Source organism: Solanum dulcamara, chromosome 9 (assembly GCF_947179165.1).
Source record: "Solanum dulcamara chromosome 9, daSolDulc1.2, whole genome shotgun sequence".
NCBI lineage: Eukaryota > Viridiplantae > Streptophyta > Magnoliopsida > Solanales > Solanaceae > Solanum > Solanum dulcamara.
Window position 1 is genome coordinate 1,146,269 of NC_077245.1, and position 143,771 is coordinate 1,290,039.

A 143,771-nucleotide genomic window follows, 5' to 3' on the forward strand; every position below is an offset into this window, starting at 1 on the left:
AACAAGAAATATGAAAAACTTTGGCACATATAAAAAAAGCTTTTACTAAGATGCACCCACTAACAACTTGTGTGGATTTCAAAAAAACTTTTGAAGAGATATTAATAATAAACACTGCTTTTTCTTTACGGCAAGAGTTGGAAAAAAGAAAACTATTTTTTATTTTGCTACACTGTGCAGGTGTGTGAAGTTTATCAGTCCAATACGTTTACTTCATAAAAGGATTGGTCTAAGTGCTAGCTAATTACCATAAGATTTCTTTAAAGTCATGATTAATTTAAAATTAAGGGTACGATCGAATCCATTATTTCACATAACCTACGGACTAAAACAAAAGCTATTATGTAATGGATCGTTTGATATGATGGATAAAAGGAATTAATTTTGGGATAATTTTTAAGTAGCCTTTAATCCTTTGTTTGGTTGTAAAAACTGAGATAACTTATCTCAGGATTAATAATTAGTACTATGATAAGTTATTCGTCCTATGAGTGGAATACTAATCCCAGGATAAACTTATCTTGGGATAAAAATGTAAAATAACAAAAATATCCCCTTAAACTTTATTTTATACACCACTTTTACATTCATGTATATTTATATAATTTTTAAATACATTTATAATAACATTCATAACTTTAATTAATTATTATTTTTATGATAATATATTTTTCTATTAAAAAATTACATTTTATAAATACAATTTCTATTTATGAATATATTATAAGTTGAATTTATTTGTCTAATTCTTATGTTTATTTATATTTTGATTTCTCTTAAAATGTTCAATCCACTACTAAATAATTAAATAGTTTATTACTAACTTAAAAAAATATATTTTATATAACAATTAAAATGTAGATAACTTTAAAATGTAGATAATTTTAATAACAAAATTTCTTTTACTTTAATAAACATAAAATAAAAGTTTTATTTTTAAGCTAAACAAGATGGAAGTTTTATTTTTAAGCTAAATAAGAGGAAAGTTTTATATTTAAGTTAAATAAGATGGAAATTTTATTTAAAGCTAAATGAGATAATTTTTTTAATTTTTAAGTTAAATAAGATGAAAGTTTAATTTTAAAAACACGTGGCACAATCATGGAAATGCATAAATAAAAATATTTAAATTAAATAAGTTGAAAATTTTATTTTAAGGAATGAATAATTAAAGCTTGCAAAAAAACGTAAAAAAAAGTTAATCAAGATGGAGGGTATTTTCGTAAACAAACAACTTATTTTAAAAATTATGCAATGACTATAACTTTGAATATAACCAACCAAACAAACAATAAAAACTACTCTGAGTATAACTAATCCCATCATAACTTATCCAACATAACTTATCCAACATAACTTATCCCAGCATAACTTGTATTCAAACCAATACAATTAACTATTAATGTGACTGATTTTTTTGTTAAAATAATCAAAATATCTTTTTATATATATATATATATATATATATATATATATATATATATATATATATATATATATATTAAATAGTATATTTACAAGGAGAATGACGAACGTGGAAAATGAAATACAAAGAAAGGGTCTTTTGGGAATTAGAAAAGCTATAAATTAGTTAAAATCTTGAAAAAAATAATAATCAAGAGTGATTATAAATTTAAAAGTAGTAACATTTTTCGTCGATTTTGGCTTATTATGATTTTTTAAAAACATTTGCTATGTAGGTAATGTATGAGACTCGTAGTGGAGTTAACGCTAAGCTGGAGGATTTGAGACATATCTTGGAGTTTAAAGGGTTTGAGCTGAATAGGACCAAAACATAGTACTTAGAGTGCAAGTTCAGTGAGACACTTCAGGAGGTTGGCGCGGAAGTTAGGCTTGGTGACCAGGCCATCCAAAAGAAAAATAGTTTCAAGTACCTTGGGTCTATCATGCATGGCAGCGGGGAGATTGACGAGGATGTCACACACCGTATTGGGACAGGGTGGATGAAATGGAGGCTCGCTTCCGGTGTGCTATGTGACAAGAAGGTGCCACCACAACTTAAGGGCAAGTTCTACAAAGTGGTGGTTAGAACGACTATGTTATATGAGGCGGAGTGTTGGCCAGTTAAGGTTTCTCACGTTCAAAAGATGAAAGTTGTCGAGATGAGAATGTTGAGATGGATGTGTAGGCAAACTAGGAGCGACATGATTAGAAACGAGGCTATTCGGGACAAAGTAGGAGTGGTTTCGGTGGAAGACAAGATACAAAAAATACTACTGAGATGGTTTGGGCATGTGAAGAGGAGAGACACAGATGCCCCAGTGCGGAGGTGTGAGAGGTTGGCTATGGATGGTTTCAGAAGAGGTAGGGGTCGGCCGAAGAAATATTGGGGAGAGGTGATTAGACAGGACATGGTGCAGCTACAGCTTACCGAGGACATGACCTTAGATAGGACTAGTACATAGTCTCGTTATTCTCCCTTATTAGTAGGCACATTAGCGCACTATAATTTCTTGTGCTCTGATTTCTGTTATTATCTATTACTTTCTGTACTTTGATTACTCTATTTTATGCTCTCGTTATTTGCTTTCCCATATCACTTTGAACTTCTTAGCCTTATCTAACCTCTTTTTGTGCTTTTATTGAGCCGAGGGTCTTTCGAAAATAGCCGTCCTACCTTCGTTTACCCTCTTCAGACCCTAGTTGTGGAATTTCACTTGATTGTTCTTGTTATTTTATTTTATGTAGGTAATATATAAACTTAAAAGTGTTAATAAAGCTAGTTCGATCGACTTATAAATATACGTATACCCAATCACCTTTTTTTTACCGAGTGAAACAAAAGAAAGTATCAAACAAATAAAATTGGCGTTTTTGAAGCACAATAGTAAGTTCTATATCCAATCACTTTCAAATCACGTCCAATTACAATTCTTTCAAATTAAAATTCATTCAAACATTCATCTAAAAAAGGCAACAAATATAGTATAAAACTGTTTTGGGTAATAAGCCGAAGATGATAAGTTTGATTTATTTCGGCTTTTGGGTACAAGATGGCTCAAGTGGGCTCAAGTGGGAAGGAATCTAAACTACCATTAGGCAGTAATGGAGCTAGAGATTTATGCAAGAGGATTATATTAAGGAAAAAAATCACACTAGAAATTTGAACTAGTGAACTTAAAAATCAAATTATGAATCTTTGCACTCTACCAAAATCTTTGTGTAGTATAATTTTCGATAAAGGAGATTCAACTGAACCCCTCTTGCTCTACATATTTCTGTCTATGATTAAGGGAAGTGATCAGATGGATGTGATACATCTACTCTTAAATAGAGGTTTTAGATTCAAATAAATACCAGATAACAAAAAAAAATATGACAAGGAGTTGGGTAAAATTTCAATATATATACATGAATTTTCACCTATGAAATTTGAACCTTCACAACAATAACAAATTTTCAAAAACATGGTTGAAACGTAATTCCGTCAGGAGTATTTCTACAACACTACTTTCTCCTTTAATGGACCCTATGTGATATGAATTCGAATGTAGTAATTATATAAGTGAGCTTCGAATATTTGATTGTTATAGAAAATTAACAAAACAAACATGGAATAAAAATGTTTTAAATTTTTTTTGGGTACAAGCATAGCTCAATTAGCAAGTGGGAATGAAGTAGGATATGATTTAAGGCAAGGTAGATATGTTGGGATCAGGTGGGCTATTTTTGCTTAGTAAAGAAACAAAGTGAAGGGTCATGGTTTCCACTAAAGATAGATAAGTTTGAAAATTTTCCCCTTATCTTTTCAGGTTTTGTTGATGATAGAAAGTGTATTATTGATGTGAGATTTTATACTCTTTCTTTTGCACAATCACTTTGGCATTTGATTTATATTTTACTATAACAATGGGTTGGTAATCATCTCTAAGATTAGACGCATTATGTTTATATATATATATATGGCCCTTCTTTGATATGTTAGGCCACCTTACCTTTTCTTGAAAATGGGCCCTTGGGTTAGGTTAATAAGGAAAAATTACTAGAAAATAACTTTTTAATAAATAATTACTGATTTTAGTGATACTTTTTATTTATTATCATTTATAGCAATATATAACAATATTATGATATATCTACTATGTATTAAAAGTGAATTATGCATGCAATATAAATGTATTATAAATGTTTTAAAATATATTATACTTGTTTGGTAAGAAATTGACACAATGTATTATAAGTGTATTAAAGTACGTGATAAATTAAGTATCCATGAATAAAACTTGTATTATATGAGTTTTATAAATTATTCTCGCTAATATGTATTAAAATTGTATTATAATTATATTATAAGTGTTCAGTGAAAAAAATTATTGCTATAAATAGTAAATATTTTCTTAATGTTGTACATTTATATAAATTTCCCGGTTAATAATCATCTAAGGTTTTGGTTGGATGACAAACAAAATCCTTTCAATATAATATCAAGATAATTTCATGGAATTTCAGTTATGAAATTTGAAACTCCAAAATAGAGGTTAAAATGGTATGTGGAATTATTTCGATAATAGAATGAGAGTTAAATAAAAGAAAGGAAAAAAAAAAGACAAAAATGACTGTATTATTCAAATTTTAGCCTGTTAATCATACAAGATAGGTAGAATTGTATTAGGCAAGTTCCGTGCATCAAATTTGACCAGATAAGCGGTATGCAGGGGGGGTCAAACTTCAGAGTTTCCAACTCAATTGAGAGATCACTTACTCAACCAATTTGACAACTCCTCTTATTGATGATTAACTCATTGTTTATGAAGTTAGATCCTTAAAGAAATAATTATGAAGTTAGATCTTTAAAGAAATAATTCAATAGTCAAAAGATAATAATTAGAATCATAGTCAAGAGTTTACATGTTGGCTAGTTGTGTCAACATGATTTGATACTAAAACTAACAAGAAAAAAGGGAGATAAAGTAAAGTTTATTTATGGATTAGTAAATGAAAGTGTTGAACAATGCTTGTTTATTTGTAAAAAACAGTTAGGAAGCAATAACACAAGTACCTCGCTGATTGAGTCGTATATAAGAAGGGACTACAGTAACAAATACATCCGAAATTTTCGCCGGTTGTTCTTTTTCGCGATAATTATTTAGTAAATGACTCTTTTTATTTCTCTTACAGTTCCACGAACCTATTAGACCATGGCAACATACCATTCACTAAAAACTACATACTCCGTGTTACTTTCTTCCTAAGTAAATTTATTTTAAAAAGTTTTGAAGAAGGAATATATCCTCTACTTTTATATTTTTATATTTATTATTGAAATGTCCAAAAAATTAAAATCTACTAATTAAAAAGAGGGACATCATATGTGTTGTGTGTGTTCTCGAACTATATTAAATAGTTAAGTTTGGGCCTGGACATGCAAGTTGTAACCACATCAGATTACCTATATATGATGGGCTTTGTAGCCCACAACTACAAGCCTGGTCCAATTAAGTTGCCAATTTCGTCAAATGGATTTGGTTATGGTTATGTGTTTGTTTGGGTCCAGTACTGGACAAATGTCACATGACACAAATCATCAAGATGCCCAATTTCAATTTTCATTTCACCATTGGACTATCTAGGGTCTAGGGGAAGTTCAAAACAAGTGGACTTATAAGGAATTATGGGCTAAAAGTGGTGAAAGAGACTGACCCAGTTGGAATTATTTGATCGAGTAAAATGTTTAAGGGTTTTATTTGGGATTTATACTCAACTATCCACTAACATGTGTATTATTTTGCAAATTGTCGCTTGTCTCCTTTTGATTTCCTATATTGTTTTGCAATTTTCTTTTATTGTTAACGTTCCAAAATTGTAATAGTGTTTGCGTGGAGAAATTCGATTAATACTTATTTTGTTTTCGAGTTAGTGATATGAATCCACTAAAACATTTTCTAACATGATCAAGATTAATGAAGGTCATCCAATTGGTTCCTCTTTTTGTTTAAATATATATATCTTGATATGAAAGATAATATGGAAAATAGACATCCCAAAATTTGCATTAAACTGTAATTTGCTACTTTCTGGTTTCAAAATATATCAATTTCAACAAAATTATAAAATTTGACGATCGAATTCATATTGAAATTAGGAAAAAAGAAGAAAGAGAGTGTTTGTTGTTATAGAGAAATTGTGAAAATGATTGGATGATATTTTCTCATGTATATCCTCTCCACCTTAAAAAACTGTATAATTTTCATATTTGAAGATAAATTAACTAGAGAGTGATGTGTATATAATAAACTAAGCTCAAGGAGCTTTCTTCTTGAAAATGTCCATACATATATTTAATTAATTAGCTTAAAATAGTAGCGATCTAATTATTAAGTTACAACTTTTTTAATCTCAACTTTATATGATAATATCTGAAATAAGAAATTTCAAATTAAACTATTTTCTAATATAGAAAGATACAATTATTTCAAAGTAGAAGGCGATACTAAAATGAATAATTATGAATGGTCTGATATTTCTATAATTCGCTTATCATATGTCCATATTATAAAAAAAATATTTCTATAATTTCGCTTATCAATTAAGACGGATGAAAACATTAAATTATTTGCACATCCCATCATTCAATAATGCATAAATGAGATATAAAATAAACTCCAAAATTCTATCTAAAATAATTATTTTTTTATTTTAATTTATGTGATACTATCTGATTAGACATAAATTTTTTTAAAAAATTATTACTTTTAAAATTTTTGTGTTGCTATAGTCATTTTATTATGAATTAAATTATTAATAATTATAAAAAAGTAATATTTTTCTGGAACGGAAAGTGTGCTGGAGTACTAATAATATAAAGTTATAGTTTTATGTGTGATAAATTTGAAAAAGGTGTTGGTATATACGTGGATAAGGTTGAACTGCAAACCGGTTGGACCGGTAAAATGGAGTTAGGGCAAACGAGAAACCCGGCACTATAAGTAGATCGAAAATGAGAGCCAAAACGGTTAGGGCGTAAACGAAGAAACGAAGCCGAAGAAGAGGGCTCTTCTTTCGTGGAGAAGAATAATACTAATCTTATCCTTATTCTTATACCAAGGTACTAAATATATACATATTTCACTTTCTTTCTTCTTAGATCTAATCGATTTCGCCCTAATTTCTTTCATCTGTAAGCTTAGTTTGATGAATTTTTTTTATGTTTTGTTTTTGTTGTTAATTATTGTGATTTGATGAATTTTTATTGTGTTAATTGTTGAGATTTGATGTTTGTTTATGGTTTTTTGATGAATAGATGGATCGGTACCAGAAAGTGGAGAAGCCAAGGGTTGACACACCTATTGATGCGAATGAGATTCGGATTACTAGCCAGGGGAGGATGCGAAGCTATATCACCTATGCTATGACCTTGCTTCAGGTGATTTCTCTTATAAAAATGTAATCTTTTCTTATTTTTTATAGAAGAATCGCCTGTGTGCTCTGTTTTTTTTTGTTATGTTATGTGCCTGTTTGTCTGTTTTACTGCGGCCATTACTTTGTATATGGTGCGATGTCTGTATTTGGTTAAACTGAAGTGAAGATGGAAAAATATTTGTTTGATTGAAATCATCACATAGAAGATTAAAATGTGTATAGTTTCTTGCAAATTATGAAATTTGTTATTTTTTCTGCTTAGCTTGTATGAATTTAAGGGCCTTTTTAGAAGAATCCTCTGCGTGCTCTGTGTTTTGTTTTGTTATCTTGTGCTATGTGCCTGTTTATCTGTTTTATTGTGGTGATTCTGTTGTATATTGTGCTATGTCCAGATATGCTAAATTTTGCTTATATAATTTGTTAGTAATAGTGGAAGGAAACTGGAGTGACGATGGAAAAATATTAGTTTGATTGAAAAGCATCACATAGAAGAAGATTAAAATGTGTGTAGTTTTAATTGATTTTATCGTGCAAATAATGAAATTTGTTACTTTTTCTGCTTAGCTTGTTTAAATTTAAGGGCTTTTTAGACGAATTCTCCATGTGCTCTGTTTTTTTTGGTTATGTTATGTGCTTATTTATCTGTGTTACTGTGGCCATTCTGTTGTATATGATATGCTTATATAATTTATTAGTAATAGTGGATGGAAATGGAACTGACGATAGAAAAATATTTGTTTGATTGGAAGCATCCCATAGAAGATTAAAATGTCTATGGTTTTAATTGATTATATATCTTGCAAATTTTGAAATTTGTGTAGAATCAGTTAGAGATGCCCTACGATCCCAATATGTAGATATTTGAAATGTTTGTTTGGTTTTATTCTTTTGAGACGCTTAAGATCTGCTTAGTGCTTGTATCATTGGTAGTGGAATTGTTTGTAATCCAAGTTCTTTCTTTGGTTTGAGCTTACCTTTCCTTTTTTGGGGTGAAGTGTAGAAGAGGGTGTTATTTTGTTGCATTGTCTTGCTTATATTGCTGTCAGATTACTTATTTTCCTGGTTGATGTGTCAGTTATTGTATTAATTTGATTGGAGCTTTGTTACGATAAGGCCTGTCTAGTTTCATGCACTTCTGAGTTATATGATCTCCATCTGATCATTCTCTCTAAATACCTATAGGATAACTGTCAATATATCCTATACGTTGGCCAAAGAGAGTGTATATAATTCTGTATCACAGCCTTTTGCAAACCAACTCGTTTTGCTTTCCTCAAACGATAAAGAAAAAATTAAAAGGTGTAGACAGTTTTGTGCTTAGTTCGGAGGGAAATTTGATTTTATTTCAATTTCTTGTTCTTGGTGGACCTTCCCCACCTGTTTTTGATCTTTTTTGCAGGAAGGGAATTGGTTTTTAATGTAAATTCCTGAAAAAGTAATAAAACCTAGTTATTATATGTTGCATATGCCTGCATAATGTGCTTTCATGTTTTTACCATTCTATTATTGATATTATCTTGTGTGTCACTCTTCAGAACTTGACATCCTTGTTAAATGCAATATATGTAGGAGAAAGAATCAGAGGAGATTGTGTTCAAGGCAATGGGCAGGGCAATCAACAAAACAGTGACAATTGTGGAATTGATTAAGGTTAAAAGTGAATGTTTCTCCTATATAGTTTCTGTTGTTTTACCTATTTGATTGCTGATGGAATTTGCATATTTGCATGGGGCTTGTGCAGAGGAGAATTGTTGGTCTTCACCAAGTAACATCTATTACATCCACAGATATTACTGATACATGGGAACCCCTTGAAGAAGGCCTCCTGCCGTAAGTGCATATTTGAAGCTTTGGAAATTAAGTTGTGTTGCTGTATTTATTGCTCTAATTAATATACGTAACTGCTCTATTCGCTGCAGTCTCGAGACCACCAGGCATGTCTCAATGATCACAATTATTCTCTCCAAAAAGGAGCTGGATAAGGATGCTGTGGGGTGAGTATTTTGGTCTTTATAGTGTAAATCCCCCCCCCCCCAAGCACACGAGGAAGTCAGATTTAGTTATTACTCATTTTTTGAGTCTGTTATGTAATATTTCTATCTTAATCTCGAATGTATGTGGAATTAGATCTTCCTATTTTGAAGTACTTCCATCTATACTGTAGATGGAATTAAAAATGTAAGTTTGATATATTATTATATCATATTGTTATATTATATAACTAGTAGCCGTAGGAAATATTAGATAGATGGTTGTAAAATTCGTTGGGCAGGAGGCGTTATTAACGTTACAATCTTAAAGAGGTCTACACTTGTGTACACTGCATTCACTGGGCCTGAGATATTTCTTTCTCAAGTTCAGTGGTGGTCAATGTGCAAAACTGATAAATAATGTGGTTGTCGTGGAAGTATAGAATTTGGTGCGAGCAAATTGGTTTGCAAAACTTGTAGGCTCATGCTTTGCTCTCGCCTACAGGTACCAACCACCATTGCCAGCAGACCAGGTGAAAGTGTCAACAGATTTTGACTATGATGGAGGTTTGTTTCTTTTATAAATGGATGCAAATGCTGGTAGTATGTGAAACGCCGTGGTATTATTTGCTAATATATGATTATTTAGAAGGATCTCCTAGTGGTGGACGAAGAGGCCGTGGTGGTAGAGGAAGGGGAAGGTCCAGAGGCTTTCCAGGTATGAATTCTTTTGGAGCTTTTTCATAAAGGCTCGGATGATGATGTAAGATTTAAAGATTTGATTCAGCTTACACGTGCAAAAGATGCTTTGATGCTTTTGGGAGTTGTCTTATTCAGTGTGTGTGGCTCATTGGAGTGGCCCTCTATCTGTTCAATATTAAGTTGGAGTAAAAATCCTTTTACTGTTACCTTTCTATTTTTTTTTAATTTAAAAAAAACAAACAGAAATCACCTTTAAATGTAAGTTTGTTCTCTTCCTTTATGTAAAACCAGACAGAGGAAGTATGCATTCATGTCCGGGTAAAGAGATTCATTGCTGGGGTAGAGGGAACTATGTATAGATGTCCTGGTAAACAGATTCATTGCTGGGATAGAACTATGCGTACATGTCCTGGTAAAGGGATTCATTTGTAAGGGGAGATAAATCACCAAGTTTTTAATTCACAGCAGGGTTGAAATTAGGCTGATTCATCCCATATGCCTTAGTCGAGGCTCGTGCGGCTGTTGATCCTGTCCTGATTAAAAGTAATATCTAATATCAAAATAATGAGATATGCCAAAGCTATATATGCTTTTGAAATAATTTTCTAAATTAATAATGAATGCTAAGCTTTCAGAAAGCCATTTGTCAATCCTTGTCTCAGCAACATCATGTGTCTGATTTTTGCTAAGAGGTAGATTTCCATTGAGCGAGGTAATATGCTCAAAATTACAATTTTGTAAACTTGAACAATTCATTCTGAATGCTTGATTGAAATGTATGCTTGTTTGAGATGGGGCAGATAAATGTTGTCTTAAAGGTTCTCCATGCATACTTTCACCTTATGTTTTGAATTCCAGATACATGTGCTTAAAGTCACTGAAGTTTGAATGACATGTACAAGGAGAACTCTCTCTTGTTTTTCTTCACCATATTTTTAAATGAGAACCGTATGTTGGGAATGATGAAAGATAATAGGGCTGCTCTCTGTCGATGTGTAATTGGCTGATTTTACAGAATGCGAGTGTAAGTGGTTATTGTTCATGACATGCTGGCTGCTATCTTATCCAGGAAATGGATTTATGCCGGCTGAGTACGATGATGGTGGGTATGAGCGCAATCGGAGCTATGGTAGGGGTAGGGGTCGAGGCAGAGGTCGTAGCTTCCGTGGCCGTGGAAGGGGAGGGTACAATGGTCCGCAGGATGCCCAGCAAGATGGTGGCTTTTACAATCAAGAAGCCCCCATGCAGGGACGAGGTAGAGCTTTGCTGCCTTTCCATAGTTTGTATTTGTTTTATGGTTTATTCTGTATATTTAGTTGAGGCTGATACCCAACTGCCCTTCCTTGCCCTCAATTCAATAACCTTTATTTGATGTGGTAGTTTTCCCTTCACTAGAGTGGAGGCATTGTATGTGGTTTGTTTCATGCTGTGAACAGTTATGAACAATTTCTTGGAAATCCATGGTGGAATGGTTTATGCAATGCATGCCTTGGAGCTCCATTGGTTTCATGACTTAGAAGATGCATGTCCTAATAGTAGACATTTTTGTTACTCCAACAACTGAGAAAATTGCTAGTTATCTACCCGATTTTTATATTCTTGACACATCTTTAGCTAAGATTTTTATTTTGTCGTAGGCCGTGGCCGTGGAAGGGGAACTCGCGGTAGGGGACGTGGATTCAGATCTAATGGGCCGATCCAAGGCGGTGGTGCTTAAATGGTCGAACTTGAAGAATACAGAGATTATGTGCTACGAGTGCCTGCTCCATGTTCTATGTTTTTCATTCCTTAGTTACTCCGTGTTAACAGTAGGTTATCTATCTGTAATCAGAGTAGACTAATTATAGATTTCATGACCGCCCGTATGTGGTGAGTTTTTTTTCTTTGTTTTCTTGATATCTTCTATCTTCGTTCTGCTTGATTAGGTGGTTGGTCAAGTGTAATTTCGTTAGTGAGCAGCACATTCTTTGATTTGTCTTTGTTTGTTGACATGTTCAGTGTTGATCTTGTTCGTAAATTTTCCTTGTTTTTAGGTGGCAGGATACTCCCAATTGCATATTTTCTACTGCTTTTCATGCTCTTTATTAAGCAAGTGTAACAAGTCTTCTGCTTTTACAATGACGTTGAATTACTATAGATTGGTGTATGGTTCTTATCGAACAGTGGAATATGACATACATTGTGGGATGGTGAAAAGGGGCTTATAATCTCCTTAAAAGAATTTGAAAATAGTTCCCAATCCCCTTTGATATGTCTTGGAAGCTCTGATCGTAAATCGATTCAAGAATCGGCAAATAGTGTCTATATTTTGCCGCCCTTGTTTCACTTGGTTATAGTGCTTCTCTTAATGCTATCGGTTTTGTTCTTGAGAATGGTCGCAGCTTTTAACATTGCCGATGGGTCTACATCTATCAGTGTAAATAATGTATAATTATGGGACATGAAGTGTAGAACATGAATACAGAAGGACGATTTTTTATGGCTAAGTGTACAAGGAAATGGAAAATATGTAGGAGCTTTAATCTTGTCAGCATTTCATGTTTGGTTTGGCACAATTAAAGGAAAGATGATTTAGCTTCTTTTCAAAGAATTTCTTAATGAGCTTTACAACATCGCCTTTACAACAGTATTGAGATGAAGATCTTATTAATGAATAGCATAGTACAACAATAATTATGTCTCAGTTCAAACTAAGTTGGGATCGAATATGTTAACTTACTTTATGTCGCTCCATTTAAACATGTTCTAATCTAATAATGCCAAGACTTAGTTTCTCTATCGTTGGAAGTTTTCTATAATTTATACTGACACAGAAAAGGAAAAAAAAAAAACGAGCCTAGAAGGCTCCTAACAAAGACGGATCTAGTATAACCCTGTATGGGTTTATTAGAATTCAGTTACTTTGTAAACTTTACCTAAATCCCATAATGGAAAAGTCTAATTACTATACATCCCTCATTGTATCAAAATTACCCGATATCCCCTTTTTTTTCAACTTTTCTGATACATTAGTTTTGTATATGATACATCAATTATCTAATGAGTAATTAATGAAGATCATCTATTTATGGATAATATCTTAATATAATGGATGATTGGTTCTTTAAATCAATTATTAATCTAATTAATGGGATTACTTTGGTTAAAAAATAACGGTTGTGAAGTTGAAGATTCAAGCCAAAAAAACAGAGCATAAATTCAAACCAACTTCGATTTTAATTTTTTTCCAGTTTTGGTGATACATAAGTTATGTATCTGATACATCAATTGTTAAAAAAATCAATTGTTATGTTCATGAAGATTCAAGCCAAAAAACAGTGCGTCGTCTCCAATGGAAAAAACAGAGCATCAATTCATACCGAATTTGATTTCAGTTATTTTTTCACTTTTGCTGATACATAAGTTATGTATCTGATACATAACTTTAGCTATATAATAGTTAATGCACATCAGCTATTTATGGATAAAAGATTGACTCTTTATATCAATTACTGATCTATTAAAGAAGGCGACAGTTATGTACGTGAATTTTAAAAATTAATGTATCGGAATCATTAAATATTGAGAAATGAGAATCTTATACATGTGCATGATGTATCATAATAAATAAAACTTGATTCATGTATCAGAATTCACAAAATGTGACACTTATGAATATTATACTCGATACAAGTTTGATACAGTAGAAATATAAAACATAAACTTTGATTTTATATTCGATTTTGACACCAGAGAAAAATATAGTAAATCTGATGTATGAAAATATTAAAACATATTAAATCTGATACATTACAGTTTATGTATCAGATACATTAAAAGAATCAGAATCACCTAAAATGTTTACTATAAAAAAAAAACTACTGGACATCAATCAGTTCTCCTTGGTTTGGAGAGATGTCTCTCCTAGTTTTTTTTGGATCGTCGTTATCGCTAACATAACCATCCATGGCCTTCTGACAACAATATCTCCACCTATTGATGATTCAAAATCATCAAGAAAATTAGCCCTATATGCCGTTTCGAATCTCAATGGGTGGGACGGGATCTTCTTGATGACGTATTTCATTCCCTGCATTGACATAAAAATGCTTAAATACAACTTGAACTTTATACATAAATACGATGTATCATATGCATTAAAATATCTGATGCATGAGATGAGAATCTGATACATGAGATGAGAATCTGATACATACAGAAGATGTATCAAAAACAATTATATATTATATTCTGATACATAAATGTAGAAGTATCAGAATCATTAAAACTTGAAACATCAAAAAATGACACTTACACTTGATGCATCAGAAATAGTAAATCTCCAAAAAATTGCATTTGAAAAAAACATTATGTATCTGATACATAAATGTATATGTATCAAAATCATTAAAACTTGAAAATAACAAATACTGAGACTTAAAGATAATGTATCAGAAATAATAATTCTCAAAAAATTGCATATGAAACAGACATTATGTATCTGATACATAAATGTAGATGTATCAGAATCATTAAACTTGAAATAACAGAAACTGGGACTTAAACATAATGTATCAGAAATAGTAAATCTCAAATAATTGCATTTGAAAAAGACATTATGTATCTGATACATAAATGATATGTATCAGCTTCGTTAAAACTTGAAACAACATAAAATGACACTTAAACATGATGTATCAGAAATAGAAAATCTCCAAAAAAATACATTTGAAAAAGACATTATGTATCTGATACATAAATGTATATGTATCAGAATCATTAAAAATTAAAATAACAGAAACTGACACTTAAACATGATGTATCAGAAATAGAAAATTTCCAAAAAAAAATACATTTGAAAAAGACATTATGTATCTGATACATAAATGTATATGTATCAGAATCATTAAAAATTAAAACAACAGAAACTGACACTTAAACATGATGTATCAGAAATATAAAATCTCCAAAAAAAATTCCTTTTAAAAATACATTATGAATCTGATACATAAATGATATGTATCAGAATCATTAAAACCTTCACAAAATTTTCATTCTAAAACAAAAAACTTAATTGACCACATACCTTTGGGAGATTAGGGCGTGTTGTAACCCCTTCAATCTTGTTGTCTATTTTTTGGGTGCATGTTTAACTGTAACTTTCGACTTCAACTTCTCACGTAGCTTATTCATCACTGTTGGATCGTTACGATGTTTGGATCTAACTTCGTCGTAACCTTCCCAAGACGAATCAGAACCAGGAGAAACAAGAATTCGTTGATTTTTAGTGGACTGTTTGAGACCATGAACAAATTTCATTGAAGGTATGAGAAACAAAAACAGAAAGATTTACAGAAGAAAACAAATGATAAAAATTTAGAAGATTTTTCAAAGATTTTCAGAAGAAATCAAAATATACAAATTTTAGGAGAAATCAGATTGAATGAGGATGAAGTAAAATTCCATATAAGGAAAGATTGAAATATACCTTATTTGGAACCTTGAAGAGTAACAAATTAACTAGAGCAAATTAGGGCAAGAATAAAGGAATAGGCGGATGTATCAGAGAGGTATAGAGAGAGAAAGGAAAAAGAGGGAATTTGGAAATTTTTTGAGGTATATGGGAATAAAAATAAATATATTAGGGGAATATGTGTAAAAGGGTAATTTTACCAAAAAAATAAGTGCGATGGTTTAGTGGGAACAGATAGAAAAAAAATAATTATATTTTATAACACAAATTTTTCAATGATTTGAGGTGGGAAAAAATCTCTATTTCTATTTATGCATGGTATATCTACTTAAGATTAATACGAGTTAATTAGGAATCATAAATTTCAAATTCTAAATCTGTCTCGACTCATAACTCTAAAATAAACGTTTTAATACTTGGATGATGTAAAGTGACGATATAAAAAACAAGAATCACAACTAAATTAACTGGAAAACATATGAGCTTTAAAGAAGTCATACAAGTTGGCTTTTGTTTTTGCCAATATATGAAGGAAAGGATAATTTATATATGGAGTTGTTAAATGATGGACAAGTCAATTGTTGTGCCCTTCTTTTTTCTTTTTTTACATCCTTTTTTTCCTGCTAATTTGTCTCGTTGACATTCTTCAATCAGAGCTTGATGCTGTTTAATTATTCAAGATGTTTTATAAGTCTATTTGCATATTACTATATTATTTGAAGAAATGGAAACAATCATTTCTAAACAGATCATCAGCCTTGAACCATTCAAAGTTTCAATTACTTGTTATTACCAACTGATTAGCATTCAACAGTGTTCTACTTGATTGGATTATAATAGTTCCCATTATTTACGTACGGGTGTTTGACTGGTCACAAATTTAATGAACGAAAAAAAATTATTGAATAAAAAAATTGTGATCTGAAACAAGCTATATATGTTTTATGTTATAATTTTGGATCATAATTCTGTTTTCTTATCGGGGTTTTGGATAAACTATTTAACAGCATATCCAATGTAATTTTATAAGTGTAATTTGGGAAGGGTGATGTGTATGCAATCTTACTCATTTCTTGAAAAGGTAGACAAATTATTTCTGATAGACCGTCGATTCAAATAAAACATATTAAAAATCAAGTGTGTAAAGCAAATACAATCGTGTAGAAGTCATACTGAAAACAATGAAAAAGAGAACTATTGCAACCAAAAAAAACATATGACGATCGAAGCCATGAAGATGATAAAATCAAAGAAAAAGATATTAATGAAAACAATATTAACAACGAAACTAGACAATAGTCAATTAGCTAATAACCTTGCCTTAATTGAGGATTGAGAATTTTAAGAATAAAATTATTTGTAAATAAAGAAATATGACGTATAAATTGAAACTAATTAAAGAAGAATGAATTTAGTCGTCTTTACATATTACATTTAACTAAAAAACGAGAAATCATTTATTAGTATCTTTGTTTCAAATTATCCTTAATTTTCTTTTTAGATTATTAATCAAGTACAATATTTAAGAAGAACTAACTGACAATTTAGATAAATATTTTTATGATTAAAGTTATGAAATATATTTTCTAAAAGCTGTGTATAAACAATATTTAAAAGACCAATAGATTACATGGACTTGAAACATTATATTATTGGTCGTTAGACGTGATTTTCTACCAGCAATATCTCTAGTCCACGTTTCTACGTACTGTGTCCCTTTTGACAATTTATTATCACAAACCATATGGTAGGTATTTTTTTTAAATATATATATAAAAAAAGAACCATAAAATTATATGGTGCGTATTCAAAAGAGTGGTCTCTTTGGCCAATTATGTTTTGCACGGAAGAAAACTATGGTGGAATAGATACGATTTTTCCGTTATTAATTAGAAATTTTGGTTTGAATTTTGAGTGTAAAAAAAATTAGTGGTGCGTAATACCTTTATTCATAAACTTTACGTTGAGGAAATTTGAATTATTTATAACACTTAAATACGATACGAGTATTGGATATCTGATGAAAAACGCAAAAAAATATGTTTGCCGTGACGGTGGAGACAACAATCACATGGGTAGTTTTGTGGATTTTCAAGATTGGAACACATCAAAAACAGGTTTTTTTTTCCTTTCTTTTCTTTTCGTCCAGGATAGCATTTTACTATTTGATAAAGTCTAAAGACCAAAAATAAAGACATGTTTCTACTTTTTCTCCAAATACGCCGTTAATTAAGGCATAATTTTGGTGTAAATGAGGAAATTAGAGCTGTTGATAAACCAACCTTATGACCAAAGAATTCAATCCACAAATTTTAATTAATTGGAAATGCTTTCACATTTGTGGTAGAAAAGATAATAATCCTAAGTCACTTGATATTAATGGGATTATAACATGTTTGGTTAAACTGTTAAAATTTGCTTATTGTTAAAAATATTTTTTTTGTGAAAAAATAATATTTTTGTAAAGTAACAGTTTATAATGTTCAGAATAACAATTTATGTCACTAATGTTCCAAAAATGTTTATGGGAAGAAGTTGTTTTTTCTAGTTTCAAAAAATAAGTCCTATTGCTATTCAAAATCAATTATTTTTTTCATAAAATCTCGACTAAACTCATCAACATTTTAAAAAATAAGTACTTTAAAATTTTCAGAAGTTTGATCAAACATGCCACGACCTTTGAGCTTTAGTCAATAACTCACTCATTATGTTTTTTGATTGAGTTGATTTCATATATGATTATTGAACTTTAAAAAATAAAATCACGAATCTGTATCTCGAGCCCAAATATACAATATCTCAAAGATGTACCAACATGAATATATCTCACCGTCCAAGATGGTTAGATTTGCAAGAAATATTATCAAGATGGATCTTAGTATAATTGTCTTTAAGTTAGTAAAATTATACTTAGTCTGACATCTAAAAGAGAATTAGCAACCTAGGCTATAAGAATAATGCATAATTAATATTGTTATTATTATCTAATTGGACCACATAGACAAGTATAGTATAGTAACTAAAGAGGGCCTAAAAACATAAACATGTGCATTACACATGAGTATGATGGGACAGATGCACGTAATGTCAAAGCAAAGCCATGTGAGGTTGCAAAATTTAATAAAAATTGACAGAAAATATATTTATATTTTATTATATTATCCACATTGAATAAATTACTTCACTCTGTTTCAATTTATTCGTTTTGATTTCATTACCACCCTCGTATTATTTTGTCATTATTATTGTTCTTTCTTCTGTTTGCTTTTGTTTGTGTGTCATCGTATTACCATTTTCGTATTATTTTGTAATCGTTATTGTTTTTTCTTTTGTCTGCTTTTATTTGTGTGTTTTCTTTTTCAAATCATTTGAAAATATTTTATTTAAATTGAGGATTTATCAAAAATAATTTCTATATATCTATTAGGTAAAGATAATGTCTGCGTATAATCTACTTTTCTAAGACGCTATCTGTGAGATTGCAGAAAATATGTTTTTATTGTTGTTGTCTCAATTTATTTTGATTTAATTCAGAGTATAAGAGTCAAACTGAGTAATGTTCGAAATGAATTTGTATATAGAAACTTCAATTCATTTAAAAATAAAATTTATATATTTAATTACTTTTTAACTGTTGAAGCAGAAATAAAGAGTCTTGGGATAAACAAATTAAGACGAAGAAGGTAATATTCTTTGTTGCCCAAAGAAACAAGAATTCACATTGGAAAAATATGATAAAATTGACACAAAATTTTAAGATAGGATTTTAATCTACAACCATGTGACTGGGAGAATAAGTTTGATATATTAGAACATGGCTCATAATTGAATAAGATCGTGACATTTTTCAGATTTCTTCAATAAAATTACCATTTAAGAATTATTTGTTTTTACTTCTTCATACACCGACATTTTCAGATTCTGATTTATTTTTTTTGGTAATATTAAACTAAAATTTTAACACAAAATATGCACACTTTTTTTAATTTACCTACTTCTGAAATCTTTATAAACTATTTATTCAACAGAATTAGTAGCTTAGACTCAAATTCTGTATTCATCTTAAAATATTTACTTAATACATATAAATAATTTTTTTAAAATTACTTTAATAAGTAATTATAATTTAAATTTTATAAACTAAAAATTTCGACTCTATCTTTAATGAGCTTGCAATTTTTAAAAATAAATGCGGTGTCCCTTTTTTTTCTTCACACACAAGTTGCAGTTTTCACATGTGAGGTTGTTCGTATTAAATAGCCCCCAACTTCCCTATATAAGTATCAGCTACTTTTCTTGGCTTAGCCATTATATCTACAACTCAATAACATTTCCTCTTCCTCCAATTTTTCTTCTATTTTTTTCTTAAGAAAATGGCCAAAATTGGCATGTTAGCATTGGGTTTCATATTTGTTTTTTGTAACATTTTGGTTAGTACTGCAAATGCTTTCTCTGCTTCTGGATGGATGAGTGCTCATGCTACTTTTTATGGAGGATCTGATGCTTCTGGCACAATGGGTAAGTTTGCAAAAATTTCTATATGAAGAACTACACTATTTTATATGACACTTTTGTTTTTGTTTTTAATATGTTAAGAAAATAACTTTAAAATTTTATATTTGGAAACTTCTCATTTATCGCTAAGGACATGCTCTTATAGCTATAGAAATGGCGCATGTCACGTGTAAGACCATAATATTTAAGTATACTTTTAATTATCATTAAATATAGTATCTTAAATTTCATGTCTATTCAAATATCTTACGGAATCAGAATTTGAAGCTTGTGAATTTTGAATCTTGTTTTTTTGAATCATTAGGTTCTAAATTGACGATAGATATTAAATAAATTTCTCAACATAAATATAAAATTTAAATCAAATTACTGAATTATGTCAAATTTGCTTCTTAAATCTCTAACTAAGAGAATAATGAAAAAGACGTGAATCTTCTTTCAAAATATTCATTAATCTTGATTATTAACAAATAATTTTCATTTTTTTTTTGTATGGAACAGGGGGTGCTTGTGGCTATGGAAATTTGTACTCAACAGGGTATGGTACAAACACTGCTGCATTAAGTACTGCATTGTTTAACGATGGAGCATCATGTGGTCAATGTTATAAAATCATGTGTGATTATAATCAAGATTCTAAATGGTGCATAAAGGGAACATCTATTACAATTACAGCCACAAATTTTTGCCCACCAAATTTTGCACTTCCTAGCAACAATGGTGGATGGTGCAATCCCCCAAGGCCACATTTTGACATGGCTCAACCTGCTTGGGAACACATTGGTATTTACAGAGGTGGCATTGTTCCAGTCCTCTACCAAAGGTAACCTTTTCTTATTATTATATTTGTTTTAATTTATTTATCTGGTTTTTATTTGATACGAAATTTAAGAAAATAAAAAAACTTTTGAATGTCATGGTCTTTAATCAAAGATATGTAGAATGTACCAAAATATGTTTTAATCTTATGATATTAAACATGTAATGTGGAAAGTTAAAATTAAAAAATTATCGAAAAAGGAAACAAATATTCTTTTTGACTAACAAGAAAAATAAGACAAGAAAAATTAAAACAGAAGTATAGTTTAAGGTTGTCCAATTTATCCCCTAAAAAATTATGCTTTGTGGAATCTATTTAAGTTCGAACGAATTGGTTTGGTCATATAACCATGGTGAGTCAGTCTAAAGTATAACTTAAGTTAATATGTCTAAAAGTTAGTTTAAGACAAAAAATATTCTTTACAAAACGAACTAAAAAAAAATTAAGACAAAAAAATAAAACAAAGAAAGTATAGTTTAAGGTTGTCCAATTTATCCCCCCCCCAAAAAAAAAAATATAATTTGTGGAATCTTTTAAGTTTGAACAAATTAGTTCGATCATATAACCATGGGTGAGTCAGTTTAAAGCATAATTCAAGTTAACACGTTTAAAAAGTAAGACTATTTTGAATTATTTATATAGCCAAATTGACCTACTAGAAAAATTCTACAAAACACAAAATTGGTAGGTGAAATATAATTATGATAAATAAAAATAAAACTGTAAGAAAAAATTATAAGAGAATAATCAAACAAATAAAAAATAATTTTAAGTTGGATGGGTTAGATTATAAATGGGACATTTGCACAAATGACCACTTTTTGCGGCTATTTAAAATTTGTCTGACAATTTATTTCACCTAACTAACACACAGAGTATTTAAAGAGTAGCCGCAAAAAGGCTGTAAGATATAAAGAGGTATAAATACTTTCATTATTTAGCCGAACTTGGCCTGTTTATCTTGATTCAAAAAGATTCTGGATGGATTATGCCTCAACCATTTTGACGGTTTCAAATTCAGTTCAAACCACATATTTTGACACAATGTTTACTAATAGCAAGATATCTGGTGAATTAGGCTACTAGTGTAAGAGTTCTCTACACTATTCATATATATATATATTTCATAGACAATATGTATCATCAAATCTCTTTATAATATCATTTGTGCCTATATTTTGACCTCTATCATATAATATAACATAACATGAAGCATCAATTTTTTTTTTAAAAAATGATTGTTATAGTGAAATATTGTTACAAACGATAACTGTTAGTCTGTTACAGAGAGATCTGACTGTACCTTGAAATTTGGGTGTTTGCAGGATTCCTTGTGTGAAAAAAGGTGGAGTTAGATTTACAATAAATGGAAGGGATTATTTTGAGCTACTAATGATAAGCAATGTAGGAGGGGCTGGATCTGTTCAGTCTGTACAAATTAAAGGCTCAAAAACTAACTGGATGGCAATGTCTAGAAATTGGGGGGCCAATTGGCAATCCAATGCATTTCTCAATGGACAATCCTTGTCATTTAAGGTCACCACATCTGATGGTGTCACTAAAACATTCTTAAATGTTGCTTCATCCAATTGGCGATTTGGGCAAACATACTCAAGCTCTATTAACTTCTAATTAAAAGAAAGTTTATGAGTTTATATATATATATACGCGTGTGATAGGCAGCGGCGTGCTTACTGTTTTACTGAAAGCAGCCCGCCCCCATCCCTTGTCTTCTTTTATTCGATATTTGAAATGTACTGGCTCAATTATTGGTGAAGTTAATGAATTCTAGTCCTAAGATGTTGAAAACATAAACATGTTGAAATTTATTGTGTGTATGTAGAGTAGTGTGAAATTTGCATTTTTATTTTTTATATATCAAAGAATAATAATCAGACACTTTGTATTTGATGCAAATGTTGTAGGTGCATCAAACATATATACTTCTAATTTATTTATTTTCTCCCTTGTACGCTTGTATTGTAATAAATATGGTCATTTTCATGTTATATATATATTGTATCAAACGTTCCTATGTTTTGCTTCTAAATTATTCCCTCCGTCTCTAACTGTTGTGAATTCTAAAAATAATTATATTAAATTATTTATCATTTTAGAAATTCAAGATAAGATTAAGTATTCTTTTTTTTTTATTTTTACTTGTGACTGTTTTTGAAGACTATTAACACCACTTCAATTACGGGATGATGTCACATATAACAGAGTACATATTCGATAAAAAGAGATTATATCTTAAGACAAATAACAACAACAACAACAACAATCCAGTAAAATTCACAACGTGGGATATGAGGAGGATAAAGTGTACTAAGACCTTACTCCTAACAAGGTAGGACGGTTGTTTTCGAAAGCCATCGACTCAAAAAAGCATAAAAAGAGTAATAAAGATAAAATAATCAAAATCCTTCTTAATGAAGGAACGTGTAAGAAAAAGAAATACATATGATAATTAGAGATGAAAAGAGTAATTTGTATAAATTAGTCAGATGAGAAGAGTAATTTGTATAAATTAGTCAGATTAATAAATTAAATTTCGTACACGATATAATCATTACAGAAAAAGCCATCCACAATGAGCAATAATAGCATTCCTCTTTAAAGTAAAGTGAGATATCATATATTTAGATGTCAATTTGCTTGTTTCTGTTCAACCCTATCCAATTAACATTGAGACAAATAATATTTCTATTCAAAGTACATATGAGAAATAATTGGCCATTTTGCTTATCCATTTTGCAACAACCACTCAAACCTATTTGAACCCAATTGTGTTAGTTCATTATCTTGGACTTTAACAACATCAATATACGTTACTGAACCCAGATGATTGAGTTGATGTAGCAGATGATATTTTATAAGAGAGATTAGAGATTAATTTTTTCTGTCAATGTCTTCTTAGTCAAGTTGGTCGCACCGAAATTGCCTAGTGCACTATATGTCTTCTGTGTATTTTGCGACACCCAAAAATAACAATTGTGGGTTTCTCTAGGAGCTTCCAAAAAAAGAGGTCTCGGATCAAGGGCTACCGATCCAACATTGCTAAGTTGGATATATATAATAACAAACCCAATATAATTTCACGAGAAAAATAACAAAAATTCATTATTAAGTACTTAAAGAAGAGAATGATTTGTTTAACTTTTATGAGAAATAAATAAGAAGGTAATGGGTGTTTAGTAATAAGAAAGACTTTGTATCGAATAATTAGGAGTTGAGTCTATATATAATGATAAATACTTATTTTTATCGCTATTATATTAAATTAATAGATGCATAACATATCATATATGTGTGTTAAAATAGTGTTACTATTACTTAATTATAATTTATATTTATTTTTACCTATTAAATCATTTTAGCACAATAAGATGATAACATGATTTGGTGTAAATATCATGTGCTAGTAAATATGTACTTTTTCAATTTGTTATTAAGTTGTCTCAATATTCGAAAAAAAGAAAAAGATAAGAATTTTATAACCACCGACATACATATATTTTTTTTTTTTGAGGTTTTTATTTTTTATTTTTATTTTTTTGCGCTTCACTTGATTTTCATGTATATTACATAATAACCAAATTTCTATATGTTTTTTAGGAAGATGGCCAACTTGCGGCAAGTCAACTCTTTAATGGATAATAATTAAGAGAAGTAGTTAATTAATTAAATTAAGTAGTTATATGAGTTATATCACTTTATGCCATAAACACGTACACTTCCCTACCATAGTTAAGAGAGATGTTAAATTTTCTATTACAATTAAGTGTAGTGTGGTCTACATATTACATGCGCGCGCGTGTATATATATTTGGTGACAAAATTTTGAAAAGTTGGTGCATTATTTAGTTGGCTTGGAAATTGAGATAACTATGTTTTTATGAAAACTTTGGAAATTTTCCAACCTCATGCACGAGTTTGCCTAGTGTAATTTATATTTTTACGTGGTTTGCAAGTTAATACATTGAAATAAAATTCACCCAAAACACATTTGAAGAATAAAAATTGGATTACCATCTTCCCATAAATAAAAAAACTTGTGTTAATATTATATTATACGACTTTAATTTTATGTATCGTATCACATTGAAGTTCTAAAAAATTACCACAATTTTTTATTTTTTTATAATTTTTAATTGGTTAGCATGAGCAACTTATTCACTTGACTGACCCCCAATTTTTTGCAAACAAAAATAAAATGGATGATAAATTATTAGAATCGTTTTTAATTATGAAATTTGGAAATTTTGAATAGTTGGTGCATTATTTAGTTGGTTTAGAAATTGAGATATCTAATATTTCAATGAAAACTTGGATTCACAAATTTGTCTATTACGATTTATTTATTTTTGGGTGATTTGCATACATTGAATCATGATTCACCCAAAGTGCATCTGGAGAATAGCGATCGCAGGTTATCTTTTCTCCTCCTAAAAAAAAAGTGTTATCTTTACGCCAAATTAAAGTCTTAAAAATTAGCACAATATATATTCACTTGACTAACTCCCAATTTTTCGCAAACAAAAATAAAATGGACGATTAATAATTACTAGAATCGTTTTTTACCTAACAAATGAATGTGGCACTTGTTTAATTGGCTTACTCCCATGTCAAAATGGAGAAACCATTAATGTTCAAGACAATGAAAACCTCAAATTGATTGAGAAATTAAATCTCTTCCTCTCTAAAGTTTCCAAAACAAAATTAAAATGGGTAATTATTTCCCTAATTATCGGAACTGAGATTTGTATATAAAAAGGTGTTAATCATGAATATTCCTATGTGTGGATTGAGCAACCATTGGCTTTCCCCTTTGTGTCTGAGTTGCCAATAAAATTAAAATTAGTGATTATTGGAACTTGGATCTTTTTTTGCTTAAGATAATAAACATCATTCATATAAAACAAGAATTAATTTTTGTTTAACATGTGTTTATTAAACAACTCCAATTTTAATTGTTACTCTAGTGGTCCTATATCACCAAATTTTGCTAACAAACATATGATAAGATTCCAATTAACAACTTTTCCTAATTGTCTTTTAATTTTTCCCTCTTATGTTTTCCCTTTAAATACTCATAGCATAGTTCCTTAACTCTCACACTCAATTAAGCTAAGTACAAAGAAAAATATATAGGCTTTCAATCTTTGATAATTGTGATGGAAATACAAAGATTTCTTGTTGTTTTTGTAATTACTTTTGTGCTATTTTCGTGTGTAAATGCACTTAGCTCCAATTACTATGAGGAAACATGTCCAGATGCAGAATCAACTATCAGACAAGTTGTTAAAAATGCAATGTCAAATGATAAAACAGTTCCAGCTGCTCTTTTAAGGATGCACTTCCATGATTGTTTCGTTAGGGTACGTAAATTACTACTCCAATATATATATATAAATTTAAAATATTGTACTTTATCATTTATTAGTGTAATGTAATATGTGATAGTATGTTAGTTATCATTTTATTTGGTTACCGCATATACTGTCAGCTAATTAATCACTAGCTTTTGTTGGAATAATATAGTAAAATTGATCGAGAGGAAGAAGAATTTCATCATATAGGGATCAATGTGTAAACATGATGGGTTAGAGAACTTCTTAGATAACCAAAATAATGTTTATTCATAGAGATTTACACGTAACGGATCGAGATGGGCTTAAATGGAGCAATATAGTCAGATTTATATAGCCGATCAAAATTTGAGTTTATAATTGAGCCAAGCATAGTTATTTTTGTTGTATGACGATTTCGAAAGCATGCACTTTCATATACGATGATCATTTTATGTTGAAATATTAGGACATATGGTAGTTAATTATTTAACTAACTTATGGTGTGTGTTTTTTTTTTCCTTAAATTTTTATGAAGGGTTGTGATGGTTCTGTGTTGCTGAATTCAACAAAAAACAACCAAGCAGAGAAAGATGGACCTCCAAACATTTCACTACATTCTTTCTATGTTATTGACGTTGCTAAGAAACAAATTGAAAATATGTGTCCTGGAGTTGTCTCTTGTGCTGATATTTTGGCTCTTGCAGCCAGAGATGCTGTCACCCTTGTGAGTTCTACTACTACAAAAACTTTTTAAATTATTCGGTGTGTGCAATCTACTGACTCAACTAATTTGAATTTGTGCCATAGAAAACTTCATTTAAAGTAAATGAAGAAGAATACAATGCTATAAGCCTATAACAATACAACGTAACTATTAGAGTCCGTTTGGTAGGGCGTATAAAAACAACACTAAATTAAATAAGGTGTATTAATAATGCTGTACTTTATTATATATGTTTGACATTATCTTTTATCGATTTGTTTGATTTGTAATATTAAATGAATTAGGGTGTATTAGAATTGAAATAGTATCCCCTCCGCCTCCCTTCCGATATTATTAATGTCATGGTTTACTATGTATAAAAATAGTACTAAGTATAGTGTATTACTAATATAACTATATATAGGTTGAATTGAAAATACTACCAAACCAGAGATTAAATAATACCAAATCTAATACATGTATTATTTAATTTCTCTAACACTCTCTACCAAACGACCTTTTACTTACAAAATATGTAGACAATGTACAATTACAAATGCATGTTTTGTAATCTTCGAGTCAATTTGTGTGAGCATCTTGACTAATTCTAAGGAATAGAGAAATAAATCACTTAGTATTCTTACTTTTGCTATAATTTAAATCTGAGTTCCGATGATTCTCTACCCGCTTCATTATAAATAAATTTTATGTTATTTTCTAAATGTTATCAAGACTAATATTGAAATTATATATTGGACCAATGGTTTTAGTCTGGAGGACCTTATTGGGCTGTACCAAAAGGTAGAAAAGATGGACGAATTTCTATGGCCAGTGAAACAAGACTATTACCTGGGCCTAATTTCAACCTCTCTCAATTGCAACAAAGCTTCTCCCAAAGAGGCCTTTCTTTGGATGATTTAGTTGCACTTTCAGGTAAATACCCTCTATAAATACTGGTTAATTTCACATACGATTACTCAACTCATTATATTATTCAACTTTATCTAAATACCATAAAAGATACTAAATGTGTTTTAACTTGTTTTTTCACATTCAGGAGGACACACTCTTGGATTTTCTCATTGTTCATCCTTCCGAAACAGAATCGAAAAATTCGATAACAAAAACGACATCGATCCAACACTAGATGCATCGTTTGCAGCTAATTTAAAGAAATTATGCCCCGTTAACAATACAGTGAAAAATGCAGGAGCCACAATGGATACTACGACATTTTTATTCGATAACGCATATTATAAGTTAATATTGCAGAATAAGGGCCTTTTTTCTTCGGATTCAACTTTGCTCACAAATTCAAGGACCAAAACACTTGTTTCGAATTTTGCTACTTCCCAACAGGAGTTCTTTAAAGCTTTTGCTGATTCAATGATTAAGATGAGCAGTCTTAATGGTTCTGGTCGAGAAATAAGGCTTGATTGTAAATTTGTTAATTAAAGTTTTATTTAAGAACTTGGATCCAGTCTTAAGTATGGGGTCTGTTTTATTAAGAAAGTCTGATTTAATCGTACTTCTTTGTAGTTTTTTTTTTATGGTTTGATTTTTTATTGATTTGTGGGGGGTTATAATCTCTAAAGTGTGTGTTTCTAAAGTTTGAGAGGAGTTTGTGAGAGGATTTATTTGAGGATGGTGTGTCTTGAATATTTTTATTGATTTGATTGTAAACAAGCAAATAGAAATAAATTCTTTTTTTATTTGATTTCAATGGATATCCATTTGTGAGAAATTAAAGTACTCTTTTATACCTATCCAATATATATTTATTCACTTTCAATTTAATTGTTTTTTTAAAAAAATTGCATTGGAAGTATTGACAGACACATATTTTTTTCATTTGAAAAAAGAAAAAAACATTTTATTTTAAATGATTGTCTAATATTTTATTTATAAGATTGAGCGGCATATGAACTAATGTTAGATTCGAGTCTAACAAGGGTAATTTTTAAGGGCTAGATTCACACAATATTGAAAAAAAGAAGAATAAAAATTAACTTAAATAGCCGTTCGTTTAATTGATTAAATTAAAAATAGTGGAGTGAATGTATAACATGTGTATGTATAATCATGTTTAATTTATTATACCGGATAAAAATAATAAATAGTATATCAACCCGAGTATTTGTGTGAAACGGTGCCCGTAAAAGGTTCATTTGCTTAAATCAACTTCAATCAACTTGCCTCCTGAATTTACTGGTCTGGTAAAAACATTGAGATGGGCTTAGATTAGCCCACACAACTTGGGCCTATTTGGCCCAATATCCATCTTCTTCTTCAACTCCTCTAAACCCCAAAGTAAACAACTTTCAACTCTCCCTCCGTCGAGTTCAACTGGCCTGAGGTCCTTCCAATTTCCGATGACGGAGCTAAACACCGACGACCCCGACACTGTCCAAACTTCGAATCTCGACAACGTTAAACCCATAATAGTTGCTTGCTCTCATTCGGATACAACCCAGAAATCAGAACCACTAATTGAAGAACTAAAAGATGAAGAGTTTAGGAAACTTTTGGTGCCAAAGATAGAAGACCTCCCTATTTCTCCTCCTTCAGCTGTCGAATCCAATTTCGTCACCTATTTTGCTCCTGGTACTAAACCCACTTCCAATTCGTTGAAATTAATGCTCTTCTTTGTTCGATATTAAGTAGTTCAGAACTCAAACTTGTAGAAATTAAGATTTGTATTCTTTTTTTAATTGTTGTTGCAGATTTTATGAAACCTGGGCACGATCAGTATGTTCATCGACATGCCAATGGGTAATTAGTCTCTTTGTGCTTTGTTTTTGGTGTGATTTAGTTGCTGCTTTGAATTTTGAAAATTGAGTTTTTGCTGATTTTTTGAAATTGGGTTATTGAAAGATTGTGTATAATTGGGTTGGCTCCGACTCACATTGCTTTTAAGGATGAAGGCGGAGTTATTTCGGTTGATTTCAATGTGGGGAAGTCTGATCGGAGTGGAATCAAGGTCACTGGAAAGCGCAAAAAGGTATTTATAGCTGAATTTTAATTGAATTGAGACTAAAGATTGCATCTTTCTGCTGAACATAATTAAAAACGGAAGAAAATTGCATTTTCGTGGTAAAGACGTAAAGAAGCATAGTTTGTTCTTGCAAGTTATAGCAATTTTATTTCCTATTAGTTGTGTTATAGCTAGATTGATCTCCATAAATGTTGTTGGATAAAAGTTGTACTTTAATTTTATGATTGGCAGAACAAATCTATTGCTATATGTTAGGTCATGTCTTGTTTTGAGTCTTAAATATTTTAAGAATCATAAAGGGTGGCTTTCTTCTATAAATATGTCGAACATAATTCGTATTGTTTTCCCTATGAAGGAAAGCTAACAAGTTGAATTTGTTTCATTGTTTATGTTTTATTGGTATTTGGATCGGGTGCGATATTCCTCAAATTTCTAGTCTTGCAAATAAAGGGCTTTGATCTGGTTATTATGTTTGCCTCTCTACCTCCACGAGGTAGGATAGCATACACCTACCCCCAACCCCGACCCCAACTGTGGCATTACACTGGGTATGTTGATCTTGTTATCAAGTTTCATCTCAATGATAATACTTTTTTGTTGCCTATTTGCGAGCTTGATGAAGGATTACTTTCTGAACATTAGCATACAATGCAAGCTATTCATCATATGGAATTGTCTTGTCAGAAGTAAATATATGTGTGGATTATGTCACATTAGTTCTGAACCCTTTATCTTTAGCACAACAATTGATTGAAATTATGAAATATAAACATATGTACATTCTTCAGTCATTTGTAACAACATATTTTGTTAGCTACATAGAGAACACAATTCATCATTGCATGTATCACCGTCTGCCACATATACACAAAAGTATGAAGTGTGCAAGTAAAGCTAATCTTTCACTGCTTTTGTGCTTTATGCTTCTACTTTAATGAAATGAGGGTGTCACTTTGTTCTAATGCAGAACGCCCAACATTTTGAGTCTAATACAGCATTATGTAAAGCCTGCACAAATGACGCTTCTTATATTGTGAGGTATGGGTTTATCTTCTTGCATTTCTTTCTTTGACAGAGGTTATCTTAAAATCATTAAAGATTGTCTGCTCATGTTTTGCAGGTGTTGTGTGAAAGGCTCTTTATTAGAAGTCAATGATAGGCTAATTAAGCAACCAGAACTGCTGAACTCATCGGTAGGAGCTCTTAACTTGAGCGAATCCCTTCTTCATTTTCCCTGTAGACATTGAACTTCATTGAAATTAGCATCTTTAGTTGATGGTGTCATGATAACAGTGCTGTCGGCAATTGTTTATATTCGTGATGATAAAGATCTTGGAACCGTCACTTTTGCTACTTTGAAGCTCGAAAAAAATATCTTTGGCTGATTTTTCAGAATACAACTAAATGTTTGACGCAACTTGAAGGGTGAGGGGTTGTGTGGTTAAAACATATTTTGCATGGTATATTTTTATTTATGAGCTTTATTTAAAAAATAAAAAAGATATATTTTGGTTCCTCAGGTAGTTGCATACTCGTATTTCTTTAATCCCTGCAAATGTTTGATGCTGAATTCACACCTTGTTTTGCTTGATGTTGATAAAAGGAACTGAAAATAGGATATACATGGCCTCCATGATAAAAGTCGGGTTTTGTCTTTTCCCTTTTAATATTTAAAGAGCTTTCTCATAGACATGTTCCAAGTGGCATTAAGCTGTGTGTCATTTGATTGTGCCAATAATTATGACATTGGACTTGTTTTGCATTTATTGGATATTGTTTCATTTGACATCTTCATCTTCATATTATAATTACATTTCTGGTTGAATATGTGTTCCTCTTGTTTGCTTTCTACTACAGGCAGATAGGGAAGGATATATTGCAATTATAATGCCAAGACCCGCGGATTGGGTCAAGGCCAAGACCACTTTGCTGGGCATTGAAGAGTATAGAGAGTTGAGAAAGGATACGTTGCGATTATAAACAAGCAAGGTGGCAAATCAGCTCGTGGAAGGCAGCATTTGCAGGATTGGAGTGTACACTGTTGGAAAAGTTTGCTGATTATTGCAGTTCCTGCAATGATGTTCTCTTTCTGTAAGAGTAAGATCTACTACTTCACTATGCTTCTGTTATTGGCACACAGAAGAACATCGTCAAATTTAATTAACCTTCTTATTTGTACTTTTCTGGCGTATTATTTTGATGGGATGGAGTTTTACCTGTCCACATTGCTCCATCAGTCCACATTTTGTTCTTCAGAGCGAAATGATTAAGAAACATATAGTCTGTACTCCATAGTTAATATATTAAAATGTAACATTTCTATATTGCTATAGAACAAGAAAAATAAGAAGAATCTGTACTTGCTATGATCTCCATTAAGTTTACAAGAAAACAAAATGGTGGAAGCGAATTTTTCCATTATTAAAGACAAAAACACGAAAATTTTTACTCTAATCTTTGTTGTCATTTTTCATTCAATAAATTGCACTAACTCATCTGCTGAGCAATTGTTGTAGAACCATCCTTCTTGATCTGTTTATAGTGAGGAAACACAAGAAAACATGCTCTTCAAGCTCTTTCAACTGCTCCATGAAGCAGTTTTTGTTGATACTATAATTCCTTATCGCCTCCTTCAACATAGCAGTGTTTTTCTTTCTAGCACACATATCAGCTACAGATCTATTATGTTCGATTTCATCATATAGTCTCCTCACTAGCCGACTCATTGTATCAAAGTCATTAATCAATATGTACACTCCCTTTGCTGCTACATCAAGCTGTGCTATTAGTATTTCCAGTGAACTTGAACTTTTTTCCTTTTTATCCACCTTTGATCTTTTCTTGAATAGCTTATAAGAACAACCTATTAATCCCGGGGCAGCCACAATGCAAACCATACTATGAAGAACTAGGACTAACAATGCTATCATAACACCAGTATACCCTATTGTAATACTAATTCCAAATACCCTCTTGCAAGATTTCAAGAATTTCATCCTCTTGTTAACTCTTCTGAATTGTGACGATAATTTCTGAAGCAATAAATCATGTCCTTGGCGTGTGTCAAGAATCTGAACTTGATTAACAACTGAGAAAGAGTTGTTTAAGGAAGCAAATGATGCAAGTTCTCTATATACACTATAAAAATGCCCTGAATCTTGCTCTATTGTCATCAATCTAATAGCCCTTCTTATCTTCCTATAATTAGCTCGTGTTTGTTGCACATTTTGAAGTAGTAACTCACAGATTCTGCATGCTTCTAAGGTGATATCGAAGTAGTTAACGATTAGGGGATGAAATTGACATGATTCAGGGAGTTCAGATAACGCTACTTGACACAGATTTGTCTCGAGTTGAAGAGAAGAAGACGATGATAATTTATGATCATCTTTTAATTTTCCATCTTCAAGTTGTTCTTGAACTTTATTGTACAGTTCTACGTAAGACTTAGTCCTTAAGGCTTCAACATATTCTTCATTCACATTTGACTTGTTCACCAAGCTACCCGAACCGTCATTCTCAATTCTACCTGAAAAAATTCATCAAACATTAAAAACTATGCACTCTCTAACAATTATTTCATTTTTAGATAAGAAGTTTACACGATTAAACGTGGTATTATAGAACAAACCAAAACTAGCATAATATGAACCGGAAACGATGATACTCATAGGCTTTAGGAACCACTAAGTTTCTTAGAACTAATTAAGTCTATAATTACAAGAAAATGATGAACATGAAGAAGAATATGAAACTTACTTTGATTTTTGCGAGTCGATTTCAACTTGAACCAGACCAATTTTCTCATTAGATGCATATATATATATATATATATATATATATATATATATATAAATGTTGAAAGATTAGGAGAATTGAAAATGTTTTTTTTTTCAGAATAAAAACTCTGAAAGCAACTGATCAATGTCTCTTTATATATATATATATGAGTTTGTATCCTTGTTTCTTCAAAAAAAGCAAATTAAGTTTTTAAAACAGAAATAATTGGTGACTTTGAAGATACAAATACTTAATTTATATAGTTTTTATAACACGTTTACGTCTCCTACACCTCTCTCTCTAGATATACGCGTAAAGTATCCTTCTACCAAACTAGTAACTTCTTCTTTTTTTTCCTCTCAATTTACTAATTTAAACAGACACGTCCAATGTATACACAATGCTAAAACACTTATATATCGTGAGTTGTTCGGATTCTTTAAAAAAATATGATTATATTTGTGTTGAATTTTTTAAAAATGAGTAACTTTTGAAGGATATAGTACACACTCGATAATATTTTTGAAAGATTCAAGTAACTTAGATTATATACATTGTAAAGTATTTTTTTAAATATTATCAATGCGATTTAACATTTTCGAATAGGTAGCCTACCTTTTTCTTTAATAGGGAAAAGGGTATAAATAAATAAATAAATGCCCCTCAATTATGGAAAATAAAACAAATTTGTTCTCAAATATGCCTTTACATGTAGTGGACTGGAGTGGCTCAGAACTCGGCTTAAATTTGATCCTAAATATGTCCTTATCGTTAGTGGACTGACTCAAATTTATCCTAAAAAATAACGGATAATTACTTATAGTTACATTTTAAGTTAATATGAAAGAATATTATTATTCATATATAAAAGCAAAACTCAAAAATATTATACAAGATTGTAAAAAGAGGTACAATAGTACTCCATGTAGAGTATTTTTTTTTTTGAAGTAAGCTAAGTTTATTTAGATGAAGATATTACCGTTATTTTGAGAGATAAAATTAATCCATGTAAGATAAAATGAGGGCAACCTAACACCACCACACAATTCATGTGGATTATATCACTAGCTTTGTTACATTACCAAAAAAAAAATAAAAAATTAAAGATGAAATTTACTAATGAGTGCCTTGTAAATGATGTTTTTTTCTCTTGCTTGTGTTTGAGGAGGGAGCCAAATCCTTTTAATGAAAAATTAGGTACTAGTGATTATGTTTAAAGGTTTACTTTCCTAATAAGGAAAAAAAATATGTTAGAAGAAAAAAGAGTTAGTTAAATATGTGAATTTACATTTGTTTCTTGGAGTCCACCTTTTAGCTTCTTAAGGGATATATATGAATCATGAATTGGTGACATTGTTGGTCTCCATCTCTTTAACTTGGAATTAATATCACATGAATTTTGCTTAGATTTTTTCTTTGTGAGGCGTGAAAGGAAGTGTGAGATCAACACGTACCTAAAGCGCCTAGTCATAATCTAATACCAATAATAATAATAATTACGTCTTAATCATACATTAATTGGAGTTGATTTTATGAATCATCACTATTTTATTTAAGCAAAATTTATATCATCAATCATTCCAAATAGCAAAATAAAATAAAAAAATAAGTTTTATTAGAAATTCTCTAACAAGTCTAAAATTTATTCCCAATTACTAAATATCATTTATATAGATTTTTTCTTTCCTCCTTGTGTCTTATTTTTTTGCTCAAGACGTGCCTTGTTTAATTTCCAATGATTTATAAGTATTCTGAAATAACACTCTCGTATATTATTTTAGATTTGCCTTGTCCTCTTTTACCATTTTCATGTATCATAACTTTGAATCTATGATCGGTGAATTTAATCTTACATAAAATACCAACAATCAAATGATTCTCTTTTTTCAATTAAAAAATTATTTTATATCTAGTATTTACTGATTTGATTAATTCAAATTCATGTCGCTTAGAAAGAACTCCAGAGTCCAGAGTCGTTAGTATCAAGTGAACTATTGGACATTTGACATGTTCTAGCGCTTATATAATTACGAGTAATCTCTTCGAATTTTCTTCGACCAGTCGAGGATCGTTAATGGTGTATGAATTGGATTTTATTACGATATGTTTGGAGTTACGTTAGACCTCTCTTACGATATATTTAATCACCAAATAAGCTTTAAGAAAGACTATTCAACTATTTTTTTTTGTGAATATTCTGAAAATTTATGGGATATTCGAGATTTATACATATGATTGAATGATTGAAGGTAGACTTAGTAGAACATGAAAAAGTCAATTTCGTAATATTGAAATAATAAATGTTGGAGGGTAAATGGGTGGATAGTACTTATTTCATGTTCAATTGGAAATAAATAAATATGCAATTTAAATTTTCATGCGTTATATTAGGTAGACCAGATATTTTGCAACTTATTTGAGTCCTCTCCTTTCCTTTTAGGTCCTCTTTTTTTTTTTTGTAACTCCTTTTCCTTTTTTTTCTTTGGTAAACAATTCATTTTCCTTTAATTGTCACGCCACAATTAAGAAGCTATTATTTTGAGAATCTTCATAATAATAAAAAAATCAATATATTCTACCCACAAAATACAAATACATATAGATTTTGTGAAATATTTTGAGGAACATGTTCGTAATAACTAAGTAAATTAGGTAAGCTACATTTATTTACTATAATAAACCGGGGAATCATGTATTACTGATTCTAGTAAGGAAAATACCTTAAATTGATTACCATTTGGAGAATTCCTCTTTATTTAATCTACTGACTTTTCTCTTTTCTAAAATAAGATATAAATATGATGGAAAATTCAATTCCTTAAATCATAAGTTTATACAATAAAATTATGAACAAATAAACAGACAATTTATTCCTTTTGATTTGAGTGTGATCAGGCTTCTATGAAAAAAAATACCACTCTCTAGAAATGGTAGTACTTTTTCTTCGTAATTCTTCTATAACCTCATTATAACACTTCATTCCAAGTATGAAAAAACAATGTAATTTGACAAGTAATTTAAAATAACAAATTGCAAAATGCATTTGTGAGAGAAAATTGAAATTATTTGATTAAACTAATAATGAAATTTTGACATGTCATTTGGTAATAATTTTATCAATAGCTATTACGAAAATTGCAATAAGTTGTTTAAAAAATTGTAATTAGCGAAACCTTTTTTTTTGGTTAAAATTAGTGTATTACCTAATTAGCATATTTGTTTACAATTATTGCTTTAAAACAAACAAGGAAACGATTTGACAATAATAAATGCTAATAATCCTTTAAGTTAATAATATATATGTAAGAGAAGCAAAAAGAGATTCTTACATTTGTGAGGCAATTTTTTTAGAGTTAAGTAATTAGATATATTCTCCGATGAAATAAAAAGGTAACTAAATATTATTTTTACATTGCCAATAACAAGAAATGGAAGGGGGAAAAAGGTCAAAGAAACTGGACTGTTCAAGTCTTTTGGTCAGACGATAAAAATTGTATAAACTTAAATTAAAAGTCACTTTTATTAAAACACATGCAAATTTTGACATTATCATCTTTGCTAGTTTCAAATCAATCATTCACAGTAATGGTTAATTTGTCTAGCTAGCTAAGATAAACATCATAGAAAAGAAGACCTAAATTAAGGAGTACAAAAAAATTTAGTACTCGACCAACACATGCTTTAAGTTGATAAGCATGATACTAAACACTAAAAAGAAAAAAACTAAGTTAGGAAAAAAAAAACATGCAAATCATGAAAAGCTAGACAGCATTTGATCTCTTGCAAAGCTTGACCAATTCTTGGACAACATCGTCAATCTCTCCATCACCTTTGACTCTAATTGTCTCACTCATCTTCTTTGCCTTTTCCCTTATGGATTCTCCTTCTTTGTCCAAAACAACCTTATTAATAATTTCACTAATTTGTTCTCCATCAAGTTTTCCATCTTTGCTCCTAACAACTTCCAATCCAATACCTACTTCTTCCACAAGCCTAGCATTCAATGGTTGATCAAGATGCATTGGCATAGCAATTATTGGCACACCAATTTTCATGCTTTCCATGACAGAATTCCATCCACAATGACTCACAAATCCGCCGATATTAGGGTTTCCTAATATTTTTGCTTGTGGGGCCCAATCTTCAACTACCATTCCCCTTTCACCTACTTTCTTGAAAAAACCTTGTGGCAATGCTTGTTCAAGTTTGAGTTTCTCACCTTTTGGAAACCTAACAACCCAAATGAAATTAACCCTACTTTGCTCTAGACCATGAGCAATCTCTTCCCTATCCTCTTGTGACAAAAAATATTCACTCCCAAAAGAAACAAAAATAGTTGACCCTTTTGATTTTTTATTCAACCATGTTAGGATTTGTGAATTGCCATCTTCACTTATAGGTTCTTGAACAAGTGGACCAACCGGAACAATTCTCTTTTTGGTCAAACTAGATATATAGTCACAATATTTACCATCAATTTCCTTAAAACCCTTGATCAAAACAATGCTAGAAGACCTCTTAAAGCACAACTTGACACTAGTTTTATCTTTTTGTTGTTGCTCAATAGGCTCCAAATCTTGATTATTAAGCATACGCGTTAGCTCATAATCGCGATAATAAATAGAAGAGAAGGGAAACTCCAAGTAAGGGTACCTGAAAGTGTGAAACATGTAGGAAAACATGGTCGCACTACTAGTAACAAAAACAACAGATGGAATGTTTTTCTCCGCGGCTACCTTTGGTGCCCATGGTTGAAGTAAATCATAAAGAAGCAAATCAGGCTCAATAGTATTGATGATTTGAGTGAAAATTGGACGAGCCTTGGCGAACGCCTTCTTGAGTGTGGACATGAGATGGGGTGGGAGGCCATTGGTGGTATGGTAATGTGGAGGAAGGTCAGGAAAAGATGGAAGTCGAAGTTCAACAAGGTGGATTTTTTCAGTCAAGTTTTCGTTAATGAGCTTTTGTTTAATGGATATGAAGTTCGCAGGTGTTGAGCACAAGAAAATAGTAAAGTTTCTCGTAACGAGCTTTTTAGCTAGCTCCAGAAAAGGAGAGATGTGTCCATGTCCCAACCACGGAAACATTAGAATGCTAAGCGATTTTTGATTCATCTCCATTGAAGCATCCATGAAAACCTTTGTGTTTTTTCACTCTTTGATTGGCTAATGTTGTTGATTGTTATGAAGAGGTTATTACAATTTATAATGTATGATATTGTCTTAATTATGTTAAATTTTCATATAAAATGGAAGATCGTTTGGAAATGGAAATTAAATCTTTCAACGAGAATCATAATATATTTATATATACATATATCTTTTGTTATACGTACCTTAATGTTTTAATCTTATGTCCATAAATAAAATATAAGCAGAGTTATTGAGGATCTTTTTATTTCCTTTATAAATCTAGTACTCAATTACCGTTGAAGAAAGGATGAAGAGTTGGATTTTATAGTTCAAGTAAATTAAACACATTTTTGACCATCTACTTATTGATTACCTTACTATACTGCGATAGGATGCATTTCAAAAAAATAAATGCATCCATTTATTAGTTATATATTCTATTTGGTATTATGTTATATTAATTAATATATGAAAAATCATGGTACGTACTAGTAATGCAAGAGGTTTCGATGCATGCATTATCATGGTTAAAGACACAATTGCCTCTTAGAACCCTTTTCACATCCTTCTCAATGTATTTGTGTGTAATGACCCGTTAGATTATTTTGAGAAATAGTCATCTTCTTTTCATAAAAGACCCTTTTTGTAAATTTAAGTTAAAAATTTTGGACTTTTCGATAACTTCGGTTAATTAGTTGATGAGTGATTTTAAATAATTAATTTAATTGATGGACTAAATTGATAATTTATTTATATATACCATTTGACCTAGGTGTAAAACTGATTTAAGTTAAAATGAAGAGGTTGTATTTCTTTTAATTATAATACACCAATTCCGCTCTCGAGAGGACAACGATGACGACGCAGGTGAACAAATTCTCAGTCAATCTCAATTATTTCTATTTGCCTATGTAATTGTTGCCTAGTGGATAGTATGTTGTTCGTTGGAAATCAAAGCACTTTGACAAATTTATAAGTGATGAATGTGAATGATTGGATTAATAATTAGACAATCATGATGGACTAATCATTGAGAGGAATGACTTAGTGAAAAAGCTTCACTGATTTTGATTGACAAGTAATATGACCCAAGTTAGAAGTATAGATTATTCAAGGAGAAGAATCGGTAGATGAAAAACTGCTAGGATGAGATATTTCCTCAACCAATTGAAGCACAATATTAATATATGTACAAAAAGGCAGTGAATGAACATGGTAAGTAGGTTATGCTTTTTTAAAAAAATAAATCATTCTTACAGTGCTTCTACTCGTTCTGTAAATTAGTTGGGTTCGACCTTTTTAACTTTGATTATCACATTATAATTCAAGTGTTAATATATTGAGATAGATAATTAATTATGAAATGAATTGTATTAGATGAATACCATTAGAGTTATGATATTGGAGGAATTGATGCTTAACCCTAAACTTGAATTTAAGAAATACGAGACTTGATAAATTAAGTGGAATCAGGATTGAAAATGTGATTATAGATTTGGATGAGTCTTTGGGTCTATGCTAGACATATAATAATATATGTGATGTTAGTTTTGAAATCTTATTATGATTATTTATTTGATTAGATTGCAGTGTTTTGGATAGTGTTCAAAAAGAAAAGACTCAAGTCCAAGAGTGATTGTTTGATTATTTGAGGCAAGTGACTTTTCTAAACCTCAGTTTAAGCTTGTAGATGCTTGTATTTCCGTGTTATGTGCACTGGAGAGTAATGAAAATTGGACTGGGTTATTGACTGTATAATTGACCTTAAAAATGGAGATGAAGGGTATAAAATGGCGATCTAATGACATGTATTGGTGTAAGTAATGTGATGAGATTATGGATTTATTTTGGACATATGAAATGACTATATTGATGTGAGATAGGAAAAAATTATTGTTGTTGTCATGTTATTATCGTGAATCTTATGAACATGAATTGATTGCATTGATTCTGACATAGTGCTCCGTGGCAGGTATTATGAAACAAAGGGGTCGGGCCACATGTTTCATGGCAGGATATGTATATTAAGGGGATGGACCACACGCTCCGTGGTAGGTAACATGGATAGAAATATCCCCCATGGGTTCCGGACTGTAATTCAGCGGATGTGTACCAATAGGACAGACATGCATCATCTCATTGCATTGCATCATATTTTGTTGATAATTGTGAATTCTGTTTACCACTTACTGCTCTGTATATGTTAAACTTGACTTGATATGATTCACTTGATGAGACTGCTAATGAGTATCTGTGGACTGTATTATTATTATTATTATTGTGTAGAGTGTAGAGTTGAGTTGGTTTTATGCAGGTTGTAGTTGAGGAGGTTCAGTTGGGATGACATGAGTACTTGTATCTATTGAGCTTTGCTTAGTTTTAATTATCCACTTGCTAAGTACCGTATTGTTTGGTAGTTACCCCTTGCTTCTACACTTGTATAAGTTGTGAGCCCGTACCTGCTTGATCTTCTAGTATTTTCTACCACTTTTGAGGCTATCATCTTGAGTGTTGAGGTAGCTGTTACATCCATCTAGTGGACACCTCTTAATCTTTTAATATGTTTTAGTCCTATTCTAGAGACAAAGACACGGTGACTGTATTTTTCTTTCATGCTTCGGTAATGTATTAGTGGCTTGTACACATGACAACCAATCTTGGGAGAGTTTGAGTTTGTTTTACGTTTTTTCGATTAAGTTAAATTTTGATTTATTTCTTTTTCTTCCGCATCTACTTTCCGTTGGGTATTAGGTTGACTTGTCTCGGTGGATTGAGATGAGTGTCATCACCCCCGTGTTTGGGTCGTGACATTGTGAAGGGTATTTTTGTAAATAAATATTTTCTTTTAAAAATAATGTAATGCATGTTATTTTTAAAACGGAACAATGCATAAGAAAATATATAACTAATCCAAGCACGATTAATATGCAACGTAAAATTGCTAATGTCAACATTACTAATATATACATATATTCAACACTATTCTTATACACCCTACCAAATTACGTTAAAATAAATATACTTTATTATGATTGATTCGTATTAAATAAGGTGAAAATGAATACGTCCTCCTTCCCCTTTTACTTGTCCATTTTGAAAATCAAGAGATAATTTTTCATAAGTTCCTAATTTATCCTTATTATTAATTATAATCATTTCGCAATGTAATTTTCAAAACATTGAATTTAGTATATTCAAATAATGATATAGTAAAATAGTGATCCTATTTATTACTCATTAAAAAATGTGCTAAGTCAATACTGATAAGTATAAATCGACAGAGAAAATTATTAATTAACCATAATTAATTTTTTCTCTCGAAATGGTTTAATTAGCCATTTTTAAATGATAACTGAATATGCAATAGACACGCATCGTGTTATTAATGTGGTATAACAATCAAACGTGAATAATTTTTTTATTAAATGAAAGGTCTCGTATAATTATTGGAAATTACGTAAGATACAATTATTATTACAATAAAGTGGGGGAATGATACTCCTAATGTTAGTAAGGAAATAAACTCCAATTCATTACCAATATTAGATAAATATTCCTCTTTTAAACATATTGACTTTTCCAAAAATAATATAATGAATTGGAAAGTCATTGATTAGTCGTTTAAATTATGAAGAGATAAATGGATAATTTAATCCATTTGGTTTGGGACTTGGAGTGTCAATTATAACTTTGATGTTATATGTAACGGAACTTCAACATAAATAAAAAGAGAAATAATAATGACATGAGATAGTATAAAAACAATTTTTATCTTTAATTAAATCATATATACGGAATAGACCATCTACGTACTCTTTATAGTCCCAATTCATATCAAACATTTTTATTCAAAAAAAATAATTAAGTGTTATCCTCTATTGTGCTTTTGAGATACTTTGATATATACAATTTACATGTCAATTAATGAAATGTTACTTATTATCTAATTAACAAATCTCTTTTCCTTTTATAGAGACTTTCTCCAAAATTTTCGAAATATTCATCTGACTTAATAAATGTGAAAGAATTGCAAGAGAGATTTTTACATTTGGAAAATAGGCAACTTTCTACGAGTCAGGTAATTCGATATTCTTGGATGAAAGAAAATGGTAATTAAATATTCTATTTACATTATTGGAAGATATTGAAGACAAAAAAAGAAAAAGTCATAATTGCATCGATAATATAAATCAGTATAACAAAAATTGCAATAAGTTATTTGAAATAGCTTTAGTAGCTAAGTAGAAATTTTTAAGGACGTTTAAGAATTAATACATACGTATGAAAAGTAATTTGTGACTATATATATAGATCGTATGATTTTTTATACATACAAATACAATATACATAGACTTTATGTATATTTAAAGTCTATTCTTTTAGTGTTTTTGACATGTAAAGTTATTTTTTTTAAGGCGGAATGATCTGAGAGACCCTTGTACTTGACTCCGTTTGTCACCTAAGCCCTTCTACTCACGACTTTGCCAAGTGAACACTTAACGTTATTAAAACGCGTTCTTTTAAACCCCTCTAACCATTGACCAAACTTATGTGACATTTATTTGCTGATCAGAACGTGTTTTAATAACTTCAAGTGTTCACTTGACAAAGTCTTGAGTAGAAGGATTTAGGTGACAAATGGAGTCAAGTACAATGATTTTCTAGGTCATTCCACCTTTTTTTAAAAAAAAAATAATGAAAAATTTACTTTTTCTATAAATAATACTCCATTCGTTTTGATATTTTGTTTGATTTTCATTTGACACGATTTTTTAACAAGTAAAGAAAATTTTCGAATATTACGATCTTAAACTAAAAATATATAGACCAAGATGTCTTTTAATCTAGAAATTAAATATTACTTTTTCTATAAATCTAGAAAATTAAATACGAATCAAATATACGATTTCTGCGAAATATCAAAAATTTATTGTTTCTTATACGGAAAAAAAACTCAAAGCAATTATAGTCTCGTCTACAATTATTATTTTTGGTTTATGTAGAACGCATATATATTTTTTTCCATTACTCAATAGTACCTATTTAATTATTTTCTACCACAAGAGCTTACTATGCTTGTCTAAACAAAACCTTAATTAAGTGTATTTAATTTTATTAGATGTACGCTCTGGATGGATTTAAGTGTATTTAATAAATCTGATCTTTTTACTCTAAACTTTGGGGATTTTTTTAGGTTATTATTCATGCATTAATGTATTCGGTGATTAAGCAAATTCAATTAATTTGATACTTTTATCAAACCTTCAAAATTGTTATTAGTGTCTCAATTTTTTTGGGCCTAAAACAAAAACTTCACTAGCCTCACTTGTGACCACCCCTAATGACAATATAAAACTAAATTTTTGTTTCTTTAATATAATCGTCCATTCAATACTATGATATAAAAGAAAAAGCTAAAATTAGAGATTTATGATTTGGTAAATTACTAAAAATCAAAATAAATAATTTTATAATAAGTCATTTGAAGCTCTATTATGAGAAAATAGTTTTCATATACAATATTAGTGCGGGTTTATTTAATAGGGATGTGATAGATAAAATTATCTTAAGAGACATTGATTGGATATCACATGAAATGAGTTATTCCACTGATATATTGATAACTTACCCCACTGTGATAATATAAATAATGAAATATATAATTATGAAACTAACTAATACTCCTAACTAAATGCGGAATAAAATAATTTTATATTTTATTTTAAAATTATTATTCTTTATTTCTCGTACCAAATGACCCGTGTAGAACTTGTACGTAGCATAGACATCACGTCCTTTGGGCCTAGTTACCAATATTCGAGTTCAATTGGGCTCTTATCATGGATACTGCTATGGTTGGCCAATTTACCCAAATATATCTCTTTTAGGTTAAAATATAAATTGTCCTCTCTTTACAAAAGAGAAGCACATATAATCCTTAAAAAATTACCTTTCAAGATAACATTACATTCAAGTTTAATATTTTGTTATATTTCTTAATTTTAAAAACAAAATATTTAATTACTTTGTGACATTTGAATAACTAATAAAATTTTAGATCATGTTATAATATTTTCTATCATATGATTTTCAGTTTGCTCAATGAATGCTTGGATCGTGGTACAAAAATTTCACAAGTTATAATTTTTTTTTAAAAAAATATTTTACTAAATAACTGTTCAAAGTGGAATAGCTGGTGATTTTTTTTTTCGTTGTGGTTAATTGTTCATCGACCTCATATTAGATGTCTATTGATCTGATCAATTCATATTTGATTCAAAAGTTTTCTACCACGAATTGTTGTATTTCAAAAATTCATAATTGAAAAGAAAATAATATTATTCATTCTATCATATTGCTTCCTAGGACCATGCACATATATATTTCTTTTCTTAAGTATAATAATTGTTGTAATACTCCCTAGCTACTAGTAGAATTACTTTTTATATTTTTTGGTTAGCTAATTAATTGATGGTTTTCGCGTACCTTCTATATTTTTCAGATTTTATTTGTGAGATTACACTGAGTCTATTATTATTATAAGAGATAAGTGTCAAAAAACACACCTAAACTATCCCTCTTTTTTGAGTTTCATACCTAAACTATTGGGAGTTTGAGTTTCATACCTAAACTATCACTTCTCAATTTAAAAGACACATCTCAGTGATGTGTGTAATACCCTTTCTCTACTTTCTCTATTTTTTAATTTTTTTTTTGCCACATGACTAAAATACTCTCAAACTAAGAAGTGATAGTTTAGGTACGAAACTCAACCCAATAGTTTAGGCATGAAATTCAAAAGAGAGGATAATTTAGATGTGTTTTTGACACTTATTTCTTATTATAATTATTTGATGATTTAGATATTAAAGAAGAATTCCTTTCACTAGTATGGTCATATTGAAAATTATTATAAGCCTATTAAAAGATAGAGTGCTTCCTAGCTACATACACATTCTTTATTGCACCATTGATGGTGATTGTTTTCCAATTTTCCTTATAGCTTGTTATCCAAAGTATGCCATATTCCATATGAATAAAAAAAATACACAATTCAACAAAAATGCCAAAAACATATTGTTTATAGAATATATAAAATTTAAAGCAATTATAGTCTTGTCTACTATAATTTTGGTTTTTGAAAACAACTACTTTTTAAAATTTCGAATTCAATGTGTGCTTGATTTATTTTTTATTACTTGCTACGACTTAATCAATTTGGTGTTTAAGCATATCCATAGGTATGATGTTTTTATTATAGACTTCAAATTATTTTTAGGGTTCATATGAGCCTTTATTTAGTTGATCAATAAAATCTCAAGTGTCACAAAAGTCATGTGTATTTAATAGAATGCAATTAATTCAATTTTATACGTATTTCATAAATTTGATACATTTACTATAAACTTTTGAGATTTTTATATGTACTTTATCTAGTAGATTAAAAAATCTCGATTGTTATTAATGTCACCTATATTTTTTTAATAATTAAAAAAAAATCATATTAATTATGAAGTGATTACTTACAAAATCATATTAGAATTATCTCTAATAATGCGAATTCACAAAGCATGTTTAATCTTATGGAGCAAATATTCATAGATTTTATCCTTTCATTAAACGTCACGTATACTTTTCAGAGATATAATCAATTTTGATACTTTAAACCTTCTTTTATTTTGTTTTAAAGATTCTTATATGCATTTATCGAGGCAATTAATAAAACTCAATTACTTACCAGGGTTTCTCAATTTTTAATTGTAAGGGCATAAGCACCATTACAAAGAAGTCTAGGGTATCTTTTGGTAATTTCATGGGATTATTGAAAATAAAGAAGAAAAAGGAAAGTAAAAATAAATAAAAAATAAAAAATAAAATAAAAATAGGACACAAAACAGAGGGAGATAGTGATCACTGAAACCCTAAAAATTTACAGCCTTTCTCTCTCACCTGACGCTTTCCAAAAACCTCATTTTTCTTCTCATCACTCTTCCTTGAATTTCGTGCCTGATTTTGAATTTTTTTTCTCTCTACATTTTTGTTTAATCTCTTTGATTCTGTTGATCATTTCTGGGTTTATTTTTTTAGAATTTTTTTGATTTTTTTTCTTTTGGTTTTGAATGGCCACGCCGCCGGATTCTTCTGCAAATAACAACACCCCAAGTTCACCGGCGGCCAAAGCTGATGGTGTCTCCGTTGTAACATCGGCCGCCGGGTCTACTGTCAGCAGTCCTCAAGCTCGCCGGAATTTGCAAGCACCATGGGCTCAAGTGGTTCGTGGTGGAGAGCCTGAAGCAGCATCAGTGTCAAGTCCTCGCTCACCGTCACCGTTGGCATCGGCTGCCGGTGTTTCGCCGGAGAAAATTTCGTTATCGGATGATTGCTCGACCCAGAAGATTTCGCCGGAGATTTCTACTTCCGGTGCTCTGCCGGAGAGTTCTGATAGTAATGATAGCAATGTAGGTCGGCCGAAGAAGCCTGCTTGGAATAAACCTGTAAACGGCGTTGTTGAGGCGGTTTCTGTTATGGGTGGGGCTATTTCCTGGCCTGCTCTCTCTGAGTCTACTAAGCCCAGCCCAAAATCAGCTACTGATTCATCAAAACCTATTTCAGATGGATCGACTTCTGTTTCTCAGGTTTATTTACTATCTAATCTTGATTTTGATACTCGAAGTTTCGATTTTTATTTAGTTTCGCCTACTTTTGAGGGCTAAAATGTTACTGCATTTGTATTTATAATGTTGATATGAAGGAATTATAAGGGGTATGAATGATTAATTGATGTGTGTATATATGTTTTTGTGAATAGGGTCCTATAATTTCTCAGTCACCTCAAAAACAAGCTAATGTTAATGCGAACACTAATTCAAATGCAAATCCTACTACACCTGTTAGACAAAGATCAATGAAATACAGAGGTAGCAGCAGCAGTGGTGTTGGTAGTGGTCCAGGTGCTGGAGCATTTATTAGAACTCCGCCTCCACCTCCACCTCCACTGCCTCCACCATTTCCTGTAATGCACTATCCACCTGTTCTCGAGCCTCCTGTAAGAGGTTCAAGATCTGTTGGAGGATTTCCGTCTCAGCCGCATGGAGCAAATGATCATTCTCCCCATAGAAATCATGGCAGGAAAGGTAACTTTGGGGGCCGACCCCGTGGAGATGGATCTTATCATAACAATCATGGGGGAAGGCGTGATCAAGATCGGAGAGACGTTCATATGGCTCCTCAGTTTACTCCTCCTCATGCAGCCTTCATGCGGCCTCCACTCCCTGGTTCTGGCCCATTTCTTCCAACCCCTATAAGACCCTTTGTTACTCCGATGGGATATGGTAAGTCCGCTGTTCCATTCTTTAATAATCTAGTTTGCTAAATGTTAGCATTATGTTGTTGGTTCTTTTCAGATATGCCTCATTTCTTTCTTTTTTGATGGTTCAGATATGACTCCATTCTTTTATGTTCCTCCATTGAGCCCAGAGCCCTATAGTGGTGTGTCTATCATCAACCAAGCCCCACAATTACCCCAACATTTACCTTTAGTGGATCCAAATTTGCCTCCCTCCTTGGTTAATCAGATAGAGTATTACTTCAGGTAATTTTCAAAGCTAAGAATGTAATTCTTTTCTTTTCTTTTCCCTTCCCTGTTTCCCCCCTTTTAAAATAAATTTCTTTCTTTCATTTTACAGGATTTTTGTGATAATTATCTGACAAAGTTTCTTTTTTTGGGGGTTCAGTGATGCTAATCTTGTAAAAGATGACTTTTTGAGGTTACAGATGGATGAGGAAGGTTGGGTTCCTATGCAATTGATTGCTAACTTTCCTCGAGTAAGTGATATCCCTATTTCTGTAGTACATATTGGTTGATTGCAGAATCGGCCTCTATGATAATGCAGCATTGTCATTTCTCTCCTATGTTGATAAGCTTAGGGACCATGTATGTCTTGTTTTTCAAGTTATTGGCACACTTTTCGTTTGCTTAAAGATGTGATGTCTATGAGGATTGACTTTATAATCATGAAATGACTGTGATTGTTCTTGTATTCTCTTTGATATTTAGCTCAGCTTGCTTAGCTAAAGTCATTGAATCTCAGCAAAAAGATGGTCACAAGTTCCAGAACTCATATGCTGAGATCATTTGAGCTTGTGAATTGCATATAGTAATTGTCAGGTGCTTGTAGATAAACATATGAAACCAGGCGATGACAAACAAAATGCTTAAGTTGAAATTGAGTTTCTCTTTGAATGATTCAGAAACTAGTTTTTTTGCAATAACTGTTGAACTTATCTTGAATGGGTACCAAATCTATGCAAAAAATTAAATTCAGGATTAGAAGTACTTTATCAGGTTTATTTTGGTTTCATTCCAGTTAACTATCCAAATTTGGATATTTTCAGATCCTTTATTCTAGCTTAATCTCTTTTATATTAGAGGTGACTTGATATTTCCTTAAACCATCTATGAAATGTACTTCATAAAATAAACTGAAAATGCTAGATTCGTAATTTCTCTCGTCCTTTATAAAAACTTACAGTTCCTGTAATTGGTGACTGAACACACAGGTTTCTTTCTCTACTAAAGGAAATGATATCTCCCCAAAGCATCTACTCCAGTCTCACATTTGGTTTTCTACGTATATGTTTGTTGTAACTTCCGGAGGTTGTTAAACATAGGAAAAAATATAAAGAATGCAGACCAAATGTACAAAGAATTTTGGTTGAACTTTAATATCCTGCTGTGTTTCATTGTTTCATGTTGGTTTACTTTTGATGTTTATCAGCATAGTTTCTGTTTGCTGATGGATGTTATTGCAGTTGACAGAAACTTCGTCGAAGCGAAAATCTGGAGATCGAGTTCCATTTGGGGCTTTCGTGTTTATTTATTTTGATTTGTTGGTGCTCTTACAGGAAGTCAAGGATAGAAAACCGGAATTCGTTTCCATTTCCTTTTTTATTCAATTTAAAATCCGTATACAAATTTATATTTTTGGCAGCTATTTTCTGAATTCTAACATTTTCACTTAGAGCTTTCAATTGTCCTGCTTGAAATCGTTACTCAAAACATTTTTTCTATCCGATGGTTATAGACAAATGATTACATGCTTAAGTCAAGAATTTGGGTCAATAGCCAAGTAGATTTTTAGCATTCTTTGTTGGCTCTTTATATAATCGAATTATACAAATAAGGCTTTGGATCTCATCAATGCTTTTAGGACTTCTGTTATTCCTATTGTTCAGATTATGTTAACCCTTTGCTCTTGAAAATTATATGTTTTATAAAACCTTATATCGTGTCCCAAGGGTGGAAATTTCTATATGTTGAATATTGATTATGGCTATACACTAAGATGTTAATGACTATATTGCCTTTGAGATTTGCAATTTTGTCTTTTTTAGAGGGACTTTGTTATAACTAATATACTGTAATCTGCAATCACACTATGAGTTATGTTACTTAGACTATTCATTTGACTGACACCTATATTACTCGTACTCTTCAATAATGTCGATGGGTGTGTCGGATCCTCCATAAATATACTAATTTTGGAGGATCCAACACGGGTGCGGCAACCTTTTTGGAGAGTCCGAGTAGCATAGACTGACACATACATATCTGCAAAATACACCCAAAAAAGGCGTACTAAACATCAGTGGGGGACCCAAGAATCTATACCGTTGGATTTAAAAAAACAGTAGAATATAATATATCGGATTTAAACCTGTGATCTAAAGCAATTTCTTAACCTCACACTTCACTAAACTTTTTCTTATTGCAAGGGCATCCAACAACTTATGAATGACTAAAAAAAATTGCTTTTACCCTATCAGACGGTATAATTTTTCAATAAAGGGGATTCAATTTCCATCAACTTAGCCTTGCCACTGCTAAATATGCCCATAGTGAAATCATACGTGTATGCAATTTCCATATTTGTTTCCTTGTAATATCTATTGTGTGTTCTTGACGTGCTTTTACAATATAGTAGTACATTTTTGGGGATCAAGGTTTTGCTTGTGGTCTGTTTTTGCAGGTTAAGAATTTGACAGATAAGGTCCAGTCTGATACTATCCAGTTCATTTTGTATTGTTTGAGGGCTTCAACGTTTCTAGAAGTGCAGGTAATATATCAGTTAGAGCTTCTCTTGCCTTGATATATTATATTCTAATGCTTTTAAGTCAGTTTGAAAAAAAAGAAGAAGAAGCTGTTTGGTGTATATCAGTTAAGAAATTTTATCTTATACTGCACAGTCTCTGTTTATCCTTATCTTCAACTGTTAGATCACATGATATGAAGTACAATTTGAGGTTCCTAAAGTTGTAAATTTGTAATTGGTTATTGAACTGCCCGTGTGAGTTCAAGGACCGTTGTCATATTTGTCATATTACTGTCTCAAAATTTTAGTAATTAGTCGTAGAGAATATTTTCTTCATCTTTTGGAAGCTGTTTTCATGAACTGAGAGAATCCATATCTTATGTCATCTCGCATAGTTATAGCCAGTAGGGTAAGAATTAAGATAACTGAGACTCAATGAACCTAAAGTCCTTTGCCTCCAATATAACCATATGTGATTTTGGTGGTTGTCTTGTAAGGGTGCTGCATTTCGTACATAAACTAACTACTTGAAATTGATTTTTGGTTCTGCACCAACTGTTCCACTCCTGCTGCATCTACAGATGGTGTTTTAACCTGTTACATGAAGTAGTCTTGATGGTAGTGATGTTCTTTCTTCCAGGATGAGAAGGTAAGGAGACGGGATGGTTGGAGGAAATGGACTCGTACTTCTAGCCAGTTTGCAGCTGATTCAGGTTCGTCCACATCTGCTGCATCGACAGACGGTGGTCTAACAGGTTCCTTACAGAATGTCTCTGAGAATGAATCAGCTACAAATATTAGTAGTGCTGCAGAAGTGACCAATGCTCAACTGGAGGTATCTGCCGGTGGCTTATCGGACGAATCAGCTAATCAATCAAAGCCGGCTCAAGAAGGCTGCGCTGACGCTGAAAAAATCTCTACCAACCACGCATGAAACAATGCTGTTGATTTTGCAACGAGTGGCAACTCTGTCTTGCATACTGATTCAATTACGGAAGGTGTATTTGGAAGGTTATACATACATCATTTGCTGCCCTTGGTGGAGGCCATATTTTTTGCAGTTTTTGAGGTGAGTGGAAGAGTTAAAACTAATGTGTAAGTTATCTGGTATAGAGAGTGGAACAATAGTGGAGATTAAAAGGATATACAGTTGAGGCTTGAAACTTTTCGAGTCGTTTGGCTCGTATAATTGCATCGCATATGCAGGCTGGTATTCCATTGTGTGATTCAATGGAGTGAATTTGGATTTTGAGCTTAAGGTTTAACTTTTTTGGGTTGAAATTTACCTCCATTTCAGAGGAAAACATTCTGAAAATGTAGATTTAGTGCTTGGCTGGTAACCAGAGTGATTGAGCTCTGCTGATTTTGTTATACTTATCTAGGCATATTGATTGTTTTAAATTATTTTGTTTCTTTTTGCATCTCATTATGTTGTGTTTTAGAGATTTCTTCTATATTTCTTTCGATATATGAGAGAACAGATTAAGTACATGATGAGTTACTGCCTACACCAAGAAAGCCTTGAGACTTGTGGAACAAATACTCGAACTTGGTGTTTACACTAAACTATACCGATTTATCACACGCTTAAGTGATAGATTAACGTGAAATGTGTATTAATTAACTATGATTTTGTGATAGTAGTGTACGGCTTGTCCGTGCAATGTTGCTGGTGTTCACTAAACCATGTCTGCGATGACTCATTGTTTTCTAGTATAACAATAGTGGTGGCATTGCTCATGGTGAGTGCATGTGAAGACATGTGTCATGTATTCATTGCTGGTGACGACGATTCATTGTTTGTTAGTAGTACGATAGTGGTTGCATTGCTCATGGCAAGTGTATGTGAAAGACGTGTTTCATGTATTCACATCGGCAAAATGACTCAATAGTGTGCTTGTAGTAAGCTAATGGTGGCATTGTTTATGTGAAGACATGTGTTATGTATTCATTATCGGTGTGAGCTTGTAGTACACTAGTTGGAGAGCTTGCTCATGGCACGAGTGTATGTGAAGACCTATGTCATGTATTCATTGGGTCGGCTTAAGTTACTTTATGGTAGTCATCTTTCAGAATAAGAATAAAGGGTCTTGCTTTAAGAACAAGAGATTTGTGTTGATAATGAGTTGGAGAAATAATGATTTTAACTTTCTGAAGAACCACTGGATTTGCTTTAGGAATATTATCAAAAAGTTAGTTAATAAGCATCTCAGGACCTTCGTTGGCATTTCTATGCGTGCTACTTTTTTTGAAAAGAAAAATTAAATAATTTGTATAAAAAGTTGTTGATGATACCATTTTAGTTGTTATGTTGCGCTTTTCAAAAGTCTATTTGACTAATTTTTAAAGTTAAATTATATTACTTTAACTCAATATTATAGAGTAAAAAAATTAGATATTCAAATACTATATGAAAAATGCTATAAATTACAATTTTTTTCATATCAATATGATAAAAAAATATATCTTAAAATGAGCTTAACTCTCAAAAAGAAAATCATGACAACTAAAATGGACCTTCGTTGTATTATACAATTACTTGTCCCGAAATGGGTCCAGATGAAGAATCATCAAGTGAAATAAATAATACCAGTATCATTTTCATTATTTTGAAATTTTATCTTTTTTAGCGAGGATTTATCGGAAAAAATATCTCTCCAAAGAAAAATGTAAAGTGTGTGTAGATTCTACCTTCGTAGACTCTCGTCTATACTAATTACTTTTACATTATCAATGTATAAAGTTAAATTCTTTTTGCAAAAATTATATTATCATCAACATGTCTTGGGTACTTTTCCATGAGTCAAATTGTAATAAATCTATCAGTATATAGAGTGACATAAAAAAACAAGTATACTTGACTCAAAATCTATTAAGTATGTCTGAATGGTTGAGGGATGAGTTGTTTGCCTCCTTTATGATTATAGGCGATCCATCACTTTATGATTTAGACTCGACGTTAATTTCTTTTAAAGAAATGTAATAAGAGTAGTAATTTAGTTATGTTTCCTCAATAAATCTCACAAAATAAAAATGGAACATCTAAAATATTACCAATTGAAATAGCGAAGTGCATAAGCATGGATCGATAAATGTCAAATGACACTCGAGGAGTCGTTTGGTTACCAGAATATATGTGAAAGCTAATTCTACCATTTTAGTACAAAATGGTTTCCGGGACTAATTAATACCTATTTATTCCTTATCCTACCAAGTAAACAACCAATCTGTTCATAGCCAGTGGCGGACCCACCTTATGTCGAGGGGTTCATCCGAACCTCCTTTGGTGGAAAATTATACTATTTATGCATGATTAAAATAATTTTTTATGTATATAAAGTAGATGTCGAACCCCCTTCGACTAGCTCGTGTGTCTACTTATTTAAATTTTGAACTCTCTTATTTAAAATTCTAGGTCCGCCACTGTTCAAAGCTAATAAGAAAAAGAATTATTAGTATAATATTTAGATCAACAAAACAATAATCCGTTGTCGTCCAGCGGTTAGGATATCTGGCTTTCACCCAGGAGACCCGGGTTCGATTCCCGGCAACGGAATTCTTTTGTTTTCTACCTTTTTCCTTCCCTTTTACGTGTGTATCAAAAATTTAAAAGCAGTGTTCATATCACCTTTATTGATCATTGTTTACATACTCGTTTAACTGCTATGATGTTCGTTACTTTAGTCGAGGGTTTTTCAGAAATAACTTCTTCAATTCCTTGAGGTATGGATAAGGTTTGGGTATATACTATCCTCCCTACATTCCGCTTATAAAATTATACTGAATTTGTTGTTGCTCATGAAATAAAAATTATTAATCCATTGTCTCTAATCACTTGATGCTTAACATCAAATTCCATTTCTTTTAGGCTTTAGCCGCTTTTAATTATTTGTCAATTAGAAGAAAAAAAAAAAACAAGACTCGAATCTATATAACAAAAAAGAACAATTGGTAGGGTACTTATCATTGTTTGGGTAACGTTTTTTTCTGTCTAGGATACTACTTTAAATTTAGGTAATAATCATGCTGGAAATGAATGATCATTATTAGGGCTGCAATATAATGATTCACACGCAGTTAGAATTCTAGCAATCAAAAGAAAAAGGGATTAAAAAGTGTGTCTTTAATAAATAATATTCCCCAAATAAATGTACTCTTTGTTGGGACATGCGGGAGACGCGACTGAGATGGTTTGGGCATGTGAAAAGGAGAGTTCCAGATGCACCAGTGCGGAGATGTGAGAGGTTGGTCATGGATGATTTCAGAAGAGGTAGGGGTAGGCCGAAGAAATATTGGGGAGAGGTGATCAGACAGGACATGACGCATTTACGATTTACCGAGGACATGACCTTAGATAGGAGGGTGTGGAGGACACACATTAGGGTAGAAGGCTGACACATAGTGGCATTTTCCCCCCTTATCCGTAGGCGTATTAATGCACTATGATTTCTTGTACTCTGATTTATGGTATTTATGTTATTATCTAATAATACAGCCTGCTTTTTGTGCTTTGATTATTTCGTTATCTACTTATCTACTTTTAATACTCTTGTCTGACCTTTTTCTATGCTTTTATTGAGCCGAGGGTCTTTCGGAAACAGCCGTCCTACATTGATAGGAGTCAGGTCTGCGTACACTCTACCCTCCTCAGACCCTACGATGTGGGATTTCACTGGGTTGTTGTTGTTGTTGAAATGTACTCTTTGTTGGGGTTGTTGCCTAAACTTTTGAGATGTCAAAAACTTATGTCTATGCTTCTTTCTGTTCATATTTTCCCTAACAAATTTGATGGAAATGGTATTATTGCGTGCACTACTTAGAACATGTTTTTCAAGACGCTAAAACACTAGGGAGAGGCTTAGTTAGTAGCATGTAATACACATGTTCCCGTGAATTCAGTAATTTATTCTTGAATTTTATATATGTATTATGAAATCTACTAAGTAAGCATTTGGTCATAGAATTTAGAAGTCCGACTTCAAATCAATGTTTGTTTATGAAATTTGTACAAAATTTCAACTTCAATTTCATATCAAATTCAAATCATGATTTCAAATCCCAAAATTTTCAAAAACTACAATTTGGAATTCCAAACTGTGATTTCAATTTTTTTTTCTAAATATAAAACTTGACTAATTACTACTATTGTTGATTTCAAAGAGATTGTCCGTACCATGTGATTTCAAATAGATTGTATGTACCATGTGAGAGGATTTTATCAAATGATAACTAGTTACTACTATTATTGATTTATTGGACTAGTAAATCTTTGAAATATTATGTGTATTTGAAAGCTTGTAATAACATGTAATCACAATTATTTGTTTATAAAAGAAACATGGAGATATGTGATATTAATTCAGGGCCTTAAGATATTCGGACACCTTAGTATGAATTATGATTTGCTCATTCGGTAAGATTATATTAGAGTTGGAGAAATTTTAATAGTTTTTTATAAATTATGGAGTTTTCATGGTTATATGAAAAATACAACTTAAAAATAATTTAAATTACATGTCCAAATAAATTTTTAACTTCAAATCAATCCAATTTCAGATTACATGTCACTGCACCCTAAATATTTATAAAATATTTGACTATAAACTCAATTATTATTACATATTAAATAACTTCCAATTATTATTATTATTATTATAATTTTGATTAACTTAAAATCATTATAATAATTAATAAACTTTAAAGTTTGAATTCGAATAAAGACGTTATAGTTGCCGGGAGGAAAAAATTCAAGAAGTAGAGGTGTAATATTATAAGAAAAATTGATGCGCAACTGCTTCAAATGTCGTCTTGAAACACTCAAATTTTGTTACTGACCACCAAACTAATTATTAATAAACTAATTTAGTTTATTAATTATTGCTGCCTATGGGCTTTTGATCCATATGATCCTCTAATTTATAATCATATTTCTATATTTTAAAAGGACAAATCAGAAACAATTTTTTTTCTTTTAATCATGATAATGTTCAAGCTAATTTGACTGCATCTACATTTATATTTATTGGGTATTTGTTATCTTCCATGATCATATGTATCATATAACTTTGCCACAAGGTTTAAATGGATAAAAAAGTTAAGCTAACATTAGGTATAATACTGTTTATAAATTTGACTTTAATTGATATTTAATTAAATTCACCATTTACTATGTAGAATATGTGTATCTATTTATTCAATTTTTATGATAGGTTAAGGGCCTACTTATGCCCACTCAAAATTAGAGAGTTAGTTAAGATCAAATTTTTTTTAAAAAATACATTTATGTATTATGCCTTTTTTATTTTTTTTTATATGATTTTAACAACAAACTTTTCTATGTTTTCATAACATTCCATTTATTAAACATTAGACCACACCCTGGATGTCAAAAATAACTTTTGCTTCAATTATTTTGTGAAAATATGGTACATGACTCCAAAAGTTGATGGGATGATTGCTTAAGTTCATCTAAGTAAACTATCAGTCCATTTCTCAACCAATATGAGACTTTAACCCACTCTAATATCACCTTCATTCACAAGCCCAATTGGAGCGTGGAACGAGAGTCCAAACAGGAATGAACTGACTTTGGTACTATATAAAGATAGAACACCTGAAGACTGGAGCCTAACTCAACCTAAACAACTAGCTTATGAGAGAAAAATTGCGCAAATTCATATAACAAATCACCCGTTATCATTTCCTAATCAATGTGGAACTTCAACCCGCTAACATACTATCTAGTTATTATGAAATAATAAAACAAATTAGTAACAATAATAATTTAAAAAAACACTTGAGTGGTTAGGATAACCTTCCAATCTAAAAAGCATGTGGGTTAGTTCTGTTATTCTGTTTCTTATCCTTCTTTATTTATACATATAAGATGATTTTGCACTTACATTCAATATATACTGTACTCTTTATGACTTCAACATAATATTCTATGTCCAATCACCAGTGGCCACGTCGACGATTGCCACCGCCTACCACCACCAACACTACCACTACAACTCCACTGTCATAGTGGCGTGTTTGGATAAGCATTAAACGCACTATAGGTGGTTATAATATATAGTCCGTGGCAGGTGATTGACGGGCAATTCTCAAGTGCGCACACACATGAATGCACCAAACAATGATTTAATTTTACATATGTTTAGTATATAATAAGCTTTTTCTCATCAACACTTTTAACTTAATCATTCGTCAAAGATTTAATTTGGTAACAAAAAAAAAATGAAAGACATTGTTCTGTTTTTTTGCTTCTTTTTATTTCTTGTTTCTTTTCTTAGAGAATCTAATGCAGTTTCTCAAGAAAAAAACAATGGTGTATATATTGTTTACATGGGTGCTGCTGATGGCACGAAAAATCGTCAAACACAACTTATGGCCTCTTTGATCAGAAGGTTAGTTTATATTAATACTCTCTCCATGTTCTAAGTTCCATTTTATGTGTCATAATTTTCTTTTTATTGTCATGTTCTAAGAAGAACGACAATTTAGAACTTCTACTCTACTCGTAATGATATATTGTTACGGTCATAAAAATATCATGACACGTTTAAGAGGTATGTATTGGAATTCTTTGTTTCTTGATCTACTACATGTCCAATCAAACACCACCAGATAAAAATGAAACAGAGAGTATTATTACGCATGACTCTGAATTTGTAACATAATTTTTTGGCTGGTTGTCCCTTTTTGAGACAGTTATTTGGTAAATAATCCTCTTTTTATTTCTATTGCAAGTTATGGACCTTTTAGAGCGTGGTCTAAATATCCCTTTTAAGGAAACAAAAAATCTTACGAGAAAATGTTAGATTAATGAAATTTTCGTTATAGTTCATTTTCAAGAATGAGCTTTAACATATACGTATCTCTTAATTTCTGTTAGGAAAAAGGATGCAGTTGTACACAGTTACAACAATGGTTTCTCAGGATTCGCAGCACGTTTAACAGAAGCTGAGGCTAAATCCATTGCTCAAAGACCTGGAGTTATCTCTGTATTCCCTGATCCAATATTGCAACTCCATACAACGCGTTCGTGGGACTTTTTGCAATATCAGACTGAAGTAGAAATCAGTTCTGGTTCTGATAACTCGTCACCAAAAGGTGCTGATACCATAATTGGAATCTTGGATACAGGTACAACATTGATAAAATTATGTGCAAGCAAGTTATATATTTTGTACTTTGTATGATAAAATTTAATTTGTACTATTCTTTTTTAAGGAATATGGCCTGAATCAGAGAGTTTTAGTGAGAATGATATGAGTGAAGTTCCATCTAGGTGGAAAGGAACTTGTATGAAAAGTCAAGACTCCAGCTCTTTCAAATGCAACAAGTAACTTTCTAGCTCCTCGTATTTTATTTCGCGTATGATTACACCTGTTTTTCACCACATCATATAGTAACCAAACGTAACATAGTATGTATAACAGTAAAGTCAGTAAACTATTTTCAGTCACGTTAAAGTAACTGAACTTTGCCCACCAAAAATGGTAAAATCATTGAACTTTACACACTATATGGTGGCTTTACTATAATACTGAGTAACGTTTATTAACCCTCATAGATATATGACTAGAGACTTATAGGTTTGATTTGATTTTTTAATAGGAAGCTAATTGGTGCAAGGTTCTATGGTGATTCTGATGAGAAGGGTATAAAACCTTCTGGTTCAGCTAGGGACCAGAATGGACATGGAACTCATGTTGCATCTACAGCAGCTGGGAGTCCGATTTCAGGAGCATCCTATTATGGTTTGGCCTCTGGGACAGCGAAGGGTGGATCACCGGGTTCAAGAATAGCCATGTATCGTGTCTGCACAACTAATGGATGTCGTGGATCATCTATAATGAAAGCATTTGATGATGCAATTGCAGATGGGGTTGATGTTTTATCGCTATCACTTGGTTCATCATCTGGTCTTGAACTCGAGTTTTCGAGTGATCCTATAGCTATTGGAGCATTCCATGCTGTTGAAAAGGGAATTCTTGTTTCCTGTTCTGCTGGAAATGATGGCCCTGATGCGGGAACTGTTGTCAATGTCGCGCCTTGGATTCTCACAGTTGCAGCTACTACAATTGACCGTGACTTCGAGACAGATATTGTCTTAGGTGGAAACAAATTGATTAAGGTAAAAAGACAGAATTTTTGTAAGACAGATCAGTATTGTGTTCTGTTTAGCCAGATCAAATGTCAACTATCGACTATAATACTTGGTATCCTTGTTTGAGTTGCAGGGTGGAGGCATAAGTTTTGGAAATTTGACAAATTCTCCAGTATACCCGTTGATTAGTGGCGATTTAGCCAAATCAGGAGATAATGATATTTCCGAGGAAAATGCAAGGTAATTTGAAGAAAAGAGAGTATTATATCACAACATTAGATGTCTACTCAAAGAAAAGAATTATACAATCAGACCTAAGTTTTTTATTGGTTCATGTTATGTTATGTTACATTAGATGTTTCTATGATGACATTTCTCTATAGCAGCCAAAAGATATCCTGATAAAAAACTCCGTTATAGAGAGGTTTGACTGCATACTTATAACTAACCAAAGTGTTTCAGGAGTTGTGTTCCGGATTCATTAGATGGAACGAAAGTTAAGGGGAAAATTGTTCTTTGTGATAATCGGGACGGAGCCTATTCACTTAGTATGAAACTAGCAGAAGTGAAGAGCAAAGGTGGCATTGGATTTATACTAGTAGATGATAATGCAAGAACTGTGGCACCTAAATTCAAATCCTTTTCAGCAGCTGTTGTAACTGAAAAGGATAGCAATGAGATCCTTTCTTACATCAACTCAACAAAGTAATCACTTTTAATAATCCAATAGTTGTCCATTCTGAATTTCATTTGTTGCAAACTGATCATTTTTTGCTTATAATATTCTTCAAAACTTTGGAAGGAAACCAGTTGCATCAGTTCTGCCAACTGTTACCACAACCAAGTACAAACCAGCTCCTGTTGTGGCTTACTTCTCATCAAGGGGTCCTGCATACAACACACAGAATCTCCTCAAAGTAAATACTATCTTTTATCTCTTTATTAGTATTAGTATTAGCATTATTCTGGTAGTTTCTTGTTCTTCGATTTTTGCTATCATTTGTGTTTTTTGTGCTACAATTATTGTCTTTCTTCTGTCTGTTGTGTACTGCTCTCCATTTCCCATTATTCTGTTGTTGTTATTTCTCCATATCTATATCCCACTTTTCAAACTGTTTGGCATGCTTTATATAAGCTGAGGGTCTATCGGAAACAACCTCTTTTATCTCTATGAGGTAGGTGTAAGTTCAACCTATACTTTACCACAGACCCCACTTGGGTATGTTATTTATTTCTTTGGTTATGCTCCATTGAGGATAAAAAACAACAAAAAGTAGACTGACTGGAATTTGATATTTGTCCTTGCAGCCAGATATTACAGCACCAGGTGTTGCAATTCTCGCGGCTTGGCCTGGAAACGACACAAAAGAGTCTGTCGCTGGCCAAGCGCCACCACTTTACAACATAATATCAGGGACTTCCATGTCCTGCCCTCATGTTTCTGGTATTGCCGCATTAGTCAAGGCGCAAAATCCTTCTTGGAGTCCTTCAGCAATCAAATCAGCTATTATGACCTCAGGTAAGAAGTCTTAACTCACCTATTACAGTTTATTTTAGGTATATAGACTAATTAGTGTCAATGTCATGAAAGCAACCTCTTGCACATATGTAAGGTAAGAATGTGTACAATATATCCATTGCGGTAAGCCTTTCCTCCGGTAAAAGTAGGAGCTTAGTGCATCAGACTGCCTTCCTTTTATACTGACTCATGTCAATCTTTGTTTCTACAGCTATACAGACTAACAATTTGAAGGCTCCAATCACAACAGTTTCTGGATCCGTTGCAACACCATACGACATTGGAGCCGGAGAAGCAAGCCCTTCAGGGGCACTTAATCCAGGATTGATCTACGAGACTAGCGCTGTAGACTACTTGCAGTTCCTATGCTCAGTTGGCTACGATAAATCAAAGATAAAACTCATCTCAGATACTGTTCCTGATGATTTTTCATGTCCCACCAACTCAAGTTCTGAATCCATCTCACAAATGAACTACCCATCCATTGCTGTTTCAAATATCAAAGAAAATGAAATCAAAAAAGTAACAAGAACTGTAACTAATGTAGGACAAGAAGATGCAACATACACAGCAACTATAAAGGCACCGGATGGTTTGGAAGTCCAAGTGATTCCGAATAAATTGGTATTTACAAATAATAGCAATAAGTTGAGCTATGAAGTGTCTTTCAAAGCTTCATCTAAACCAAAGGAAGACTTGTTTGGATCAATTACTTGGACAAATGGTAAATACAAAGTCCAAAGTCCATTCGTTGTAACTACTAACTCATAAGGTGTTTGATAACACTCCCAGACTGCAGATCGCCGATCAAATTAGTCTAGCAAGTTTGTATGTACTGTAATAGTCCATGAACACAACTATGTTACTACCACATCATGTACATGCTTACAAGAAAAAAAGAAAAGAAATAAAGATCAGATGACAGACTTGTCCGCTGAGTGAGAAAATAATACTACCTCTGATTCAATTTGTGAGTATGGTTTTGACTTAGCACGAAGTTTAAGAAGATAAAAAAGACTTTGAATCTTGTAGTTTTAAACTATAGATACGTAGAATGTATCAAAATGCTTTTAATCTTGTGGTCTTAAACATGTCAGGGGAAGTTTGAATCAAGGAGTTAACCAAAAAGGAAAGAGACATTCGTTTTTAAGCTGACTAAAAAGGAAAGTAAGACAAACAAATTGAGACAGATGAAATATACAAATGACCAATCATCCGGCGACAAGTACTAAGAATTCATTGATTATATATTACTTTATTACAAAATATATGTGTTATAATTCATTGGTAAATGACTCTAAAAAAGTGGAGAGTATATCCACATATGCATGTTGGAATGTGAATTTATCAGAAGAAGCTACTTAAATGTTGGACAAGAATTTTATGAACTAAAAGTCTGTATGCTTTTTCTGTAAGATGAAAACTATCCCAAAAAACATAATCAGAATCGCTGGAACACGCGAATGTGCATAACTCTGCAACTTCTATTTTCCCTGTCCCGCAACATCCTTTGTTTGCAATCTTGAATCCTGCATAATCATGTAAAGATAAGAAACGGAGATCTTGTCGATATACAGGAAAAAGACAGACATATTTGTACCATATTTTTGAGGGTTGTTGATGACATCAAGTGGAAGATTGTATATGTCAACATACACCAATCTCGAATTAGGTAATTTGTTTCCCAGAGAACTTAAGCCAGCTGCCAACTTGCTGTTGAACAATTGTGCTACTTGGTTCAAATAATCAACACATTGTCTTTCTTCTCCTCCTTTCAGAGTTCTTTGCGATGGCAAACATCCGATTGGTGGTATGCCAAAAACACCAATCCGACGTGCCCCTAGCCCATATAAATCCTTCAGAATCATGAACAACATCTCATTATTTAGCCTTATATTGTACATTCCCATAAATTCAGATTGATTAGAAATGTCATATTACCTTTACAAAACTAGAACCATAGTTGAGCAAAAAATCAGCATATGATGAAATATCATAGTAGGATTTTCGAAGAGGCGTACTAAAGTATGTGTTTGTAATATCATTGCTTCCTGTGACCAATATGAATAGGCTGTTGGCTAAGATGTCATTCTTTTTGTCCTCTCCTACTATCTCTTTGAGCTTTACTATGTACTCTTTGAACATTTCCAACTGACCGGACAATGATATAACATTCTGCATTTACATATAAAAATTCTCAGAAATATAAGAAAGGTAAAAACTAAAAGCACATAAAAATGAATAAAGGAAAGAAATGTACCGCGATTTCAGATGTTAGAGGATCATATCCTGCACCTCCTGAAGCAAAATTAACACCTGTGATGAAGTCTTCTGCTTGTAAAGTTGGATCAAGATATGCCGGTAAAAGCTCTTTTATTCCCAATTCTTCCACTGAAATAAAGATAGCACATAGACTAGTCTCTATAGTGAATTGTAGATAAGACAGTTAAAGTTATGGTTATATGTCAATTTTTAAATTCTTCTTACCAATCAAGTCTGGAGGAACTTTTCCATTAGAGAATCTTCCAGTTGGTTTTGCTCCCATGAAATCCTTCCCATAAGGAGGATAGTTAACTTTCCCTAAGGTTGTGAGGCCGTTATTGTTACCGGTATCAACAATGGAGTCTCCAAAAACTATCACTGCTGGAAAAGACTTATTACGCGCTGCACTTACGACTGCCTGGACATTGCACAGTAGAAGTGCATAACAAATGCTTGACAACACTAGAAAAGTATGTATTTCAAACGAGAAGAACTTCATTGATAAAGCTGAAAACATTCTTGGAGCATGGAAGAAAAAAAAACACAAGCACTAGTATTTAACTTTAAGAATCAAGAATTCAATTTCTAGAGGGAACATGAGGGCTATCATGGTTAGTAAATGCTTGCACTTCTTGTTGATTTAATGTTTGCTTTATTTTAGAGGACAACATCCACAGTCACTTAAGTCACAAGCCGATTGTAGAAAGGTTAACCAACTGGGAGTGCAAGGACTGATATCTATAACTTCTTTAGATATTACATTACATGTTAATTTGCACACGTCTCACCACATGAGTGTTCTTCGAATACAACAGAAAACAAACATTGTGCATTAAATGATTGTACCTACTGTAAAAGTCAAAAAAAAGGGGCTAAGGTTGGCAGCAAGTCAAAAAAAGGGGCCAAGGTTGGCAGCAACTTTGTCAAACAAAGTTGCTGCAAATTTGGTTAACACGGTAACAAAACGCGTATACGCATTTTCTTTCTCCTATAAATAGGGTCTCTTGCCCTCATTTGAAATCATCCCAGAAAGAGAGATTAAGAATACAAAGAGAGTTATACACCAAGATAAATATTGTAGTCTTGAGTGTCCTTTTTAGTAGTTGTTCCTTTTACAAGAGAGAAGTGTTAATTGTTGTTTTCTCCTTGTATTTGAGAGCTGTGTACTCCATAAAAATATAGTGAGATCCTTCTACCCCGTGGTTTTTCCCTTCTATCATTTAGAGGGGTTTCCACGTAAAATTCTCGTGTCCAATTTATTTTCAATATTTTCATCATATCAAACTTTAGTTGTGGTGCTTCCTCTCCCAACACCTACCCCATGTCGATTTTCCAGAGTAGTGGCAACTTAGCCAAATCAGAAGATAATGATTTCTCAAAGAAATGAACTATATCTTATATCTGTTGCCTAATGCACATTTTGTTCAGAAGATTCTTCTTTGGTTATGGTCTAATGCATAAAACACAACAAAAAGTAGTCTGATTGGTTTGATTTGTCCTTGCAGCCAGATATTATAGCACCAAGGGTAACCATTCTCGCGGCTTGGCCTGGAAATGACACAAAGGAGGTTGTCTTTGGATAGGAACGGCCACGCCTCAACATACTCTCAGGGACCTTCCATGTCCTGCCCTGCCTTTTTGGTTTCGCTGCAATTGTCAAGGCGAAAAATCCTTCCTGGATCCCATGCATGGTAAAAGTATAGTGCATCGGACTGCCCTTTATACATACTGGCTCATGTTGAACTTTGTTTCTACAGCTATACAGACAAACAATTTGAAGGATCCAGTCACAACAAATTCTTGATCCACTACAACACCATATGAGATTGGAGCCAGAGAAGCAAAGCCCTTCAGGGGAAAGAAGTTGAGTTATGAGTGTCTTTTAGAGCTCCATCTAAACTAAAGGACGACTTGTTTGGAACAATTAACTCGACAAATGGTAAGTTCAAAATCCCAAATCCATTCATTACCACTGACTTATACAATGTCTGATAGATCGTGAATACAACTATGTTATTACCACATCATGTTCTTGCTTAATCAATAAAAAAGGAAATAAACATCACGGATGACACATGTATCGATCCATGTATTATAATTCTTGTATAATTATTTGCAAACCAAACAATGAGGATAGTAGATAGAGTGTGCTACTGTTCTCCTTTTCTTTGAGTACACTTAAAAAAATACATATTTTAGTGCTTGGTAAGGACATTAAAAGTGAAGGGACTAGACAGTATCCACTTATGGATGTGGAACATATCAGAAGAAGCTACTTAAATGTTGGACAAGAATTTGATGAACTAAAAGTCTGTATGCTTTCTCTGTAAGATGAAAACTATCCCAAAAAATATAATCAGAATCACTGGAACATGTATATGTGCATAACTCTGCAACTTCTATTTTCCCCGTCCCGCAGCATCCCTTGTCTGCAATCTTGAATCCTGCACAATCATGAATTAGGTAATTTGTACACTCTAACTATTCAAGAAAAGAAAACTGACATTACTTTACCATATCTTTGAGGGTTGTTGATGACATCAAGTAGAACATTGTATGTATCTACATACACCAATCTTGAGTTAGGTAATTTGTTTCCCTGAGAACTTGAGTAAGCTTCCAACTTGCTGTTGAACAATTGTGCTGCTTGGTTCAAATAATCAACACATTGTCTTTCTTCTCCTCCTTTCAGTGTTCTTTGCGATGGCAAACATCCGATTGGTGGTATGCCAAAAATACCAATCCGACGTGCCCCTAGCCTGTATAAATCCTTCAGAATTATGAACAACATCTCATGATTTAGTCTTGTACATTCCCATAAATTCAGATTGAGTTGAAATGTTATATTACCTGTACAAAACTGGAAGCAAAGTTGACCAAGAGATCGGCGTATGATGGAACATCATAGTAAGATTTTCGAACAGGCATACCAAAATACGTGTTGGTAATGTCATTGGCTCCTGTGACCAACATGTATAAGCTATTTGCCAAGATCTGATTCTTTCTATCTTCTCCAACTATCTCTTTGAGCTTTATTATGTATTCTTTGAATAATATCAATTGGCCATTTAATGATATGACTTTCTGCATATACACATTAAGTTTCAGAAGAAAAATGCTGGTAAAAAAACACACTGATCAATGAATCAAACAAAATATGTACCGCGAGATCGGATGTTAGAGGATCATATCCTGCGCCTCCTGAAGCAAAATTAACTCCTGTTATGAGGTCTTCTGCTTGTAAAGTTGGATCAAGATATGCTGGTAAAAGCTCTTTTATTCCCAATTCTTCCACTGAAAAAAAGACAGAGAGATTAAGAAAACTCCTCTCTATTCAAACTATAAATAGAATGGACTTTACCACTATGCTACTCTGACTCTTCTGAAATGTTGTTGCACTCGTGTTGGATCCACCAACGATCCAACATGCACCTGTTGACTTGTTTTAAGAGTCTAAGCAACATAACAGACTCTCCAGAAATGTTACCCCACTCGTGTCAGATCCTCCAAAAAATGCACTACTTTTGGAGGATCCAGCATGCACTAGTCGACTGTTTTAAGAGTTCTAGCAACATACATGTACAATATAGTCCTCTCTATTCAAACTATAGATAGATAGGAAGTTAGAACTACGTTGCCTCGTCGGTCCTCCAAAATACACTCCTTTTAGAGGATCCAACATGCACCCGTTGACATGTTTCAAGAGTCCAAGCAACATAGATGCAAATTGTAGTCCTTTCTATTCAAACTATAGATAGATAGGACATTACAACTATGCTTCTCTGACTCTCTAGAAATATAGTTGCACCGGTGTCGAATCCTCAAAGTATACACTTCTTTTGGAGGACCCAACACGCATCGATCGACTTGTTTTAAGAGTCCGAGCAACATAGATGTACAATATAGTCCTTTCTATTCAAACTATAGATAGATAGGACTTTAGAAGATACGTTGCTGCACCCGTGTCGGATTCTCCAAAATTACACTACTTTTGTAGGATCTTAGATGCACCAGTCGAGATTTTTTAATTGTACAATATATCAAATTTTTCTTACCAAGGAAGTCTGACGGGACTTTTCCATTAGAAAACCTTCCAGTTGGTATTCCTCCCATGAAATCTTGACCATAAGGAGGATAATTAACCTTAGCTATAGTTTTAAGGCCATTATTGTTACCAGTATCAACAATAGAGTCTCCAAAAACAAACACTGCTGGAATAGACTTATTAGGAGGTATACTTATGGCATAACAAACACTTATTGACAACACAAAAAAAGAACATATTTTGAAAAAGTGGAACTTCATTGATAAAGTTGAAAACTATTAGCTATGGTGGAAAGAAACACAGAACACTAGCGCTATTTAACTTCAAGAACTCAATCATGCTGAGTTAATGCTTTATTAAATTATTAGTGTACAAAAAGGATTGCATTTTTAAGAAAGCCTTGACTTTATTGTTTCCATTATTAGAAAGGTCAGCATTCATCGACAAACAAGCCCATTGTTAAAAAAAAATGGATTCTGTATCTTTTATTAGAGAAAGTTAGTCAACTGGGATTGCTGGAGGACAGCAAGAGCTGTTTTCAAGATCAATTTACTATATACTTTTGTTCTGGTTTATGTGACACTATTTTTTTATTTGTCTGTTTCAAAAAGAATGACATTTTGTGCAGTTGAAAATAGGGCGGAGCGACCATTTTAGATACTTGTAGGGGAGGAGCCAGGTAGCGCTGAGGGGTTCCATCCGAACCCCCATTCGGTAGAAAATATCAATATTTATACATGTTTAAAATTATAATAGATGTTGAATTCCTCTTGGCTTCTTTGTGTGTTTAATGTACTTTTTCATATTCTGAAATTCATTCATAAAAATTCTGGCTCCGTCTTTGGATTCGGCAAAACCAAATTACTTAGGCTCAAACCATGTTTCTATGTTAAAATATTCATTTAATATGTATAAATAATCTATGCTGAACCCAATCATTAAAAAAAAAAGCATTGTGATTCAGAATTTATAGATTAAAAATTCTGACTCCACCTATGTGTTTGGAAACATCTAACACTAAATTTCTCATTTTACCTTTAATAAAAAACTTTCAAAAAGAAACACAAATGTTATGACAAAGTTTAAGACTACAAGTTTCAAATACTATATTTCAAGCTGAATAATGTCACATAAATTGAAACGATAGAAATATGTAATGAGAGTTTCCTTCTAACTCTAGAATATGAAATATGAAACATGGATCACGGACAAAAGTAATAAGCACATGGGTTGAGAGATAAGGAGCATTAAGTGAGTGTACCTACTCTTCTCAACAAACAACTGCAACAAGCACTAAAGATACAGCATGTGCAATTTCATTCTTCATCACTAAATGCAACTTCATCTATCACTAAAAAAAAATGTCCTGTAGCCCTGTAGTTGGAGATCAAGAAATTATAAATACTACTTTTTTATTAGGTCGGATAAGAGTTTTTTGGTTAAAATGAATTGAATTTAATGTTGCGTTATTATAAAAAAAAAATGGTAGAGTGTATCACTTTTTGACTTGAGTGAAATAGTAAAATATAAGTGATTTTTATGGTAAAAAAGTGTTTTTCGCCTATTTTGAATAGTTCATAAATCGTTTAAACTTATCTTAGATGGATTAAGTGGAAAATAGTACAACTTTAAATCTATATAACAACCACACACAGAGTATAATGTGTAAGAGTTTAAGTTTATATATTTTGATATAAGAAATATTTCTATAGTTAAGTTATTTAAAAGGTAATTATAGATTCAATACTAATATCAATTGATAACTTAAAATTAATAGTAAAATTATCTAATACTAATATATTTTAATTGATAACTTAACATAAATAGTATTCCCGTGACATGTTAAATATTCAAGTAGTTCAAAATTTTGGAGGCTCCTATTTTTCCTACAGAAAGTCAGCAAGTCAACTGCATTGAGTACCAAATTGGATAGTCCGTGAGTTATATCTTGTGATAATACCGTCTGACTGCGAATTTAAGTTATATGTATTGACGACGTAAATATTTTTTTATATAGTAAGTTAAATTACTGATATATCATGTTAAATTATATAATAATTAAAAATATTTAATTTAATTTCATCATAAGTGAAGTTTGGGAGACTGAGGTAAGATATACACAATATGTATTTTGTTATCAAACTTTTCATAAGAATGGACCAGGCCCAAATATAAATCAGTGATCGTAACGGGAGGCTTACAGTCAAGCCCTCTTTATGACAATGTTAAATCAAGTCCTCTCTATTACATGGCATGAAATATAACGCAATTATTTTCGGCCTTAAATTAATCGAATGTTTATTAACTGAAAAATCAAATCTTGATATATAACTCATCTTTACAATAAGATTATTAATTGAAGATTTGATCAAGGAGAATCCTATAACCTTTCTCAGTGAGATGATAACTGTCCCAAAATAAATATTTTGTGTCATTTTCACATGTCCCTGTGGTGTTGCTGCATAGTAAGAACTCATTCCCTCCTATGCAGCATGCGCTCTTTGCATCTTCAAATCCTAAAATTTACAAGTGAGAGAAAAATTAGTCCATAAAAATATAATCTGTACAATTTACTTAAGTTTAGGAAGGTTATTAATCTGTTTTACCATATTTGTGGTGGTTGACGATGATATCAAGTAGAGGATCATAGATATTGATGTAAAGAAGCTCCGATTGAGGTAATTTTTCGTTTAACGAATAAATTTTAGCTGATAATTTGGTATTTGTCATTTGGGCAGCTTGATTGTATTCCTCGACACAAACTTTAGGGAAACCTCCACCTCGCAGTCTCTGCGATGGCAAACACCCTATTGGTGGAAGCCCAAATATCCAAATTCTTCTTGCTCCCATATTGTACAAATCCTTCCAAAAAAAAAAAAATGAATCAAAATATGATACACAAAACATCAATTAGTGATCAATGGTACATACTAATTAAGATTTGAAATGAACTCATATTCATAAAATTGAATCGATTGTTATGTTATATAAGTTCGTGTTTGATTTGATGTGAATTTAGAATCATTGAATCGACTCGATTATTAGGTTATATAAGCTCATGCTTGATGTGAGATGAAACTATAGCTAGTATTTTATAATTACTTAGTTAGAGATCAAAGTTTTAAAAAAATGCTAAATACCATAAGATCTCAAGTGATCGATAACGATTTAAGATAAACTTAATTAATCTTCACAATCGTATTCGATAGCAATTTATTAGATACACATGAAGGTGTAAATAACTCATTATATATATATTAGTAATCTAATTTCACGTCATCTACGGTATTCTAAATAATCAATATTGCTAGAACTTGCTGGATACAAATAATTTGTACTTATTATTGCCAAGTGTACGCGTACATAGGACTTTTCGTAAGTTGTGACAATATTTGAAGAAATAAATAAATCACTATAATAACAAATGGTATCGCTTGAGGCAAGGTATATCAGTCCTCTTAAATTGACATAAAATATTATATACTATCAACGTATAGACTAAAACTCAATATATAATCATGACTTGATAAAATAGGCAAATCTAGGTATACTTACATTGACAAAATTGGAAGCTCCATCGACCATAAGATTTGTATATGAGTCAATATTGTATTGTATCTTCCTTGGAAATTTGAGCATGAAATATGTATTACAAAGATCATCACTTCCAGCAACTACTATATAAAGACTTTTTTTAACAATGTCCTTTGCTGCTTCTTCACCAATAAATCCATTCATCTTCCATATATATTGTTGAAAAAGAGCTAATTGTACTGATAGTGGTAACGCTGACTAATTTACACAAATAAAAAATATATAAGAAAATATAGAGGTAATCATTATATTTATTCACTTTAAAAAAACTGAAATTAGCTGCGAACAATATCGTCATATTGCTCGTAGCTAAAACAAAATTTTATGATAATTCATCGGTAAATAGAATTATCGACGAATTTTATTGTTTAGCTACTAAATTTGTCCGTCGCTATTTTTTTTTTTTAGCAGTGAATTAAAAATGAATTAATTTTACATGTAAATAATTGCCTAGAATAAGAAGTTACCGCAACAATAGGGGTTAAAAGGTCATATCCAGAGGCTCCTGAAGCAAAACTTACTCCAGTTTTTAAATCTTCAACTTTTAAATCTTGATCTAGATAAGCTGGCATTAGCTTCTTAATCCCAAAATCTTCCACTGAAATAGACAATTATTAGTGATCATATGGTCAAACTCCTCAACTAATCAAATTCATTTTAAATTAATAAGGATTTAACAGATTAATTTATACATATATATGGTTGTGTACTAATTTTATTACAACATTTACATATACCCAAAAATAAAAGAGGGGGGGGGGGGAGATCTTTTAGCGTCACTACGTAAGTAATGTGTGGAGGTGAGTTATATGGATATTAAATTCTGCATACATAATATCACGTTTGATAGCTGGTTAGATTATGCATATATAAATTATATACCTAACATGTCCGCTGGCGTCCTGGCATTGCTAAATCTTCCAGTTGGTTTATTACCACCCATGAAATCTTTTCCATAAGGCAAATAATTACACTTTGCATGAGTAGTTAAATTGTTGTTATTTCCTTGATCCACAATTGAATCTCCAAAAGCAAAAACCCCCGTTATATTTACATGCTTAGGTAGTTGCAACTTTGCTTCACATGTACTAAAAAACAAAATAAAAACAACACACAACAAAGCCATTATTACTATTCTATGCACTAAAAACACTATACAAGAAGACAACATTGTAATATATATATAGAAAATTTATCAAAGAAATTTGAGGTTTTTGAAAAGAAAAAAAAATTATATGTAAAGGCTACACAAAAGAATACGTCATATATAGATTGTTACGTTTGGATTACGTTGAGAACTTTCGTCATATTATGGGGAAGACGTTTTGTAAGAGTTTTAATTTGTATGCGTTAGTTGGTAGTGTAAAATTAGTATCTCGATTTGTTGTTGTATCTTACTCGTTTGCTATCTATTTTTTTACGATCTTGTGTTCAAATATTTCACTTTCAAAAATAATATCTCCACCTCACGAAAATAGAAATAAGTTTAAAATGAGCCGAATGTTTTAAAATGTGTATTGGCTCTCCATGTGTCAATTTTAGTAGTGGGGGTCCGAGTCTTATAACAAATGATCATTCTTTTCTGATTTACCTATTATTTCATGTAAATCATTTATTCTCGATTATAAATTAATTATTATATTAAATATCATTAATGCATAGAACCTAAACTCTATTTCAATTATAGCTCATGTTATTATTCTTTGTGTTAACAAGAGAGAGTCGTGAAGGAAAAAAAGTGCTAAGCAACGAGAAAAGTGTGATAGAAGAATTTGGATTAATTAATTAATTCCCCGCCAATTACGTACTCCTACCTTAATTAATTAAATCCCTTGTAAGCATGGTTAATTTTGTAATAATAATATATTTAGTATAATTTTACAAGTGAGGTTAGGGGAATTTAGAGTATATAAAAACCTTATTCCTACAGTACCCTATCTTACAGTGATATGAAGATTGTTTTCAATATACAATCATTTTAAATAAAGCATTTCCAAATAGATTGAAAATGAGAATACATATTGTACGTTAATTTTTTGGGAGACTTAATTTTGTGGCCCTTTACAAATTTATTTTTCATTTTTATGTCTTTTTACGAGAAATCTTTATTTCTATACTTAAGAATTCTTTATATTTACACCTAAAAAATCTCAAAAGGTCATTTTGATTTTCTATTCAATTTGTAAATTGTCATAAGAAATCATTTTCACTTTTAACTTTTTAGGTTTTAAATTTTAATCAAGGAATTGACAAAGAAAAAATTTGAAATAGTCGTAAAATACTACAACCCAATTGAATGAATAAGAAAATTATCACAATTTACAAGTAGAGTAAAAGAGCTAAATTGTTCTAGGACCTACATTATTTTTCAAAAATACGTAGTGGTTATATTTATTTATTTGGTATAAGTCATCATACCTTTTCTTTATTAGATTCCAACACAAACAAACACTTGGATATACATAAATGAACCATTAATTGAACACATTTTTTGGGGCCTTTGATCAAAAGTACATAAATTTGGTGATACATAATCTTGATCGAGCTCATAATCTACAAGAAACTATTGATATATTTTTTTAAGATGTGATGAACAAGAATCTTGTAACTTTTTTTCAGTTGGATGATAACTATCCCAAAACAAATATTTTGTCACATATTCCACTAAATTTGTCGCATAATATTGTCGCCTCTATTGTTCCTGTGCCACAACACCCTTTCTCTACTTCTTCAAATCCTATAACAACTCCACAATAACAAAATTGATAAACCAATAATAAAAGAAAATAAAGACAAAAATGGAGAAGCACAAGCCGTCTTTGCTAAATGTATATGCTAAATGTACGCAAGGTGAAAGAAAAAGGCTATAGGAATCCATGGAGAGGTTGGCAGATAGTATCAATATCCCTTGACTAATAGTGGGAGATTTCAATTTAATAAACAATGAAGAGGAGAAACTAGGGGGTCTAACAGTATTCGAAAGGGAAGTCAGGGACTTCAATCATTGTATTAATGTGTGTAATCTAGAGGATAAGGGATTTAAATGAGGTAAATACACTTGGTGGAATGACAGAACAGATGTAGAGTGCATGCATTTATTAAAAGGCTAGATAGGGTGATGGGCAATAACAAATTACAAGATCTCTTTCCAGTACTGGAGGTGGAGTACTTAGTGAGAAGCAGATCTGATCATACACCTCTTCTAATTACCTTCAAAACCACTGGGGAGATAATAGTGAGACCGTTTAAATTTCTTAATTTTTTGTTAAGAGAAAGTTCTTTTAAGGACGTGGTAAAGCAACACTGGAAAACAGATTTTTAAGGGGATCCTTTTATCTTATTCCATCATAAGCTAATGATTAAAGAAAGCTTTGGCCAAATGGAGTAAAGATACTTTTGGAAATATATTTCAGGAGATAACCACTTTAGAAGAAGTCATTAAAGTTCAAAAAACTCAATTTGAGATAGACCCATCAGAAGCCAATAGGAAAAGCTTCACAAAACTCAAGCGGGGCTTAAAAAACAACTTTCCAGGGAGGAGGAATTTTGGAAAAAGAAAGCAGGGATGGAATGGTTCAAGGACGGGGAGAGAAACACAAAATTCTTCCCTTCAATAGTCAAGGGGAGAAGGAATAGACTTAGAGTGAACAAAATCCAGAATGACGATGGACAATGATTAGAGAATCAAGAAGACATTGCAAAGGCAGCTGAAGAGTTCTACATAAAGCAGTTTACAAAATAAGCAGATAGGGATGAATTTGAAATGCTGAATGAACTACTAGTCATGATCAGTGGGGAAGAAAAATAGCAACTTCAGGAAATGCCTTCAGTAGATGAAGTCAAAGAGGTAGTCACGAGACTAAATAAGGATAATGCAGGAGGGCCGAATGGAATGACAAGAGCTTTCTATTAGCAAACATGGGACATCACTAGAGAGGACATTTACAGTATGGTCAGGGCTTTCTTTGGAGGGGCAGAGTTGTCGAGGTTTATAATCCATACGAATTTAGTGCTTATTCCTAAGAAAGTTAATGTGAATACTTTCTCAGATCTTAGACCTATCTCTTTAAGTAGTTTCATGAATAAATCTTTTTAAGAATTATTTATGAACGACTTAGGGTAGTGTTACCCAAGATTATTTCTCCGGAACAAACAATATTTGTGCAAGGAAGGAGTATAGCAGAGAATGTACTATTAGTGCAAGAAATCATTGCTGAAATTAGAAAGAGAGGAAAGCCACCAAATCTAGTTATAAAACTGGATATGATGAAAGCTTATGACAGGATAGAATGAATATTCATGACTAAGGTATTAAGAAGAATATGTTTTGGGAAAAGGATTATTGATATGGTAATCCTCTCTCACCTACCCTTTTTATATTGACAGCTGAAGTTATGTCTAGATCCCTAAATTCTCTTATGGAGAAGAAAGACTTTAACAAGTTTGGAATGCCAAGAGGTAGTGTCAAAGTGAATCATTTAGCATTTGCAGATAATATGATTATAATGTGCAAGGCAGAAGTGAGAACAATGTAGATGATTACAAATACTTTAAAGAGATATAAAGATACTTCTAGACAAAAAATAAACAAGGAGAAGGGTGATATTTATATGCATCAATTCTGTAGCAGGAGGAGAAGTAGTGATAGCTGAGGTAGCAACAGGAATCCTAAGAAAGAAATTTCCTTTCACTTACTTGGGATGCCCTATATTCTATAAAAGGAAGCAAAAAGCATATTATTAGGAGATTTTACAAGGATTGGTTTAAAAATTCAGGCTTGAAAAGGAAAATTACTATCCTATGGAGAAAAAGCTATTCTAATAAAAAAATGTGCTCCAAAGCACTCCCATTCATTGCCTGTCATTCATGAATCCTCCCATTAATGCACTGAATCAAGCTCAAAAAATGATGGCATAATTTTTTTGAAGCAATTGTGTTGGAGGGAGAGGAAGACATTGGACAAAGTGGAACAATTTATGTTTGCCAGAGAAGGAAGGGGGACTGGGATTCAAACTAATGAAAGATGTATCAATGGCCCTATTTTGTAAATTATGGTAAAATTTTCGAACAAAGCCATCACTATGGAGTGAGTATATAAGGAATAAGTACTGTCAAAAGGAGCATGCAAATGAAGTGGTGTGGAGAATAGGAAATGGAGGATCACAAGTGTGGAAGAAAATGCTACAGGCCAGAGATCTTATTGAGCATCAAATCTTTTGGCTACTAAGAAAGAGATCAACATCAATGTGGCATGATAACTGAATGGGAATGGGAAACTTGTATACCTTTACAGGAGAAGACTATGAATGGGAAGACAATTACAAAAGAGTTAATGAATTAGTAAAGAAGAGAAAATAGGACATAGAAGTTTTGAATGATATACTGCCACATGAATTAGTAGAGCATATCAGTCATAATATACAACCTCCCGGATAAATGATTGAGTCAGATAAGCTAGTATGGATGATGGATAATAAATGAACCTTTTTTGTGAAATCAGTTTGGCAGTATATAAGGCATAAAGAAGGAGAAAATAAAATTTACAAGTGGATCTGGACGAAAGACATCCCCTTTAAAGTGGCATTCACAATGTGGAGATTATGAAAATTCAAATTACTGATAGACGACAGAGTGAGAAGATGGGGAATGGAAGGTCCATCTAGGTGCTGGTGTTGTGAAAGACCTACTCAAGAGACACTTGCTCATGTATGCCTGAGATCTTTTTTAGCTAACAGAATTTGGTCCTATTTTTGTTCTTTTGCAAGTTTTAACATTGAAGGACTGCACTTGAGGAAAGTAATAATGCTATGGTAGGAGACAGATGTTAAAAAAGGAATGAGACCATACTATAGAGCTATCCCTAGCTTTATAATATGAGAACTTTGGAGCAGGAGAAATAGAATGAAGCATGAGGGAAGGAAGACATCAGTTCAGAAAGTTATTCATAATATTGCCAGAAACATTTTAATGATGATACAAATGAGAAAGCCTAATATGAAATGTCCTAATAATTAGTCATATATGATTAAAGAATTGGAAGGTTATAGTCCCAAGATGAAGGTAACAAGAGTATTGTGGGATTTTCCACCAGTTGGCTGACTAAAATACACTACAGATGGGGCTTCGAGGGGAAATCCAGGTATAAGCTCTATGCCTTTTGTTTGAGGAATGAAAGAGAGGATTTACTATATGTAGAGGGAGCTACTATTAAAAACACCACTAACACTGTAGCAGAGGCGAAGATGATTCTAAAAGCATATAAACATAGCATGCAGGAGCAGCACAATAACATAATCATTCAAACAGATTCGATGCTATTGTACAAGATTCTAGAAGGAAAATAGTCATGCCCATGGATAATCACAGAGATGGTGACATAAATCAAAACATGCTTACAGGAAAAACAACATACATTCCAGCACATTCTCAGGGAAGAAAATCACCTAGCAGACTACTTGACAAATATTGCAATTGATAAAAGAGGGTGCAACTATCAAGATTTCAGCAGTTTGAAAATAGCAGGAAGAAAGATCATTAACAGTGATAAACTAAAATATCCCTATTTGAGAGTAACTCCAACAAAGGGATAGAGGGGACAAGGAGGTTCAAAGTGTTAGGTGTTTTGGTTTTGGTTGTTTGTTTATTTATTTCTTAATCGATTGGGCCATGTAGGGAATGGACTTTGCCCGAAATGGTATAAGATGGTATTTTATACTCATTACTTTATTAATAAAATACCAAAATTTAACCGAAAAAAAATACATATATGTAGTACCATATTTTTGAGGGTTGACAATAAGATCAAGAAAAGTATCATAGATATCTATGAACACAAGCTTGGAGTGGGCCAACGTTTTGGATAATGAATGAATTGCAGTAGAGAATTTTGTGTTGGCCAATTGAGCTGCTTCATTGTATTCTTCAGAACACAATCTATGTAGCCCACGAGCTAATGTTCTGTGTGATGGCAGACATCCTATAGGAGGAATTCCAAATATTCCAATTTTTCTTGCTCCCAAGTTGTACAATTCCTTCAACCAAAAAAAAAACCTTGAATCAACTGCAAATTAATATGTAATTGGAAATAAATAACTATATGTTTCCTCTTCATATATTGAGAATATTTTTAGTTGATTTAATCATCTGATATTCAAAATTTCATATTCACAATTTAAGAAGTTGATTAATAGCACAATTCAGGTCCATGACACATATTGTTTGCTTTGATCCAACATGCCTCACATATTTGTCTGTTACGCCATTATTAAGCCCCAAAGTGGTGTACCATTATGAATTTGTTAGCTCTTCGTACCTCATTTGACTAGAGTATACTCACAAGGAGCTCTTGAATCAATACAAAATTTATTTTTAAATAATTGGTAATAAAGAACCATATATTCCTCTTCATATATACACAATTCATTCTTTTGTGGATTTAATCATTTGGTATCTAAAATTCATTGATTTGACTAATTCTTCGAGGCTTAAATATTCGACAATGACACTTCATTCTCAAAGTTTAAATCAGAAACTTCTAATTAATTTTACATAATTGCTCACTTAAGAGAGAAAAAGGGATTTAAAAAGCCTAAGCCGACCAAGTGATTAAGACCAAAAAGAATAAAAGACCCAATTTATCCAAGTGATATTGGAGGATCAACATTGAGAACTCATCATATAAAAATTGAATTGAGTAAAAAAATCCAAATTTATAAGTCATAATTTGAATGAAAATATAATAGGCATAAAGGTATGTACTAACTTGGAGAAATTCAGTAGCTTTGGTCACCATGAGATCAGTATATGTGTCAATATCCTGCTTCAATCGAACTCCAAGAATGAAATATGTATTTGCAAGATCATCATTACCAGCAAGGCAGCAACCACAACAAATAGGCTATTTTTTAAAATATAATTGCCTTTTTCTTCTCCAACTAGCCCTTATAGCTTCCCAATATATTCTTTAAACTGATTTAATTGGGTTGATAGAGGGGTATAGCTGACTGATTAACATAAACCAAAAAATAAATAAATTATGTAGCCACACAAATATATAATATGTTGTATTTAAAATCACAAGTTTCAAAGTTATCGCGATACTAAATGTTACAGGATCAAATCCACAACCTCCAGATGCAAAGCTTACTCCAATTTTAAAATCTTCACTTTTCAAATTTGAATCTAAATAAGCTGGCAGAAGCTCTTTTATCCCCAATTCTTCAACTGAAAATGGCAAAACATGGATTAATCATGTCAAATTTGCAATTTATTGTTATTTTTACCTCTAATTTTTTTAATTAGATCCTGAAAATTTTCATCTATAGTAGTCCTTCTCTGTTAGGGAAAATATGACCCGAGAATATATGTGTGTTTACCTAGCAAGTCCGGCGGCGTCTTGCCGTTGCTGAATCTTCCGGTTGGAATTCCACCGTTGAAATCTTTACCATAAGGTAGAAAATTACACTTTGCTATAGTTGCCATATAATTATTATTTCCTTGATCAACAATTGAATCTCCAAATACAAATACTGCTTTTACAACCACATTTTTTGGTAATTGCACTTTCCCTTCACATGACCTTATAGTAAACATTATCACAAAACAAAGGAAGTAGTATAATATAACCATGATCTTATGCACCAATATTATTTTCTTGCAGAAATTAATTCTTTTACTAGAACATAAACAAACAGAGAACTTTTGAGTATAGCTGTTAGTCGGGTTTTTGTTTATTTTTATAGAGGCTAAGAAAGTACACACCGCGTAGGGAGTTTAAGTTATATTCATCGTTAATATCAAAATCTTTTTAAAATAATATCATATCTCTTAAAATAATATTATCATGTTACTTAAAATATCTATATGTCGTCTCAATGTGACACTTCATACGTTAATTATACGGATTACATCAAGTAGCTTGACTTTTGCGGTTAATTTCTCAAATATGCAAAATTGTGCACGTCATTTCATCACTTCTTCTCTTTCTCCTCTAAAAAAAAACGTGAGAATAACAAAAAATGGTCCTTTATGATTTTTGGCATGTTTAAAATATCTCTTAAATATATATTCTTGAACAATTTTAATCATTTATTAAAACACAACAATAACAACGATAACATACATAAAGTGTAGGAAAAGTGAGTTATACGTAGACCTTATTCTTAGTAACTGATTGACCCACGACTCAATTTTGTCCTCTATTGAGTTTACCAAAAATGATCTAATATTGGTTTATGTCAAAAAAATTTAACAAACTCGGAAAAGTCAACATTAGTAAGGACAATACAAAATTAGTTAGTAAGTTACTATCTAAGTAAGTACCACAATTTTAACCACCAAAAAAAAGTACCACTAAATACCAACCATTTTTCATGATAATATTTTTTTATTAGATTCTAACACAAACACTTGGATATACATAAATGAACTATTAATTGAACACTTTTTTTTTTGGACCTTTGATCCAAGTAATACAAATTTGGTGATACATAATCTTGATCTTGATTGAGCTCATCATCTACAAGAAACTGTTGACATATTTTTTTAAGATTAGATTAACAAGAATCCTATAACCTTTCTCAGTTGGATGATAACTATCCCAAAACAAATATTTTGTATCATCTTCACATGTTCCACTGAATTTGTTGCATAATATTGTCACCTCTATATTTCCTGTGCCACAACACCCTTTCTCTACTTCTTCTAATCCTACAACAAATCCACAATAACAAAATTGATAAATAAGAATACAAGAAAATAAAGACAAAAAAATGAAGAAGCACAAGTCGTCTATTATACTGATAGTGTGAAGAAATTTTGTTATCATATCACCCTAAAGAGATCTCCAATTAATCTTTATCAGATCATCCTAAAGATATCTACAATTAATACCTCTATATACATAAATCTAATTTTTAACACGTTCATCTTGATCTATCCAAATTTAACCTAACCTGCTTGTTCGGCATCCCTAATATAAGTCATAAATTTATAGAAGGATTAGTATATAGTACCATATTTTTTAGGGTTGACAATGAGATCAAGAAAAGGATTATAGATATCTATGAACACAAGCTTGGACTGGGCCAACTTTTTGGATAGTGAATCAATGCCAATTGAGAATTTTTTGTCAGCCAATTGGGCTGCTTCATTGTATTTCTTAGCACATCCTCTATGTGGCCCACCAGCTAATGTTCTCTGTGATGGCAAACATCCTATTGGAGGAATTCCAAAAATCCCAATTTTTCTTGCTCCCAAGTTGTACAATTCCTTCAAGAAAAAAAAACACTTGAATCAATACAGATTTTAGTGCAAATTAATATTTTTGTTAATTTAATTGGCAATAAAGAACTATCTATTCCTCTCCATTTATAAGTAAGTCATTCTTTTATCGATTTAATCATTTGGTAGCTGAAATTCATTGATTCGACTGATTCATGTTTGAAACTTAAATAATTGACTATGTACAAGGACCTCCTTACCAAAAGATACTTCATTCTCAGTTTAAATATGAGACTTCTAACTAAGGATAAAGAGAAACTCCTGCTGTGATTTCATTCATGGTATTATATTTTAAAAAAATAATTTCGTAAAATGAAACTAGTTTAATTTTACATAATTTATGAGAGAAGGGATTATAAAGCCTGAGCTTACTAAGTGATTAATACCAAAAAGAAGGGGGGGGGGGGATCTAATTAACCGAGTGATATTTGGAGGATCAACATTTTTTTTGTTTTTTCGATTCGATCGTCAGGTATCCGAATTGGAGTCCGATCAATCTAAATTTGCGCCACGTAGGGGCCATTCGGGGGAAGCGCTCCCTATCAAGATTTTTTCATATCTAGGGGTCGAACCCGAGACTTCTGATTAAGCGAGGATTAACATCGAGAACTCATCACAAAAAAATTGAATTGAGTAAAAGAAATCCAAATTATAAGTCATAATTGATAACAAAAAAAGAAAGATTGAAAGTATAATAGTCATAATTATAAAGGGATACTAACTTGGAGAAATTCAGTAGCTTTGGCCACCATGAGATCAGTATATGAGTCAACATCCTGCTTCAATCGAACTCCAAGAGTGAAATATGTATTTGCAAGATCATCACTTCCAGCAACCACCAAAAATAGGCTATTTTCTAAAATATAGTTGGCTTCTTCTTCCCCAACTAATCCTTCTAGCTTCGCAATATACTCTTTGAATTGATTTAATTGTGTTGATAAAGGTATAGCTGACTGATCAACATAAACAAAAACAAAAAATTAATTGAACACTATTTCCTTTTTGTTTTTTCTTGTGCAAGAATGGTTAGTTTTGTTAAGTATGGCTATATTTTTAATATGTCGCAAACGTGACCGTTTTCTAAACTTTGAGATACTTCAGTTTTTTATTTATTTTTTATATAACCATTTATGATAAGATTTTATATAGCCACACAAATGAATGTACGTCATATTTAAAATCACATATTTTAAAATTACCGCGAGGGTAGATGTTGAAGGATCATATCCACAACCACCAGATGCAAAGCTTACTCCAGTCTTGAGATCTTCACTTTTCAAATTTGAATCGAGATAAGCTGGTACAACCTCTTTTATCCCCAATTCTTCAACTGAAAATGGTAAAATTTGCAATTATATTATTTTTATCTATCCCTTTTTAATTACATCCTGAAATTTTAAATTCTTTGCGTTAATAACTAAATTCACTTGACAATATGACATCAGAGAATTGACATTGTTTGTCACAATCTGGCTATAGATCCATTTGCACTTATGGCCATGAAGTAACCAACGCATCGATTTATTTTGCAAAGTAGAAGAGAAAATGAATCGATTAGAGGCAGAGCCAGTAATTTAGTTTTAAATTTTGTATTTATATTTAAAAAATATTGAATATGTATGAATAATCTATTAGAAACGATCAGTAAAACCAAAAAAAAAATTATTTTAAGTCTGTGTGCTATAAATGCTTGAAAGCTGAAACCTAACTACTAAGTAGTAAGTATGATAACAAGTTATAAGATCCAAGGTATACAAGTAGATCGGCGAAAAATAATTACATCTCTTAATTTATTTATATCGACTATTTTAAGCACTAAACATTTTACTAACCTAGTCTTTCTCAATTATATATAACTCTTTTTAGTAACTATATAATTATAAGTAAACTCAGGCTGGATAGAAGTGATTGAATCCACGACACAATGAGCCATGCAAAGTTATCTTGTTAGTGCTGGAAATAGCTATTGCAAAGGGGTATGGGGTGGGGCCGGTAGCTCAGAGGATTAGAGCACATGGCTACGAACCATGTATATCAGGGGTCCGAATACCTCCTCAAATGGTCAAATTTACCCTTACACTTTGTTTGTACCCTTATCTCCGATAGGAGTACAAGGGGTAACTGTGAGAGCAAATATGATCATTTTCCGAAGAGAATAAATATATGTTTGTGTGTTTACCTATCAAGTCCGGTGGCGTCTTGCCGTTGCAGAATCTTCCGGTTGGAATTCCACCATTGAAGTCCTTACCATAAGGTGAAAAATTACACTTTGCTAATGTTGGAATATAATTATTATTTCCTTGATCAACAATTGAATCTCCAAATGCAAATACTGCTTTTACAACCACGTTCTTTGGTAGCTGCACTTTCCCTTCACATGACCTTATAGTAAAAATTAACACTAAATAAACAAAATAGTATAATATAACCATGATCTTATGCACCAATATTATTATTGTCTACCAGAAATAATAATTGGGAAAAACAAAGAACATTTGAGGTTTTGAAAAAGCTTTTAACATGTTGGAGTCGAGTATAGTTTTTAGTCGGCCAGTTTCTTGTGATTTTTATAGACGCGGCTAAAAATATATAGGAGTTTAAGTTATATACATCGAGTAGTGTAAAAATTTCCTTAAAATATATATAGAACTATTATAGAATTTATAATCTTGAAAATAATATCCATTATTACAAGCGTATTAAAATGATGTAAGAAATTTTTAAATTGATGGTTTATATAGGTAAACTCTATTATTAACATTATAGAGATTTGGAGTAAGTCAACTTTTGGTAGACATGCAATATATATTATCAAATAAATGCAAAGAGATAAATTCCTTTGTCAGTGGATTAATTTGGTCTCAACTTTTGAGAATGCACATTTATATATATATATCAATTCGTTTTTACTTTATTAGTTACTCCAACTTATAAAATAATTATCTAAACACCTCAACTCATTTTTACTGTATTAATTGAATAGTTAAACTTACAAACTAATCATCTATACACTTATAAAATTTATATATTATGTCAACACCGTACGCGACCAGATTTATAATTGAACATATGTCCACGAGATACACACAAGAAAATTGAAAAAGTTTCCTTTTGTTATGTAGTCACTTCATCTGTATGTTGAAAGTTTCAAAGTACAAGAAACCAATAATGCACACCGACTTGTTAATTATAGTGTTCTCGCGAGGAAACTTTGTAAATACCTTTCACATTTTTATTAGAATTAGGGCTGTACAGGCAAATCGATAAACCGCATCAAACCGACAAACCGAACCAAACAGGAAAAAAAACCCGACTAGTGGTTTGGTTTGACTTGGTTTGGTATTTGGAAAAAAAACCCGACCATTATAGGGTTGGTTTAATTTTAACTAAAAAAAAAGTCAAACCGAACCCAAACCGATCCGATTATAGATATACTACTTTTAAATTATGTTATACATAAAAATATTTATTAAAATGTAATTTATAAATATTTTTTTAAAATTTTTCATAATTTTTGTTTTCTTTCTTACATTTAAATTTGGACTTGAGAAGCCCATCTAAATAATATACAAAAAAAGCCCATCTTATAAAGTTATATTATAAAGTTAAAACTTCAAACAGTGTTCTGCCTCCATCTTATATGTTGATATTTTGTACTAGAACTCTTTTTAAGAAGCACTGTTCTGTGCTTCTTATTAGATATTATGAAAAACCAGAGAAATCCGAAAAAACCCAAAAAACCCCAAAAAACCGAGAAAAATTGATATAAAAAAACCCGACTTTATTGGTTTGGTTTGGTTTATAGATTTAATAACCCGACACAAATGGTTTGATTTGGTTTGTAAAAAATCCGAACCAACCCGGTCCATGTACACCCCTAATTAGAATTATTCCTTCGTTCACTTTTATTTATTCATTTTACTATATATGCTCATTTTACTTGTTGAGTTTGAAAATTAAGAGATAAGACCATTTTTTATCTATTTTATCCTTATTATTAAGTACTATAATTATTTTATTTACTACTTTTAAAGGATCTGTCAAGCATGGGCGAAACCATTTTAGGCGAAAGGTAATTTGATGCACACCCTTTGCTGCAAAATTATGTGGTGGGCAAATATTAAATGTTAGTTAATATAAGTGTATATATAATTTCGCACATTCTTAACATAACTGAAAAGAAAATTTACATACCTTTCGCCAAATTCTTGACTCCTTTGATGACAAGTCAAACATGAACAAATAAAAGTGGACAAACGGAGTATCTTGTTTTTCGGAGTAGTAATTGTTTTCGTTGATTGAGGTTAAAACAAATATGATATTTCAATGCATGATGCACTACATTACTACTTCTTCTTCTTTTTATTTCTTTTTTTGTTTTTACCTTTTTTGTAAAATAGACTCAAATTTAGTAAATCCTCCAATAATTCTTCAAAAGTTTACACGAAATATATAAGTTACATCTAGAAACAGAGTTTTCAATATTCAATTGAAAACACAAATATTCAATTCGAAAGTAATGTAGCTACAATATTCAATTCAAAACACAATATTTGATCCAAAACTATAGTATCCAATTTATAAATAAAAATATTCAATACAATCTTCAATTCATAAACTATAGTAACTACAATAATTCAATTCAATAATGCAGTACAATATTCGATTCGAAAATATAATACTCAATTCGTAATTTCATTATTGCATTAAAAGATGCAATAATGAAATTACAAATTGAATATAAATTAGTGGAATTTGACCCACTAACAAAATTCTTTAAAAAGTGAGAATTAGCGAATATTTTTTTTAAATAAAATAAAATGATATACAACGCAATTTAAATTTTAAAAATTGAATTAAAAAGGGAATATCGTTAGCAAGTGAAAATTTGAAAACTTCACTATCAAATTGTATTAAGTGACTTTCACGTATGGTATATTGGGTAGATTTAACATTACATGGAGGCCTAGAATTGTTGTGAATTGTGAGAATTAATATGAGCATACACTGCAATAAATAAAGGATTTAGCGATAATTATTTAATTGTAATATTATAATTATCGTTATATTATATTTAGCGACAATAATAAATATAAATATTTATAATAATACTCTATATAAATGCCACTAATTAAAACTTTAACAACTCTAAATATAATGACATTAATTTAATTGTTCCTAAATATTTTTGCAGGAAAATCTATTGTAAATAAATATCTTTTGTTTTGTTGTAGCTATGATATATATAGCAATCTACGAATTGATTGGAACAACATATTATTGATATCCCATTACTAATTCCTCTTTCTTTCTCTTAAGGCAAAAAAAATCTATCAGTGATAAGATGGAAATCCTTCCAAATTATGACATCCAACCATTGATTCATACATTAATAATGGTAGCTGGAGTTAGTTGGTGTGACATTTACATGAAATAAAGTAATACTTAATTAAGCAACTTCAGATAATGTTATATGAAAAATATTGTAGCTACTTCTTTCAAGTAATACTATAAGCACTTCAAGCAAAATGAAACAAATGGCAATTTCATATTGGACACTTTATTTTAATGTGTTTGTAATTCATTTTCTCTTTTTTTTTTATTTTCCACTAGGTGTCCGGATCCTATATTGAGCACCGATTAAATCGTAATTGCGCACTGCAGAGCCTATTCGGGGGTAGCTGTCACGCCCCGAGAGGGTACCCTAGACGTAACCGGCACTCAGAAACCATTTCTGGCTCCCAAGCGAACCACATAGCCTGATCACACATCCGTTCATTCATTCATTCAGCGGAAAATTAAAAAAAAATAAAGAATAATTTAGCGGGCAACTCAAATCACCCATCCAACTCAAAGAATAAAGGCCATGGGCCGACAAATCAACTAAAATATTTGTCGTTTAAAAATAGTTTGACAAGAATAACTCAATCGACTCATCACTATCTAGTCTATGAAGCCTCTATCACTACTATCTAATTGCTGCCAATGACATGTTCATGGCTATCTCAAATCAAAATGAAAAGGGCTAACTCAATGCAAGAATACACAGACGGTGTCCTCCGAATGTAGGGGAGGACTCACCAATACGCTGAGTGCGAATAGATCCCCAATGATGCTCCTATTGACGATCTCTTAAACCTGTCTCTGCATCATAAAACGATGCAGGTCCAAATAGACGTCAGTACGTGGAATGTACTGGTATGTAATATGGCAGAATGGAACATACCTCAAGGAAGAATAGCAGCGGTCCAAATATCTCAAATTGAAAAGATAAGAGAGACTCAACAAGGCATTATAAGTCTAAAGTAATAATACATTTTTTTTTGACAAAGACCAATCATATACCATACGATCCAATCCAATCATACACAATACAGTACAATCAAATCATTTACAATTCGATCCCTTTCAATCATGTACAATCAGCTCAAAGGACTCAACTCAGTAAATATGCAAATTAAATTATGCAATGTTTTACAATTCAACTCAAAGGACTCAACTCAATAAATATGTAGCAACTCACTCAAGTGTCCTAAGTCTAACAAGAAATAGTTTAGATAGGACTAACTCATAAGCATAGAGCAACTCACTCAACTCAACTGACTCAGAGTACTATCAAGACCTAAATGGGAGTTTTTCTTAACCGACAACCAACACTTATAAGCCAGTGAAGGTACAACGAAACGACGTCGTTGCCACGCCCGCTCATACCTTGCTAGGGCATGAACGACGAACACTCATGGATCCAATCCAACCAGGTCCTATAATGTCAGGACAAAAACTCTCGGGGAAGCATCCGATTTTAACGGTTCAATCCCCCCTACGTTTGGCAACACAGGTATTGGGTTCGAGTATGGACTATACTCTTGCCCAATTCGGTGCTCGATACTCCTCCCATGACTCCATGCTCAAAAATACTCCTCCAATCATCTCAAACAAGCCCTCACGGCTAGTTTCATGTGGAACATTGCCACCTCATCAACTCTGTTCTCATTTCAACTCAATTAACTCATAATGACAAGTCTCATTGGACCTTCTTTCAAATCGACTCATCTCAAATCATCAAACTCTTCTCTTTAAAAATTTATACAATCTCGACTCAATGAATGCAGAAGATATTATGTACATTAAAATATAATTTCAACTCCTCAACTCAAACTCAAAATAGATACTTTAATGTAAAGATACTCAGCTCATTTAAAGGCTCCTCATACTCAACTCATACTTAAACTCTTTTCTAAATCAAAGATAAAACTAATAATTCTTTAGACTCAAAATAGTATATAAATAGTTTATGCAAAAAGATTCACAAATAATTTATTTAAAGCTCCTCCTCAAAAGATTATTTATTTTCAAAACATTCCTAAGACTCCACTCAACTCAAATTATGCACATCACATACCACAAACTCACATTAGACTCCAATCCACTTCATCACATAACATCCTCATCAATATACCTCTTCGTCAACCATTCTACATATATTAAATAAGCACCATTCACATCATCACTCACATCGTCACCAAAACATCATCATCACATCATCATCATATATTATCATTTACATCATCATCAAACATTATCATCACATCATTGTCAAGTATCATCATCACATCAATCATCAAACATCTACTCCAAAATCCTTATTTTTGTCCTATGTTCATTTTATAGAAGCAAAGGGACATTCTTAACTAGTCAATTCATTCTTTTCCTTCCAATCAATACATATATATACACACAACTATCCATCTCAACCTCAAGACATTTATGACAAGAAATCTCATCTTGAGTTCATGTGAATGAAACATGGACCCATACTCTCAACAAAACTCAACTCAAGAATATCGTCAATACCTATAAATCTATATACAAAGATACATTTGTAGCCAAAAATATGAAATATAACTATTTAGTAACTCAAGTCATTAAAAACATCAATCAACTAATAGTACTTAAAAACATTCCATAGTTTAGGAAAACTTTCAAGAAAACCTTCTTAGAAGGTTCAACTCTTTCACAACTTCTATCCAACACATATATGGGCATATGGAAGAACTAAATCCATATTTTAGGTTAGCCTTACATACCTTGTTTGAAGACTTTGAAGGAACTTGATGTTAGGTCTTCAATGGAAGGCTTGAATCCTTGAAACTCTTGAAGGCACCCTTTGTTGGAGATGGATTTGGAGAAGAACAAGAAGAAGAGAGGGAAAATATTTAGGGCTTTTTAGAGAGAGAGAGGAGCTGAAAATAATGGTCCAAAATGCTCAAGGATGGTGTATATATAATTTGGAAAAAGTCCAAGTTGCCCCTCTTCCAAAAATCTGAAAATTTGGGCAAAAGTCTTGCTGGCGCTATAGTGGCGCGTCGCGCCACTGCAGCGCCAAGCCAAAATAGGCCTAAAACCCTGCACATCTAATAGTGGTGCGTCGCGCCAAGGATCAAACTACTGAGGCTGTTTTCTGGCGCTATAGTGGCGCGTCGCGTCACTGGGGCGCCAAGCCTATATTTCGCCCAGGCCTGAATATTCCTGCAGTGCTAGTTCGTAGTAAAATGGCCATAACTTTTGACTCCGAACTCCAAAAATTGCAATCTTGGTGGCGTTGGAAAGAAGACTCAAAGACCTTTAATTTGGTAGGTCGTGGGCCACCCAGTTCTTTAAATCCTAGGAGATATGGTCGTTTGAAGTTGACCCTTATACTAACTCGTCCGAAAACTTAATCGATTGGAGTTTTTTGGGCTCGACTTGGTGTTAGAGATCCCTTATGACCCCTAAACACATCTATCACACTTCAAATACTTAGGAATTAATCCTAAATCAGATGTAGAATTACAAGTCCTCCGGCCCGAGTCTACCCACACGTGAAGAAATGTTTGATTATTTGCGAAAAATTTTCCGGGGTGTCACAGTAGCGCTCCTAACAAGATTCTCTTCGTACTCAGGGCTCAAATTCGAGACATTTGTTTAAGGGTGAAATAGTCTCACCACTACTCTACAACATTTTCCTTTTAATTTAAGATGTGTATACGTCTGAAGGTCTTTATTTTATGATTAACATTATTGTAATAATGAACAATAATATACATGCCACGTGGCATTTTGTGAAAGTTGTCTTTTAGAAATAATAGTCAATTTAAGCTTATTAAATATCTTTAAGAAAAGATGTCTTAATGGAGTTAGCTGTTTGTTCATTGTTGAACCAACTAAAATGTGATTTCAACAATAATGGTACGAGAGCAATAGGTAATAGTTTCCTTTTTGTTTTCTAGGATCGATTAATTCAGATTCGCATTTGAAAATTTCATTTTGAGATAAAACGCTCCCTCGAATAGCGATTTCATGCTCCTTTATTACATGTTTGAGGAACCAAGGATGAACAAAATGCTTTGTGTAATTTCGAAATATTATATATATATATATATATATATATATATATATATATATATATATATATTTCTTGTTTATTAGCCTTTTGTTTTGGGCTTCTTAATTCTAATTTGTGCATCAGTCCAAGTGCATCAAGAAGCCTAAAATGGTCAGATCACTCATTGTTGCCACAAATTATAAGTTTACCAAAAATGATCACTTTTAGTTTATGTCAATTTTTCAACAAAACTCTTTAACTATTAGATTTAACGTAAATTCTGGAGAGAAAAAAACGTAATTAGTAATTAAGGACAATACAATGAACAATTTTTTAAATTAAATTTCAACATAAACACTTGAATATAAAATAAAAAAAACTTGGATATACATGAATGAACTATCAATGACAAACCTGAATTTCAATGTCTTATTACATGAAGTAAAGCTTTATAAATAAATTAAAAAGAAAGCACAGGAAGGATGGATTAATTAACCACATTTTTTTGGACTTTTGACCCAATGTTAACAATGAATATACATCTTGATTTTTTTAAAATAAACTTTTCATCTAGAAGAAATTGTTGACATATTTTTTGAGGACCTGATCAACAAGAATTTTGTAACCTTTCTCAGTTGGATGATAACTATCCCAAAACAAATATTTTGTATCATCTTCACATGTTCCACTAAATTTATTGCATAATATTGTCACCTCTATTTTTCCCGTGCCACAACATCCTTTCTCAACTACTTCAAATCCTACAACAAAATTGATAAGTGAAGAATACAAGAAAATAAAGACAAAAATGGAAAAGCACAAGCAGTCTAGTATATCGATAGTGCCAAAAAATTTCGCATTATCAGATCAGACTAAAATATTTATAGTTAATCTTCTATAAAAGGTAGAATTTGTAATGTCGAGAATATGATAAGTTATTTGTTATAACAAGTAAAGATATTTTGATGATATAAAATTTCTTTAGACTGCCAGTATATATTAGATATGACATTTCATGAAAACATGATCTGTCGTCTGTCAACCCTATTTATTTATTAACTCAATTCATTTTGACCCACTCAATTTAACTCATTTAAACTTGGGCACACATATATATATATATATATATATATATATATATATATATATATATATATATATATCCCAAATTCCATCACAAAATTTTTTATCAAAATATTTTGGGAAACTTAATGATATGAATAATTCAATTAAAATTATTTATCAATATGACAAAATATACAAAGCCTATACATTAGTTATGTATATTCATATGTACTATCAAACTTAAATATACAAAACATATACATTTATTGGTTATTTCGTAAACTAGATCACTCAAAAATAATAGACTGTAATTATCTCAAATATTTTTAAAAAATATTTTTTTTATTTGATATATTATAATAATCATAATAAAAAAATTATTAGCTATTTAATAAATTATAAGAAAACAAACAAATAAATTATAACTTATTGAGAATTAGACAGGTGAGTTATGACACATTATTTAACGGTTATTCTAGTCCAAGTAAATTTTGAACGAATCAATAACTCGCTCATTTTTAAGTCAACTCATCTTGATCCATCCAAATTCAATTCATTATATCTATTTGATGTCCTATAATATATTTAAGTCATAAGTTTATAGAAGGATTAGTATATAGTACCATGTTTTTGGGGGTTGACAATGAGATCAAGAAGAGGATTGTAGATATCTATGAACACAAGCTTGGACTGGGCCAACGTTTTGGATAATGAATTAATTGCAGTAGAGAATTTTGTGTTGGCCAATTGGGCTGCTTCATTGTACTCTTCAGAACACACTCTATGTGGCCCACCAGCTAATGTTCTCTGTGATGGCAAACATCCTATTGGAGGAATTCCAAATATTCCAATTTTTCTTGCTCCCAAGTTGTGCAATTCCTTCAACCAAATAAATAAATAAATTGAATCAACTGCAAATTAATATGTAATTGGAAATAAATAACTATATGTTTCCTCTTATATATTGAGAATTTTTTTGGCTGATTTAATCATATGATATTCAGAACTTTATATTCGCAATTTAAAAAGTTGATTGATAGTACGACTCAAATCCATAACACGTATTGTTTGCTTTGATCCAACATGCCTCCCATATTTGTCTGTTACGCCATTATTAAGCCTCAAAGTGTGTGTACCATTATGAACTTATGTTATGTCCAATAAATGTCGTCTTCACTTTCGTCTTATCCGATGCGGAATCCCCAAAAGATATCAAGTGTACCCTTCTTCGATCTGAAGTTTGTCAGCCTAGAAGCTGTCTTTCAATCTTCTCTAAGACTTCCTCACCCCTCCCCATCATGAACATCACATACAAAGAGGACAATACGTGCCATGGATATGCATCGTGACAAACTTTTTGGGTTTCTCTCCCAACCAAATTGAAAATAAAATAAAAAATTGGAAATATAGTAAGCATAAGGTATACTAACTTGGATAAATTCAGAAGCTTTGGCCACCATGAGATCAGTATATGTGTTAATATCCTTCTTCAGTCGAACTCCAGCAGTGAAGTATGTATTTGCAAGATCATCACTACCAGCAACCACCAAAAATAGGCTATTTTTTAAAATATAGTTGGCTTCTTCTTCCCCAACTAGCCCTTCTAGCTTCCCAAGATACTCTTTAAACTGATTTAATTGTGTTGATAGAGGTATAGCTGACTGATTAACATAAGCAAAAATAATAGGAGCAAAGATTAGTATTTTTTTGTTCTTTTTGCGTGTAAAAAATGGTTAGTATCGTTAAGTATGGCTATATTTTTAATATGTCGCAAACGTGACCATTTTCTAAACTTTAGATTTTATAACCTTTAAGAACAAAATTTTTATAGTCACACATATTATGTTATAATGAAAATCATAAGCTTCGAAAATCTTTAATTTTTTATTTAAATTCATGTAAAATCAAACGGGACCACATAAAGTTACCACGATGGTAGCCGTAAGAGGGTCAAATCCACAACCACCAGATGCAAAGCTTACTCCAGTTTTGAGATCTTCAATTTTCAAATTTGGATCTAGGTAAGCTGGTACATCATCTTTTATCCCCAATTCTTCAACTGAAATGGTCAAATTTTGCAATTTGTGTTATTTTTAGCAGAAATATTTTTATTTTTTTATAACATAATAAAGAATTTTCCTTGCATTCATAATTAAATTCACTTGACAAGTTGACATCAGAGAATATATTGAGATTGTTTTGTCACAATTTGTTTTCTTGTCCCATTTGCACTCATGGCAACAAGGTAACCAACACATCTATTTTCCAACAAAGCAGAAGAGAAAAAGATTATTTTATTTTTGTGAGATATAAATGCTTTAAAGCTGAAACCTAACTAGTAACTACTAAGCACAGTTGTAATTAACAAGTTGGTTGCATCATGCAGTTGAATGTTGTGTATATATATTAATAGAAAGGTCACGTGAATCTCCATTCTATAATAGACAATTTAAAACTATATATATTAATATATTATATATCCCTCGATTGGTTATTATTTTGAGTCAAGACTATAAAGGGCAGCCCGGTGCACTAAAGCTCCCGCTATGCGCGGGGTCCGGGGAAGGGCCTAACCACAAGGGTCTATTGTACGCAGCCTTGCCTTGCATTTCTGCCAGAGGCTGTTTCCAAGGCTTGAACCCGTGACCTCCTGGTCACATGACAGCAACTTTACCAGTTACTCCAAGGCTCCCCTTCATTTTTGAGTCAAGACTATAACAATGTAAAATCTTCTAGGAAGAATTTACTTGATGAAAATTCAAGGAATGCACGAATAAGAAAAAATTGAGAAGAGAGATTTTTGCATGAAAACAAAAGTAATGTATAACAATAATAATAATATATCTAGTTTAATCTCACACAATTTTTATTTTTATCTTATGAAAATAAAAAAATTATTTTTGATAAACCTTCAACTCAAATAAAAAATAAAAATATAATAATGAATAAGTTAAATAAAAATAATGGAGAAAACAACAATAATACGGTAACCGCGACGCCTCTGCCGAAAAGGTAACATAAAAATAACTATATTTACCCCACCATGCAAAGTCACTGATGAAGCCATGACGCTAAGAGCCATGCAAAGTCATCTTCTTATGGATTCCTTTTGAGTTTAACAACTTAATTCACACTAAATAATACGCTCTTCATTTTAATTTATTTGTCTGGTTTCAATTTAACACAAAATTTAAATTTTATAGTCTTTAAGAAAATAAAGAAGACTTTTGAATCTTATAGTCTTAAATTAAAGATATATATGTAAAACATACCAAAATATCTTTTAGTCTTAAAAATATTACGTGGAAAATTGAAATAAAAAAATTGTCAAAAAAAAAAGAGATATATTTTTTTTAAACAGACTAAAAATAATAATAAAACAAACAGAATTAAAACGGATGGAGTAATACATGTAATTTTACATTAATAAAATAGGGTTAATAATTAACCTCGAAAGCAAGGTTAATTAGGTTAATTATCTACCACATACAATATATATACACATAGAGCTAGTAATTAACTGTCGATATAACAGTAAAAGCAAGACGTGTTGTGCTTACCTATCAAGTCCGGCGGCGTCTTGCCGTTGCAGAATCTTCCGGTCGGCATTCCACCGTTGAAGTCCTTACCATAAGGTAGAAAATTACACTTTACTATAGTTTCTATATAATTATTACTTCCTTGATCCATAATTGAATCTCCAAATGCAAATACTGCTTTTACAACCATGTTATTTGGTAATTGCACTTTCCCTTCACAGCAATTTATAAATAGTAACAAAAAAGAAATGAAGAATATAAACATAATATTATGAAACATTATGGTATATTGTGTAGCTGAAATTTTCAAGAATAACAACAAAAGAGAATTTTTTGATATTTGAAAAAGCTTTGAAATGTTTCCTTATTTATAGAGGCTAACAAAGTATACTACTCCCTTTGTTTTAAATTACTTGACCCCTGACATCCATTTAAAATATGTTTTAATTATAAATTTATTTTACTAAACTAACCTTATTAATGATGCTTTGGAATTCTAAATTTAACTACTGTTATTTAAATAGTTATTTAATACTAATGATATGTAGTACGGGGAAAAAATTCTCTTGATTTTCAAAAATGAACAATTAAAATAAAACATCTATTTTTAATATAAAAACTGAGTAAAATGAAACAGAAGGAGTATATACCAGTTATGCCGAGGTGAATTAAAAACTTAACATGTATTATTTATAAGATTCTTAATATTGTATTGATCACTATATTTTATTATTAAAAATATGGATTCATATCTAATGTATATCTCAATATTTACTTTGTTTCAAAAAGTTGAGTTTAGATTAACGGTACTCAAAAAGCTAAATTCGCCTTTTGTTATATACATTATGAATGCAAATTTACTTTTATACTGTGAGATCACTCAAGTGATATATGCATATAAACTTCTTTAAAATATTGGATTTATACACTTAAAAATATATTGCGTTAGCTGTTATAACAGATAAAGATAATCCAATAATATAAAAAATAATTAAATTGACCATATTTATAGCTTAAATTATTCTTTTATACATTGTGGAGATTCAGAGTAAGCTAATGGTGATTGTTGATTAATGCTGATAAGATTTTAGCTTTTGGTATAGGATATTATTAAACACTGCAAGAGATAAATTAATGTCCTTTTTAATGGCTTATTGTTGGACCCTCAACCAATTTTTTATTTTCCAGCCTGTAGGTCACATTCTTGATTAGACAGGTGGAAAGTCTTCTAACAAGAAAAAGTTTCCTTTTGTTACTTAGCTAGCTGATCATAAATTATAAAAATTTATTTTTAAATATCTATTTAATCATAAAATTTAATATATAAATAGATTTAAAATTACCGTCTGAACAACTCCACGAATTCTCGAATATGTGGTTGCTAACTCGAGCAAGAAAGAGAAAGAAAAAAAGTACTTATAGAGAGACCTAGAATTGTTGTGAGAATTAATATGAAGATAGTACTTAGTCCGGTTCATTTTAATTATCGTGCTTATTAAATATAGTTGATTCAAAGAAGTTGTTATTGAGAAAATGAAGTGAAGAGGTTAATATTAAATTGAGATATGAATAATTTAATGTTTCATAAAAGACGCATAAAAAAAAAACTGACAAGTAAAATAGACCGGAAAAAAACTGAAAAGTAGCAATCTGTGAATTGATTGGAACGGTTGTTATCAACACATTATATATTACCAATCACCATATTTTATTTATATCCCACACACTAAATTCTTCTCTTAAGAAAAACTTTTAGTAGTAAGATAGAAATGCTTCCAAATTATGACATCCTACCATTTGATTCATAAAGTAATAATGGTATCTGGAGTAAGTTGGTGTGGGCGTGTGGCATTTACATGAAATATGCTAAAGTATTAATATTAATATCAAAAGAACTGTTGTATGAAAATTATTACTTGCTACTTCTTTCAATTAAGTAATATATGTTTTGTCTGTCATGTATGGACCACTTTAATTAATGTGTGTGTAATTTATTTTCTCTTTTTAATTTAAGATATTTATAGTCAATTTAAATGTTCTTAAGAAAAGATGTCTTAATCGAATTAGCTATTTGTTGAACCATCTTCATTGATTGGGCTAGCCAAACAGGTTTAACATTCAAGTTTAAGATGTGATTTGACAATGCAATAATGCCAAGTACACAACTCATTTTTCTTCAATTCCCTCACCAATTATTAGTCCTTTGGAACAAAGGGTAAAGAACTTTGGGGACGCGGGACATGATAAATAAGAATATTTTATAGATTATTTTATAGAATTAGTTATTTCACCTTTTGTATGAAATAATTAAAATCTTCAAATTGTTTTTGCTAGATAAACATATTTCTACCGTCCAAGTAACATATTCAATGAAAGTTCTATATATGAATTGAAGAGAAACTTTTTATATCTTTAGAATCCACCCATTATAACCCTCATAAAAAGAAAACGGATTCATGATTAAGCACTATAACCAGTTTCCAATACTTAGCACTTTGATCAAACCAAGCCTCTACAATTTCAAAATCATCTTGTTGAATGGCTTGTTCTCCCCGACCAAAGAGGACTCAATGAGTCATCAAAACCAGAAGTTAAAATTTTACAAGAACTATAGCTAAAGGACCTGATACTACCAGTGGTTTGTACCTATGAATATTTCTCTGGTAAGGATAAAGAAAAATGCTCTGTGTAATTTCGAAATAAGTATCATCTTTCTTGTTTATTAATAGATTTTTGTTTTATACATCTTACAATTCCACTGGAACCTCAAAATAAAAGGGAAAGAAAAGAGGGGAAGAGTTGAAGCAATCAAATTTCACTTAAATTTACTCCATGAAAAGAAAAAAGCAAGTGTTCGATTTCTTCCTGCTAATACAAATAAAATGAGCAAATTGCCTTTCAAGCAAACAAAGGGATCAAGTGAACAACCAAAGGCGTCACAAAAGGTTCAAATATTAACAGATGCACAAAATAATGTATGACAACACACAAAACCAGAAAAGAGTTTGCAGTCCTTCCTTCCATTGACGAAAAACATCAAAATCAGTGCGAACTAACGAGGAACGGATTCTGGCAAACCCCACATTCTATAGTCTCGGAACCTGAGCTTGGAACTTGAACCTGCAATTCGCGCATTGTAGAACAAGCAGTTTATATAAAATGTGAACAGTGGTCTTAAGCTCTTCAAGATTTCAAATAGCTGAGGCTAAGATCATTAACCTGCAAATGTACTGTACAAGTAGGGCAAGCAACCTCTTTCATCCTCCCCGAACGATCATGTCTAGAGCCTGAAACCGGAAAAACTTCATGAGCTAGCAGACAAACTACGTCAAGAATTAGCTCATTATCGAATACTAAGCATACGTATTTCAGCAGATAACACTAACCAGATGATTCTCTTCGGTTTCTCTCCATCTCCTCCTGAGAATAACAAGCAGATTTATACATCAACTTATTTCAATGTGATAAGAACAATTACAGCATTGTTTGACTCAAAAAAAAAACAACAATTCAAGCATTGTGTAAATGAATACTATACTCAAGTTTAAAGGGTGCCCACTTTCCATCAAAATGATGAATATCATTCACCATGAACCAGCAGATGCAAGAATCTAAACAAGAACAGTATAACTATATACTACACGAAAAAGCATTACCAGGGCATAGTGCCAATCATACAGATGGATTTTTGAATTAGATGTGATATTTTATTTTTATTCGCTTTCTGTTGATGAAAACCTTAATTTGTTTTTAAGGCTTATGAATAAAAATCTGAAAGGTCGCCAGAGTAATTAATACTAACTCCGTTTGAATTTGTTTGTCTGGTTTTGACTTGGCACGAAATTTAATAAAGTAAAGAAAACTTGTGAATCTTGTAGTCTTAAGCTAAAGATACATCGAATGTATCAAAATACCCTTTAATCTTGTGGTTTTAAACGCTATGTTGCACGGACTCTTCGTTTTTGCAGCCGACCCGTCTCGACACGACACTGGTGCGGGTGCGGGGTGCGTGTCTGATTCGGTCAATTCCGTCCGAATACTTTGACTAGAATCAAGAACAAATTTGAGAGGAGGGAGCAAGAGCCAGAAGAGATGGTGGAAAATCATCCCACACTGCATATAGAATGTATGGCAAGAGAGAAATAGCAGAAGCTTTGACGTTAGGTCCAATTCCATTCATAAAGTTAAATGGAATTGTATTGTATCTTTTTATTGTTGGTGTAAAAAGATAGAAATAGATGAACTAGAACTAGTAGATTTGTTAGGATCTCTGTAAGTAGCTTCCTCCTACTCTCTATTTGCCTCTTTTTGAAGGTCTCCAGCATATCCTTAATGCTGAGGAATACAACGTTACCAATTTCAAAAAAAAAAGAACAAATTTGGGGAAGAAGAGAGCAGTTTCATCGCCGCTGAAAGTCGACGACATTTTCTCCTACGAACATGATAAAGAATAGCTAATAGAAGTTGCAGTCACCAACAGGGACTTCGCGGGCGACGTCTTCAGATCAGCCACGAACTTGTAAGCCACGAGATCTCTCGATCCCACTTTTTCATAGGGACTTCGCCGAAAGAAGATGTCTTGGAAAAGAACAGAGAGGAGCGGAAGCGCTGAGATATATTGGGAGACGAAATGACTAGGGAGTTTAATTATGAATTGTACCTTGTATACTGTATATGGGCTTTTATTTCTTGAATTGTAAAACTGATAATAAATAATTACATTTACTCAATATCTAAGTTGTGCTAATTATAACTATTTCTTTCTTATTAAATTAATTTTAATTTTTAAATTAATTAGTAGCATGTCAATTTTTGATAATTAGTTTATATTTTTAAATGGCCCAAAGCGCGTACAAATTTACTAGTTGAACATACTTAACCCTTTTATTAAATTGCATATTCTTTGATCGTAACCTTCCAGCCTCTCTATCTCCATGAGGTAGTGGTAAGGTCTGCATACATCCTACTCTCCCCAGACCCCACTTGTGGGATTTCACTGGATATGTTGTTCTTGTTGTTGTTGATAGTAATCTTTTCGTATTACTTTTAAATAGTTTTAATTATTACATTATACATATAAGTTTATCACAACATATCTCTCATATTTAGAATATCTTTATAACTATATTTTTATAATATTGAATGTTTTTAGCCGAATTCCCGCACCCATATCCATACTCGGATTCGTATCCCCGAATCTTAAAATTTAGATTTTGCTGAATCCGACTCGCAGATTCACATCCGTCTTGGAGACCCGCCCCGAGTCCGAACAACTTAGTAAACATGTCATGTGGAAAGTTAGAATTAAAGAGTTCCCAGAAAAGAAAAAAGACATTTGTTTTTAAACGAACTAAGAAGGAAAGTAAGACGAATCAATTGAGACGGAGGAGTATCAAACCTCTTTATGCAAAACAAAGCTGATGAAAAGTTAGTTTTTGGTTTTTCTTTCTTTTTTTGCTTTTTGGTTTCTAAATTACAAAGAGCACTCATATATGTGCAAAAATGAGTTGAATATGTGGGGGCTTATTAAAGCATGAAGTGAGGAAAATTCAAATAATAAACCACCTGAAGCTTCTTGGCAAGGTCTTCATGACTTTGCAATCCAGTTGATCTATTGACAGTTTCCTTCGCGCTGCTTAGCCGACGAGAAACCTCAGCCTGGAGAAAAGCCATGAGATGTAGTTAATGAAATGAAATCATGATATATTTGGCGAAGTAGCAACTTTTAGTGCACCTATAACCATGAGTTACCACATAAGAAAAAGTCATTACTATTAAAAAAAATAGCAAAAAGGAAGTAGGAACTAAGTTTTATGAAATTTCTTTTTTAACCCCAAAAGAGATTAACTTATTTAGAAAAGGGGGCCAGAACAAAATGTCAAAAACAGAATTGGAAATGAATAAAAAGCAGTCATAGAAGGTGCAGGTGGTAGGTAGTTAATTCATACCGTACATCGGTCACAAACTCTAACAACTGGTGCATTCTCATCAACTGTCAGTGCAGTTCTTCCCTGAGTGCATTTGTCACAGAAAATATCTCCACAGTTCCGACAGTGATGCTGAAAACAAAATCTAAATGTCATTCCCCTTGTCTTTTTTAAGCTCCCTAAACTTTCAAAAATAATGCAAAACATAAAGCAAAGCACAACGAGAAATGTATAAACAATTTTTTGGACAAGTCAATTTCTATTACTAAACACCAAGTAGAAACAAGTTCTCTTTCCATTTTTTTTTCTTTCTTCCTATTCTTCGAAGGGTGATTGGAAGATGTTCTTTTTTTCCTTTTCAGACAGATAGTTGGGGAGAGAGATTAAGCAACCAAATATCAGGATAACTTATTTTTAATCATGGTCAAAAGAGGAAGAGTAGCAAAAGGGAAGGTGCTATTATACAGTTTTATCACAAACCAAAGGAAGAGGGGTAAGGGCCACTCCTCCACATCTGCAATTTCAACCTTCGTGAAGTTGTCGAAAGCAGGAAATAATCCGTTTAAAAAATAATGTCTCTTTCCCTTTTTGTCCACATGGCATGTTTAAGACCATAAGATTAAAGGGTATTTTGGTCTTTAGTTTAAGACCACAAGATTCAAAAGTCTTCTTTACTTTTTTAAACACCGCGTCAAGTCAAAACCAACCAAACAAATTGGAACGGATAGAGTATGTCTTTTACTTCTCTTATCTTTGTAGCAAACAAGCAATAACATGTAACTCTCATCAGGGAAAGTAAATCAACAAGTCCCCTCCCATCCCACTTTGAATGGAGCATAGTGCAAGAAAGAAGAATTAATATTTGTAAGGAAAAGACGTACCTTGCGCACAAAAGCATTAAAGGCTGATCCACAAGCTGTGCACTTGGAAACTGCTTCATCAGGAACCTGACAAAATGGTACTGAGTTAATGAAAATTAACAGTACTACCAAAACATGACAAACTTTCCAGCACCTCATTAACATTTAGGTAGATTATTTCTCTAAGAGGCATATGCATGCCAGCACATGACTCATGAAACCTCGATTCAGCTGGTTATAAAAATACAGGAGCAAGATAAGCAACTACAGTCAAGAAATTAGCATAAAAAATTATTATGAACTGAACAGCGCAATCCTTTTGTTTCTCTCCAATATTTACGGCAAGCAATAAACCGAGGACTAAAACCTTTTCTTTTGGCAACTTATGAACATCATTTAACAGATTTTCTTTTAGAAATATATGAATTACAGAAGAACATTACAATTACCAAAAACAAACTTCAGGAAAATTTGAAGTGGACCAGACATGAGTACCAATCACTATACACTTCAATGTGCATCTATACTGGATTCAAATTGAAGATGTTTTAGATTTGATAAACTTGTGATTGGAAACTAAGGAAAGCGAATAAGAAAGCTTAAAAAATTGAAAGAATAAGATGAAATCAAGTCTGCATGGCAAGATTGAAGAAATTGGAGGCGAAATACAGCTCAATCAGAATAACCAAGAGAAGAGACTCAAAGATCAGCCAAGAGTGTCTAAGTGAGAAAGTAAGTAGATGAGGAGAAAATAGAAACAAAATTAGATGAGAAAAATTTGGCAAGAAAGAATCACTCTTTTTTTTTTAATTTTGTTGAACGAGAAATTATAGTCATAGCTAATCATTATATTATGTAAAAATGAGGCGTGTCAAAACAAATAAAATAAAACATGTTACCCAGTGATCTTTCTCCTCATTGACAGTCTTCACTATATTAATCCAATCAGCAAGACCTTTCTTCTTCTCAGTAGGCTGTTCAGCCACTTTTGGAGATTCAGATGACCTGATTCTTCCACCCATCTCCTTGAACTGCTTGAAGGAAAAGAAAAGTCAATTTCAAGAAGTTCACATATATTGTGTTGCTCTCTCTCTCTGTGCTAATACATATTTCAGCAGAACCAGAAATTTACACAAGGGGATTTCAAAAAATTACTAGCATGCCTTATTTGGGGTCTAAATGTCTGACCTACAGCGAATTTTGAACCCCTCTACCACTACAGTAGACTATTCCTTATGTCAAAGGAATTCAACAGTTTATATATAACAAAAAAGATAATAATCTTTTTCCCTATTTGCACAGTATAATTTTTCAATGAAAGGGATCTAGTTGAATTCCCTTGCTTGTTACTAGTTCCTCCCTTGAACGTATACATTGCTTGATGTTAAAATTTCTTTTATCTTCAGGCAGTATATATATGTGTTCATGTGTGTGCGCGCACTCACATTCACATAAAGCAGCTCCTGCACAGAACAGTGACAAACCGCTCAAGCAGGTAGACAAGCAATTTGGAAGCAGGAAAGGAAGCGGCATCAAAAGACACAGTACCTTTTAGCTTTTTTAGTTAATATGAGAAAGGAACATTATAACTTTTGAATGAGTAGAGAAAACATTGTCTAGAGTCAAGAGTCTAGGTTGTATATTTGTATTTTTGGTGTGGAAAAGAGAAACCACTTTACATTAAATGGATGGCTTGATCTTTGGGAAACCCTAACAAATGCCTATAGACATGATGGAGCTTATATAGTAACGCTACCTTGGTGTGACATCAATGGAAAACATTCGGCCTATGAAAAGGGGAAAAAATCAATCTCGTGTTCACAAAACACTGACGAGAACCTTTTGAAGCAACTCTAGGTTTTTAACTCAGAGAAGTTTCTAGGACGTAAGAGATGGTTTCAAGCAAAATATCTAGGCTCCGGGAGAATGGTATGAAAGATGAAGATGTCATGTTACACATAAAATTAATACATGAAAACAAATTAAAGAAGTGCGACTGGAGATTTATATGCTAGAAGGATACCTACCTAAGTGGACAAATTCTACAAAACAAATTATAAGACCAGCAATGGTATATCGTATTGAATGTTGGACCTCCAAAATACAACTATTACCTTCTTCAAAAGAAAATATGATATCCCCGGATAGATGAGTGCCACAGAGATGTGGATGTCAAGATGGATGTGCAGTCACACAAGATTAAACAAGATAAAAAATGATCACATTTGACAAAAAGGTGCAAGTGGCAAACTTATTAAATGGGAAAGTCTCTTGAGATGGCTTGGTCATGTCCTACATAGACCACCAAAAGCACTGGTCTGTAGGTGTGAAACCATGGTGAATGAAAATGTTGAAAGGCAATAGGGTAGATTTAAAATCATACTGAAGGAAATTCTCTCTAATGACTTACAATATCTTGGAGTCCATGCAGACATAGCAAGAAATGAGACATAATGGAAGAAATGTTAAATACATGCAACCCCAGTAAGTTTATTAAATTATAGCCATATTACTATGTTTACTTTAGGTCCAATATTTCCTAGGAGTCTATTAGTCATGTTAGAGATTTATTCATCAGCAGAGAACTTCTAGAACTTTTTATTTTTATGTAATATAACGCCGGACTAAGATGAGCTTAAATGGCTACATGGGCAGTGAGAATTCATGCAATTGATCCCAACTTGCTTGGGACTGAGGGGTAGTTGTTATAAACATCAGGTACAAAATTGTTAAAGATAAAACAAATTCAGATCCCAAATACATAAAAATGGAAAGACAAATTTGACCTGTACAGTTGCAGCTGTGACTGTATCTAATAGGGAACTGGTTGTGTAACTGTTTGACTGCAGTCTGATACGCCTTGGCTCTATATCCACGACACTTTTTGACCAGAAGGCAAAGGTAGATGAATCCGTTACCTAAACAAGACAAATAGGACCAGTTCATTGATGCTCAGCAGAAGTTCAAAGAGGTGGAAAAAATCCAGAACTTGGGGGAAAAAGAAAAGGGCAAAATCTAATGTGCAATAATGAAGTTGAGGGCGTATATTGTTCAGGTTCTCAATGTACTGCCATAATCTTGAATTAAAATCCTGTTATTGAGCTCAAATATATGACCCTTGTTGGTATATACAAAACTATCATGCAACTGTCGTAATTATCCGTCCTGCTAAAAGACAGTCGAAGCTGAAAACCCCATAAATATTTCTAAAACAAGATTCTAACTGCACGTTGAGCACGTAGCAATTTATGCCCTCAACTCCAAACTTGTCTCTTTCTCCACCATATAAAAAAACTTCTCCTCATCCTAGCATTACCAGAAGACAATATTGCAAAGCCAACAATGTCAACCTTCAAGTTTCAGCCCATTTATTAATTCATAAAAAGAGTAAACTCTTTCATACTCATATAAGGAAGGTAAAAATAATAAAACTGTGTTATCAGGAAGGTAAAAATAATAAAACTGTGTTATCATCATACATGGTTGGACATGGAGAGAAAGAACAAATACTTACATCACATCGAGTTACTGTGTCAAGAGGATAAATTCTTAACATCCGGCTAGTGCTTGGGTCCAACATGCGGATTCCATCCAAGCCAATCTGTAATGCACCACAAGCAGGACTCAAAGTTAAAATGCTGCTATATGGTTGGCAAATTAAGAGATAGAGATACATAATACGCCAAGACATGAAGCCCATTAACAGCCCAACACAGGCACATACCAAAAAGGGAAGCATCCATCTTGTTGAAGCACAAAACATAACTAGAAGATTTTACCCAAAGGATATATATTTAATACTGTTTATCTTAGTGGCTCAAAAATACATACAGCATATAAAAACCTCATTAGGCTAAGTGGACACTGCAGCCTGTGGAGAAGTCTGTACCACTTTCAGATCATGGCAGGATTTTCAGTGAAGATGACAACATCGAGAATCAAGAATTGGGAGCCAAAAATGTTAGATCATGGTATGATCCAATGTAACGGTGCTACAATCTCAGATATAACAGAGCACATGCTAATTTGGCAATTTCTTAGCAAGATGCTGAGTACCATAATACCAAATCATGAACTGAAATTGGACAGAAATCATCAAAATAAACAGAGGATCATTAGGTAAGGCATGAAACTGGAAAATGCATATGCCTTTTGTATGGGGAAGAATGTTTTCCGGTGAATATTTTCTGTAGAATATGTTTTATATAAGCAAACCATGTTCAGGATCATTTTGGTTGGTTATAAAAGTGGTGAGAAATGACATTTGGACTACAATTACAAGGTTCTTGGTCATAAAGGTCCTCAAGAACATCTAAATATTGATTGAAACAAGTGAGTGATATGGAGTAAGAGTTCAAGATATTTGTAAAGGGGACTGACTTTCGCTCATAAGCTATGGAAGTTGTTTGTCTATATGAGCTGAAATTTATCAACTGCAACGACTATTAAGTTTTCCAGTCCTATATTTAGATGCTTCATGAACGTAACCAACCAAAAACTTTTACAGAAGTAATGACAATCATCAATGACATCCAAAGTCAGTACTAAGAGACCCACCTGGCAAAGAACATCCTGGGTACTCTGTCCACTACTTTCAGCTAATAACTTCACCCTAAACTTCTGCACACCACTTTTCACATCCTGCTGCGTATCAACCTTGGGAATTGCCTTGACGATCTTCGCAGTTGGAGCTGATGAGCGATCCTTTGGAGAATTATACCCAATTGGCCTCCCAAAATCGTCAAAACTGGACGACCAAGTCGAAGACTTTGAACCAGTCCCTCGTGCCCCATAAGGCTCTACTTTACTACCCTGATAAGCAAACACTCCATCACCATAACCGTCATTACCATATCCACTTTCAGCTCGTTTCCCATAAGTATCTTGCCCAAATTCACCTCTCCGCGAACCATAATTTCCATATTTATCCACAGGTTCATCAAAATACGGTCCATTTTGATCAAACTTTCCAGTATTATCATAATTCGAAGTTGGATAAACTGAAGGATACGAAGAATTCGGAGTGGGGCTCGGATTGTAACTAGGAGCAGCCTGGGGTTGATCGTAAGGAGGATAATAAGATTGCTGAGGCTGAGAATGAACTGGGTTTTGGTAAGGTCCATGGGATTCAAATGAAGGAAACGGAGAGGAGTGCTGAGGCTGTTGCAACACCGGAACCGGCGCCGGTGGTGGAGGATTGTAGGACTGTAACGAAGGTGCTGGAGCTGTAGAGAGTAAATCGGGATTTTGGGAATAATGATTCGGGTACGAAGAGGGATAAGATGAGTAATCTGAAGACGGAGTGTAAGTGGCGGCGAACGGCGGAGCAGAAGCGTATGACGGTGGTGACGGGGCAGGGTTTGGGATCGGAGCCGGCGAGATATGGCCGGCGTTAGGGTAGTTGAAGTAGGGATTGGAGGTCGTGTAATCGCCTTGTTGCATTTTTTGAGTCGGGAAATTTAGAGAGCTTTGAGTTTTGTTTTTTTTCCTGATCGGTGATCTCTGCGTCGTCTTTCTGTGGAAAAAAAAAATGATTGAAGACAGAGAAGCAGTTGTGCTTGCCGGGTATTTTCTTGGGCCAGACTGTTTCTTTTGGGCCTTTTCACAAATATATTGGGGAAAGAGTTTGGGGCACCATTTAAGTCATACCCGCAGATTGCGTCTAAGCTTACATATTTTGGGTAATCTAAAAGAAAATTTAGTCGCCGCGCGAGAGATGATCAGAACTGAAATCTTTCTTTAGACAATTGTGACTGAAGTTCTCCCCTGAAAATGGATACTTCTAACAATTATGACTGAAGTTGTCTCTGTGACAATGCAAACTTCAAATATTCCTGTCTGAAGTTTGCTTGTATAGTCCCAACTTCAGACTATCACGTCATAAACTTTTGACAATCGAATCTAAAGTTATTTTGCCTCGGTGCAAATTTCAGACAACTGTGAGTTAGTTGTACCTGTGTTGCCTAGCTCTTGCTACTGAATTCCATTTCCTTTAAGCTTCTGTGATAAGAAATGGAATTCAGTAGCAAGAGCTGGGCAGAATTATCACCTGAAAGTGTAAGGAGAAGCTGCACCATGGATTCAATCAACTTGCATGCACTAGGTTTTTCCATCAAGTACATATAACTTTCTACCAACACAGGTTCAACTAACTCTTAATCTTAAATCATAGAAGAAGAGAGTGTCTTATCAGCACATCTCAATTATTTTGAGAAAACAAAACTATCATAATATTCTTAATTATAGTTCCACTTCAGCATATGAGAGAAAAAGTAAAGAAGAAGAAGGGGCGAATATCAAATCAAAGCAACCAAAATATAGATATTAATAAGATCCTTAGGGAAAAAGAACCACGTCTTGTGGAAGGACAAATCAGTAGTAAAATTAGCACATGAAAGTGATGAATTTACACCATTGGTGACAAAATAGTGTAAACTGCAAGTATTGTCTCAGCACACCTCAAATAAAACTTCCATCCAAAAGAATAAGTCAATGTAGAATGGAAACAAGCCCACATCCAAATTTATTTTGTATCTAACTACCAAAACTTTGTTAAAGTGCACTTCCTCCTTTATCTATTAAATTGGCACAAGCTTGAAAGTAATATTCTTTTTCCTCCTGTATCTATTAAATTGGCACAAGCTTGGAGGCAATATTCTTTCTCAGAACTGTAATCAACTCGTTTCAAAAACTGTTCCTGAACGTGATTTTCCCATTGACCGATAGATGTCACTTAAGCTTGAATTCTAGCAGACACACCTACTGCACTTTCCATCCGAGAATACCAATCACCAATACGTGTGTGCTCCACCATGTCTCTACCAGATTTCAGGTAGCGAATGGGTCTCAAAACGCCATATACAGCAAGATCAGCTAAGTTTGGATTAGAGCCACCTGTTAAGATTGAAAATGAGTCAAGAGTAGCACATATGACAGAGACTTGATGCAAAAATTATCAATCAAATCGATTTTGACATAGAAGTTAGAACAGACCAAGAAAATCTCGGCCCTTGAGAGCATCAACCCATGTTTCTGCAGCTTCATACAGGGCTGCACGCTCATCTGTAATATTATATTTCTTCTTCAATTTCTTCGAAACAAAATACATGGCTACAGCTCCAGCATATTTGGCAGTTATTCTCTCCGTAAAGCTGAAATTACCTGTCCTTAAATAAGATTAGACTTGAGCTACAGGTAAACTAAGGAAAACATTGCTCTAAAAGACACCTAGGCTTTAGCTCATATAAAGGTACACAAAACAGAATAAGACTTGCAATCAGGCTATGTTGAATAGAGATCAAAAGGAAGCCAACAAACACTCTATCATATGTTAGCTGTTAGTATGTAGACGCTGAAAATATATATATGAGAACTGAACCTCCCTAGGCAATCAAGTAAAGAACTCTCTAAAACTATCTGTATACGGACTGAGAATAAGTTCCACGCTTTCTCGTATCCACTACAATTTAGGTTCTAATACTTTATAAAGCCTAACTTAAAAAATAGATAAGAAAAACACAGGGAGGACAAGAAAGAAAACAATGAAGAAGACAAACTCAACTAAACAGAACAGCCACAACTAGAACACACTGTTTCACATTCTATTTCACATGTTTTCATCTTGAATTCTTCAGACCAAGTTTAAAATGCACAATGTAATCACACTGTTCAAGTTGTAACAGAAGAAAAGATACTTTCAGACAGGACAACTTCAAGACTTGCTAAGAAGCAGCAAAGTATTACCTACATCAACTATACTTGTTTGCCCCAACTTAATTAACTGAATGCTTATATGATGATTAACACACTGAAAAGAAACAAGATTTTTTCTGGACTAATTCAAGGCTCACATGCATCAAAACTTTTCTACAAAAGATAGAATCAAGGAAAGCTCGACATTTTGATTCAAAGTCACTAGTATGAAAGAAGAAAAGAGCCATATAAAATTATCTTCCCATAATATTGGCAAGATGTCACCGTAATCAAACCTTACCATGACTAGTGATGTAATCAAATGATTCAAGAGCTTCTGAGGTATTTCGGTATATGTTTGGTGATAACATATGCACCAAGTGATCATCCACCCACCTGCATTTGCAAGAATCAGGATCATTAGATAAGACCAAAAGTACGTAACAAAAGCAAAAGCTTCATCTGAAGATAGCTAATTTCCTACGTCACTTACTGACTTGATTACTTAATTCACAAGTATCACTTATCTCGAGAGGAAAACGCCACGGCAAAGTCATAAAACAATCATAAATAGAAAAAGAAGTGCATACTTGCGCCATTTGCTCTCTTCATCGGCATCAAAGGTGGAATCAGCAGAACGAACCTTCTCGTATAATTTATCAATAATATCTATAATCCACAAAAAAGTGCAAAAGAAAAATATTAAGAAGTGATGTTCTGTAATCCATTCTATGCATCTATAACGCAGATATAGTTATCTTATTGACACTCCAAATGAATAGGATTTCAATTAATTTTACTAACAGTCGAGATGCATCTTGCAATTAATTGTGTAAAAAACTAATGTATAACATACTTATCATCAATACACTTACAGCTATCATACCGTGACAATGCGATCAACAGTAAATTTACTCAAAAAATTGAAGCAATTCCAGGAAATCTGAAAATATATAGCAAGTACCTGATGAATTCACCATCTGTTCACCATCAACCACCAAAACAGGCACTTTCTTATAATCAGACCACTTGAGTTCTTTTTTGCTGATGGGGTTGACCTCAATGATCTTGTATGGTAAGTCATAGTAGTCAAGGAATGCTGAAAAGAAAAAGTTCCACAGTAAAGGACTATGGTGTGTACCAGCTAATAATAATTAAGAGGGGGAGGGGAAAAAAGAAGGGATAGCAGAGATGGAATCATAAATGTTAACAAGCACGCACTACAACTATTCAGAGATATAATTGTCAAAAAATGTCAATACACCTTCACAAAACATTTTGTATCAAGAAATCAAAAGTAGTTAATCAACTATAAATTCCAACCAAGAATATAAGCATACAATAAATAGTTTACTGAGATGAAGCATACCGTAGAAAGAGAGTACCTTGTTAGTGGGAACTAGAGAGGCTAGATATATTGTTTAGGGAGACTTTAGGAATCTTGTAACCATAGAATTACGATCTTATTGTGTCAAGTATCACACATAGGTGGGGATAGGATCACTTGGTCTATTTATATGGTGTTGAACAATTCTCACATCTTGAGCTAGTTTTTGGGTTTGAGTTAGGTCGAAGGTCCATTTCTTTATCATGGTATCAAAGTCAGGCCTATCCAATTTATTGTTTCCAATATTGAATCCCCCATCTTATATTGTACACGCTCCAAATGTCTAGTCCTAGGCGTAGGTGTGCGGGGGTCTTGAGTATCCCACATCGGTGGGGATGGATCATTTGGTCTCCTAATATGGTCTCCACTCATGAGCTAGTTTTTGGGGTTCAGTTAGGTTCAAAGTCTATTTCTTTAATCATATTGTCAATGAACCATCTGCAACTATTAACACATCACAAATGAATTCAACAAGCTATGTGGGATATGGGATCCAGTATGAGAGGATATTCTTAATCCAATTCTCCATTTGAAAAAAAAAATTAGTTCTTATCCCAAAACTAGATTCTGTTTTAGCCAAAACTATAAGTTAAAAAAAAAGGAAGTGAACTCTTGTTTTTTTGTTTTTGTTTTGCAGAGTAATTAAAATACAAATCCTACGAGGTCCCAAAGAAATTTCCCAAGTTGCTCTCTTTTGCATCTTGCAAGTTTTCTCCGTTAATACCACATCCCTGCAGCTACGCGCTAATAAATCTATAGCCTACCAGGACGAAAATAACTAGCTACTGTTATACTGAAGAGCTAATGCATTTTTAAATCACGCACATCAGCACAAATAAGTAAGTACAAAATGAACCAAAAAAACGAAAGAAATAGCAACAACAAAAAAAAGTGAATACCTTTAACCTTGTTACAGAAAGGACAAGCTTCATACTGATAAAGGACAAGATCGTTAGGGCGTAATTCCGGCGGCACTGCTTCTTTAGCGTGGACTTCCTCGGTCAACGTGGTAGCCGCCACCGAGAAAAGCATTGTTCCGGCAACAGCATGAGCAGCGGTTCTGGCAGATAGATCAGTGAGAAGATTGTTGAATAACCAGTTAGACCTGGCAGATGATTTGTTGCTGCTCGTGCTAAACTGAGCCGCCGTAGACATCCTGTGCTGCGGCACCTCCACGGCGACGGCACCGTCCACGGCTCGGCATAAGGCGGCGATTCTACTGACTCTCCTCATTCTGGCGATCCGCTTTCCTCTTCCGAAATTCCGAAAATCTCTGGAAAATGCAACTTTTATTCTATGGGCCTTTGTGGCTATTTGTAAACAACTCAATTTTGGGTTTAGTGAGGGTTTCAAAGTTTGCCACGTCAGCGGTTAAATTGGGCCCCATAGCCGTCGGTTCGGGAAAAATCTCGGCCCAACTTGCTGGAACATGGTGGCAGTGAGGGGTCTTGATTTCATGTACTAGTCTCGGGAATCTGGAAACTGGTGTATGAAAAAAAAAAAAAAAAGGGGGAAATGAAAAGAAAAGGAGGGAAGGAAGTTTTCTCTATTTATTTTTTTGGTTTCTGTCGCATTAGAACTCCATTAATTAAGATTCACATATGGTAGGTTTATTATTTTTAACGTTAATGCTTTCAATATAATTTTTTTTTTCAAATATTAGTTATTCCACCTTTTAGCTTGCATGAAATAATATATAGATTCACTTATAACTTATACACATATTAGTTATGCGGATTTCTAAATTAAAAATCAAACATCGTATTAATTTTATACATGAATAATTTACCTTCTAAATAGTTACCAAATATAGTATTGCTTATGCAAAATTTGATATATCGATTTATGTATTTAATTCGATGTTTTACAAAATTCATTGAACTTTTTATTATGTTAATATCAAAATTGCAAATATAAATTCAAATCACTAACCAAGTCAAAAGGAGATGGGCCTTCGGCGATGCTACCCGTCATTGGTAAGGAAAGGGATATTACCATAATTATAAGGAAAACCAAAGGGCAATAAGGTAAACATAATAACGCGTTGAAAGTTGGCCACCCATTTGCCTATAAATACCCCCTTATGAAGTGCCTAGTGGCCTCATATTCATCTACGCCTCTTTCAATATTTCGTGAGAGACGCCGCAACCCTATCTAATTTTTAGGGTTTCCAGAATTTTTTGATTTTGCGATTCAATCAAAAGTTTTTGTTGTATCGCGCCAAATCGATCTAAGATCTGAACTATATTTTTCTGTTTTTGCGATTTGTTTTTGTATTTGAGGGAGGGAAGTATCAGATCTGAAATTGAAATCGAAATCGAAATCGAAAAGGGGGTTCTTCTGTGTATTGAGGATGTCTCGGTGCTTCCCATACCCACCACCTGGCTATTCGCTGAATAGAGCCAGCAATGAAGCCTTGATCGAATCGATTAAGGTTTGTTGAAACAAAGAGCACTTGAATTTATGTGTTTACGCTCTTGTTTGTTGTCCCTCGGCTGAAGTTTTTTCATCGTGTTGATTGATATAATCCACCATGTAAATCTGTTAGGAAAATTTGTGGCTTTCGTGGGTTGTGCATATGTTATGAACATGGATTTAGGGTTAGTAAATAATGTATCAGAGTGGATTTACGTATGTAGCTTAAATAGGGAATGGATTGTAGTATGAGTCGTGGATTTTCTAATTGTACCAATTGTACCTGGTTAGAAATGATGATTAGTTTTGTACTTTTTATGCTCACCTTATGGAATTAAAGAATTTGATGAATGTTACGAGATTGGTTATAGGTAATCCGAACAATTTGATACCATCCTACCGAGTTTAGGCAACTTTTAGGCTTCAATGTGTTGTATGAGGAAGTAATTGAAATGAGAAGTGGAAAGTATAAGGCAACCTCTTAGGCTTTAATGTATTGTCTGAGCAAGAAATTGAAATGAGAAGTGGAAGTATACTAAACCTTTTGAGTGTGTGGTAGATTTTGTGACTTGTAATCCTGGTATGTGTTTGCATCTTTGTCAGCTGCGAACTGTTTTAAAAAGTAATACTATATTTCGAAAACTCACAACCAAAATAAACTTTCCAATATGCATATTTCAAAAGCCTTACGAAAAACTCTGTATTTGAAACTACTCGTTGCAGCTTATTGTAGCCTTTTGAATGTCCTCTGTTAAACATAGGTCCATGCCATGCCTCCTTCCTGTTTTGTCTTTTGTTTTGCTTGTTTCCATCTTAAAAAGTTCAAGTGAGATTCTTGTTTGTGAAATTACTCATGTTTATAGGATTCCCTGTAGTTGTAGTTACTCTGTCTCAACTACTTAATAGAAATTGACTATTAGACGAAGTCTGCCTTTAAATGTTCATTTTTAAATGTTTGTTCTTGCATCTTCAATGAAACCTTTCAGAAGATAAGTATAATCTTGTTTTGGTTTAGTCCACAATGTTAAGTGTGATGTTTATATGGTGGATGGTGAAAATATGGATATTCTTTTTTTCCATCTGTAAGAACATTCTTTTATTGGAGGTTTGCATCACTCCCATATCTCTTTGTTGGATTCTTGCATGAATGTACTTGGTTACTATTTGTATGTAACTCCATGTAAGACCAGGGGCCAGGTTGTTATGATGATAAATAGAACTAGGTGACTGAGATTCCGCATTACCTCATTCTGTCATATTGATACAAGTATATGTTGTGAACCCAACACATGTTTGGTGCTACACTCATGTAAGACCAGGGGCAACAGTTTGTTATGATGATAAATAGAACTAGGTGACTGAGATTCTGCATTACCTCACTCTGTCATATTGATACAAGTATATGTTGTGAACCCAACACATGTTTGGTGCTACACCCATGCCTCTTTGATCTGATAAAAGTTCAGTGAATGATCCTCAGAACATATGTGGGGATCTTAATTGTTCATTATCCTTCTGGTCATGCTGTATTAGTCTTTCTGTCTCCCTCTGTTCTGAACTTGTTATCCTGGTGCTCTAAAGCTCCAAAAGGAGAGGGAGGTAGCTAAAGCAGAAAAGAAGGACAGGAAGAGGGAAAAGAAAGAAAAGAGAAGAGAAGAGAAGAAAGCAAAAAAGGAGAACAGTAATCTTGGATTTGACAAGGCCACTCACGAGTCCAAAGGAAAGTACTTGTTTAAATGTCTAGAAGATGAAGCTGAGCAGTTGGAGAGGAGCAATCTCACTGAGGAACATGGACCTGCTGTGTGTTCACAGAATTCCAGCTGCTCATCTGACAGCACCCAAAATAGCAATAAAAGGAAGAGGCCTGCCTCACCTTCACATGCTGGCATTCAGGCGCATGGTAGTCATCTTTCCTTTATTATATCATACTTATTTTCGTCTGTACGTCATATGGTCTCTGTTGCTAATCTTAAGTCTGTTTGCTCGACATCAGGTAGCATTATCAGAATTAAATTGTCTAAAAAGGGGGTGCAAGGTGAGATATCAGCTTCCAAAGAGAAGCACCTGCCAAAACCTGCTCAACAAGGTGCGGAAGTCACTGTCAGGACATCTGCCGAAAGAGCCCAACCTTTGTTGAAAACTACATACAACCAAAGTTGTCCAGCTCCTGTATCAGTGTCAGAGCCAAGTACGTCCAATTCTGGGTGGGTTGACTGTGTAGCTGTAGACAATGCAACTCCATCATGTTCCAAAGTGCGCGAGAACAGCATAGAATTTCAGTACAAGAATTTGATTGAGAACTGGTTTCCACCAAGTCTGCAAAGTGATAATCTTGACTTAGAGGATGATCAATCATGGCTGTTCCAAAGAAAACCTAAGCAAGCGCGAGTGGAGGAGGAAAATGTAGGCAGCAATGACACAACTTGTGGAAGCTGCTCTTCATTGTGGCAGCCACGGGCACAATACCTTCCTGATGCTGATTTGTATGCATTGCCCTTCACAGTTCCATTTTGAATCACATTACAACTTTGTGTATAGTTAATGTTTTAGCTGGATATACTGCCCGGGGAATTTTGTAGCTCTTCTCTGGAAACAGCTGTAGTTTTAACATGGAAATTTAGGCACTGTGACAACTATTCTTTTTACTTTTCATCTGCCATCTTCACAAAGATACATTGTTCTACATCAATCAGAAAGATCAATATAGTACTGGATTTTTCTTTCTCAAAGCGTCTTTATTGAACTTAAAACACTTGCGTTAATTACAGGATAATTTCTATGTTTGTCTTCTTTCATTTTGTTTACATTTTACATCTATAATCGTAGTATTGATGTCAGCCATTTTTCTCATTACACGAATTATTCTACGGATTTGGATTTGGATTTGGTCAATTGATTTGATTGATTGATAATTTTTTTGGATCAAATTTTTTTTAATTTTTTAATTAATTAATATTATTTAATTAATTAATTAATTAATTGAAAATTCTGACTCGTGATCTGATCCGTTTCTTTCTTTCTCGGATTAATTTAAAATATTTCCCTCCGTTTTTCCAACGGAATTTTCTGAAAGGTTACAACCTTGCTCGAAAAGTTGGAAACCTTTTGTCAACGGGCAAATCTTTTTCCAACAGGTACTTTTTCTTAAAAGCTGCCGATATTCTGGTGAGTAAATCGTTCTATCCTGGGAGGAAAGATTCCAAAACCTTAGGTACATTGAGGGAATAATTTCCTTAAGGACACACTGTTCTTTTTTTTAGTTTTCTGTTCTGATTCTGTCTTTTATTTCAAAATTTATTGTTGTTATTTTATCATTTGTTTTCAATACAGTTTACTAACATATTATGCATTGCGTAAGGAAGCAGAGATTACATAATTTTTCCAAGGGCTTTTCGATCTGCAAACTCTAGTATCAGTATGTTAAAAGTAGACATTTATTCTTTTAATAGGCACATGTTTTACTTACTTGCAGGCGATAAGGTTATTTCATATGACTCAGAAAAGAATATTCCAGAATTTTTGTATGAAATTGGAGTGCACAACTCGACAGCACAGTTATACTAATTCTATTCATATGAATGGCATCAATGGACGCGTCTTCTCAAGACTTATTAATTGGAAGAACAGTAATTTTCTACAAGATTTAGTGCAATATCTCTACTTTTGCAAATACTTTCAGATGTATTCGTTTCCTTGATTGAATGAATGAAATATTACTGGTAAGAGGTGTCACATTTTAGTCTCTGTTATAAAGCAATTTGTGAAAAAAGTGTTCAAATTATTGTCCTATTGGCATGATCAAAGACAAAAATCCTACGCTATGTGCTTTGTAACTATCTCGAACGAAATTATCATGAAAAATTATGTGACGTGTGAAACGTATATCATTACAGTTCTTAATTAACCGTGACTTAAGTTACATCACGAAGCTGAAGCATCCCGAGATTCAAAGACGAAGACATGATCTTCAGTGAGGAAAAACACAGAGAAGTTAAGGTGATCAACATATGGAAATTGTAATATATGCATAAAAAATTGACCAATTTACACATTATAATTTTCCGGTGAAGGGATATCAATTGACTTCCCTTGGGAGAAGCAGAAGAAACCTCAGTTTTTTCCTTTTGAGTCATTTTCCCCTGTGGCGTGTATTACTGCCGGGTGACAACCCTGATTTCTTTCTTCCAATTACTAGGAATTTCAATTGAAAATCAGATTTATGGAGTATTAGATAAAATTCCAATTATTAGGGAATTTCAGAATTGATTCGAGGCTCCTAAGCAGAGGCGGAGCTAAGGGTTCAGGTGAAAATCTTGGATCCGCCCGTTGATTATTAGGGAATTTGGGAATGATCATTGTGTATATAAATCCGACCTTTGTGCTTATTCTCTATTTTTGGAAAATACAATTCGAAGTTGTAAGAAATTAAAATCGGTTAGGATTTGATATTTTAATTCATGTCTAAATAGAATTTATAGTCATAAATTGTATAGGAATAGGTTTTCCTGATCTGATTTGGAATAGGTTTCGTATTTTTATAAATAGGGATGCTACAAGTTATTTTTAGGGGTGTGAGATAACATGAGTATCAGTATGAAACAATCGTCTTCTAAAAGGTACTTGAGTTGTCTGAGGACATCATAATCGAAATATTACATCGTTTGCCTTCAAAATCCCTGGCAAGGTTTGAATCTGTGTGTAAGCATTGGCGGAAGTATATTGCTGATCCATCTTTGGTTAATAGTTGTCGTTCTCAAAGATGGCGTCCTCACCCCTACATGATAAGTTTCTTTTGTCAAGGTAAAGACGACGGTCATGAACAAATTCATTTTTTCTTCTCGTCGAGGAAATCATCAGAAGTGATTGATGGTAGTTTAGATGAGTCAGTCAATTTTCTTGGCAGGGGAGTGCATATTATTGCATCCTATAACGGTTTCATTCTTATTACTGAGGATTTATCAAATCAGAGGGTTTACTATGTTTATAATCCTGGAACGAGGCAACGTTTTTTTCCGTCCCTATAGCTCAAACGACCTGCAAAAATTTGAAGCCGTTGATTAATTTTTTTGGGGTTAAATTTTGATATTTTATTAATGAAATAATGAGTATAAAACACCACTTTACATCACTTCGGGGCAAAATTCATTCCCTACATGGTCAATCAACTAGGAAAGAAATAAACAAACAATCAAAAACAAAATACCTAACACTTTGAATCTCTCTATCCATTTGCTGGAGTTATTTTCAAATAGGACATTTTAGTTTATCACTGTTAATGATCTTTCTTCCTGCTACTTTCAAACTACTGAAATCTTGATAGTTGCACCTTCCTTTATCGATTGCAATATTTGTCAAATAGTCTGCTAGTTGATTTCCTTCCTTAAAAATGTGTTGGAATGTATGTTGTTTGCCCTGTAAGGATGTTTTGATTTCTGTCACCATCTCTGTGATTATCCAGGGACATAGGGCTGGGCATTCGGTATTCGGTTCGGTATTTTTAAAATTTGAGTTCGATAATTCGGTACTCGGTAATTCAAAGTATATACCAAATACCGAATAATTAAAATTCGGTTCGGTAATTCGGTAATCGGTAAATCAAAATTCGATTCGGTACGGTATTCGGTAATCCCATATTAAAGTCGAAGTCCACACGGAATATGTTAGTAAATCATATTCACATTAGCAAGATGTGAAGATTTCATTTAAAAATTAAAAGCATGAGAAAAATGTAGGAAATATTCTGAAAAACTCAAGTCTAAGAATATTTCATTTACCTGTTTAACAATGAAGACTAAAACAAATACAATGAATCTTGATTAGAATTTACAATTTAGAATACAAAGTCCCTAAGTCCAATAATTATTCTCAAGACTTGGATTGCAATGTACACCTATGAAGGGTGCAAAACATAAAAACTAGGAAACTGTTGTGTTTCTACAGCATCTATTTTATAATAATAGGAAAGATGGCATATGAGCCAATCTTGAAGTATTGATATTATTATTATTTTTTTTGCAGGATTGAAAAAGCAGAAGTCTTTCTTCAGTACTTGACCAAGACTCTAACAAAATAATGTACATAAATATATTAAGATGTGGTTTATTCTATAAATCCTACATTTTCTTATCAACACTCTTAACTCTCACCCACCTGCAGTAGCTGCTACACTACACTTGCAACACACAACATCAACAAACAACAGCAGCAAACAACAGCCACCTGCAGCAGCACCAATTGACACCTGCAACACACAACAACAACAACAAAAAACATAAGCTGCAGCAGCTACACCCCTCGTTTATTTTTTTAAAATTGAACACTTAATATTCTTATACAATGAAAATCCTATGCAAAAATTAACATTAATCATACAACACCTTTACTGTGAAGGGCGAGCAGAGAAATCAGAAATAGAGTTGTGAAGACTAAAGGAGTGAAGGGCGAGCGCCGACTAGAGAAATAGAGTTGTGAAGGAGTAAAGCACTAAAGCTATGAAGGAGTGAAGCACTGAAAGGCTGAAAGCTATGAAGGAGACCAAAGAGTGAAGGCTTGAAGCACTGAAGACGCTACCTCTGTGAAGGAGTGAAGCACTGAAAGGCTGAAAGCTGTGAAGGAGACCAAGGAGTGAAGCACTGAAGAGTGAAGAGTGAAGATGCTACGTCGCTACCTGCTTGAGCTGCCTCTGTATTTGTGAATTCATTGTGAATAACACTATAAGAGACTAAGAGTGAACTTAAGGAGTTAGGGTTACTTAAGCATTTCATTTGGGCTGGAATAAACATTTCTTGACAATGGGCCTTTGCCCTTTTCTACACTTCTTTAGCCCAACAGAATATAATGGGTTGCAGCGGACTAATTTACTCATTTAATTTCGGTATTCGGTAAATACCGAATACTGAACGGGATAATTAATAAATACCGAAATCGAAACCGAAATACCGAAATGTTAAATTTCGGTATCGAATACCGAACTGAAGTACCGAATATCGAATACCGAAATACTGAAATAGTCGGTTCAGTTCGGTAATTCGGTTTTCGGTATTTTATGCCCACCCCTACAGGGACATGACCTTTTTCCTTCTAGAATCTTGTACAATAGCATAAAATCTGTTTGAATGATTATATTATTGTGTTGTTCCAACATGCTATGTTTACATGCTTCTAGAATCACATTCGTCTCTGCTACAATGTTAGTGGTGTTTTCAATAGTAGTTCCTTCTGCATACAGTAAATCCCCTCTTTCATTCCTCAAACAAAAGGCATGGAGCTTATTCCTGAATTTTCCCTCGAAGCCCCATCTATATTGTATTTTAGCTAGCCTACTGGTGGAAAATCCCACAATACTCTTGTTACCTTCATTTTGGGACTGTAACCTCCAATTCTTTAATCATAACTGGCCAATTACTAGGACATTTCATATTAGGCTTTCTCATTTGTATCATCATGAAAATGTTCCTGGTAATATTATGAATAACTCTCTGAATTGATATTTTCTTTCCCTCATGCTTCATTCTATTCCTCCTTCTCCAAAGTTCTCATATTGTAAAGTTAGAGATAGCTCTGTAGTATGGTCTCATTCCCTTTTTAACATCTGTCTCCCACCATAGCATTATCACTTTTCTTGAGTGCAGTCCTTCAATGTTAAAACCTGCAAAAGAACAAAAATAGTACCAAATTCTGTTAGCTAAAAAAGATCTCAGGAACACATGAGCAATGTCTCTTGAGTAGGTCTTTCACAACACCAGCACCTAGATGGACCTTCCAGTCTCCATCTTCTCACTCTATCATCTACAAGTAGTTTGAATTTCCATAATCTCCACGTTATAAATGCCACTTTAAAAGGGATGCCTTTTGTGCAGATCCACTTGTAAATTTTATTTTCTCATTCTTTATGCCTCATATACTACCAAGACGATTTCACAGAAAAGGTTCTTTTATTGTCCATCATCCATACTGGCTTATCTGACTCAATTATTTATCCAGTAGGTTGAATATTATGACCGGTATACTCTACTAGCTCTTGTGGCAGTATATCATTCAACACTTCCATGTTCCATTTTTCCTTCTTTACTAATTCATCAACTCTTTTGTAATTGTCTTCTCATTTATAGTCTTCTCCTGTAATGGTGTACAAGTTCCTCATTCCCGTCCAGTTATCATGTTACACTGATGCTGATCCCTTTCTTAGTAGCCAAAAGATTTGATGTTCGATAAGATCTCTAGCTTGTAGCATTTTCTTCCACACTTGTGATCCTCCATTTTCTATTCTCCGCACCACTTCATTTGCATGCTCCTTTCGACAATACTTATTCCTTATGTACTCACTTCATAGTGATGGCTTTATTTGAAAATTCCACCATAGTTTGCAAAAGAGGGTCATTGATACATCTTTCATTAGTCTGAATCCTAGTCCCCCTTCCTTTTCTGGCAAGCATAAATTACTTCACTTCGTCCAATGTCCTCCTCTCCCTCCATTACAACTTCTCCAAAAAAATTGTTCCATCATTTTTTGAGCTTGATTCAGTACATTCATGGGAGGACTCATAACTGACAGGCAATGAATGAGAGTACTTTGGAGCACATGTTTTATTAGAATAGCTCTTCCTCTATAGGATAGTAATCTTCCTTTCTATGCATGAATTTTTGAATCAATCCTTTGTAAAATCTGCTGATAATATGCTTTCTGCTTTCTTTTATAGAACATAGGGCATCCCAAGTAAGTGAAAGGGAATTTCTTTCTTAGGATTCCTGTTGCTACCTTAGATATCACTGTTTCTCCTCCTGCTACAAAAATGATGCATATAAATAGTACTATTTTCCTTGTTTATTTTCTGCCCAGAAGTATCTTCATATCTCTTCAAAGTATCTGTAATCATCTGCATTATTCTCACTTCTGCCTTGCACATTATAATCATATCATCTGCAAATGCTAAATGATTCACTTTGAGACTACCTCTTGGCATTCCAAACCTTTTAAAGTCTTTCTTCTCCATAAGAGCATTTAGGGATATAGACATAACTGTAGCTGCCAATATAAACAGGGTAGGTGAGAGAGGATCACCCTATTTAAGTCCTCTAGATAATTTAAAGAATCTCTTTGGTTGTCTATTTAGTAGAATCGAGTATCAATTATTACTAATAAGTCTGAACACCATATCAATAACCCTTTTCTCAAAACCTATTCTTCTTAATACCTTAGTAATGAATATCCATTCTACCCTGTCATAAGCTTTCATCATATCCAGTTTTATAACTAGATTTGGTGGCTTTCCTCTTTTTCTGATTTCAGTAATGATTTCTTGCACTAATAGCACATTTTTTACTATACTCTTTTCTTGCACAAATTCTGCTTGTTCTGAAGAAATAATCTTAGGTAATACTGCCTTAAGTCGTTCATGAATAATTCTTGAAAAGATTTTTATTCACTAAATTACTTAAAGAGATAGGTCTAAGATCTGAGAAAGTATTCATATTAACTTTCTTAGGAATGAGCACTAAATTCGTATGGGTTATAAACCTCGACAGTTTTGCCCCTCCAAAGAAAGCCCTGACTATATTGTAAATGTCTTCTCCAGTGATGTCCCATGTTTGCTGATAAAAAACTCATGTCATTTCATCCGGCCCTCCTACACTATCCTTCTTTAGTCTCATGACTGCCTTTTTGACTTCATCTACTGAAGGCATTTTCTGAAGTTGCTCTTTTTCTTCCTTACTAATCACGACTAGTAGTTCATTCAGCATTTCAAATTTATCCCTATCTACTTGTTTTGTAAATTGCTTTATGTAGAACTCTTCAGCTGCCTTTGTAATATTTTCTTGATCCTCTAACCATTCCTCATCATCATTCTGAATTTTGTTCACTCTAAGTCTGTTCCTTTTTCCTTGACTATTTTATGAAAGAACTTTATGTTTCTCTCCCCTTTCTTAAACCATTCTATCCTTGCTTTCTGTTTCCAGAATTCATCCTTCCTAGAAAGTTGTTTTTTAAGCTCCACTTGAGTTTGTGAAACTTTTTCGTGTTGGCTTCTGATGGATCTATCTCAAATTGAGTTTCCTAAACTTTAAAGACTTCCTCAAAAGTGATTATCTCCTGAAATATATTCTCAAAATTATCTTTACTCCATTTGGCCAAAGCTTTTTTTAATCTTTTTATCTTATGATGGAATAAGATAAAAGGATCCCCTTCAAAATTCGTTTTTCAGTATTGCTTTACCATCTCCTTAAAATAACTTTCTCTTAACCAGAAATTAAGAAATTTAAACGATCTCTATATTATCTCTCAATGGTTTTGAAGGTAATTATTAGAAGAGGTGTATGATCTAATTCGTTTCTCACTAAGTGCTCCACCTTTAGTACTAGAAAGAGATCTTGTAATTTTTCACTGCCCATCACCCCATCTAGACTTTTTAAAATGCAATCTGTTTCTATTCTACCATTTCACCAAGTGTATTTACCTCCTCTAAAACCCTTATCCTCCAGATTACACACATTAATACAATGATTGAAGTCCCTAACTTCCCTTTCGAATACTGGTAGATCTCCTAACTTCTCGTCTTCATTACTTATTACATTGAAATCTCTCACTATCATCCAAGGGGCATTGATACTATCTGCCAACTCCTCAATTGATTCTCATAGCCATTATCTTTCACCTTGCGTATATTTAGCATATACAATTGATACCACCACTTCTGTGCCCAATCCTTGATTCTAAAGTTTGAGTGTTAGCATCTGCTCTTCATCTCCTTCTATAGAGTATTCCAGTGCTTCATCAATGAATGCCCAAATTTCTCCATTCACATTTGCCATTGCATGTTTCATCTCTAGCTTTCTTCTGAAAACCTTTAGTTCTTGTTTATCCTCAAACGGTTCTGAAAGACCCACAAAGTAAAATTGATTTTTTATGAAGATTAATAAGCCTAGTAAACTCCTTTTGAGTGTTTACTGATCTAATATTCCAAATTAGAGCTCTCATTGATATTTCATATTTTTGATAATCGTTCTCTTAGATCTTGAAGAAGCTTGTGCTACATTGAGTTCTCCCCCTTGCTTCTTTGTCTTGGTATGTGATCATTTTAGTCTGCTTATCTGTTTAGGGGGAAAATCCCCTTTTATAGCTACCTTCTCTATGTTTTGTGTCATATCTTCCTTTTTCTTACTCAACCGTGTTGGTTCTATACGTCCCTCCTGATTATCCTTCTGGATTGCTAGGAGCATTACTTCCTCATTACTTGGTTCATAAATTACCATGTTCCAGCCTTTTCCTCTTCTTTATTGTTTTGTCCCTTTTTTACATCTTGTTCTTCTTTATTTTGTTTTGCATCAACTTCCCCTTCCTCTTGTTCCTCTGCAATTGTCTCCTTGTCATTTTCTGGTTGTGTCTCAATTAGTCTTGTATCAGATTCCCCTTCCTCTTGTTCCTTTACAATTATCACTTGTTGCCCCTCTTCTTGTCTCCCAAAATTCCTTGTCACCCATTCTTTCGTGCTTCTGTCAAACTTATTTGTATTATCAGTTTCCTCATGTTGTTCTTCCTCTTCTCTCAATGCAGCAAAAGAATTGTCATCTTGTACGTCCTTCCTCCCTTCTATATGCCCATATTTATCCCTCTTATATTTGTTCCTCCTTCGAGCTATCCACTCCAGTTTGTTGTGTTTTGGTCCTACAATCTTTCTACTTGTCAATGTTCTTCTTTCTTCCCCTTTCACTCCTTGCTTATTTTTGAGTTCTTTTTCCTCCTAATTCTACTCTTCTTCAATCCTTGAATCATACAGTTCTGGGTGGATTGCCCAGCAACTGTGTTCGTCATGTCCTTGTAAGCAACATTCCTTACAGTAGTTGGGCATATAGTCATATTGCACTTTGATCCACTTAAACTTTATAACCCATGTCACATCATCTTCTTCCGTTATTCTAACCCTTTATGGCAACTTCACATTCAGATCTACCTTTATTTTGACTTTAGAATAACTAGGTCTCGTCTGGTTTCTCGTTGCCATGTCTACCGTTAGTGTCTTACCTATTGCTGCAACTATAGAAAAAATTGCCTCCTTCGCAAAAAAGTTAGGTGGAAGATCTGGAAAGGATATCCATGTTACTCATATCGTTGTTTCAACATCTGGTTCAAACTAAGGGTCCTATTTTAGTGTTCTCATCTGCCAATAATTCTCTCGCTTTCACATTGAAGGCTGATGTTGAAAGCAGTCCAAACTTGTGAGTCTGATTAAGATATGTCTTATGTCCAAAACGCCAATCGTGCATTCACTTTTAATTCCACATTGACTCGGTATTGATTGCCTAAACTCCATTATGTCAGGTTTACCATACGAGAATTTGCCAATAATAGCAAATCGTAGGTTTTCTTGAATGATAAGAGATCTGACTTCTGATGCTTTCCAAGGGATATTTGGTTCTCAATGAATCATTACTACAAGTTTGGGAGGAACACTAATCTATGGTGTAGTGGTCAATTTTGGTTTAAGAATTTTGGCAAACTGGGCTTTATTTGGTTATTTAGGTTTAGTATTTTGTGGATCTGGATTGTTTTTCAGAGGTAAGGGTGAAAATTCCTCCGATGGGGTAGTCCCACCGGCGGTGGCTGCGGTCATGACGACCTATTCAGCAAGATTAAATAGCTTACAACTCCTCAAGCTAAAATCCAGCGAATATATAGAATAAAGAAACGTTGTAGGATAACAGATAAAGAAGAGAAATTTAGGGCAAACAAACAAGCGATAATTTGCCCCAAATATCAAAATCGCAATTTCAGTCGAGTTTCTTCAGATCTGTTACTCCTAACGAGTCAAATTCCGGTGAGGGACAATTACAGTTAGCAGACAAAAGCTCAAATGGCCAGCTGACAGTGACGGCAGCAAAGCGATGGCGTCGACTGGTAGAGAGTTTCGCCGCTGCTGGCTGCCGGCCGGCGGGTACAAGATTTGTATTTGTGCGTAAATTTGAAGCCATTGGATTTCATTATAAAGTAGATGACCCTGAAAAGGATGTGATCTCATTTACAATAGTTCGTTATGAAGCATGGGTTGATCTTCGTTCAAGTGTAACAATTGAAACTTGAAAGCTTCTCTTCTGAGACTAACATGTAGACTACCATCCATCTCAATGTACCTCTTAGAGTCCCCCTTTCTAGATGGACAAAATCAGCATCAGTTGGGGTAATCGATGGAGTGTTCTGTTGGAGGTTTGACGTAGACTTACACATCATTCTTTATGATAGTATCTACAGGCATTTCTGGGCTTTGCAATTGACTGAAGAGATGGATGACTGGAACGGTTCTGCTCTTGGAGTATCGGGTGGGGTTCTCTACTATGCATTGTGTGACAAGGCAGAGATTACTCTGCGGTACCTCGAGAGCAATATTCGTTGTCAAGATGCAGTATGGGTCAAGAAGTATGTTGCAAATATCAGTAACGCGCTTCTTAATTGTCCACAGGAATTTGGATCTACAAGAACTAGTATCAAGATGTTAAACATAGACATTCATTCAGTTAATCCGCACATCTTTTACTTACGTGTAGGCGATAAGGTTATCTCATACGACTCGGAAAAGAACATTGCAGTGTTTTGGTATGAAATTGGAGTGCCCAAGTCGACAGCAAAGTTATACTACTTATTCTTTTCATATGAGTGGCATCAATGGCCGCGTCTGCTCAAGACTTATCGATTGGAAGAACAGTAAATTTTTGGTTTATCTTTATTTTATATTTGTTATCAATTGGAAGATTTAGAGCAATATCTCTACTTTTGCAAGTACTTTTAGATGCATTCCTGTTATTACATCCCTGGCCAGCTTTTTTCTTTAGAGACGTTTCTTTTCCCGTGGCGAGTATTACTGCTTGTAACGCCGGTTTGATCCTTGACATGGTCATTCGCAAAATAATTTACCCAACTATGAGTTAGGGTCAAAATCTTGTTTTTAATAATTGGGCTAATAGAAAAATTAATTGACCTTACTCTTAGTTTTACGTTTTCAAAAAAACAAAAGAATAGAGTTTTAGGTCCTGGAGTTTCGAGCACAATAACAAAAATATTCTTTTTAGTTTTCAACAGCGAGTCACATTATAAGTTATTTTTTTCTTGATATGTTAAAGTAAACAACTAAAAGTGAACAAAAGAAATATTAAATTACATGAAGATGGAACTATAATTTTATAAATTAAGCATCAAAATTTGAAAACAAGGAGACAATTGAGTATATTATTAGATCCATTCGTGATTACATCGAATCAAAGATGAAACTCCAGGTAATTACCTTATTTAAGCATCACATAATAAAAGTAGATTAAACTCGATCGAACAATCAAACAAACAAGATGATTCATCATGGATGTTTTAGCTGCAGATTATTTTTGTGTGTGGAAAACTTGTTGATGGAAGGCAATGGAATATTATGAACACCACTATCTTTGAAAGGACAACAATAAAACACAGGGGGATGACAACAAGGAGGTGGTACTAGTCCTTGTGTTGTTGCTACTACAAGGAAAAACATGATGACAATTATGTTTACACCAATTTCTTTGGCCATGATGTTTTTTTTGTGTGTTGTGTGAGAAATTAATGGATTATGCATGACCTATGTATAGAAAGATAGAATGAGTAGGAGATTAATTAGTTTATTAATAATATGCATTTTCTTGAGCTTTGGGATTTCCACTTTACCTTGATTGTATCTTCAATACCAAACAAAGATATAAAAAAAAGTTGCAGATATTACGATATTATTGTTTATGATGAAAGAGTGTTGAAAAAGATTCTTCGGACATATCGGTAGATAAGTTGAAATTTTAATATTACAAGATGAGAGATTTTCGGAAACAACCTCTCTACCTCTTAATGTGAGCCGAACCAATCATTTTCGCTTCTCCAGGCTTCTAAAAGTATCCATGTTAATCTCGTCATCTAGGGTAACACTGAACCTAGAGACAAATATCAAAGTGAATTATAGTGTCAATAGAAGTAGGATTCATACTAAGTTATATATTAAAAACAAGACCAGCTAGCTCACTACACATGGAAAACTAGGACAACTATTTTATTTCATTCCTGGTACTATCGAAGCCAACAAACCGTGGTCAGTGAAGATACAACAACCTTGATCCTAAACTTGTTTTAGATCAAGTCTTACTTATTGTTGTTGAAGCTTAAAAAAACAAGTTTTAATACAAGACTTGTGGTGAGGGTTCAAAACTAGGCAAATAATGGGTTTGCCCCGGCCTTTACCTTTTTCCACTTAAATATAAAACTCTTATCTGCAGCAAAGTTCGAATTGTTTTGTCTAACTTTCCTTTTGAGTTAGTTTAAAAAGAATATCTCTTTTTCTTTTTAGGCAATTTTTAATTCTAACTTTCTACATAATATGTTTAAGACTAGAAGATCAAAGAGTATTTTGGTACATTCTACATTTCTTTAGTTCAAAGACAAACAAATTGAAACGGAGGAAGTACTTATTATTACCTTTCGGAAAGAAAAATAATAATACTTTGAGAGCATAATAACTTACTCATCGATTTTAATCTGTTGCAGAAATGTCTCCTGCAAAATAATCAGCCCTGTCCAGGTGAAAAAATCTTCAAAATTTTATCTTTTATTCTGCCGATACAAGCATATATGAGTTAATCTTCCACTAACAAGAACCTTGTGAAAATAGGAATGTATTTTTTTTATTTTATTTTTTTTAACCCTCATTTTGAATGATTTATAGTGTTTTCACACTTCCCCTCTAGTGTGACTCGAATCACACTAGGAGGGGCAAAAGTCCGAGTTGGTCGAAAATTGGTTAAATAAAAATAGATAAAATATCCCACTCACACATATTTATAATAGATAGTAAATGAGTTTCCCAATGAAAAATATTGATAAATACGGAGATCCATCATAGTAGAGATCTTAACTTATTCAGTGAACTCAAAACTAGAATTGATAAATAAGATTGTGTTGGGGGAGGAAGCACCACAACTAAAGTTTGATATGATGAAAATAATGAAAATAAATTAGACACGAGAATTTTACGTGGAAACCCCTCTAACTGATAGAAGGGAAAAACCACGGGGTAGAAGGATCTCACTATAAAAATATGGAGTACACAGCTCTCAAATACAAGGAGAAAACAACAATTAACACTTCTCTCTTGTAAAAGGAACAACTACTAAAGAGGACACTCAAGACTACAATATTTATCTTGGTGTATAACTCTCTTTGTATTCTTACTCTCTCTTTCTGGGATGGGATAAATGAGGGCAAGAGATCTTCTATTTATAGGAAACTAGAAACGCGTAAAATCCGCGTATTGAACCTCCCTTTTTGACTACGCGTTCAAAACGCGTTTTGTTCCTTTTTTGACTACGCGTTCAAAACGTGTTTTGTTGACTACGCGTTCAAAATACGTTTTGACTATCTTGCATTCTCCCACTTGAAGATTTAATTGAGAATCAATTAAGTCTTCACACCATCCTTTCTACACAATTACTGCAATGTTACGTTTCTGCTAGGCCAATAGAAGATCGACACCATATAAACTTGTTACTGTTGATCGGCTTTGTAAACATATCTGCTAGGTTGTCATTAGTATGAATTTTCTGAATATTCACACTTCCTTCTTCTACCTTCTCACGAATAAAGTGATACTGAACTCGTATATGCTTTGTCCTTGAATGAAATGTCGGATTCTTTGCAAGGTGCAAAGCGCTCTGACTGTCACAAAATAGAGCAATCTTCTCTTGTTTGTGCCCGAGCTCCTCCAGTAACATCGGCATCCATATTGCTTCTTTGCTAGCTTGTGTAGCTGCTACATATTCTGCTTCCGTCGTAGATGTAGCCACGATAGATTGCAGTTTTGAAACCCAACTTACAGCTCCTCCAGCAAGAGTAAACACATAACCTGTGGTGGACTTGCTTTTATCAAGATCACCTGCATAATCTGAATCAACATAACCTTTAACAGTAAAGTCTGATCCTCCATAACACATTGTAACATCTGAGGTACCCTTGATGTATCTCAGGATCCTCTTAACAGTATTCCAATGCTCTCTTCCAGGATTAGCCATGTACCGACTAACCACTCCCACTGCTTGTGCAATGTCAGGTCTTGTACATACCATGGCGAACATTAAACTTCCCACTGCTGATGCATACGGTACTCGAGATATCTCTATCCTCTCTGCTTCATTGCTAGGACTCATACTTGAGGATAACTTGAAATTAATAGGAAGTAGGGTAGAAATTGACTTACAGTCTTGCATCTTGAAGCGTCTCAAGATTTTCTTTAAGTAGTTCTTTTGAGAAAGACAAATCTTCCTATTATTTCTGTCTCGGTGAATTTGCATCCCTAGAATCTTGTTTGCTCGTAAAAAGTCCTTCATTTCAAACTCCCTAGCCAATTGTGCCTTTAAATTTGTGAGACGGTCTTTGTTGGGCCTGCTACCAACATATCGTCAACATACAACAGCAAAATAACAAAATCTTCATCACCAAATCTCTTGTAATAAACACAAGGATCTGAACTATGTCTGTTGTATCCAAGGCTTATAATGAAGGAATCAAATCTCTTATACCAACATCTCGGCACCTGTTTGAGACCGTATAGAGATTTGTTCAACCTGCAAACCAAGTTCTCTTTTCCCTGTTCTTCAAAACCTTCTGGTTGGAGCATATAAATTTCTTCTTCAAGTTCTCCATGAAGAAATGCAGTTTTGACATCTAACTGCTCTAAGTACAAGTCAAATGTAGCACACATCGCCAGGACCACTCGAATTGTTGTAAGTCGAACCACCGGAGAAAATATCTCATTGAAGTCTATACCTTCTTTCTGAGCGAATCCTTTCACCACCAATCTTGCACGATACTTCTCCACTTGATCATTACCATTGCGTTTGATCTTGTAGATCCATTTATTTCCAATGGCCTTCCTTCCTTGTGGTAATTGAACAAGATCCCATGTTTTATTTTTATGAAGAGCTTCAATTTCTTCTTGCATTGCTGCCACCCACAGAGATGATTCTTGGCCTTTCATAGCTTCTTGAAAGGTTGAAGGCTCTCCATCTTCTGTTAGTAGACAATATGTAATATTACTCTCCATAGAATAATCTGAGTGCCCAGCTGGTTCTCTTTTCTCCCTAGTTGACCGTCGAACTTCTGGAGTTTCGATCTCAGCTTGCTCTTGTTCTTCGTGCTCTAGTGCTGCTTCAGAAAAAACTGGAACTTCTTCTATTTCTTCAACTTCAATTGTAGTAGTCTCTGATTTTTCTTTTGAAGTGCTACCTTCTTTTGCTTGTATCTTGTTTTCAACAAATACAACATCCCTGTTGATTACCACCTTGTGGGCTGTGGGATCCCACAAGCGATACCCCTTGACTCCATCAGCATACCCTAAGAAAATGCATTCTCTGGATTTTGGATCCAACTTTGATTTTTCTTGGGTGTTGTACATAACATAAGCAGGACTTCCGAATATATGTAAGCGAGAATAATCAGTTGGTTTTCTTGTCCACATCTCCATTGGCGTTTTCAGATCAATTGCGGTTGATGGTGAACGATTGATCACATAACAGGCGGTTTTGACTGCTTCTGCCCAGAATGGTTTTTCCAACCCTGCAGTTGCCAACATAGCTCTTGTCCGTTCCAACAAGGTTCTGTTCATCCGCTCTGCTACTCCATTTTGTTGTAGAGTATATGCCACCGTGAATTGTCGTTTAATACCTTCTTGTTTACAGAAGTTATTAAATTCATCACCAGTGTATTCTCCTCCATTATCTGTCCTCAAACACTTGATCTTTTTCTCAGATTCAAGTTCCACCCGCACTTTGAATTCTTTGAAAACTGAAAAAACATTTGCCTTCCTCTTGATTGGATACACCCAACTTCTCCTGGAGTAATTGTCGATAAATGACACAAAATATTTCGCTCCTCCTAGAGACTCCATCGGTGCTTGCCAGACATCAGAGTGGACCAGATCTAGTATTTCCTTGCTTTTAGCAGAGAAACTGCTAAACTTCAGTCTATTTTGCTTGCTGGTAACACAATGCTCACAAAAGGGTAGTGAAACCTTTTTGAGCCCTGGAAGAAGTTTTGCTCAGCAAAAATCTTCAAACCTCGTTCCGACATATGGCCAAGTTTACGATGCCACATCATCATTGATTCTTCAAATAAACTTGCTGACGCGGTTGATGCTTCTCCTTCTTGGTGTGTTTCACCTTTAAGCACATATAAATTTACCGCAAGTTTTTCCGCTTTCATTACTACAAGCGCTTCTTTGGATATTCTCATGACTCCACCATGAGTCTTATATGAATATCCTTTTTCATCTAGTTGTCCTAAAGACAATAGATTCTTCTTCAAGTCTTTTACATGTCGTACCTCCTGGATGGTGCGAACCGTGCCATCATACATCTTTATTTTGATGGACCCAATACCAATAACATCCAAAGCATGATCGTTTCCCATGAACACAGACCCTCCTGAGATAGGATTATATTGATGGAACCATTCTCTCCTGGAAGTCATGTGCCATGTTGCTCCTGTGTCCATGATCCAGACATCAGCGAAACGTTTTCTGCCTTCATTATTTGATATTGCCTCACTACATAAAATATCGCCATCATCCGAGGTACATGCAACATTCCCTTGAGCATTTGATGGCTCAGGGTTTTCACTCTTCTTCTTGAACCGACAATCTTTTTTGAAGTGCCCTTTCTTGCCACAGTTGTAGCACTTGATATTCTTCTTACTTCTTGATTGAGATCTGCCATGATTGTGACTCCCACTAGGGCCACGTTCCGTTGGTCTTCCTCTCACCATCATCAAATCTTCAGCTTGTTGCGAACTTGCTTGTCTGTCTTCCTTATTTTTGCGCTTATTTTCTTCTTCCAAGACAGCGGCTGCAATTTCATCGAAAACTAGACTGTCTGTATTGTTCGTCAGGTTGATGATGAGTTGATCATATGAGTCAGGCAGACTTTGAAGTAGAAGCTCCGCACGTTCAGTCCCCTCTATTTTGCAACCCATTGTTGTAAGTTGCGAAAACAGAGTATTCAAAGTATTGATGTGTTCAGTAACTGACATGGATTCTGCCATTCGAAGAGTATACAATCTTCTTTTTAAGAAGATTTTATTATGCAAAGACTTGGCCTCATACAACCCCGTAAGAGTATCCCATATTTCCTTCGTCGTCCGCTTTTCCGCTACACTAGACAATACTTGATCAGCTAGTGCCAAGTGTAGATCAGCAACTGTGTTTCTGTCTATGTCGTTCCACTTGCTGTCATCAACAAAGTCTGTGGGTCTGCCTTCAATTGCAGCTAAGCAATTGTCTTTTCTCAGTATCGCTTTTATTTTCATTTTCCATAATGAGAAATTAGTCTCATTGAACTTTTCAACGTCAAACTTTGTTGTACTCGACATTGTTATTTGCTTCACACCCTTCTAGATCGTTTCTGAATATTTTGCGAACAATCGTGACAAACTGTTCCGTCACCGAAATTTTACTATTCACGTGAATAGTACTATTCACCGAATTTACTATTCACAAAAAGTTACTATTCACGAAAAGTTACTATTCACAAATAGTACCTTCGCATAAAATAGACAGAATAATCGAGGGCTCTGATACCACTGTTTGGGGGAGGAAGCACCACAACTAAAGTTTGATATGATGAAAATAATGAAAATAAATTAGACACGAGAATTTTACGTGGAAACCCCTCTAACTGATAGAAGGGAAAAACCACGGGGTAGAAGGACCTCACTATAAAAATATGGAGTACACAGCTCTCAAATACAAGGAGAAAACAACAATTAACACTTCTCTCTTGTAAAAGGAACAACTACTAAAGAGGACACTCAAGACTACAATATTTATCTTGGTGTATAACTCTCTTTGTATTCTTACTCTCTCTTTCTGGGATAGGATAAATGAGGGCAAGAGGTCTTCTATTTATAGGAAACTAGAAACGCGTAAAATCCGCGTATTGAACCTCCCTTTTTGACTACGCGTTCAAAACGCGTTTTATTCCTTTTTTGACTACGCATTTAAAACGCGTTTTGTTGACTACGCGTTCAAAACGCGTTTTGACTATCTTGCAGATTGTTCATTCAAAACACTAGAAGTTCTAACAACTAGAACACATGAAGCATTAAAATAACACTATCAGTACAAATGTTCAACAACCACTAACTATATATATGGCTTGTCCCCTTTTGGATTTTGAGCAGCAACCACTCATTCCTTACATAGCCTGAGATCATCAACAGTTTCTCCACTAAATCCGACTTGCCTGACACTTTTTTTCTTTCTGTTAGTGTGTGAACATTTTAACATTTTATTAAATTGCAATTTTAGCAATTGTCCATTGATGACATTTAATGTCATCTTTATTATTCTTTCTTTAGTGCATAAAAATGTCTTTCATTATCATCTTTATTTAGTGCAAGACTAAATCATTCCATTATGTATTTTTAATTTAATTATCACTAATAAGTGGTGCACTAAATCATATTATTATGTATTTTTAATTTAATTATCACTAATAAGTGGTGCACTAAATCATAATGGTGCACTAAATCATAATAGTACACTAAATGATGATAATGATGGCATTCTATTATTTTTTCATCTTTGTATGATTTTCTCTCCTATAAATAGAGAGGTCTTCTTTGCTTTGAAGGGAGAATAAGAGAAGAAAAAATTGAGAGAGTTAAGTTTATATAAAAAAGAGAGTTCTTATTAGTTGAAGGGAGGTGTTCTTTGTGTAGAGCTTTAAACTCAACTCTTGTCCAGAGTTTGTTGAGTTACATTTTTGTGATAAGGTTGTTGTATCCTGGAGGGGACAAGTCAAGAGGACTACTGCTGGACCAGTGAAACGATTTACTGCAGTGGGCTTGAATCTCCTTAAAGAGAGCGAGATATCCGCGCCTCAGCCAAGAAGTGAAGTTAATTTCTTCATTTTATTTTTCAATTGTAATTTGTAATCTTATAATTTCACCAACACTTTCTGTCTTACAATAGAACAGTTTTTGGACTAAACAACTTCAAAAATCAATAAACGCAAATATACGTGGGAAAAAAATTTAAGTATATCCGTTTTCTTTGAATAATTGATGAACTTTGAAATGTCTCCTCACATTCATTAAATTTTGTATACTTGTATGATTATCCTTCATGAAATCAAGATATAGGACTTGTCGTGTTTTCACTATTAAGTTTCTTAAAGGTGGGACTTGCTATTACTTCTTATCGCACTTACACCTATACGATTTATTTACATCAGTGAGGTTAAGCTAACAAAATGATGGCATAATTCATTTACAAAACTTCATGACAACTCAGATCCACTCCAATCAACATGTACCAAGATGGTGGCAGAAGGTTCATTCAACCACAGTCATCAAACATTGTCTCAGCCAATCGATACAAAACTGTTAATTTTTCATTCGATAAAAATATAGTGAAGGATATACTCATTGTAACTAGTATCCTTTTCACTAGACATGGAGGTTGGGATTGTGTAGATTGGATATAGCCAAGTGAACTCAAAATGCTTCACTTTCTCAAAATGCTTCCCACGTTCATGCACTTGCATATTTCCCACTGGGAAAAAAAGAGGAAAGTAGGCAGGGTATTTCACACAATTAATGAACAAAGGTAAAGGAACTCAATCAAACATTTGACAAGGAGAGAAGTAAAACCAATTAGTTAGCAGAAAGAAACAGAGAAGAGCATAAGAAGCAATCTGAAGAAGAGCTTGGGGAAAGAGCAGAATAAACCAAATGATGTGTGGAGGAAATTAAAGCAGATATCTACACATAGAAAGGAAACAGCAGAGCAGTATAGTAAACAGAACATTTACATATCAATATATGAAAGAGAAATGAGCAAGCCAACAACATAAGTTACCTGTTCCCATTGTTATGGATAGGTCAATGCGGAAAGAATTTATACCAGAAAACTCCAGAGTAGTAACTTAAAAATTTTGAGCCTACGCCAGTTTTGGACGAAATCTGAGTCAAGTGAGATTTGGGGTAATTCGGTAATGGATTGGGGGTTGATTTATGAATTTGATCTTTTGAGTTGATAGTTAAGACACTGAGGAGCCTGTACGGCTTTACGAAATCGAATTCGAGATAGTAGAACTCCCAAAATTGATCTTGGCGCAAAGGGTTGATGTTAGAACATCGTGGTTTGAGGGTGTACATGATGCGAAATGGAGATTTGGGACGCAATCAAAATATATCATAGATCAGATGTCTAAATGAAATTCGTTGAAAAGTCTAAGGGACTAACAATACAATGTATATCTCGCCGAGTATAAAAAAAAGACATAATATATAAATTGACTCCTAAACTTGGCTTCAAATTTTAAGTCAGACTTCCAACTTTCATAGTCACTTTAACTATCCATTTCTTAAACCAAAAAAACACGTGAATCCAACCTGGCAATCTTCTTCTTCATGTTGGAAATGTGAAAAATAAGATTAATCCTGGCTTTGGAGAAGCTGCAATTCATAAGCAACAAGACTTTTCTTTTTATCACACTGTAGGGGGCCATAATACTTGGAAGTGAGTTTCAAATTGCTTCTTAAGGCTTAGAAGTCTGCGTGCCTATATGGTTGCGTTTTGATGCATACCTAGTCTCCAACTTCCAGTTCCCTTTCTGTCCTCTTCCTATTATCATAATATTTCACAGTTGTTGAGCCTTTTCCAGATTTCCCTTCAGAACCATAGCCATAACCTGCTTTCGTATAACCAGCAATCAATTGCAGCCATTTTGGACTGAGATATCAACTCAAACGACAGTTGGGGAGCATCATAACCAATAAAAGATCTTGAAAAGAGACATCTTGGTAGCAGAATGGTAATTGAAATTATACCCATACTCAGCTAAGGCCAACCACTTGCTCCATTCACTTGGTTTGTGACTGCACATTGCACTTTAGGCAGTTTTCCAGGTGCTTGTTAACTCTTTCACAGTGTTATCAAAAGGTCTCGCTTCAGCGTTTTAAGTGAGAAGAGAGGCACAAGGCAACACATGCATAGCGCTTTTCTGCCATGAATCGTGACCATGGTGAAAAAGCGCATGCTTTTGGGGGAGAAAGCGAGAAGCGACAGAAACTAGAAAAGCGACAAAGGTGTGCTTTAGCGAGATCTAGGTTTTCTTTTATAAGTTTGTAAAAATATACTTGCCCGAGCTGCGACTTCTTTTCCTCTGCTCTTCGATTGCTGCGAATTCTTGAAGGTAAGTTCTCTTCGCTTCTTCTCTTCCTCTTCTCCTCTTTTTTTCTATTTTTTTCTCTTCTTTATTTTCTCTGTTGCTACCCAACTACTGTTGGGGTTGGGTTACTCTTTTTTCTACTCTTCTTTTTTATTTATTTTTTTCAGTTTTTCGACTTATAATTAGTTTTTATTTTTTTGCTCTCTTTTTCCCCTTTGTTGTACAATTTTTTTCTCTGATTTGTAATTTTTTTCACTGTTCTACTCTGTTTTTTGTCACTGTTCTGCAATATGTTGTCAGTTTTGTAATTGTTCTCTATGTTCTGCTTTTTTGTTTGTTGTGATTGTAGTAAAATCTGTTTTTTTATTCAATGGAATTAAGCCAAAAGAGAGATCCAGTTTTATTTTTTTGTATGCAAATTTAATAAAGTATATTTTTATATATATTGAATTGTGCTTCAGTTGAAAAAAGCATGCACTTCGCTTATCTCAAACACTGCTCTCTCAGTTTGTTCATCAGCCTGGGGTGGTAAGCTTAACTAAACTTTAGTTCAGTCTTTAGTCCTTTGAACAATTCTTTCCAGAAAAGACGGAGGAAAACCTTGTCTCTATCGCTCAATATAGTAATAGACACTAGACAGCCCATGTACTCTATATACATTGCTCATAAACAGTTAGGTTACCTGCACTGCATTGAATAGGTGAGTGAGTGAGTGATGAGAAATGTGCATACTTACTAAATCTGTCCACACTGACAAATATGATAGTTTTGCCTTTAGCTCTGGGTAGACCCTCTATGAAATCCATTGTGATGTATTCCCAGGGTCTGTCTGGTGTGGACGGAGGTTGTATCAGTCCAGGATAATCTACCTGCTCATCCTTGTTTCTTTGACAAACCTCACATTCCAATACCACCTTTTGAACATCAGCTGTCATTGAAGGCTGGTAGAAGATGAGTTTGATCCTTAATAGTGAAGTAGAGGCTCCCAAGTGCCCCCCAAGGCCATAAGCCAGAAGTATGATTTGTTGCATCAATTGTTGCCTTGTCCACTGCCACTTCCAACCCAAATTTTGTTCTTGAACCACAGGAGACCGTTTTGTGAGTAACATTATCTACAGACTATAGCTGCAGGATCAAGGTGAAGTTGAGTTAACAGTTGGACAACTTCTTGATCTCCTTAATAGCCGTTGAAGATCTCCTCCATCCAATTAGGTTGTACCTGACTCATAACATTGCATTCAGCTTCAGTGTATGCCTGCATTCAGCTTCAGTGTATGCTCTTGACAGAGCATCAGCAGCAGTGTTTGCCATACCCTTTTTATCGTGTATTTCATAACTTAACCCCATCAGCTTGGTCAAGCCTTTGTGTTGCAATGAAGTTGAAATTTTCTGATCCTGCAAAAACTTAGGACTGAAATGGGTGGAGGTAGTGTCTCCATCTCTTCACTGCCATGAGCAAGACAATCACCTTCTTCTCAGAAGTTGGTTAGCCTTGATGCTTCTTGATTAGCACGTGGCTGAGGCAAACAATAGAGAGTTGGGAAAGAATTGAACTGGAATATAATATTATATCTAAGAAATTAAAACAAGTGCTAAGCGAAACTTTTGGACTTGAAATGATCTGTGGATTCAAAGATTAAAAAGAGAGTCGGGAAAGAATTTTGGGCATCTAAATGGGTCTAGTTTGGGGTATCTCACGGGTCGGGATTGGCTACTGCTTCAGATGGGTTGTTTTAGGTTTGTGGCTAAATCAGCCCATTTGTAAAATGCGTCTAACCCAACCCATTAAATTTCCAGCGGGTAGGGCTGGTCAAATGGTCTTGGGCTAATTTGTCACCCATACATATGAGGCCTAGGAAACGCCTCAGTTCTTTGAGGTTTCTTGAGCCCGGCAAATTCAACATTGGAGAAATTTTATTTGGATCAGTGCTGACCCACCCCCTTCTCCAGTGATGATGTGCCCAAGATATTCCACCTGCTTCTGGCCCAAAGCACTCTTGGACTCTTTAGCAAACAACCGGTTCATACTCAACAATTGTAACACAATTTAAAGATGCTTCACGTGATTCTCTAATGATGCACTATAAATCAAAATGTCATAAAAGACTAATATGAACTTCCTGAGATATGGTTCAAAGACCTGGTGCATCAATGATTGAAAAGTGGCAGGGCATTAGTACGGTCAAATGACATTAGTCGGAATTACCACGATCCATGATGGGTCTTAAAAGCCATTTTATGTTCATCCTCCCTTTCATTCTCATCTAACAGATCTTCAAACATGGGAAAGGAATATTTGTTTTACACTGTCAATGAATTTAATCTCCTATAATCAACACACAATCTCCGGGTACTGTCTTTCTTTTTCACAAGTAGGGCAGATGAGAAAAAACAAGAATGACTATGTACCATGGTTTGATAGCTTAATAGATCATCAATGACACCTTCAGTAGCATTCTTTTGATTAAAGAAATACATGTAAGGCGTTAAATTGAAAGGTTGAGCTGCTGTCAGTAAAGTAATGGTACGACAGAAGGTCTGTTAGGAGGTTCTTTTAAGACATCCTGAAAGTAATTTAACAAGACTGTTTTCTTCTTAGGAATTGTCTGATGATCCCTATCTTCATAGTGGCTACTCATAGTGCAAACAACAGTTATCCCACTAAAAGTGCGGTTTGTTAAAAAATTTACGCAGCTTTTCACCTTCGGTAGGGAAAAGTTTGTGCTCCTCCTAGTGACCAAACGCGGTAATCAACCTTTCTTCCCTTACAAATGACAGACTGTGTGGTCTAGTACTCAAGAGTATGCTTCTCTTGGTGACCAAACAAGGTGATCAACCTTTTTTCCAGACTGATTGTGTGGTCTGGTACTCATTTTTAACTAGAGAAAACACATTTATTTAGTACATACCCAGCACCAACTCACAACCTTTACTTGTTTGGTAAAAATTGACATGTATTATAAGTGTATTAAAGTATGTGATAAATATATTGTCCATGAATAAAATTTATATTATATGAGTTTTATAAATTATTCTCGCTAATATATATTAAAATTGTATTAAAACTGTATTATAAGTGTTTATTGAAAAAATATTATTACTATAAATGGTAAATATTTTCTTAATATAATATATTATGTAAGTTTCCATTTTGAATAGCCCAAATTTGCATTGTCCTTGAGTTTTCGAGCTCTAATTTTTGAAATATTCAAGACTAACGTCATGACTTGCAGAGTTAGCTTGACTATAAGATAACTAAAGCAATTGCTTTGAGTATTAATTACATTTTGGCCCCTATATATTTTTAGATAGAAAATATAATTCTTTTTGTGAGAATCAATGTAATAATTGAGAAATAGAATAATTTTAAATAATTAAAATATTTCTATCTATATGGTATCTACGTGGTAATAATTGAGAAATAGAATAATAATGAAAGTTTATACAACACGGAAATATATTAATACAGTAATGAAAAAGAAAAAAAATTGTCATTTGCTCTAAACGTGTATTACACACCCCTCATGCCTTCAACATAAAACAAGGCAGAGATCACAAATTAAAGCTTTGATTTTACTTTTTTTTTTTAAAAAAAAAAAAAATTCAAAGAAATTACTTAGCATATTTTGCGTTTTTAGTAAATTCATTGGTCATCACCATGTAGAAGCTGATGCCTTTTATTTAAGATAATTTTGCTTTAAAACCCTTTATCTAATTAACACACAATTTACCAATTAGCACTTCATCTAAGTCTAAGTAGTCGCCGGAGATTATCAGTAGCTCCGGTATCAACTCCGGCAGACGCCTCGACATTGCAACTAAGCTTTGGCCTCAATGAAAAAGTGGGCAAAGGCAAGCTGCTTGGTGGAGGAGAAACAGTAGTAAACACCACAGAACTATTAACATCATTCTTCATTGGATTTCGGGCATAGCTAGAGCTTATTGCATCACCTACGGATTGTACAACTTTTTCACTTGGCATGTGCAATAGGCTCAAGTTGTTCCTATTAGCATCATAATTTATGGGATTCTGCGCATAAACAGAACTTAGTGCAATGACTGATTGTTGTTTTCCACCTGTTGTTGATGACGCAGACAAAACCTTAGAAACATCTTTGGGCAGATTCTTTGGATCCGGACCCAAAGGGTTGGTAGATGAAACTGTAACAATTTTTGATGATTTTCTTCCAATTTTATCAGACGTGTCTAAAGGGACACCTTTTGATGATTTTGGCTTAGGACTTGATTTTTTTGACTTGTTGAATTTTCTATTAGTGGGAGGGAGAGAAAATGCCCTATTTTGGGACAAAGTATTTATATGATTATTGTAGTGTTGGTTAACACTAGATTTGGAAATAGGAAGAGGAAGAAGAGGAGGTTGTTTTTGATGAGCTAAAAATGGAGGAAATGAGTGATACAAAATAGGAGGAGTTTGTAAAATACCATTTTGATAATTAATTGGTGCAAGATTTTCACAAGGGGTTGATGAAAATGTCCTATTAATGCTTTTCTTCAAGCTTTTACCATAGTTTTTGCTAATTGGTGCAGCTGCTTCCATTGATAGAAGAAAAAAACAACTTAAGTTTAAACGAAAATTAAAGAAAAAAACAAGGTGGCAATGATTGATTGATCTTAAATAAACAAGAATCAACAATATAGCCAAAAATAAGAGGGATATTACAAGAATTTACATAAACTAATTTATGCTAAGAAAAGAAGAACATAAATATATGTATATAAGTATATCATATACTATGTATAATATAAAAGCTTAATTGCTAAGAGAAATTAAGGAATCTATAGAAAACCCAAAATGGAGAAAGGTAACGTTCTTTCCTAACACCAAAGGGAACCTTAAATAAGGGAGAAAAGAAAACCAACAACGGATACTTTATTTTATTTTCCTTTTTTTAGTACCAATAAAGGTTATCATCAATACTTTATTTTAATTTTCCTTTTTTTTAGTACCAATAAAGGTTGTCTAATGATGAATTATGTATCGGGTTTTGGTGCAGTGGTGGATTGTTTTACCCTTAACCAGCTGATCGATTTGGAATATTTGTTCTTCGAGCCCTAGGAATGAAAAAAACGTTGTTCAGAGCGAAGTACGCAATCCGGATTTAATAGGAGTTCCACGGACTTCGAACATCGGGTGAAAAATAAAAAAAAAAGATGAATTATTTAATTTAAATACTGAATTTATCGTGAAAATTAAATTCTTCTTCTATTCTAATTTATGTCACATTGTTTTCTTTTTAAATCTATTATTAAAAGAATGATATATTTTTAATATATAAATAACATTTTAAATTATTTCTATTCAATATTATGGATGTCTAGCTAGGCTTTTGTGTGTTGGTCTGATTTATTATTCTTTTCTTGTGCCTATTTCACTTTAGAGGATTGAGATGATTTATAGCAACAAAAAAATTTAATATTTATTTAGGATTACAATTTCTATAATTATCGCCAAAAATTGTGTTTTCAATTAAAAATAGGAATGAAGGTAACTAACTTTTACTTGAATCGTGTATTTATATAAGATAATTTATTAAATATCTATAAATATTTAATTGTGAATCAATAACA

The 143,771-nt window shown here is 33.0% G+C and overlaps 14 protein-coding genes, 1 non-coding gene and 1 pseudogene across 16 annotated transcripts; 8 read left to right on the plus strand and 8 right to left on the minus strand.

The window, feature by feature from the left end:
* The first annotated feature begins 6,953 nt into the window (after positions 1-6,953).
* On the plus strand, positions 6,954-12,091 carry LOC129902424 (uncharacterized). 2 transcript variants are annotated; one of them, XM_055977657.1, is made up of 9 exons: positions 6,954-7,066; positions 7,262-7,384; positions 8,950-9,030; positions 9,122-9,210; positions 9,300-9,374; positions 9,856-9,917; positions 10,000-10,068; positions 11,122-11,307; positions 11,690-12,091. In XM_055977657.1, the coding sequence occupies exons 2-9, from the start codon at positions 7,262-7,264 to the stop codon at positions 11,767-11,769; spliced, it is 765 nt and encodes a 254-aa protein (XP_055833632.1). In that variant the 5' UTR covers positions 6,954-7,066; the 3' UTR covers positions 11,770-12,091. The 2 variants fall into 2 exon arrangements, with proteins under 2 accessions (XP_055833632.1, XP_055833633.1); XM_055977658.1 differs by having other exon boundaries at positions 10,003-10,068.
* Positions 12,092-19,810: 7,719 nt separating this feature from the next.
* Positions 19,811-22,850, plus strand: LOC129904045 (expansin-A11-like). The gene is made up of 3 exons (XM_055979573.1): positions 19,811-20,022; positions 20,521-20,842; positions 22,165-22,850. Exons 1-3 carry the CDS (start codon positions 19,878-19,880, stop codon positions 22,469-22,471), a joined length of 774 nt encoding a protein of 257 aa, XP_055835548.1. The 5' UTR covers positions 19,811-19,877; the 3' UTR covers positions 22,472-22,850.
* Positions 22,851-25,982: 3,132 nt separating this feature from the next.
* Positions 25,983-28,401, plus strand: LOC129903999 (peroxidase 64-like). Its single transcript, XM_055979530.1, has 4 exons — positions 25,983-26,220; positions 26,729-26,917; positions 27,667-27,829; positions 27,954-28,401. The coding sequence occupies exons 1-4, from the start codon at positions 26,017-26,019 to the stop codon at positions 28,349-28,351; spliced, it is 954 nt and encodes a 317-aa protein (XP_055835505.1). The 5' UTR covers positions 25,983-26,016; the 3' UTR covers positions 28,352-28,401.
* A 777-nt stretch (positions 28,402-29,178) lies between these two features.
* LOC129904328 (uncharacterized) lies at positions 29,179-32,214 on the plus strand. The gene is made up of 6 exons (XM_055979888.1): positions 29,179-29,500; positions 29,620-29,668; positions 29,771-29,897; positions 30,859-30,929; positions 31,012-31,084; positions 31,749-32,214. The coding sequence occupies exons 1-6, from the start codon at positions 29,269-29,271 to the stop codon at positions 31,869-31,871; spliced, it is 675 nt and encodes a 224-aa protein (XP_055835863.1). The 5' UTR covers positions 29,179-29,268; the 3' UTR covers positions 31,872-32,214.
* A 1-nt stretch (position 32,215) lies between these two features.
* On the minus strand, positions 32,216-33,718 carry LOC129904327 (UPF0496 protein At1g20180-like). The gene is made up of 2 exons (XM_055979887.1): positions 33,651-33,718; positions 32,216-33,420 (listed from the first exon to the last, which is right to left on the minus strand). The coding sequence occupies exons 1-2, from the start codon at positions 33,706-33,708 to the stop codon at positions 32,384-32,386; spliced, it is 1,095 nt and encodes a 364-aa protein (XP_055835862.1). The 5' UTR covers positions 33,709-33,718; the 3' UTR covers positions 32,216-32,383.
* Positions 33,719-37,432: 3,714 nt separating this feature from the next.
* Positions 37,433-38,803, minus strand: LOC129902349 (UDP-glucosyltransferase 29-like). The gene has a single exon (XM_055977566.1). The coding sequence runs from the start codon at positions 38,801-38,803 to the stop codon at positions 37,433-37,435; it is 1,371 nt and encodes a 456-aa protein (XP_055833541.1).
* Positions 38,804-46,705: 7,902 nt separating this feature from the next.
* LOC129902267 (la-related protein 1C-like) lies at positions 46,706-52,316 on the plus strand. The gene is made up of 6 exons (XM_055977419.1): positions 46,706-47,439; positions 47,613-48,135; positions 48,242-48,395; positions 48,538-48,628; positions 50,833-50,919; positions 51,536-52,316. Exons 1-6 carry the CDS (start codon positions 46,924-46,926, stop codon positions 51,827-51,829), a joined length of 1,665 nt encoding a protein of 554 aa, XP_055833394.1. The 5' UTR covers positions 46,706-46,923; the 3' UTR covers positions 51,830-52,316.
* Positions 52,317-54,379: 2,063 nt separating this feature from the next.
* Positions 54,380-54,451, plus strand: TRNAE-UUC (transfer RNA glutamic acid (anticodon UUC)). Its single transcript has one exon. It is a non-coding gene; the product is annotated as a tRNA-Glu (tRNA).
* A 3,339-nt stretch (positions 54,452-57,790) lies between these two features.
* LOC129902544 (CO(2)-response secreted protease) lies at positions 57,791-62,462 on the plus strand. Its single transcript, XM_055977849.1, has 9 exons — positions 57,791-58,304; positions 58,793-59,043; positions 59,131-59,242; positions 59,518-60,037; positions 60,144-60,250; positions 60,473-60,715; positions 60,813-60,927; positions 61,319-61,529; positions 61,741-62,462. The coding sequence occupies exons 1-9, from the start codon at positions 58,135-58,137 to the stop codon at positions 62,298-62,300; spliced, it is 2,289 nt and encodes a 762-aa protein (XP_055833824.1). The 5' UTR covers positions 57,791-58,134; the 3' UTR covers positions 62,301-62,462.
* A 281-nt stretch (positions 62,463-62,743) lies between these two features.
* Positions 62,744-68,096, minus strand: LOC129902350 (uncharacterized). The gene is made up of 12 exons (XM_055977567.1): positions 67,847-68,096; positions 66,955-67,085; positions 66,642-66,875; positions 66,306-66,561; positions 66,068-66,235; positions 65,517-65,599; positions 65,323-65,466; positions 64,017-64,341; positions 63,790-63,920; positions 63,471-63,704; positions 63,130-63,385; positions 62,744-63,058 (listed from the first exon to the last, which is right to left on the minus strand). Exons 1-12 carry the CDS (start codon positions 68,094-68,096, stop codon positions 62,877-62,879), a joined length of 2,394 nt encoding a protein of 797 aa, XP_055833542.1. The 3' UTR covers positions 62,744-62,876.
* A 1,856-nt stretch (positions 68,097-69,952) lies between these two features.
* On the minus strand, positions 69,953-72,625 carry LOC129903439 (GDSL esterase/lipase EXL3-like). Its single transcript, XM_055978996.1, has 5 exons — positions 72,313-72,625; positions 71,898-72,028; positions 71,392-71,628; positions 70,443-70,698; positions 69,953-70,352 (listed from the first exon to the last, which is right to left on the minus strand). The coding sequence occupies exons 1-5, from the start codon at positions 72,599-72,601 to the stop codon at positions 70,189-70,191; spliced, it is 1,077 nt and encodes a 358-aa protein (XP_055834971.1). The 5' UTR covers positions 72,602-72,625; the 3' UTR covers positions 69,953-70,188.
* Positions 72,626-77,787: 5,162 nt separating this feature from the next.
* Positions 77,788-80,187, minus strand: LOC129902351 (GDSL esterase/lipase EXL3-like; annotated as a pseudogene).
* A 612-nt stretch (positions 80,188-80,799) lies between these two features.
* Positions 80,800-95,998, minus strand: LOC129904108 (uncharacterized). The gene is made up of 10 exons (XM_055979638.1): positions 95,701-95,998; positions 94,069-94,199; positions 93,571-93,801; positions 92,764-93,019; positions 91,664-91,836; positions 83,891-84,170; positions 82,911-83,041; positions 82,434-82,664; positions 81,444-81,699; positions 80,800-81,138 (listed from the first exon to the last, which is right to left on the minus strand). Exons 1-10 carry the CDS (start codon positions 95,957-95,959, stop codon positions 80,948-80,950), a joined length of 2,139 nt encoding a protein of 712 aa, XP_055835613.1. The 5' UTR covers positions 95,960-95,998; the 3' UTR covers positions 80,800-80,947.
* Positions 95,999-98,478: 2,480 nt separating this feature from the next.
* Positions 98,479-108,151, minus strand: LOC129902357 (protein FREE1). The gene is made up of 10 exons (XM_055977578.1): positions 107,024-108,151; positions 105,981-106,067; positions 105,253-105,384; positions 103,366-103,497; positions 102,488-102,553; positions 101,628-101,738; positions 101,245-101,337; positions 99,066-99,099; positions 98,899-98,966; positions 98,479-98,799 (listed from the first exon to the last, which is right to left on the minus strand). The coding sequence occupies exons 1-10, from the start codon at positions 107,906-107,908 to the stop codon at positions 98,722-98,724; spliced, it is 1,686 nt and encodes a 561-aa protein (XP_055833553.1). The 5' UTR covers positions 107,909-108,151; the 3' UTR covers positions 98,479-98,721.
* A 672-nt stretch (positions 108,152-108,823) lies between these two features.
* On the minus strand, positions 108,824-113,046 carry LOC129903046 (uncharacterized). Its single transcript, XM_055978524.1, has 6 exons — positions 112,445-113,046; positions 111,123-111,257; positions 110,749-110,827; positions 110,460-110,554; positions 109,460-109,627; positions 108,824-109,360 (listed from the first exon to the last, which is right to left on the minus strand). Exons 1-6 carry the CDS (start codon positions 112,776-112,778, stop codon positions 109,200-109,202), a joined length of 972 nt encoding a protein of 323 aa, XP_055834499.1. The 5' UTR covers positions 112,779-113,046; the 3' UTR covers positions 108,824-109,199.
* A 610-nt stretch (positions 113,047-113,656) lies between these two features.
* Positions 113,657-116,689, plus strand: LOC129902310 (uncharacterized). Its single transcript, XM_055977498.1, has 3 exons — positions 113,657-113,979; positions 115,542-115,860; positions 115,954-116,689. The coding sequence occupies exons 1-3, from the start codon at positions 113,899-113,901 to the stop codon at positions 116,472-116,474; spliced, it is 921 nt and encodes a 306-aa protein (XP_055833473.1). The 5' UTR covers positions 113,657-113,898; the 3' UTR covers positions 116,475-116,689.
* The last annotated feature ends 27,082 nt before the right edge of the window (positions 116,690-143,771 follow it).

Bases quoted from the DNA above. Each gene is read 5' to 3' on its own strand.
- LOC129902349 (XM_055977566.1), bottom strand. From the start codon at position 38,803: ATGGATGCTTCAATGGAGATGAATCAAAAATCGCTTAGCATTCTAATG.
- LOC129902350 (XM_055977567.1), bottom strand. From the start codon at position 68,096: ATGAAGTTCCACTTTTTCAAAATATGTTCTTTTTTTGTGTTGTCAATA. The intron at 63,386-63,470 runs GTAATATGACAT...ATGATTCTGAAG, and splicing joins ATGGTTCTAGTTTTGTAAAG to GATTTATATGGGCTAGGGGC. The intron at 63,059-63,129 runs GTACAAATATGT...ATGATTATGCAG, and splicing joins CAACAACCCTCAAAAATATG to GATTCAAGATTGCAAACAAA.
- LOC129904328 (XM_055979888.1), top strand. From the start codon at position 29,269: ATGACGGAGCTAAACACCGACGACCCCGACACTGTCCAAACTTCGAAT. The intron at 29,669-29,770 runs GTAATTAGTCTC...GGTTATTGAAAG, and splicing joins GTTCATCGACATGCCAATGG to ATTGTGTATAATTGGGTTGG. The intron at 31,085-31,748 runs GTAGGAGCTCTT...TTTCTACTACAG, and splicing joins CAGAACTGCTGAACTCATCG to GCAGATAGGGAAGGATATAT.
- LOC129903999 (XM_055979530.1), top strand. From the start codon at position 26,017: ATGGAAATACAAAGATTTCTTGTTGTTTTTGTAATTACTTTTGTGCTA. The intron at 26,918-27,666 runs GTGAGTTCTACT...CAATGGTTTTAG, and splicing joins CCAGAGATGCTGTCACCCTT to TCTGGAGGACCTTATTGGGC. The intron at 27,830-27,953 runs GTAAATACCCTC...TTTCACATTCAG, and splicing joins TGATTTAGTTGCACTTTCAG to GAGGACACACTCTTGGATTT.
- LOC129903439 (XM_055978996.1), bottom strand. From the start codon at position 72,601: ATGTTGTCTTCTTGTATAGTGTTTTTAGTGCATAGAATAGTAATAATG. The intron at 72,029-72,312 runs GTATATAATTTA...TGTCTATTTCAG, and splicing joins GACGCCAGCGGACATGTTAG to TGGAAGATTTTGGGATTAAG. The intron at 71,629-71,897 runs GTAACTTCTTAT...TGTGTAAATTAG, and splicing joins TTTTAACCCCTATTGTTGCG to TCAGCGTTACCACTATCAGT.
- LOC129902544 (XM_055977849.1), top strand. From the start codon at position 58,135: ATGAAAGACATTGTTCTGTTTTTTTGCTTCTTTTTATTTCTTGTTTCT. The intron at 59,044-59,130 runs GTACAACATTGA...TTCTTTTTTAAG, and splicing joins AATTGGAATCTTGGATACAG to GAATATGGCCTGAATCAGAG. The intron at 60,928-61,318 runs GTAAATACTATC...TTGTCCTTGCAG, and splicing joins ACACACAGAATCTCCTCAAA to CCAGATATTACAGCACCAGG.
- LOC129902310 (XM_055977498.1), top strand. From the start codon at position 113,899: ATGTCTCGGTGCTTCCCATACCCACCACCTGGCTATTCGCTGAATAGA. The intron at 113,980-115,541 runs GTTTGTTGAAAC...GGTGCTCTAAAG, and splicing joins CCTTGATCGAATCGATTAAG to CTCCAAAAGGAGAGGGAGGT. The intron at 115,861-115,953 runs GTAGTCATCTTT...GCTCGACATCAG, and splicing joins TGCTGGCATTCAGGCGCATG to GTAGCATTATCAGAATTAAA.
- LOC129904327 (XM_055979887.1), bottom strand. From the start codon at position 33,708: ATGCATCTAATGAGAAAATTGGTCTGGTTCAAGTTGAAATCGACTCGC. The intron at 33,421-33,650 runs GTAAGTTTCATA...GAATTTTTTCAG, and splicing joins ATCGACTCGCAAAAATCAAA to GTAGAATTGAGAATGACGGT.
- LOC129902357 (XM_055977578.1), bottom strand. From the start codon at position 107,908: ATGCAACAAGGCGATTACACGACCTCCAATCCCTACTTCAACTACCCT. The intron at 105,385-105,980 runs GTAAGTATTTGT...TGTCTTGTTTAG, and splicing joins ACACAGTAACTCGATGTGAT to GTAACGGATTCATCTACCTT. The intron at 101,338-101,627 runs GTATGAATTAAC...GCTTTTCTCCAG, and splicing joins GAGTTTGTGACCGATGTACG to GCTGAGGTTTCTCGTCGGCT.
- LOC129904108 (XM_055979638.1), bottom strand. From the start codon at position 95,959: ATGTTTCATAATATTATGTTTATATTCTTCATTTCTTTTTTGTTACTA. The intron at 93,802-94,068 runs GTAACTTTATGT...TATGTTAATCAG, and splicing joins CTCTTACGGCTACCATCGTG to TCAGCTATACCTCTATCAAC. The intron at 81,700-82,433 runs GTTAGTATCCCT...TTTTTCTTGAAG, and splicing joins AAGCTACTGAATTTCTCCAA to GAATTGTACAACTTGGGAGC.
- LOC129903046 (XM_055978524.1), bottom strand. From the start codon at position 112,778: ATGAGGAGAGTCAGTAGAATCGCCGCCTTATGCCGAGCCGTGGACGGT. The intron at 109,628-110,459 runs GTAAGGTTTGAT...ATTTAAGGACAG, and splicing joins TGATTACATCACTAGTCATG to GTAATTTCAGCTTTACGGAG. The intron at 109,361-109,459 runs GTCTGTTCTAAC...CAATCTTAACAG, and splicing joins CAAGGGCCGAGATTTTCTTG to GTGGCTCTAATCCAAACTTA.
- LOC129904045 (XM_055979573.1), top strand. From the start codon at position 19,878: ATGGCCAAAATTGGCATGTTAGCATTGGGTTTCATATTTGTTTTTTGT. The intron at 20,023-20,520 runs GTAAGTTTGCAA...TGTATGGAACAG, and splicing joins TGATGCTTCTGGCACAATGG to GGGGTGCTTGTGGCTATGGA. The intron at 20,843-22,164 runs GTAACCTTTTCT...GGGTGTTTGCAG, and splicing joins GTTCCAGTCCTCTACCAAAG to GATTCCTTGTGTGAAAAAAG.
- LOC129902424 (XM_055977657.1), top strand. From the start codon at position 7,262: ATGGATCGGTACCAGAAAGTGGAGAAGCCAAGGGTTGACACACCTATT. The intron at 9,211-9,299 runs GTAAGTGCATAT...TATTCGCTGCAG, and splicing joins CTTGAAGAAGGCCTCCTGCC to TCTCGAGACCACCAGGCATG. The intron at 10,069-11,121 runs GTATGAATTCTT...TATCTTATCCAG, and splicing joins AAGGTCCAGAGGCTTTCCAG to GAAATGGATTTATGCCGGCT.
- LOC129902267 (XM_055977419.1), top strand. From the start codon at position 46,924: ATGGCCACGCCGCCGGATTCTTCTGCAAATAACAACACCCCAAGTTCA. The intron at 48,396-48,537 runs GTAATTTTCAAA...TTGGGGGTTCAG, and splicing joins CAGATAGAGTATTACTTCAG to TGATGCTAATCTTGTAAAAG. The intron at 50,920-51,535 runs GTAATATATCAG...TCTTTCTTCCAG, and splicing joins CAACGTTTCTAGAAGTGCAG to GATGAGAAGGTAAGGAGACG.